The sequence below is a fragment of the Panulirus ornatus genome, chromosome 46, assembly GCF_036320965.1.
Source record: "Panulirus ornatus isolate Po-2019 chromosome 46, ASM3632096v1, whole genome shotgun sequence".
Lineage (NCBI taxonomy): Eukaryota > Metazoa > Arthropoda > Malacostraca > Decapoda > Palinuridae > Panulirus > Panulirus ornatus.
This window is the reverse complement of record NC_092269.1, coordinates 2,851,769-2,995,947: the sequence shown is the minus strand read 5'-3', so window position 1 is coordinate 2,995,947 and position 144,179 is coordinate 2,851,769. Positions and strand designations below refer to the sequence as shown.

The following is a 144,179-nucleotide window of genomic DNA, read 5'->3' as shown; positions in this document are numbered from 1 at the left end:
GACCTGTCCCTTACAGGTCAGTTGAGGCCATCTTCACGACATCCTTGATGCTAATGATCACTGACCTAACACATACAGCTCAGTATACCAGTCATACTTAGCTGACTTTGCCTCTGTAATTCAAGCATTTACTTTTGTCCCCTTTACTGGTATATAAAGGACACTGTATATGCATTCTGCCAATCCTCAGGGATCCCACCTTGGGCCATAAAAACGTGAAAAGTCTTGTAAACCAGTCATCAGTGCTGTCACCTCCTTTCTTAAAAAACACTGACAAAACCAGGATGGAGGAGTGTTAAATGGGATGAATATTCTCTTCCAGCCCATAACTTTTACATGCAAAAAAGATTTAACTAATACATTTATCTGACTTTGTTGCTAAGCCAAAAAACCACAGAAGATTAAGGCTAGTGGTTAAGGATAACATATGATTTAGAAATTGTAAATTTTTTATTATATATGCCAATTTGATAATTTGTAGTACTCCTTTGTCTCAACTTATGGAACACCAGTACTTACAAATGAAGTTGAAAGTTGATAGCCATGCTGTGCGGAGGATAAACTTATACAGAGCCTAGTAGTTTACTGTTTTCAGTTTCATTTAATTTTATTAGAAAATATCTAGGTAGAAAAAATTGATTGAATGATAATTCATTTATTGGGCGTAGTCATTCTTAGTCAGATATTATTGGATTATTACAACACTGCATGATTATAGTATATAGTTGATTGATATAGCCACTCGTAGTTATGGAGGTTATTGGGTTGAATTAAGTTTTAAAATACATATCTAAAGTAATCATACAGTAATATCAAAGGTAATAGTGATAAGACAGTATAAAGGAAGGAAGGTGTTGCTTGTATTACTGTCAGAGAAGATAATTGTGGCTTGGAAATGCAGAGAAAGACATTGTTAGCAAGAAAGTATGAGAGAAGGTACAGATGGAAGGTCAGTGTGAGGAGAGGTGCTAGTATTTTGGTAGTGCGAGGGAAGGTGCTGATGGTAAGGTAGTGTAAAGGAAGGTATTCGTTTTAGGGTAGTATGAGGGAAGAAGCTGGTGGTAGGAGTGTGAGGGAAGGTTCTGTGGTAGTGTAGTATGAGGGAAGGTGCTGGTAGAAGGGCAGATGGAGAGTAGAAGCTGGTGATTGGATAGTATGAAGGAAGCTTCTGATGGCAGGGTAGTGTAAAAGAAGGTGGTCTTGGTAGGTTAGTGTAAGAGAAAGTGCAAAAGACAGGTAGTATGAGTGGTACTCATGGCGGTAGGTAATGCGAGTGGAGCTACCAAAGGCAAGCAATATGAGTGGAGATACTGTTGGCAGGCAGTACGAGTGGGGGGTAATGGTGGCAGGCAGTATGAGTGGGGGGTAATGGTGGCAGGCAGTATCATTAGAGGTACTGCTGGCGAGCTATGTGAATGGGGGTACTGTTGGCCGGCATACTGGTGGCATGCAGTATGACCGGGGATACTGTTGGTAGGCAGTACCAGTAGGGGTAATGGTAGGTAGTATGAGTAGGGTTACTGGTGGCAGACGGTATGATCGGGGATACTGGTGGCAGGAAGTACTAGTAGGGGTAATGGTAGGTAGTATAAGTGGAGGTACTGGTGGCAGGCGGTATGAGTGGAGGAAGTGGTGGCAGGCAGTGTGAGCAAGGGTACTGTGTCATGCAGTATGAATGGGGGTATTGGAGCCAGGCAGTATGAGTGAGGGTGATTGTGGCAGGCACAATGAGTGCGGATACTGGTGGCAAGCAGTATGAGTAGGGAGCACTGGTGGCAGACATTATGAGTGTAGTGCTGTTGGCCGGCAGTTTGAGTGGGGGGACTGGTGGTAGGCAGCTTGAGTTGGGGGTCGTGGCAAGCAGTATGAGTAGGGAGCACTGGTGGCAGACATTATGAGTGTAGTGCTGTTGGCCGGCAGTTTGAGTGGGGGGCTGGTGGTAGGCAGCTTGAGTGGGGGGTCTAGTGGTAGGCAGTTTGAGTGGGGGGACTGGTGGCAGTCAGTATGGGTTGAGGGACTGGTGGCAGTCAGTATGGGTGGAGGGACGGGTGGCAGGCATTATGGGTTGAGAGGCTGGTGGCAGTCAGTATGGGTGGAGGGAGTGGTGGCAGGGCATGGGCTGGTGAGAGACACATTTCCTTGTCAGTGTTCCCCGCGGCACAGGCCGTCCTTGAGCGACCCGCTGCCATGGCAATACGTAAAACTCTGGGTTGGACGAGGCCACCTGGGGGTGTAGTGGGTTGATGATGCTACGGCTGTGTCTTAGAGCAGAGTGACTGCTGCTTCTGCTGCTACAGTGTCGAGGTGAGGGGGGGAAGGGGGTGGGCGGCGGTGGAGCGGATGCGTGGCACAGAGGGTGACTGTTGCCTCCCTCAATGACAGGTTGTATCCGGCAGCAGGAGTCTCTTGCTGCCTCGCTCTCCTCTATACCTCAGTCGTGGGCGCCTCTGCCCTCGCCGCCCCACTCGCCCTCTCTTCTTTCATCAAGAGCCGCCGCTACTGTTATCACAACCACCATCCATCATTTAGCTACTATAACCACTACAACCATCACGACTACCACAACCAGCAAACCACCGCTATCACGTCCACCATCACCTTCCATCACAACAATCACTTTACCATTACCACCAACCACAACTACCAACATCATTACCTTAACTTCTACCACTCCTACCCCGCACCACAACCATTACAACTACCACACTACCTGATTGAAGTGCAACTGCTTTGGCCAATACCAGAATCTTTATCAGGATCATCATAACTTTTATCAACACCATCACCACTGCCTTCGTCTTCTTCAAAGACATTCTTATCACTCCATCGTCTTCATCACCACCAACTTTATCATCACTAGCACCATATTACCGTAAAAATTAACACCACATTACCAACACACTATCACCATCATCATACCACCACATCATTACATCACCACCACGTTACCACCATACCACAGCTACCATCACCATACCACCACTTGAGGGAAGCACAACTAAATAGATTGATTCCATTCAGATAGACAATTGAACTCGGTAATTTAACTTAATCACTGGCACAGAGGCAGAACCCCAGTAACAAGCCAACCTGCTTATTCACCACCTTGATCACATATGATATATGGGTATAAAGCTAATACTATCTCACTTCTTGAGACTTTCTTTGTATTAACAATCATTGTGAAATAGGAGAAAAACATTGGAAAGTACATATCAGTAATTAACATGAGAGTTGATTGACCTTATTCAGTTGCAACAAGCAAGTTCTGTTCTAGAGTGCTTAAGAATATAGTTGCAGACAGATGGTGCAATCATTTGGCTGCATTATCGATAGCTTTTACATATACCATTGTGTATAGTTACAATATTGATCTCAACTGAAACATCGTAAAGATCAGTGACTTTATAACAAGAACATCAGTATCAGAGAAATAAACTCCACTGCTATTGATATCATCAGCCTTTCCATCACTTTTACTCCCATCAGTTACATGCATCACCACTGCCACCTTCCTTACTTCAGGTTGTCCCTGTCATTATTACTGGTCTTACTGTATTCTGCATCACATTTACCCCACCACCACAATTTGTTATGAGTAGAATAATAAAAGTGGTGACACCAGTGGCAGTGATGTTTTTGGAGATGATGATGGTGCGTGAGGCACAACTTGTGCTGCTGTTGGTTGTGGCAGTGGTTATGATGGACATTATGTTATAGTAGCAAACATGGGGTAGTTATGGCGTATGTGGTTTTGGAGGTGACACCTATTGCAGTCAGTCATACTCACCAACTGCTACCACCTACATCTTTGCTGTTACCAGCACCACAATCATTACAGTGGGTGGATCATCTTGTGGTTTCTTTTCATTATCATTCCTACTAATACAACCACCTCCAAGGGTGACTTGACGTAAACTAAAGAATTACCAGCAACACTTTTCTTACCCAATCAGTTGATGTTATAGTACCCCCTGTAGACTGATTGATAAGTATATGTATGGTTAAAGAGATTCTCATTTTGGTTGAAGGTGTTAGGGAAGAGAGACAGTATGGAAGTGGATGGAGTAGGTGATTGATGAAATGGAGGAAGGGGATAGTGCATATGACACTTGGTTAACAGCTGGTTGATAGGCACTGTAGGCATTTTGTTTCCTATGGTAGATGGATGAGTGGAAATGTCATTCAGAGTGTTTAGTTATGAATTTCAGGCTAGTATGAAAGCTTTAATCAGTTGTCATGCTAGGCATAAGGGTAAGTCGGAATGTTATTCAAAGTTTTATGACTGATCTGTCCCACTGTAAGGAATGCAGATACCAGTAACAGAATGAAATATATCTGATATGAATCCTCAGTTCCATGCAAAAATATGCAGCGTTATATTTTGTAATGTAATTTTTTTCATAAAAATAAGTAAAAGATGCATTTGGCTTGAACTATGGGAAAATTCTTATGAAAATTCCAATTTGATACAGTTAGAAAACTAGTAATGATCAGTGTTCAGGATGATTTATTGCAGTTTTTCAGTGACTATGTGAACCATATTTATATTCATTCTTATCCATTTTTTTTTTTCAGTACATTGGGTGTTTAGGAGTCAACACATCAATGAAAAGTTTAAACTTTGATACCAGATCATTGATTGCAAAGTAAGTACAAATATGTTGTATTTAATTGTTGGTTACAAAAACTTTTAGATTTAGGGGTAAATTAATGTCTTCAGTAGATACAGTGAGCTTGTTGAGTATGTGTATGAGGCAGAGTTAAATATGAAATGAGTTTTGAACAGGTGTACTTCCTCAATTTTGCTTGCTACTATTTGAAGAAAAACTTGTATTTAGAGAATACTCTCAGAATTATATATATATATATATATATATATATATATATATATATATATATATATATATATATATATATATATATATATATATGGGGCCTTTGTTGTCTTTTCCTAGTGCTACCTCGCACACATGAGGGGGGAGGGGGATGGTATTCCATGTGTGGCGAGGTGGCGATGGGAATGAATAAAGGCAGACAGTGTGAATTGTGTGCATGGGTATATATGTATGTGTCTGTGTGTGTATATATATGTGTACATTGAGATGAATAGGTATGTATATTTGCGTGTGTGGACGTGTATGTATATACATTGTGTATGTGGGTGGGTTGGGCCATTTTTTTCGTCTGTTTCCTTGCGCTACCTCGCAAACGCGGGAGACAGTGACAAAGCAAAATAATAATAATAATGATAATAATATATATATATATATATATTTTTTTTTTTTTTTTTTTTTTTTTTTATACTTTGTCGCTGTCTCCCGCGTTTGCGAGGTAGCGCAAGGAAACAGACGAAAGAAATGGCCCAACCCCCCCCCCCCATACACATGTACATACACACGTCCACACACGCAAATATACATACCTACACAGCTTTCCATGGTTTACCCCAGACGCTTCACATGCCTTGATTCAATCCACTGACAGCACGTCAACCCCTGTATACCACATCGCTCCAATTCACTCTATTCCTTGCCCTCCTTTCACCCTCCTGCATGTTCAGGCCCCAATCACACAAAATCTTTTTCACTCCATCTTTCCACCTCCAATTTGGTCTCCCTCTTCTCCTCGTTCCCTCCACCTCCGACACATATATCCTCTTGGTCAATCTTTCCTCACTCATTCTCTCCATGTGCCCAAACCAGTTCAAAACACCCTCTTCTGCTCTCTCAACCACGCTCTTTTTATTTCCACACATCTCTCTTACCCTTACGTTACTTACTCGATCAAACCACCTCACACCACACATTGTCCTCAAACATCTCATTTCCAGCACATCCATCCTCCTGCGCACAACTCTATCCATAGCCCACGCCTCGCAACCATACAACATTGTTGGAACCACTATTCCTTCAAACATACCCATTTTTGCTTTCCGAGATAATGTTCTCGACTTCCACACATTTTTCAAGGCTCCCAAAATTTTCGCCCCCTCCCCCACCCTATGATCCACTTCCGCTTCCATGGTTCCATCCGCTGACAGATCCACTCCCAGATATCTAAAACACTTCACTTCCTCCAGTTTTTCTCCATTCAAACTCACCTCCCAATTGACTTGACCCTCAACCCTACTGTACCTAATAACCTTGCTCTTATTCACATTTACTCTTAACTTTCTTCTTCCACACACTTTACCAAACTCAGTCACCAGCTTCTGCAGTTTCTCACATGAATCAGCCACCAGCGCTGTATCATCAGCGAACATATATATATATATATATATATATATATATATATATATGAGGACAACAATCTGATATTTAGGGAATAGTCTGTAGAATATTTTCAACAATAGAGCCTTTGGCCTGTATACTATCTCAGGAACCTGTGTACTGTCCCAGGTTATTTTCTATGTTGTATTCATTGCTGGTCACTGTTGAACAGTAGTCTTAGGACAGATGCTTCTCCATGTAATGTAAGGAACCTTTATCAAGCATACAATAAAACTTAATGTATAATAGCATTTCATTTCAAGAAACACTTCATTGATGTCTGATATATTTTTATGAGTTAAAAGTAACTGATTTCTTATTGATTGAATTCATGATGTCTGATATGTTTTTATGAGTTAATAGTAACTGATTTCATATAGGGCTCTTTGATGCAGTCTTTTTAAAAAAAAGTGTGTGCTTTTTCTTTACAAGCAATCCATTTCAAATTTTCTCTGTTGAACATAAGGGTTTCACTCCATATTAATTGTGTCATCCTCAACAGAGAATGTATCAGTAAAGTGTGTGAAGCAGCAGGCCTGAAGACTGCCGACCGTAAAAGAAAGGTAGTGAAGACAATTAGTCGAATCCTGGGTGAACGACCGATGATGGACCATGCTGGTAGCAATGTGAACTTGACGATAACCAGCACAGCATTGACGCTTACCATACTGGAGTCAGGTCAAGTGGTTGCGTGTCATGATATGCCAAATATTTCCTTCGCTTCAGGTGGAGACCCGGTGAGGAGAGAGTATTTACAAATTTGTTAGGAGGCAAGTGTGATAAACAGACCTTAGTTATCAGACATACTTTTTTATACTAATTCTTGAGGTATAGAGATGTGTAGCATATTACTTTTCTTTACCTAAAGTAATTAATGATGTTGATTAATTAGACATTGATTATTCATACACATATTCAGTTTTTATTGGAGTTGGCTTCAGCAGACATTATCATTTCTGTAGCTACCTTTCCACACATTATATGGAGGACCTAGCAACAGTTCTTTACACTTTTACAGAATTTCTGGGATAGCAGGACTTCCCATTGATATACTGACTTTCTGCTAACATATCATTATTTGTGATTTCTTCTGTCTGAAGTTCGCATTTGTATTACAAGTTTTATTTCTCTAAGGCCTCTATCATGCAAAGATACGTTGAGCACATTTTATTTTTAAGCTTCAAATGTTAGTGCATTTAGCACTCACCTTCCTCTTGAAACATGATATTCAATTATTACATGGTTACTTGTTTATATCTTCTTGTCATGAATGGAAAAAATTGGGAATATGGATAAGCTTATTCCTGTTATGTATGAGAATATAGTATTTTGAAATAGCACACTACTGACTACCAGCATGTTATTTACAGCTTCAAACTGCACCCCTTATGGGGTAGTTTAATATACTCCAGATAATGTTTTCCTATATTTTACTGCTCATTGTCATGATGCAGTTGGATAGAACATTTTTAAGTCTATCTTTGCATTATAGCTTATTCCTCATAAAACTCAAACTTTACAACATGATTTGGCATGGTGTCTGTGTTTTATGATGTGCCTTTTACTTCTTTCTTGACACTTAACTCTTTTATGTCAGGAAAAGAGGCCTCATTGAGTTCCAGTGTCTTATAGTTGGTGGTAGAAAAATTTCATCATTCTGATGAATGAGTACAAAACAGCAAAGATTTTTAGAGATTGATACTTTAGATGTAATTGGTCCAAAACTGCCAGTGACAAAAATTGTCAAAACTTTATTGACTGAAAATTAAAACAAAAGTGCATGGCACCCATTCTTGGTGTATTCCTGAGTGTGAATGCAGAATGGTAGGAATTGATCTCTTTAACTTCTTATAGAGTGCACATATTAACCCATGTTCTGGACCTTGGTACCCACCAACAGTCAGAATAGTTGCCTGATACAGTAGGGTTAGGGGTTGGGAACTTTAATATTCTCACTTTGCTCACAGTAGCATGAGAAATTCAATTTTGCAGACTCTTCTGTAGTCTTTTTGGTAAAGTATTCAACACTTAAGGAATTCATTAGCCTAAATTTTCTCTCTCATTTTGTGAGGATAACAATAAACAAGTTTTATGTAAAAGCTACTAATGTTTGTGCATGTGTGAACTTTACAGGACACCTTAGACTTCATCGCTTATGTAGCCAAAGACAGCCGTTACGGGCGTGCATGCTTTGTGCTGGAATGTGGGGGAGGCCTGGCCCAAGATGTGATAACTACCATTGGCCAGGCCTTTGAGCTCAGGTTTAAAGAGTACCTCAAGCGAACGCCGTCCGTCCAATACACCAGCGTCAAATCTGACAAGTAAGTTTAATGACTGCTCTAATTATTTCATGTATACAATAAGAATAGGAATTTGGAGAAAACAATAAGAACAACAGCCAATGACTTATTAGGATATGTTGAGTCACTACATAGCAACTTAGCCTTCAGGGTTGATACTTCAGCAGGAAGACAATGCTCAAAAGAGATTAGAATAATTGAGAACAGAAACATGATGAAACAGAATTGAATATTGTTGCAGTATTTTTCTGCTGCAGAAATGAGTTTAAGTCCGTCTTAAAGAGGATGGTTAGTTTGAATTATGCCATGTCTCCAGATTAATTGACTGTGCTTTGATGATTTGAATTTGGGAGATCATCAACCTTTTATGGTGTTCATATTTTGTTAAGGCAATTTTCTTACCAAATAATGCTTGTTCAGTTCTGTGTAGGATAGACCATTTATGGCAATAGTCTCTATGATTGTGAAGTGTTTCAGTAAGGAAATAAGTTTGCTATACCACACTTGCTTTTTCTGCCAACCTAGGCCTGGGATAAATGGTGAGGGAACAAGCTGGGGACGTGATGACCCTGAATACTACAATGACCTCCCTGGGAAGGTTCCACCAGACCTACCCCCACCTCCAGTGCCCCCACTTCCACAGTACTCAGCTTCAGAGAGTAAAAGACCACCTCCTGTTGCTACATCTTGCCCAGCTCCTGCTACCCCTTCCAGCAGTGGGTCAACTACTTCTGTCTCCCCTGTACCATCAGCAGGAGCCCCAACTGTGCTCCTTAACTCTCATCAGCCACTGACAGGCAAAGGTAGTGTTGATTGAAAACTATAGAATTTTTATTTTTTTATTTTTTTATTTTTTTTTTATTTTTTTTTTTATTTTTCCAAAAGAAGGAACAGAGAAGGGGGCCAGGTGAGGATATTCCCTCAAAGGCCCAGTTCTCTGTTCTTAACGCTACCTTGCTAACGCGGGAAATGGCGAATAGTTTGAAAGAAAATATGTATATATATATATATAGGTATGTAGATTTGCGTGTGTGGACGTATGTACATGTGTATGGGGGGGGGTTGGGCCATTTCTTTCGTCTGTTTCCTTGCGCTACCTCGCAAACGCGGGAGACAGCGACAAAGTATAAAAAAAAAAAAAAAAAAAAAATATATATATATATATATACATATATATTATCCCTTGGGATAGGGGAGAAAGAATACTTCCCATGTATTCCCTGCGTGTCGTAGAAGGCGACTAAAAGGGAAGGGAGCGGGGGGCTGGAAATCCTCCCCTCTTGTTTTTTTTTGTTTTTCTCAAAGAAGGAACAGAGAAAGGGGCCAGATGAGGATATTCCCTCAAAGGCCCAGTCCTCTGTTCTTAACGCTACCTCGCTAACACGGGAAATGGCGAATAGTATGAAAGAAAGAAAAAAAGAAAATGTATGAAAAGTTACTAAATGCAGTGAGAAGTATTACAAGTATTACTGGCAGAGTAAAGCAGATGTGCAAGTATGAAGAGAGGAAGGTGAGTAGTTCAAAGTGTAAGTGGGTCAGCCTTAAGGATGTGTGATGTCACTGATGTAGTCTTATCTGTTTATGAACAGGGTATTGTGGAAGGTGAATACAAGGGTCTTAGAGTAAGGGACATGCTGTGGCATGCTGGGTGTTGGGAGTATGAGAGTAGGATCATTTACTGTTTGATGATTACACAACTCTGGTGGCAGAATCCAGAGAGTAACTCCAGAAGCTGATGACAGAGATTGGCAGATTGTGGTAAAGGAAACAGTTGAGAGGAAATGAGAAGAAAGGTAAGGTAATGAGGTGAAGCAAGGGGTTTATATAGGATGGTTTGAGGGTATGTTTGAATAACAAGGACCTGGATAAAGTGGATTGCTTTAGGTACCTGGGAGCAGACGTGGCAGTAGGTATCTTACAGTTTTACCTATTGTCAGTGTCATTGATGTATATCAGAAGCAGAATTAGCCCCAAGATTGATCCCACTGATGCACAATCTGTTATGTCTAGCCATCCATAGGCTTACGTCTCAATCATTGTTCTGGATGTACTGCCAGTCAACCAATTTTTAACCACCAAAGTACAAGACCCTTACCATGTGACTGATCTTTTGCAAGTAATGTTTGACATGGGACTTTATCAAGTGCTTGTTAAAATCTTAAAGATTGTATCTGCTTTACTTTCATCATATATGTTAGTTATAACAGGAGAAATCGAGCAGATTTGTCAGACATAATCGATTTTATTAGCTAAATGGTGATCCTCTAAGTGATTCTTTCCAGAAGTTTGCCAGCTATGGATGTTAAGCTGATTGGACTATAATTTCTGGGCAGGGATTTATTACTTTTATGATGAGAGAGCTTGGGAAGTGAGTCAGTTGTTGTTCGCTGATGATACAGCGCTGGTGGCTGATTCATGTAAGAAACTGCAGAAGCTGGTGACTGAGTTTGGTAAAGTGTGTGAAAGAAGAAAGTTAAGAGTAAATGTGAATAAGTGCAAGGTTATTAGGTACAGTAGGGTTGAGGGTCAAGTCAATTGGGAGGTAAGTTTGAATGGAGAAAAACTGGAGGAAGTAAAGTGTTTTAGATATCTGGGAGTGGATCTGGCAGCGGATGGAACCATGGAAGCGGAAGTGGATCATAGGGTGGGGGAGGGGGCGAAAATTCTGGGAGCCTTGAAGAATGTGTGGAAGTCGAGAACATTATCTCGGAAAGCAAAAATGGGTATGTTTGAAGGAATAGTGGTTCCAACAATGTTGTATGGTTGCGAGGCATGGGCTATGGATAGAGTTGTGCGCAGGAGGATGGATGTGCTGGAAATGAGATGTTTGAGGACAATGTGTGGTGTGAGGTGGTTTGATCGAGTAAGTAACGTAAGGGTAAGAGAGATGTGTGGAAATAAAAAGAGCGTGGTTGAGAGAGCAGAAGAGGGTGTTTTGAAATGGTTTGGGAACATGGAGAGAATGAGTGAGGAAAGATTGACCAAGAGGATATATATGTCGGAGGTGGAGGGAACGAGGAGAAGTGGGAGACCAAATTGGAGGTGGAAAGATGGAGTGAAAAAGATTTTGAGTGATCGGGGCCTGAACATGCAGGAGGGTGAAAGGAGGGCAAGGAATAGAGTGAATTGGATCGATGTGGTATACCGGGGTTGACGTGCTGTCAGTGGATTGAATTAGGGCATGTGAAGCGTCTGGGGTAAACCATGGAAAGGTGTGTAGGTATGTATATTTGCGTGTGTGGACGTATGTATATACATGTGTATGGGGGTGGGTTGGGCCATTTCTTTCGTCTGTTTCCTTGCGCTACCTCGCAAATGCGGGAGACAGCGACAAAGCAAAAAAAAAAAAAAAAATGAATGTTACTCATACAATAAGTTTTGATTTTTCCTGTTTTACCTTCAGTACTCCCCTAAACCATAGTGACATACAGTTCATATGATATTATCTCCTCAAAGGTCATAATCTTTTTTCAATGTACCTTTTATTGTAGGAATCGAGTAACTTTTGCTTTGAGTATGCAGGTGTTGATTGAAAAATATTATTTGCAGTGTCTGACAACTTAATAGACTTTTCATCTGAGGGAGCACAACCTTCACCCATGAGATGTGAGCCAGAGTATGTGAATGATGCTGTCATCAAACAGAAGCAACTCCTTGACCAGAGAGATCCCTTTGACATGCGTAAGTTAATCCATGTTCTTTAATTCGCTTGATTGGCCATTTAATTCATTTGATTTAGTACTAGGATTTAAGAACTACATTTTCTGCTGTGCATATAATCTTATGCAAGCAAACTTTCTATTACTCAGTAGCCTACACTGTGATATAGTACCTCCATCAGTTACAGAATCAATACAAACAATTGTATATTCAGTTGAAAACTTGGGAGGTGCTTAAGACTGAATTCCTTGGGTATAGAAGAAAAGCATTTTCATCTTTATTGCATTGTTAAGATGAAGCTGCAAAAATTAGAACAATAAATATAACAGAGAAAGGTCAAGTTGTAAGGGCGCAAGAATAAGATATGGATTAGAAATGGAATCTTGATAACATTATACAGTAGTGAGTTTTAGAGTTTTCATGGCATGAAATAGACCACCAGTACAGTTGTAAGGCATTAAACATTCAGTGAAAGAAAATAATCATGTAGTGAATTAGCCTCCTGGAGGTAAAAATCTATACTTTTTTTAGGGTAATTATAACTTGTACAGTCTGTAAATTATGCAAAGGAGTAATTGAAAAGGGCACAAAACACTATTTTTTTACTGATTATGGCATGACAGGCAAACATTATATTTACTTATATCAGATTATAATGAGACATGTTTAAGGCAATTCTGTGATAACTTAGGCATTAATGATTGGGTGGTTTGAGATGAAAAGGATATGTTGTTTTATTGGTTACTGAAGAAACTGAGTGTTTTGTGAGAGTGACCAATGCACCACCTTGATCAGTCCAGTGTAGTTTGATAAGACACTAGATATTTCCAATATGTCATATGAAACCTCTAAAATATCAATTGAATGGAAAAGGTGAAATTTTAAGATTAAAGCATAATTACATATGGTTAGACATACAAACTCCTTTACCATCACTGCATGGTAAGAGGAGCATTTCGTGTGAGTGAAATGCATTAAAATAACTAACCAAACAGTTTTGCAAGAGACAAAGTAAAAGATTAGTTGTCTTCTCTGCTTATATTCCAAGACACATATTCTCAGTGTGTGTCACAAGAAATACTTTTCTTACAGAGCCCTTCAGCATGCAGTTGTCTCAGCTGAGTGGAGGGGTGAGTGGCAGTAGTAGTACTTCCAGTGCCATTGGTGGAACAGGAGCTGGGGCAACAAGTGCTGCTGGTGTAACTACTATTGGAGCTTTGGGAGGAACCACGAAGCCTCTTCCTCTTAATCAGCGGTTACAGTTACAGCGTGAACCCTGGTTCCATGGTGCTATCAGCAGAAAAGAAGCGGAAATGTTGCTCTTACAGGTCAGTTATTTTTGTCTTTTAATCTGAGCATGGTGTATTATAAAGAAGTACTTTGTATAGAGGAATGAATTATATATATACATAATTTTTGAAAGAAAAAGTTATTTCATTTTTTCTAATATGAAAAAATTATAAACACCTGACTGTGTTTCTCACCTTAAAGGATCAAGACTACTTTATTAACAAGAAGTTAAAACCAGTAGAAACAACTTAACAGTTACTCAAACAGTTTTTTACCTGAGGACTGCATACAGAGATGGTGTTTGCATATTTTGCATACATCTTAGAGTAGCGTGATCATGGCACCAATCCCTACTATAATTGGAGGCATCTGTAGTTGGAGGATAGCCTTCACTTGATTAATATGCAACTGTAAGGCTCACTGTTAGCAACTACCCAATTATTTTTGTATCCATTTTAATCTCTTCTCAACCTAACTCTTGTCAGTTTAGTTAACTGGAAACAACAGATACATGGGAGTATTGTTTTCGGAGGAATAACTCCCTTTGAGTTTCTGAGAAGGTTTTCCATTGTGCTTATATTATTTTTTCAGTCTAATGTTTGCCTTTTACATTTTAGGATGGAGATTTCCTAGTGCGTGAATCTCAAGGAACTGTTGGTCAGTATGTCTTGACTGGGATGCAGAATAACACGAAAAAACACCTGCTTTTGGTTGACCCAGAAGGAGTGGTGAGTATTTATGAGCTAATGAAAGAGAATGTTATTGATATCAGTTTTTGACCTTTGATATTTTAAGAGTATTCACAGTACTTTTAAAGATGTTCAGCAGAATATCGTCATTGTTCTTATGATTAATTTCTTTCATGCATGCTCTGTTTTCCACATAAGCATGGTAGCACCAGGAACAGTTGAAGAAATGGCCTTTTTGCTCACATCCATTCTGTAACCCCCCTGTCCACCATCAGGCACCAGAGACCCTTCCATGGTTTCTCTTAGCCGCTTCATGTCCCTTGGTCCCATCTACTGACAGCTTATTGCCTGTTATATTTACATAATCCTATAAATGTTGATAATTATTTTTGTTTTCAATAAAAATGCAGAATTGTCGAACAATGCATTTATGCATTTTCTGTTTTTCTGTCTATATGTATCTATCTTTGTCTCTCGTTATATCCTCTCCATTCTGTGGAGTAAATCAGGTATATATAACCTCTGAAATGAAACATGATCATCCACACTTTTTTTTACCCTTAAATGTCAGAAGCCATACACAGCTGACTTTACAGGGAGTGCTGGGAGTTGTAGAATTAGCACTAATCTTTGTGGCATCTTTTTAAACTGCAAGCTAACATCATGTCACTGTATGGTTACTAGGGTGTGGCTTTGGTTTCTGTCCTATGCAAGCAGCATGAGTGGCGACTTGGTGACTCCTCATTATGATCAGCCCTGTAATTATTATTATTGTTTTCTTAATACTTGATTGCATTTTCCCTTGTTAGTGAGGTATAGAAATGGCCTCATTTGCTCACATCCACTCTAATTGTCATGTATAATGAACTGAAATCAGAGACATCTATCCACAACCAGGTCCTACAGACCTAACTGCTTCATATGCATTGATTATTATTATTGTTATTGGCCATTTCCTGTATTAGTGAAGTAGTGTCAAGAACAGATGACTGGTCCTTAGAGAGAAAAATTCTCACATGGCTCATTTCTCTGTTCCTTCTTTTGGAAAAGTTAAACAGGAGGGGAGGACTTTCAGCCAATGCCACACACACACCCACACACACACACACACACACACACACACACACACACACACACACACACACACACACACACACACACACCACTCCTTTTAGTTGCTTTCTACAACACGCAAGGAATAAATGGGCAGTATTTTTTTTATCCCTATCCCACGGATTATTGTTATTATTGATTTTTTTTATTATTTTTTATTGTACTTGATACTATTATTATTACCTTGCTAACACAGGAAATGTCAGTCAGTATGAAAAAATATATTTTTATTATTATCATAAATATTATTCTGTAACCCTAAAGACCCCTTCTTCAGGAGTTCCTGCAGCTTCATGACAGCATTACAATCAGTACTCCAGTGATAAAACCGTGCTGAAGATGAATTTTCACAGGAAATTAAAAGTAACCTTCACTGAGTTTATATCACTGTTCCTGAATGAGAGTACATAATCATTAAGGAATTCACTCCAAAAGAGTCCATTATTTTCCTGTTCCTAATGGGAATGCAACCTTGAAGCTGCAGGAACCCTGTATAATTTGATGTATTCATATAGTTAGTTAAGTCTCATGTGAGACTTATATACATTTTTTTATTTAGTTAATTCACTACCAATAAGTTAAAAGCTTTTTAACATATTGCATCACTTAAATTTTCTTTCAGGTTCGGACAAAGTCGCGTACATTCGACAGTGTAAGTCACCTGATTACGTATCATCGTGATTATGAACTACCAATTGTTTCAGCTGAATCAGCTCTTTTACTTCGCAACCCAGTCTTAAGACGTGCACGCTAGTAGTGATCACTGAGCAGTTGTACACTTTTGTGGGTTGGCGGAAGACTGTAATACGCCTCACTAGCTGTAATGTTAGTGTCCAGTGTCCAAAATATGTGCAACTGAAACTCTAAAGGCCTGCATGGTTTACAATTATTTTGTATCTACTACTAAAATTTTGTTGGTTGACTATTTATGAGGCATAACTTTATTTCATGTATGTACAACTATCATAACATATTTGTTCAAATTAAAGCAGTGTTTATGTCTTCATCTTTATATAGTCCATATAAATGAGTTATTCATGACTGTTGTAAAAGTGAAGGATCATGGTATTTGTTTCAAACAACTGGGTATTTGAAGTATGTTTTGTTGGGTATATCTGGGGAAGGATTTTGGTATTACAGGATTCTAAGAGACAATTATAACAGATTATGTTGTAGAATGAAATGGTTTAGTGAAAATTGGTCATGACTGCTTAGAGGGCCTCCACAAATGAAATGCTCGGTTTTGGAATTACATGTTAGAATACAGTATAACACAGTTCCCATTGGCTGTTATGTCATGTTTAGTGGGTGGCCAACCTGGATAAGCAAAAGAGAATTAAGCCATAACATAGGTTTTTTATATATCATATTTATGTTTATATCTTCATTTTTCATTATGTAAAAAAATGTTTGCCTCAGTCCATTCTTAAGTTTTATTTTTGACTTGAAAATTTAATGTTTTGATTGGATGACTTTTTATTTCAGTTTGAAGTAAATTTAAGTGTGTTTTGGTTGAATCTCTGATTTTTTTATCTTTTTATACTTGTAATTTGGATTATTATTATCTTAGCAAGACCTTTGGTTCTTGCATTGTAGATATAAAATCTGTATGACATTATATTAGTTTCTGATTGGTATTCCACACAGAAAACTATCGAGTATATTTCAGTCTTGTCTTAGGTGCTTAAAGACGAATCCTAATGTTGGTTTCTAAAAGTTTTAAATCTTCATTGCCTCTTCCAGTTAAATGTAGGAGGAGAATCTTTGCATGTATTTTTTTTTTTTTCTATTTAGAACACTGGAATTATATTATTTGGCAAGTGAGATCTTGAAAGTTAAAGAGTTAGTTGGTCCATGGACCAGGAAGGCATACGGCAAAGCTTTGCTCACATACACATTACATAGCATCCAGGATTGATTTCAAGCATGGGAAATGTAAATGCAATATTTTGAAAGTGGAATTTATCCAAAATTTAATGGTAGTTGTATGCAGAGGACTTTGCATAACTAAAAGAATCTTCATGGAGAATGCTCCTCAGTGTGTAAAAGTTTAAACTGAGGAATTAGATATAATTGAATTCTCAAAACAAAGAATATATTTATGTGATAATTTATGAATCTAGATATTTCTAAATGGTGGAATTTTAGCAATTCATAGTAGTATTTAGGTTATTCCCAGTATTGAAATGAATCCATAATGAGCACCTAACACAAGCTACAGTGAGAAATGAGTATTTTGTCACTGAATTTTATTATACTTTATGTTGCAAGATTTTTTTCTTTGAATTTTGATAAATGGCTGGCTAGTCAAAATTTGCTCTCAGTGTAAAGTTTTTCAGATGCAATCTTCACACAATTGTATTTTTTTTACTTGGGACTAAATGATTTACATCTTTTCTTTGTAAGTAGGCTCTTTGCAATAATATGACAGCAATATATGTCCATAGCTACAGCTTTGTGATCAATCTCACATTGTCTGAAACCTTTGGCTCCTTTTTAGCTGAGAAATATGGTGTGATTCTTCGGCTTTCTCAACAGTTCACAAACAAAGTTAGTACTGAAATGCTGTAGTTTCTGATTTCTGTTTTCAGATTAATTAGAATGCAGGTAATAAATAGCTTGTCCCATCATTAGTTTTTAACTGGAAGTAGTGCTTGAAACATATCTATGGATTGTATCCATAGTATTCTAAAAAAAGATGTAATGAGCTTAAGGTAGGGTGTGCCTGTTAACTTCAGAAAATGTCTGTTGGACTGGAAAATATTAATTATTTATTAAACTCTGAATTAATACTTAATAGAATATTTTATATTTTTTTGGAGTGCTCATCATGGAACCTAAAGTATAGTATCTTATATATTACTTTTGGAATGCTCATCATGACACCTAAAACATGGTATCTTATATAATATTTTTGGAGTGCTCATCTTGAAATCTAGTATGCTGACATTGGTTCCTTTAAGTACAGTGTCATAAATAAATTGTATGTAGCAAGTCCTGGCTTAATGACCAATTTTAGGTTGATAACCGTTAAATCTAACGTATATAATCACACATTGGTTCCTGCAGAACATAAAATAGTCACACAGAGACCCTCCAAGTTTTTTCCCTCAAGCCTTGCATCCAAGTCTATTCCCTCAAGCCTTGCATCCTTGTGCCCTCCTGTTGTTTGTGCCTCAAACGGTTCCCAAGTGGCTCTGACAGACTCAATTTTGCATTATTGTTAAAACTAACACCCCATGAAATTTCGGTTTATTGACAAATGAAGTCCAGCCTGTGGTGAAGAGGGTAATTGTGTCCCACATAAATTTATTATTTGTCTTTGTTAAAAACAGATGGGTTGATTAGAATGACCTGAAAATTTTTTATAGCTTTATGTAAAAAAAATGTTATATAGTTGATTGTAAGCCAGCTGAACACTCATATTTTTTGTATAAGTGATGAAGTGTTATTCAGTGCTTAGTTAACTGAAAAAAACCTTTTCAGGCACTCCCTCATGTATCAGTACAAACCCCAACATAGACTTTGGCCTGAATACTTAGACACTGCTTGAAATGTTCTTGTTTTGCTGATATATATGAAGCTTTATAGTATTTGACTCTGGCTCATTCATCTTCAGAATCTCAGTATTGAAGAGACAACAAAATTCAGTCCGACAACAGGAAATAGGGATAGAATGGGGAGTGGAAATTGTGGAATGAAGTAGTACATTACCTATAAGATGTAGTGATCCTGCTTGTTATATGAATGATCCACTACATCAAGCATTTACACTTAGATTTTCAAAATAAAACTTACTTTTGGTGAGTTGTGGGATGGGTACATTTTGCTTGTAGATGTGATATAGATGGAAGTGATTGATCATATTATACAATATCTCGGAAGGATTATTGCAAAGTTCGGGAACCATTGCTGTAGGTTATATAGTAGTATTCAGGTAGTGACTGAGAATTCATGTCTTAGTTACCACTAGTTCACAAAACATTACCAATGCATATAGCTTTAAACTTGCCACATTCCTTGCAAGACACCCAGCATCGATCGTTATTTTCCCTACATAGCAGCTTAAGTGACCATAGCCCCGTACTTTTTATCTGCTGGAGAGTTTGTTTAGCATTTGGATTGATGAAAGGATTTGTAAAAGGGCTCCTCAGTGACATACCTGGTGTGAGGGGCTTTCCCCAGATTGGACTACAAAGTATGGAATTTCAGTGTACTTTTATGGAGGTTGTGTAAGGAACTGTCACTGAGATGAGAATTCAGATCTAAGATAAGTAGAGTTGGCAAAGGAAAGACTTAAGAATAGCTCTTAGTCACCCAAAATATGTTTTTGCAACAATTTATGAAGTACAAGTTGCATTGAAAGCCTTCTGTTCAAAAATGCACTCTGTAATGGAGCAATATACAGTTTAATTCCCTTTTAACTTAAGTACACCATTACTTAATGATATGACATATATCATTTTCAGTAGGGCAACATTTGATGATAAGTCTCCCCCCTTTCCTTGTGTATAGCAGACGTCCTGTGTTTGTGTCTTGATGGTCCATAAGAAGAGCAATAGGTTTCTTACTTGTAACCCAACTAGCTAACTGTAAACCAAAGAATTAATGTAGGGACTGGGAATATATGGGTAACTAATCCTCTTCACATTTTAATATCAGTGTGTAACAAGCTACTGAAGCTCTATTTTTCAACAAATATTTTTGCTACATGAAATGACTGTGTCATTGATGACAAACTTGCCTTGTAGTTTTTAGAAGTGACATGTCCTTATTTAGTTCTGTGTATTATATGTTGTAATATACTGTAATTCAGTCAATATTAAGATTACATTTAATTGTATATACAATCATGGTATTTTAATGTTGTGTGCCAAAATATGACTCATTAGTTGATTTACCTATTGGCTGTTGATAATCAAAATGATTCTTTATATTAGTTACTTGTGACTTGGCTGACTTTGAAAATAATATATAAATTGAGACACGTGTGAATGAATATAATCACTGTAACTTTGTATTAATAACTGAATAAAATATCACATATTAAAATGCTTGTAATACTTATTACCTCCTTGAAATTTTACAGGACTTTTTTGAAAGGGATTTCTAGATTTACAAATTTATTGTACTTTGTTAGAAGCAGTGAAAAGTTTTTATCGAGGATGTAAGGCATGTGTACGTGTAGGAAGAGAGGAAAGTGATTGGTTCTCAGTGAATGTAGGTTTGCGGCAGGGGTGTGTGATGTCTCCATGGTTGTTTAATTTGTTTATGGATGGGGTTGTTAGGGAGGTAAATGCAAGAGTCCTGGAAAGAGGGGCAAGTATGAAGTCTGTTGGGGATGAGAGAGCTTGGGAAGTGAGTCAGTTGTTGTTCGCTGATGATACAGCGCTGGTGGCTGATTCATGTGAGAAACTGCAGAAGCTGGTGACTGAGTTTGGTAAAGTGTGTGGAAGAAGAAAGTTAAGAGTAAATGTGAATAAGAGCAAGGTTATTAGGTACAGTAGGGGTGAGGGTCAAGTCAATTGGGAGGTGAGTTTGAATGGAGAAAAACTGGAGGAAGTGAAGTGTTTTAGATATCTGGGAGTGGATCTGTCAGCGGATGGAACCATGGAAGCGGAAGTGGATCATAGGGTGGGGGAGGGGGCGAAAATTTTGGGAGCCTTGAAAAATGTGTGGAAGTCGAGAACATTATCTCGGAAAGCAAAAATGGGTATGTTTGAAGGAATAGTGGTTCCAACAATGTTGTATGGTTGCGAGGCGTGGGCTATGGATAGAGATGTGCGCAGGAGGATGGATGTGCTGGAAATGAGATGTTTGAGGACAATGTGTGGTGTGAGGTGGTTTGAGCGAGTGAGTAACGTAAGGGTAAGAGAGATGTGTGGAAATAAAAAGAGCGTGGTTGAGAGAGCAGAAGAGGGTGTTTTGAAATGGTTTGGGCACATGGAGAGAATGAGTGAGGAAAGATTGACCAAGAGGATATATGTGTCGGAGGTGGAGGGAACGAGGAGAAGAGGGAGACCAAATTGGAGGTGGAAAGATGGAGTGAAAAAGATTTTGTGTGATCGGGGCCTGAACATGCAGGAGGGTGAAAGGAGGGCAAGGAATAGAGTGAATTGGAGCGATGTGGTATACAGGGGTTGACGTGCTGTCAGTGGATTGAATCAAGGCATGTGAAGCGTCTGGGGTAAACCATGGAACTATGTAAGATCTGAAGTGGGCAGTAAAGATTATGTTATTCCAGTATGAAACAGGAAGAAAAGTTTGTTGGTTTAGATATGCAACCTAAAAGTGTTGTCAATTACCTTTTAACCTGATTTTCATGAGGTGAAACAAACCGACAAAACCCTACTCATTCATACATAGAAACATGCCCACTTTGAAGAAGTAAACAAAGTCATCCACACCACTATGGTTCTTCATAGGTACATTTTCAGAAGGGAGCAAGTAACAGGAAAGGGATGCATCCTTAATGTAGACTGGAGTCACAAGTGACTTAATGCATGATGGACTGCAATTACATCTAAAAATCGTTTATGGATGATGGTAAAGTCAAGAGAAAAATAAAGGAGGAGGTTGATTGCATCAGCTCTGTGGTGACTTGGATGTATTCCAAAATTGGTCAAGTAATTGGATGATATTCAGTCCAAGTAAGAACTAGGTAATGGGGATTGGTGAAGCAAAAGAATGCCTTGTTGTAATTATTACATTGCAGGAAATAAATCGCATGAATCTTCACATGTCAGAGACCTACGAGTCATCATTTGCTCAGTTGTAAAACCAAAGCTACACAGTAGGAGAAAAGTGAAAAGAAAATTGTGTTCTAGCGTATAGAAGATCAGTATTCAAGAATACAGACAAGGATGTATTTGATAGATTATTCAATACATTTTATCAGACCAACATTCCTTGCTAGTCAGGTCACAGCACCAAATGAGGCACAAAGGTCTCTGACAGATTACCAAAAAAAGCAGTTGTATTGATAATGATTATAATAACATTAGAATAGTGTAGCTGAGAGAGCAGAAAACGGTATGCTGAAATGGTTTTGGACATAGGGAGAGAATGATTTAGTTCGACGGAGTATATGTTCTAGAATATATATATATATATATATATATATATATATATATATATATATATATATATATATATATATATATATTCCAAAAGAAGGAACAGAGAAGGGGGCAAAGTGAGGGTATTCCCTCAAAGGGCCAGTCCTCTGTTCTTAACGCTACCTCGCTATCGCGGGAAATGGCGAATAGTATGAAAAAAAAAATATATATATATATATATATATATATATATATATATATATATATATATATATATATATATATAGTCCATATCCAGCGCAGAGATAACGCCCTAGAAACGAAGAAAAATGACTTTCACACCGTCTGTTAATGTCGTATAATGCTCGGAAACCCTCACCCTCACCCAGAGCTAACCATCACAGAGCTTTACTTGGTTCCCCTCATCACTTCCTATCCCCTGGTGCGGCCCATTGCTAAAACATTTCTCCCTGTACGGCACATCGATCCAGTTGCTTTTATCCCTTGCATTTCTCTCATCCTCCTGCAAGATCAAGCTAACTCAGCGCATCTTTCACTCTATCCCTTTCTCCTTCTTCCTCCTCCTCCTTGCTCCACCCACTTCAGACATTCAAATCTGTGCAACACAGAAATTACTATAATTGCTTAGAGTCTTATGTCTTCCCTCGGGAAAGTACCGGAGGAACTCACGTTTGTATTCGCATATTTTTATTCGTTGGTCAAGTAATGTTTTTCTTCATACATTTCATTTGCGTCTCTGATAATCTTGTGAAAATTATTCTATTATGACACTTGGCAGTGCTAGAAGCCGGTGAAAGATACCCAGAACAATTTGTACCGATAAATAGCTTAGAAATACGAAGACAACGTACAAGTCGACAGTTTATACGTCGTATTCTCAAGCCTGTTGGCGTGATGTCTATTTACTTGGAATTGTATTTGAAAAAAATATATTTAGTACGTTCTTTCTCATCTTTCGTTTATTAAAGACTGCTGCAAACAACCATCTCAGGATCTTATATGACCAAACGACTGTTGTCAATATCAAAAATGGCACCGCAGCAAATGTGAGTTGCTAGTGATATATTTATACGTACTGTTTTTATATCTAATGCTTATTAAGTAATGAATTTAGAAGCTACAATATGTGTGAGATATATTATAGATATCAGTCATCTATGACAAGATCACTTTTCTCAAGCACTCATTGAAATATTTCGAAGTGCTTTAAGAGATAGGTTGTAACTCAGGGATATTTTTTTCCTTGTTACGTTTCATGAAGGAAGGATTACAAAGATACGTAAATGAGACATTTGAAAATTGTTAGTAATGTGGCGCTAGATCCAGGCATGCACATTACCCCCTCACGGTGTGTGACGAAACTAAAATAATCATAGAAAATTGTTATAACACAGAAAATGATCTCGATTTAGGGTTACTTTAAAATCTTACTTTCTGAAGGGTATCATGAATTATGATTATTTTCATAGATTTTTTAACTTTACAATTACTTTGCTTACATAGTATTTGTGGGTAACAGCCAAGTGATATTTGAGAACTCTAGTTACATCCACTGATGATTTCACTGATAAAGTAAATACCTTGTCCTAGAGGGCAAAATTTATATTAAGCCAGAAATGAGGCTGCAGGAGTAAGAGAAAGCAAACTTAATGTGAAAAAGAATTTAAGGAACAAATCCATAAATCATATGCTACCTGTTCTAGGACTAAGACTATAATACAAATACTAAATCTGTAAAATGCTTGCTATATACGACACGAAAGAATCGGCATTTTAAGCATTTCTTGGCTATTCAGGTATGAAATGTATAATACTAATAACCAGACCCAAGAACAGTGGTATGACAGATGAACAATTAATGGAAGACACTGTGAGACCCTGTATTCAGTAAGCATTTTGAACCATTGCCTTTCGTATCATGGAATATGTACAGGTCCACAGGTCTTATTTTTCACTCACTTCTCATATTTCTCCTGTACATCACAACATGTCAGCTTTGTTTCCTTTTTACCTGCATATGTTCCTCTGAGTTTCTTTAGAAACCTCTAATACAATATCCAGATAACCAAACAGGATAACTGACGACTCCACTACCAATATTACCGCCTCTCGTCGCTAGGTAGCACCACATGGTAGAGAACAATGATGTATTTTTTACCTGAGTTACCAGATATTATATTTGATGCCATTATCAATGTATGGCAGTTGTCTTCCTGGGTTGCAGCTTTCTTCCCTTACATGTTTATGTAGAAAGGCAGTTGCTCCGAGGAATCAGACTTGGGTAAACGTGTCATCGTTTTCTGAAGGAAGTTGGCCCTTCCACAGCCATCGTTTTATTATTTTATTAATATAGTGCTTGGAGCAACTTTGATTCATATTATTTTGTACAAAGATTTATGAATTCCATGTATACCATTAGGTAGACATTTTAGAGATTTATGAATTCGATGTATACCAGTAGGTAGTCATTTTAGTAACAGTTTATTCTTTGTACATGGTCAGTTGAATGTTCCAGGTGTGCATGTTATACCTGCAGATGTCTTCTGAATATACCAACGTCCGACTTCCATAAGTGTTAGGTGTTAATCTATAGTTTAGCTGAAACTTTTGTTAGTTAGCTGGTCATAGTTTTATAGCCAGTTTGCAGATGTTTGTGTCCTTAATGGCTTAGCACACCTTCCATGGTGTGTTAGATTACGTCGCCATTGTAGTCTGTACAGCTATGAATTTCTTTTAGTAACATGAAATGTCTGGCTATTGTTTTATATTGAATACCGTTTGAATTCTTCGCCATGTCGTTCGCATGACATATATATATTTGGTGTAGTTTCATTTTGGCTTTATTTAAGTTGAAATTAGCCAACCCCTTTTCTCCCTCCACTTCTCCCATGGTAATTGCAAGGTGTGCCTAATGGTGGTCGTGGTGTATCTACCACAGCATCTCTGGTTAATCCATTGTGGTATTCCTATCAAGCTTAGAAATTGCCTCTGGATGTTTCAGAGAGCTTTGTCCAGTGCTTGGCTTGCAAGCCTAAATTTTATAATCCAATCCATTGATTTAAGGTAACTGCGTTTTTCTGTGAATGGCTTGAATGCGAGATTTGTTCAACGCATGTAGTGTTTTTTAATAGTATGTCAGTTTGGTTAGTGTGGGTGTTAAAACAACAGAAGTATGGTTGGCCAACACCATTGGCTGTAAGGGAAGACTAGGGACCAAGAGAAGTCCTCCAGGAGACTCAAAAGTCTGGTAATGTAATTCAAAGCCATACAAACTGCTAGTTATTATTCCCTTTTAGTTAGTTTTGTATGATTTTGAATTCTTATGGGTGTCTTGAAGATGGAAATTATTTTCCTCTTAGGATGATTGTTGCAAAATGTTTCCTTTTCTAAAACTGAGAGGAAAGTTTTAGTAAGAAGTGTCGTAATATGAAGTATAGTCTTCAGAAGAATTACTGAAATTCATTGAGCTGTAACATGTGCTCAGAGTTATGTTTAGCAGTGTGTGAAACTTCATTTACTATTGACATTCTGCCCTTGGCCTACATTGGTCAATGTCGCATAAAAGGTCACCATGATATTTTTTGTCGTAAAAGGTTTGTTTTAATGTCACAGCATTGGGCATTCAAAGATGGTCTATTATAAAACTCGTCCTCTGTTTTGCATGCAGTACGTAAGTTAATGATTTGCTAAATTACATGCTATGATATTAGTAGATACTTGCAGAAATTTTATTACACATACCCTTTGTTGGTAAGTTAAATGAAAATCTTTTAATGGTTTCTGTGTTGTAATACAGTTAATCGGGTGTGGTAGTTTGTGATCGTGTGATTGCTAAAATGGAATTTAAATTCTATTGCCAAGGTGCAGTTGTTTCCAATTCTGTTGTTAAAAGAATGTAAGGTTTAAGGAAAATTGTTTGCATATTTCATGTAAGAGAACCTTAGCCCGAAATTGCTAAACACTGATAGATCTGCTTCTTTACAATGTGAATGGATTGATAATGAAATTTGATAACTTAAAATTTTCACAAGTGGAACAAATATGCATGGGATCCTACTGGCCTTTATAATATAGTCCATAGCATCACCCATCATTTGTAAGACAGTCTGTAGTATGGTTCTTTGATCACCTGAAATAACTGGGTGAATTGACTTGAGTAATATTTGCTTGAAAATTTTGGTATATCGCAAACCCAAAATCTGATTAACTTCGTTTGATTGCTTTCATAGGGCACATATATCGTTTTAATTGAATGGTATTACTTAAGACTTCAATTTTTTTTTTTGGTCCTGCTCTATCCTTAGTGTACAACAAGTGTCCAACTTTAATTGCTATACTTAACATTTAGTCTAGATTACTTTTTAGCTGTTTTTATTAAATTATAGAAATGTTTTGCATTACTTCTAAGATAGGTATACATTTACTTTAGGTGTTGCAGAGAACATTAACCAAAATATCTCACTGAAAAGGCAGAAATTGTCTAATCTGAACTAAGATTCAAAGTCTGGACATGTCTAAAAAAGTTACTATAAAATCTTGTATGCTTTGAAAGCTTGACCATTTGTGAAATGGTTAGTCGTACCATATTTGATCATTAAAGCTTTTGGGGTAACTACAAACTTCTTTTGTATGTTTAGCATTGTCTTAATTGTACAGAAACATGCTGATCTTGAAGATGAAAGAGGGGCCAGTGTTAGCTGGAATGCTACTACTGCTGCAACTGGTCATGGCTCGGGCAACTCTGATGGAGGGTCCAGAAACAAGGCTGCCTGTCATCCCTTCGCTAGCAGACCTGGTTGGTTTGAATTTGTGTATGATTACAGTGCTGTAGTTTTGATATGTAGCTAAGCTTTGAATTGACTTTGAGGTATATTTATAAATGTTAAGATTTATCCTTCATTTAGGTGCTTTGGTCTTTAAATGATATTCATGAGGAAAGTAAAGATTTTCTAAGATGGTAGATGAGTAGGTACACATGTTGAATGGCAGTGGTTTAAATGATTATCCACATTGGGGCATATTTACCAAACTGGGGCATATTTACATATAATGTATTGGCTCCCAAAAAAGTGGGACTCTGGTGTTTAAAATTTTGTATTAAAATTTATAGTAAAGGAAATATTGTAGGAATTGATTTGTTACTTTGCCTAGAACCACTTTTATGGAGTTCCTGCATCCCCTTGCACAAGGAGCAAAGAAAGGGACTACTATGAATTGTGGTCTTTCACTAGACTGTTCATTGAGGAATATATAACCTTACCAAAGATGACTTTAAACTCGTGGTATAACCAGTTTGTCAGTTCACCGACACAGAATTTGATATATTGCAAGTATTATCATTGTAAATTGGCATTTAAATGTAATCCCTATAATACTGTAGTTTTAAGATGTATGGTTTAAAAATTTGTACCCCCAGTGTTGTATGTGAAATGTTTAGTAAAAAAGAGAATCTATGTATTTTGCCTTGATCTATCTCAAACTTGGTTTGATCTTTAATTTCTGAAGATTTTTCTCTTGCATCATTATATCTGCACTTTCATCTTGACCCATCTTTTGTATCTTAAGATACCAGAATCTTATCATAATGGAATTTTTAAGCATATTTAATATACTCGCCAAAAACAAATTAATGGCTGTGAATTTGATAGTCTTGCCTGCTAAGATTTTTTAATGCACTTTATAGATGCAGATCCTTTTAGATAGGTTATATTTATACACTGGAAATATTTTGACTATTTAACCTAAAGTGGGTGGTTACCAGGAAAAGATGTTTTGATATTCAATTTGGTTTGTGAAATGCAATAAAACACATCCTTCAGAATGTTGTATAGAAGCATGGTTTTCTATGGGATGTAGAAAGGCGGTTATTAGTTTTGAAAGTTTTCTTTTCGAGTATATGAGGAATGAAAGGGATAAGAAATTTTATCATAGCATACAGAGTATAAATTTATCGTTTACAGATGAAGTATGAGGATGACCATCCACTTGAATCCCTTGGTGACCTAGACAATTACACACAGACTTTGCAAGACCATGCTCGCATGCTCATATCGAAGGCTTTTTCTGCAGAGGCTCGTAGATACAGAAGAGGTTTGTGATGGTGGTATTTGCTTGCATACTTTACTGGGAGTATTTTTAAATGTTGGTCTTATTTTGTGAAGATTTTAGTTTAAAGGATTTATCTTGCAACTATGGATATAGTTTAATGTATTTATCTTTCACTTCTGGATATGAAAAGTTTTGATATTGCAGCTCTGGATATAAAGTCTGTCACTGTGACTGGTACAGAACCATATGACTTGGGTGTACAGTCACCACGTGGAGAGGTGGCAACACTAGTTCTTTTAAGGACAGAAGACAGGACCTACTGTATCTTTGGCAGCTACAGGTCAGTATGTGATTTTTTCTTGTATGTAGATATTCATGAAATGTAAATGGAAGAATGGTGTTGAACAGCATCATGGTCTTCAAATGCATCATCCATAACCAGCTTTAAGTGTTTAAATGTATACTTACAATATAGGGATTGAATATCCTTGGGCTGAGGGCTTGCAATTTTACTTGTAGCACACAAGATATATTTGTCATATGCTAATCTTGGTTTTCCTGTATTCTTGTTTTTTCATAATGATTCCTGCAGAATTTTGCCTTTTAAGGATTGGGCAGTTTAAACCAATAATATTGGTTTAGACTGGTTAAATAACCTTTATTGTATTAAGGAATTAGAATAGCAGAGGAATGAAAAATTTATTTGGAAATTGTAGGTTTAATGGATGATTAGGCTGACGTGAAACTGGCCAGACCACCTTGTGTTCAGTGGATGGCATCTTTTGTTTACTGGAATATTTGAAGAGGTTAAGTATAAGGAATTACGTATTTATAGAAATGGAAAACTATTTTAGAATAGCAATGGTAATTCTTAATTTGCCATTTATTAAAAAGCTACCTTGGAAACCAATCATTATCCACCACAAGAAATTTTTATTTTCAGAAATGAATTGCAGACAGTAGTGGAATTATCATTGCCTGAACACCATGTACTGCAAACTGTTCAGTTTCGCCTGTCTTCTCCAAGCAATGATAAAATTGACAAGATAGCGGTGAGTTGATATTTACCAAATTGTCAAAATATTTGTGATCGTGAATTCAGAGCTTTGTCAGTTCTTGATTAGTCTTTATTTCTGTTTATTCTTAAATTAGAAACCTACAGATGTTTCTTTTGAATTTCAAATCTGGAAACCCTCTTTTATGATTGAAATTTTTGATTGGGAAACATTTATTCCACCTCTGTGAATTCTACAGTGTAAAGATATGTCATGTTGCTTGAATCCAATAATTGTTCTAAAATTCCAGTAATATATTTCTTGGAGTAATTACCTATTTGTAGTTTACGGGGAAGAATTCAACATTTGTGAACATCTCTCTTGATCCGTTTGTTACAACTATTTGTGTCTCGCATTAAAAAAGGTTTTACCCCAGCTTGATAGATTTTACTAAACTCAAAAGTAAAAGGTAGACATTTAACAAAGAACATCATACACCCCATGCCCTTGACATGTAGGCATATCAGTTTTGATACATCTCGACTATATGCAATCACATTTTGACCCAATGCATAATTTAGCTTTCTTCACTGCTGATAATTTAATCTTGTAATTTAACCTGAAATTGCCTTTCATTTGATAGTGGGATGCTATGACATGAATCAACAGAATCCTGCACATTTATAGCTGAACCAATAAAATTATTTACAATGCATAACAGGGCAGTAAGCTTGCCTGTGGAGCAAATTCATGTCCCCCAATCCTGGTTTCCTGTGGATAATGCTGAATATTTGTGGGTTGGTGGCAAACAGAATATATACAAGCCTCTGTTGAAAAAGGAAAACCATTAATTCCTTCAAATTAGGGTGGGAAAATTCACTACTCGTTAGTGTAAGGAGTTTGAAATCTGTTCTCTACTAAAATGGTTAAACTAATGTATATTGTCTACATTTGTCACTACTTATTCCATTTGTCCACAAAGATTGCAAGTAAAAGTAGTCTGTTTCTCTGGCAATTTTTTTATATAATTTATCAGTATAATATTTCTCTCTGCATGAATAAAGCAACTTTGCTGCAATTATTGCCATTTGGTTTAGAAACTTTGATTGATAATCCTCTATTTTTCCCAGTTGGGTAAATTTAAGTAGTTGCAGTGTAGCTTGCCTCTCATTTTAGATTTTTTGCTTTGTTTTGCATATCTTGATATTTTTAGTTATTTAAGGTGACTAAACCATATCTAAATGTAGGTTTTCAGAATTTTAAAATTTGATGAATATATTTGCTTTAATACGTAATTATTATTTACTGTTTGCTATTTTCTTAATGCTAAATATATTCCTTATTTTAACTTATTCATATCAAGGTCTTACAGAAAAAACAATCTCTGATCCTTCCCAGCACTTATGTTTTTGGGCCTTTTGCATAGCTTTGTGCTTGAAATGTGTAATCATTCATGAATTCGTGTCCAGATACTTAGGATGCTTCTATTCAGACTGGAAATTTAGATTTTCTAAAAAAAAAAAAAAAAAAAAGTTCTGTATAACATTCTTTGAAATATAAACTGGAAACTGAGGTTATATGTGGTGCATGCCTTTAACCTGTGCTGCTTTGCAGGTGTTATATCGAGAATCTTCTTTGGCATATGTAGAGGTATATATTATTTTTCCCCAAAAGTTGTCTAATTGGTTATTTCATATTTCATAAATTGCATAATGAAAAGGTACAGATTTGTATAAACTTCTTTGACATATCATAATGCCCACTGTATAAACATTTTTAGTGTAGTAACTGTGCATGCATGGGATGCTGTTATAAGAAGTAATGGCAGTTTCACCATGGCATATATGGGGAGAAGGTTTACTTTCCATATAAAGTATTAATGTATTAAGCAAAATTTAAAAGTAGTTCGATGAGCAGAATGTAAACCCATATGCATGCCTAACATGAAAGTGTAAACTACCATGATCAGTTTGATAGCTCGTAAATTGAATAAGCAGACTAGAGAAATGGCTCTCATCTTTATTATTTTGGTAAATTCTCACGTTCTTTAAATGTTTTATCTAAGTTATGACCCTTGAAATTATGGCCCTATTCCAGGCTTACTTGCACATGAATTTTGTATGGATGGCATTAGGATCATCGACTTCACAGCTGGTTACCATCGCTTGCATGAATCCAGAAAATGGCCAAGTAGCATTGCCTCAGAACATCCCTGTCCAGGTGTTGGGTGGCCTCCACATGTTCCAGGCCAATGGGGAGCTGTACTTGGTTGTTGGTGAAAACTACCGTGAACACGCCATTGAGAGTGGGGTGGATTCAGCGTAAGATATTCATGTGGTATGACAATTAAAAGTGAAACTTTTTAATGAAGTAACTGTAAAAAATACTGTTGACATTTGCAGCAGATTGGTTTTCTTGCAGGCTTTATGTATTGATGGGCAAGTACTTTGACCGTGTGGATGGTTTAAGACTGAGGACTAAGGGTGTGCAGTCCATCACAGGATTTGCTGATGGAGGAAACTACTACTTGGTCTTTGGAATGAGATGGGTAGTAAGTATTTATTGGGCTGTAATCTCTTGGGGAAAGTTGAATGTTGGAAGAAGATTTAAGGAAATAGAAATGCATTGTAAAAATTTGGTGTAAATAAAACTATAAATGGCAGGTAGACATGACATGGGTGAAGCTAAATGGGGAAAGCAGAAATTGGGGAATATTTTTTTTTAGAAGGAATAAGGTATAAAGCAAGGATATGGAATATTGTTTGATTTCAGGTGGGAAAGTGGGTACAAATTCAATTAGGTTGTTGTCAATTGCCAAGTTATAAGATTGAATGGGCGAGTAATGATTTGGTAAGTGAAGGCTTAAAGAAGGGTGGAGATGTGGCAGGATTGCAGGTGGAGAGTAGAATGTTTAGCAACTGGTGTGTTAGGGTTTGGCAACTAGTAAACTTAAGGTTGATTCCATTTTTGATTGTTTTGGAAATAGATTAAGGAAAGATAACAATTGTATTGAGGTAGAGGCCAAAATGTATGGAATGGTAATCATGGAATTTGAATGTACTGCTAAGGTAGGAAAGGTTAAGAAAGATCTACACAATTGAAACTTTATCAAAATGGTTTGGCGAGGTGGATGGGTATTTTACTATTTTCATCATTGCATAGGATTGTCTATTATTTTTGAGGTGTTCGAGTAGGTAAGTAGGGTTTTTAGAGCCATACCAAGTAGGATTGGGTTTTGTAGATATATCATTTCTAAACATTATTAGAATTTGAATTCCAGCATGTTTGTGGTATTGTCACCAGTGATTGTTTAGAATTTAAAAGCATTTGGACACTATCTCGTGACTGGTAGTCTACATGTTGCCTCGTTCTCTACTTCGAAATGTTTAGACACTATAGGAATATGAAATGTAACGCTCTTGGTTTGGTTGAATATTGTGGTCGAGGTAAGATATTGGTAGTTTTACAGAAAAGGAAATGTTTAAGTGATAACTGCCTTTTATGTAGAGGTATTTAGCCAACTGATGATCACTTCAATGGATGGGTTTGTCTCTGGGCAAATTGTCAAAAACTGCTGTTGAGTTGCATTGGAATGTCGTCTAACAATTTTTCTTTTGAATAATGTTGGAAGAGAAGGGTAATAGTGGCCTTGTAAATATTTTTTTGTGTGGTTCGAGCAAGTGTTATTTGGTTATTATGGGTACAAATAGTGTTTGTGTGCACAGCATGCACATTTTCATTTTGCATCTAGAGAAAATTGATAGAATGCCCTAGAAATTTTTAAGTTTGGTAAATATCGTGGATTTTTTGGCTTGTAAATGGATTCTGAAGTTTTTTTTTTTATATAGAATTGATAGTGATCATATGTCTTCCATGGCACCTGGTCATAGTTGTTCATTGAGGGGATTTTAGGGTTTTATTTTGTACATTTATTGATCTACATATTTTAACATCTCGGCACCTGTTCAGTTTGGTTACTCCCTTGAGGAGGTGGCCACAGAAAAAATATCTTGAATGGTTAAGCCCAGTAATCCTTCTTAGCCTTTAGTACCCCAACCATAACAAGCCACTGGCAGGAGCAACCTTAGTTTTTCAGAGGCTCGTATTCAAAGTTCTTGCCAGCTGCCTACCTAATGTGTATCCGTCATTTACTTTCAAAAGAACGCCGGATGAATGAATCCAGTGAAACACTGGATAGCTGGGACTGTGTATGAGGTACTAATTATCACTAGTGAGGATGGGAATACGGTAGTGTTTGTTGTGGCTATTCTTGGAATAATTGAGGATTATTTAGACATGAAAATTAAGGAATGGGTTTCTATATTTAGTACAGTGCAACCTAGACAAAAGTTACAAACGCAGTTTTATGTCCATCCTAAACGTCGAGATGCACATCTCCAGACACTTTATTTTTGTGGTATAGTTTTTGAAAGCGTTTTGATGGTTATGTAAAAAATTTTGTTCCAGTTAGGATCACAAGTGTATCAGTTTGACTCGATGATGCACTCCATGGAATTGATCCAACAGCTTCCAGATAGTGATGCTTTGCAAGTTCTTCACTATGTTGATAGACATGATCGCAAGCATTATGTGATAACGGTCAACAAGGGTTCATCACCAAAGATCTATTGGTGGACCAGTAAGTTCATCTCTCGTGCTCCATTTTTCATGAGTAGTCGTAGAAGCAGCAGCTCTTGCATACAAGAGTTAGAATCAAACTATTTGCAAGCATAATGCTTGCTTTATACGTACAGTAATCCCAGTTGCCAGATCTCTCGCTACTTTTCTCCTTGCATATAATTGGCTTACAACTTTACCATTTGTAGTGATAATACCTTACATAGCCTGAAGCATGCAAATTTTTCTAAACAGGTCAAATTTTTCTTTCATACAATATCCTGTTCATAAGAAGCTTGTATAATGGTGTTGAAATATTTATTATGGTGACAGTACATGCCCCTCTTTCCTCGCATAAAGACGAGTCACTATGAGGAATTTTGTGGTATGTGTAAACAAATCCTAGTTTCTCTTGAACGGTATACATTATTTCAATAACTATAATTGCAAGCAGTTTGTTCTAGATTCTTAGAGTGTAGATATTTGGCAACTGGTTTAACACAGTTGGCTTGTGAATTTCTTTCTCTTGAAGCTTCATTCACATTGCCTACTATTACTTTGCATTTACCAAGACTGGATTTTATAAACCATTCGTCAGACAGTTAAGGTCCCTTAAAATGCAGTCTTCATTTTCTTGCAAATATGGGAAGATATGCATAGATATTGAATGAGAATCCAACCATTCTGGTATGTTGCTTGCAATATGGAACCCCAATTGTGACTTTTCATAGTTTTAAAACATTTTGGCAATGATTGGCTCCTTGCACTACTTTGATAGGTTGATGTAAACTTGCAAAAACTTATTTGGTTGTAGAATTGTGAAGAGGTTGAATAGCATTCTGCTGTAGAATTGTCTTGCACATATCTGGGCCAAATATGTGCAGGGAACATAAGTGTTCATATATTACTAGGAAGGGAAATAATCTTTCTCTACCCACACAGGAGAGCAGCTACAGGAATGGCAAACGTTGGAATCGCACCCTGTTGATCATAGCAGTTCATTTGGTATTCATTTCCTTGACAACCTGGAAAATATTATCTTCATGTCTCATGGGGTCAGTACCTTGTTTTGAGTATAAAGTAGCTAATGCCACATGTAACATTTTAGAATGACTGAAGACTGAGTGAATTGAATGTTGTTACTCTTGACAGAGGTTAACGGATAAACTTGATTATACAGTACTATGGATGGCTTGTCCAGTTCATCCAAATTTGAAAAATATAATGTGGTTTATATTGTATGGATACATTGAATTTGCTGTAGATTGGAATGTGCCAAGGATTATGTAGGAATAGATATTCGAGGACAGTGTGGTGCGAGATGTTTGAAGTAATAAAAGGGAAAGACAGGTGTGGTAATACACACTGCAGTTGAAAGGGCTGAAAGGGTTTTGCTGGAATAGTTTGGATTTGAGAAAATGAGCATGAAAAGGTTAAATTTGATTGTCCAGAATGGAGGGGACAAGGCGAAGATCAAGCTTAAGATTGAAGGATGTAGTAATAAAGAGTGCTCAGGACCTTTGCATGCAGGGGGTGAAAGGTGTTTGAGATGGTGAATTGGTGGTATGACATACAGGGGATGATACTGTTTTTGGACTGAACCAAGACATGTGAAACTGCCAGGAGAAACCACAGAAATTATCTGGTTCATTGTGGAGTAGGAATTGTGGTTTTGTTCCATTACACGTGATTGCAAGAGGTAAGTGAATGGAGTCTATTGCCTGTGTCTAGTGCTAACTTGCTAATTTGGTAAAAGGAAACCATTATGAAAGATATAGTATACATTTGTTGCATTACGCATAATAGCTAGAGAGTGAGTATGAGCAAGTGTGGCCTTTGTTTCCTGACCCTACTTCCCAGGATGCAGGGTGTGGTCATCAGGTGTGAGGAAAAGACAATAGAACATTCTTTTGTTTCCTGTGGAATGGTGTTGGGAATGGATGAAGGCGAGAAAGTGTGAATGTGTACATGTATGAATGCATATTTATCACATGCACCATTGTGACCTCTTGCAATATGTGTGTGGGTGGATGTGTGCATCTGTCTGTCAGTTCACCATTTCTCGCTTTAGTGAGGTATTGTCAAGAACAGACAACTGAGCCTTAGAGGGAAAATAATCACTTTGCCCCCTTCGGTTCCTTTAGGAAAAGTAAAAACTGGAGGGAGGATTTCCAACCCCCCTGCTCCCACCCTCTAGTCGCCTTCTACGACACTAGAAGGAAATACATGGAAACTATTTTCTCCCCTATCCCCAGGAATTATATATATATATATATATTTTTTTTTGCCGCTGGCTCCCGCGTTTGCGAGGTAGCGCAAGGAAACGGACGAAAGAAATGGCCCAACCCACCCCCATACACATGTATATACATACGTCCACACACGCAAATATACATACCTACACAGCTTTCCATGGTTTACCCCAGACGCTTCAATGCCTTGATTCAATCCACTGACAGCACGTCAACCCCGGTATACCACATCGCTCCAATTCACTCTATTCCTTGCCCTCCTTTCACCCTCCTGCATGTTCAGGCCCCAATCACACAAAATCTTTTTCACTCCATCTTTCCACCTCCAATTTGGTCTCTCTCTTCTCCTCGTTCCATCCACCTCCGACACATATATCCTCTTGGTCAATCTTTCCTCACTCATTCTCTCCATGTGCCCAAACCATTTCAAAACACCCTCTTCTGCTCTCTCAACCATGCTCTTTTTATTTCCATACATCTCTCTTACCCTTACGTTACTTACTCGATCAAACCACCTCACACCACACATTGTCCTCAAACATCTCATTTCCTGCCCGCCTGTATTGCTTTCCTAAAGAAGGAACAGATGAGAGCTGAATGGATGCTACTGTGCTTGCATGAGATGTCTAAAAAGTATGAAAAAGTAGTTCATGAAGAGTATGAAGTGTATTTTGAGACTGAATTGTGCCCAAGAATGGTATGTTGTATTGAATACAGTGAACAAATGTATTAGTTTAAAATTTTTCAGCATTACTGGTGAGATAACACAATTCGTTAAAGCCTTCGATTGAATGGTGAACTTGGTCAATTTGGTTGCAAACTGCTTTGATGTATATATAACATTAGCATATTAGTAATATGTACCAGACCATAAGAATTAAAAGGCCAAAAGGAACCCTAACTCCATTGACTTGTTTGTTTCTAGAAATCTATTTGTATGCAATAAAATTGACAAATTTTAATTATCTGGCAATTTTAGGTACTTTATACTTAATACCAGTTTGAAGTAGAAACTTCTGGGAATGAATGGATTATCTTTAACATAATCTGCCTAACATGAAAGAAAACCTGTTTAGTATTATAACCCAAACTTTTTCAGAAGTGTTTGGTGGAACCTATGACTGTTGGCTGTGGTTTTGATATTTTGAGATGGGTATGTAAGACATGCTTGAGAATTTTTGCATTAAAATGATGCAAGTCTGTGTAGATTGAATTTAATGATATACTAGAATAAGGTTGTGTTGTATATGGTAAAGGCTTATGAATAGATGTTTGAAGGTCATGGAAAAACATTTAAATTGCGGAAGGCACTAAATGCTAAGATGTGGATTTCACTAGTTATGGCGAGACTACTACCTTGGCCATCCCCTTGAGCATGTTTCAGTTGGGAATAAGCATCTGGTATAGCTAGAGTAAATATGCTTCGCATAAATTTACTTGATGTATTTTATTCCAAAAGAAGAAATGGAATGAGTAAAGTGAGCTATTTTTCCTCCAAGGCTTGTAATCTGTTCTGGATGCTACCTCACTTGTACAGGAAGTGGCAAGCTTGTATGAAAATGGCATGAAAGTTCTTTCACAGTAGACATTAGTTAATGTACTGGTGAGCCAAAAGGTTGTAAACGCTTTGCCTACCCCTTAGAATTAGGAATGGTGACAATAAATTATGCAAATTTTTTTTTTTTTTTTTACTAACATCTATTTTCTTTTTCTAGCCCGAGATCACATTCTACACGGATGATATGTCTGCTCACTATTTCCCATCATTCACTGTCAAGACCACTTGTACCTCCATAATTAATCTTGATGGGATAAAAATCAAGGAAAATAATGTTATTGTGTATACCTGTATAAATGACCTTACTGGTGAGGTCACTGTTGAGGGCAAGTTGCTGATATTCAGAGTTATAGAACTGGGTAAGTATACAGAATCTGGAGTTTGAAATATTTGTTAACTTTATAAGAAATGAACATCAAAAAAAGTTGATAATTTTGTGTTTTTCTAGCTGAATCTCAGACAAGAGCAGACTCTCTTCTAAGGTGTCTTGATGAATTGGACAATGTTCTTCATGACAGAAAGAAAGATATAAGCTATCTATCAAATGTAATTTCATCTGGTTCTTTAATGGTAACGGATAATTCACAGGTGAGTCACAATTATAGTTGTTACCACTTTTCACTTGAACACAGTTTTCACAAATACATGTAATATGCATGTTACTCTTAAACTGGATTATCTTTCATTACATATGGTTTCCAGACATGGACAGGACCAGTCCTGTTTTCAAAAGGCTTGACTGTGACTGGCACTACTAGCTTTGCTGATATCCTGAACATCAAAGTTTCTGAAGACTCCACCGACACTCAGTCATTGTTGCAATTTGCCTTGCTGACAAATAATTTACAGGTATTTCTTAGTCTTTTATTAACATGAATTCTGAATTCTCAAAAAAAAGGTACTGTAGATTGGAGTGCAAGTTCTTGGTGAGAAAGAATGAGTGTTGTGTAGGAGAGGGTTGAGAAAGGACTCGTCAGAGCTGACTAGAGTTAAGCCCTTTATTTTGGATTTGGGACTATAATTATGAAAGTGCCTTCAGTGTATTCTTTATTTTAAACTGAGGTTATTACAAACATGTACTCTTAGAGGTTTGGAAGATGAAGATTAAATAAGCAGAGGTTTTAGTGTGAAGTTGCCATGTCAAGGTGTGTATTGATGAAATTAGGAAATATAGAAAAATGAAAAAAAATGCAGCTTCATTACTCTTCTGGTTTCTGTAAAGCTTGCTTACTTTGTCAAGAATTGCATCGACTCTTCCTCCTTATGAGAAGGTTGTCGATAAATAATTTCATTTTGAATGCGTGGCCACTGTGTTAATTAAACTTTGGTGTAAATTCACATTTAAGATACTTCCATTACTGTGTTAATACTAAAGAATGATCTTGAAAATATAGATGCATTAGACAAGTTTTGGAGATTCTGTATCAAAGGCTACATTTTAAGCTAGAGAGCACTTCGGAGAATAAAATTAGAGGTAGTCGGAGAAAGCAGAACAATTTTAATCGAGAAAACAATGCAGAAGCAGTGGTAAGACAATTGATTTTTGAAAGAATATGAGCCATGGATAGATTGAGATGAAGAATGAAGGTGAAACTGCTGTTGAATAAATTTGGATTTAAAGGAAGATCAGAAAAGTTATGGAGCAGATAACTGGATGAGGTCACCAATAGTTTAACTGTAAAAGATACCTTGGTATTTTAGTACTTATTGTAATCACTGGCCAGGGTCTGATCTTGTGTGTAACCTATATGGCTGTTATCCTTTTAGTTTGATCAGAATAACCAGATTTTGTTGGAGTAAAGCATTATAGGTACTGTAACACAAATAATATTGCTCTACCTAATGGGCATAATATTTATTGAAAAGGGTAATTAATAATGGAAAGCAATGTGTTAAGTGTGAGACCAAATTGGAGGTGGAAAAATGGAGTGAAAAAGATTTTGAGAGATCGGGGCCTGAACATGTAGGAGGGTTAAAGGCGTGCAAGGAATAGTGAATTGGAACGATGTGGTATACCGGGGTCGACGTGCTGTCAATGGATTGAACCAGGGCATGTGAAGCGTCTGGGGTAAACCATGGAAAGTTGTGTGGGGCCTGGATGTGGAAAGGGAGCTGTGGTTTCAGTGTATTATTACATAGCAGGTAGAGACTGAGTGTGAATGAATGGGGCCTTTGTTGTCTTTTCCTAGCGCTACCTCGCACACATGAGGGGGGAGGGGGTTATTTAATGTGTGGCGAGGTGGTGATGGGAATGAATAAAGGCAGACAGTGTGAATTGTGTGCATGGGTATATATGTATGTGTCTGTGTGTGTATATATGTGTACATAGAGATGTATAGGTATGTATATTTTCGTGTGTGGACGTGTATGTATATACATTGTGTATGGGGGTGGGTTGGGCCATTTCTTTCGTCTGTTTCCTAGCGCTACCTCGCAAACGCGGGAGACAGCGACAAAGCAAAAAAAAAAAAAAAGTATGTTTGTCTTTGTGTGTATATATATGTATATGTCGAGATGTATAGGTATTTATATTTGCGTGTGTGGATGTGTCTGTATATACATGTGTATGTGAGTGGGTTGGGCCATTCTTTCGTCTGTTTCCTTGCGCTACCTCGCTAACGCAGGAGACAGCGACAAAGCAAAATAAATAAATAAGGAATGCATTGTAGGCAGACTAAGTTAGATTAAACAAGAATTGGGTATGTAGACCAGATTCTTGCAATTTGGCTGAAAGTTATGAAAGTTTATGGTGCATTTTTGGATTTATTAAAGGTATATATTTACAGGAAAGCTGCTTGAATTTTTTTACTTTTGTTACATTAAAAAACGGTGACGTCTCGGCCCGCTTTCCCAACCCAATCGAGACAATGCACATTAGAATAAGGATTGACTGGTTTGAAATATTTTTTTAGTATGATGGTTGTATTTTGATATATGGGGCACTCTGAAAGAAAATGTTCTATAATGGTACATTGCTGAAACGCATTGTAATAGAACTGAAGCTGCTACAGGTTATATATGCATGCATGCAGTAATATTTTGTCTAGTCACAGTAGTGCAAGTTTTGTGTGAAGGAATGGTATGGAGGGAGACCTTGGTATCATAATTATTAAAGTGCAAAATGAAAAAGAATGATTTAATTAAAGATATAATTTCTTCAGTGAATAGAACTTGAGAATGTGAAAGTAAATCCTACATGCAACAGATTACTCGTATAATTTAGGAAGTTTTTTTTATTTGTACTCTATTACCATTTTTTACGATATATTTAAACTGCATTGGAGAACATAGATGTTTAAGTAGCATATTTTCTTCATCCAATAGTATTCGGTGAACTCCTTGGTGAATGATTCCATGGGGGTGCTCTACTACTCTGATAATCAGACAATATCTGGCCCCATTGCTGCTTCCAGCTTAACTGCTGATAGAGCTGATTTCAATTTTCTCAAGATAAATAATGTAAGTATGGGTATTCTTGTTTATAAAGATTTTATATTTTGAGGGTACTTTAGTACAGATTCCAGAAGTAGGACAGGTTAAGTATCCCATATCCAAAATGCTTGGTACCACAAGCATTTTAGATTTTGGAATATTTGCACATACGAGATATGTTGAAAACATTTATTATGATGGATAAACACTTACGAGATCTTTAGGTTGGGACCAAAGTTGAAAACCCAAAATCCATTCATTTTATATACATTTCGTACACATAGCCTGAAGGTAATGTATACAATATTTTTTTATTTGTGTATGAATGTTTGTAACATTGAACCATCAAAAAGCTAAGATTTCATCAGCTGCCCATGTGGACAGTCTGTGATTGTTTGGCATCACCTTCATTTCTGATTATAGATTTATATTCTACTGAAAGTCATTTCCCTGTCATTATTCACTGAGAAATAAAAGTAGTGAGTATTGCATGTAGGTCTAGTGGTGACTATGGTTTGTAACAAACTGGCACCAACAGTGTGTTTAAGCCCAGCATATGCAAGTGAGGTCAGGATTGTAATTCTCCACTTGTAACATCTTGTCGCCAATCAAAAAGTTTCCAGATTTGAAGCACTTTGGATTAGGGATGCTTAACCTATATTTGATTGCAAAGTTGTATGGTAAACTGCAAAATCAGTTGCATATAGGTGTAGTACATATGTTGTAACTTTATAAATGATTAATTTCCTTTGGACTCCATATCTGATATTTACCACCCCTTTAAATTTTAGTATTGTCGGCATTTATTCTACTAAGGTAGTTCTTTGTCGCAACACAGAATTTTTTTTCATAAATTGACATTTTTTTACAAACATATCCCTCCCTCCCCACTCTCAAATGGGGCTGGTCTTTATCATTAATCTTTGGTTTTCCATATGGGTGGAAAATGCAGGGACTGGTACCCAATCTGAATTATCCTTTTTGGAATTTTTACTAAAGATGTTGGCTGTGACAGCACAAGTTTATTCTGCAGCATTAGACTTTTGGTTATAAGCTTTTTTCATTAATTTATGCAGATATTTAAGATCAATAATGGTGTTTCTGTAGTTTAAAGTTTGATCATTGCTTCAGATTTTACTTTTTTTATTGTGAAGTCATATTTCTTCCTGATTAGTTGCATAGTTTGATGAATTTTGAAGCTTTTGCTGATTAGTTGCATAGTTTGATGAATTTTGAAACTTTTGTTTGTGTTAATTGTATCAGATTGAGTGGGAGAACTAGACATTCACTTTTTTGTCTTGAGGGGTTTGAGGGATAGGTGAAACTGGTAGCAAGAACAGATTGCTTCATGTTATGGGTAACAAATTTTTTTTTTTCCCCTTTTCTACACTGCTTTATCTAATAAGTAATGAAATTTTGTATGTATACTTTTTTCTGATATTCTGATCCACATGGATATGTATGACACCAGTGCCAACACTTTCCAAGTGCTTACACAATTTCTTGCCAGTATAGAATGTACACTGCAATACCCTCTTACAAAGGGATAGAATAGAATTAATGCTGATCCTTTCCCCCTACGTTTGCATCGGCCTCTACTCCTAGGAGACAATTTGAATACACACACACCCACGGACTAAACCCAGCTGACTTGTGGACATAAAACCTTGATTGATTTTTGGCCATGTCAAACATGGAAAAAGTGATTAAAACCTTTGCAGATGCAGCACTTGCATGGCACTATGCTATTTGTTACCTTTGTTGTGCACTTTGCGGATCGGTTCCCCAACCTGATTTAACGTTTATCAAATGTAATGAAAAAATTTGGTAACCGATTGCAGGAATACCTTTGAACAAAATCCTGTTTGTTGGTTTAATACGTAGTTTATGGACTGCAATGATTTTCCATAAGTAAGGGATAAGTAAGCAACGATTGCTGTTTATGCTTATGATGGAGGCAATTAAGAGGGTTGAGAATAGGGACACGGAATCTTTTTTTTTTTTAAATGTGTAACAGCAGCAGCCTTGCAAGGATATATCCTCAAAGACTCTTATCTGTATTGGTTTCACTGAAGTGGGGAATACTGGTGCAAGAAAAAAAAGTATATAGTAATCATGTATGTCTTGGGTTATATTTTATATATTGCCTTGCCACTTATTGTTAAATATATATCCAGCATGTGATTTGTTTATGAAGCAGAGTAATATGAAAATTACTTTTTTTTTTTTTTCAGGTGAATGGTATTCCCCTTTTAGATGTAGAGCACAAGTTTCTGATAACTGGGGTCAATCAGGTCATAAACACCAGCATGGTAGTAGACTACATGACCGTAGATACGTTCACAACACGCAGCACGTCGTCCATAGGAACCATCAATGGACTCTTAACTTCTGGTTTGCCTGTCTTTGATATTTTGCATGTACAGGAATGTTGGCGGTAAAATTTCCAAATTTGTTCATTTTTGATGTGGGTTTCAATGTAGACTGCTCCCTGGAAATAATCCTGATTTACAATAAAACTTTGTATGAATAATTTGAATTGTCTTTACTGTTATGCTACATAATTGGTAATGCCAATTGTAATTATTTACTTTTGCAGAATTCATGCGTAAAAGTGTGCGTGAACAGATTATTACAGGAGAGCACACATATCGTAGTGTACTGTGTGGTGGTATCACGAATACATTTGATGGATCCAAATATATTAATATCAACGGAATAGACTCTTCAACCATCGTCACCAAGGGTACTTCTGTAACATTTGTTGATGGAAAGTTTTTCAACAAGTTAACAGTTCTTGGGGATATAGACACAGGATTAGTCAATGGGGTGAGTGTGTTACAGGTTGATTTTTGTTTAATCAAATACTGTGCATTTCTTCAGTAACACCATAGGTAATCAAATATTTGAAAGTGCATTTAAGTAGCACCTTGTGAAACTAATCAACTGCTTTTGTCAGGTGGATGTAAGCAGCCTTAGCAACAGATTGATATACACAGATGCAACACAGCAGCAAACTCTGACTGGCTCCTATATGATTGCTTTTATTTTGGTGGATGGGGATGTTGATGTTGCTTCCATCAATGGTGTCAACTTGCAGGACCTAAATTCTGCTGTTGTTAAAACTACGGGAGATTTTAATTTGCAGGGTTGGTGTTAATTCACTTATCACTGGTAAATTATGCAGTAATTTGGTTCATAATCAGAGTAATGTTTAAAGGATTCATTGGTGATAAATATGCATATACCTCTAGGTGGTGTAACGTACACGAAAAGCCTGACTGTAACTGGGATCCTTCTCACCACTTCTGTTAATGGTGTGGAGTGGGATGATCTTGTGGACCTTGGTTCTCAAGATCTTATCAGCAGCAACTTTTATTTTGTTAATGCAATTGTCACTGATGCCATCAGGAGTGATAATATCAATGGACTTGACATAAGTCAGGATGTTGTGCTTGTAGACACACAACAAACCGTAAATGGTGAGTGTTTGAATGGGAAATTTGTAGTAATACTAGAAATTTTATACTGTACACTAATATACAAAATGTTTAGTTACAACTTGCATTGGTAGGAAAGCATTAGTCTGTCAGCCATGTTAAATGTAGACATGAAAATCCTTCAGTAATCAGTACTATGAATTGAAGCAGATATCCCTGTGCCACAGTAAAAATATGATCTTAACCAGAAATTGTTGTATGAAACAAATTTTGTATACCTTTGTTATTGAAATGCAAAAGCTCAAGGTAAATGCTTTAGACAAGCTTAAGTAGCCATAATGGAGTATTTATTATAAATCGCAGAAAATGTAAACAAAAAAGCTCGTACTAGTGTAGCACATAATCATTTACTGAACATGCTATAAAGTCATCAGATGAGGCTTAAGATTTATCCTCGTTTTTCCATTTTCTGCCATTTTACATATACTTAGCTGGCATTTTTGTTCGAAATATGATCTATAGAATTTCTGAAGAGATCAACCCTTCTTTCTTTTTCAGTGAGATATCTGAAATTAAAATTTAGTGTATGAAGCTTGTTTGGTATTTGCATCCCAACTTTGATTATGGATGTGAGCTTGATTTCCTTGTTCGACCAAGGAGAATGATAGTCAATGTTTATCCATAAGGATATAAAGGATTTTCATATAATTGACTTTCTAAATAGCATTAATGGTTTAAGTTTGCAATATTTCTTAATTTTTATACTCCATCTCTCAAACTTTTTGTAGAAATTAATAATTGGATTTTCCAGGTCGCATTATCTTCAAGAGAGATGTTCTGGTAAATGGTGAATCTGGTGTTTTAATGGAAGAAGGAGCCACAATTAACAATATTGACCTGTCCACCCTTCTTGCAAATGAAGCTGGCCTTGATGTGTTGGTTGTGAAAGATGTCGCTTCCTTCACAGTTCCTCTAACGGTAAGAAATTGTGTGCTGGTGCTTGAAAAAAAATTGACTGCTGCTAGTGATAATAGCCAGTTAGTACCAGCAGCCTGTTTGTGCACATAGGAGGGAATTTTTGTATGAATCCCACCTGTTAACCTTAAACACTCATTCTATTTTTGTACATTCACTTCATTTTCTTTGATTGTTCCAAAAGTTTTATTGTAATGCTTTTAAATGTTCTTCTTGAACTTGAGATTGCTTACTTTGGCATTTGCCTCTAGTATCCTCTTTGCTTTCATGCTCATCTTGAAATGGATACTCAAAAGTTGTCTGTCATTCAAATGCAGGGAACAGAAGTGTATCTTCCTCTCCTTAAATTAAATTTTTATTACTTTTACTAATGTCCTTATTGTTCGATTAAATATTTTCTAGCTTTTCTTTCTGCAGATGAGGATAACGACCTGCTGGTGTCACATACACCCTGAGGAAATCTAATGTGTTCTTTATATGCACATTTTGACTGGTCCCTCAAGGATTTTAATTTTTCGTTTTAAGATGGAACATTGACATACTGTCCTTTGACTGAACCAGGGCATGTGAAGCTTCTAGAAAAGTCTATGGGACCTGGATGTGGATAGGGAGCTTTGGTTTTTGTGCATTATACATGACTGCTAAAGACTATGAATGAATCTGGCCTTTTTGTCTGTTTTCCTGGACGTACCTTGCTGAAGCAGGGGATAGCAATGCTGTTTCCTGTGGGGTGGGATAGTACCAGGAATGGATGAAGGCAAGTATGAATGTTAGAGTATGGATTAAACCATGATGCTACTGAAGAAATGCACCATCACAATTAACAATGTGTGGGAGAGAATGTTATCTCGGAGAGTAAGAAATGGGTATGTTTGAAGGAATAGTAGTTCCAACAGTGTTATATGGTTTTGAGGCACGGGCTATTGATAGGGTTGTATGGAGGAGGGTGGATGTGTTGGAAGAGAGATGTTTTGGGGATAGTGTGAGGTGGTTTAAGTAGTGAAAGGGTGAGGGAGATTAGTGGTAATGAAGTGTGGTTAAAGAGAGCAGAGGGGAATTGTTTGGAATGGTTTGGGCATAAGGGGAGAGTGAGTCAGGAAAGATTGATGGGATGTTGGAGATAGGGGGAGCAAGGAGAAGTGGGGCACGAGATTGGAGGTGGAAGGATGGTATACTGTAGTTTATGGTTTTCTTAGATTTTTGAATTTTATATGAGTAATAGCATTGATTGGTAGGTTACACTAGCAGCTTATGTATGATAGTGTTTAAGGTTTGATTCAGTTTATTTATTAAATTTTGATAAACTTTATATTGCAGTGTTCTGGTGATGTAGTAGCAAGAAAAATCAATGGGTTGATTTTGAGTGGCATAGAAGACCGTTACTGGAGACGCTCTGTAGACCAAGATATAAATGTTAGGCTTCATATCGACCATGTCGTGTTTCTGTAAGTGTGATTATGAATATGAGATTGGAAGTGTATATTTATCAGTGAATGCTATTTTTCACTTAAGATAAAATTCTGTTTGATATTTCAGTAATGACGTCACAGGATCGAGTATCAATGGCCACCAGATGTCCGATTTTCTTAGTTTTGGTGGATCACAGCTGATAACGGGTTCTTATGTTTTTAAGGTTTGTGGGAAGAAAAGTTTTACTTGAGGGAATAATAGATGTACATTATTTTCACATGTTTCTTGGGCAGTTGTCATATGTTAATGGTAAAAGTAGGGATCATGAAAAGCTATTTTCGAGTGCACTGAAACATTTCCTCATTCAAACAGAACTCTGTGACAATACATGGGAACCTGGCATTGAATGTTGACAGCACTGTGAATGGCATAGATGTCATAGCACTGAACAGAAGTGTGGTGACGGTGTATGGTGATCAAACCATCAAAGGTCATGTGGTGAGTGCCCTGAATGGGTTTTTGAGGTACTAGTTTCCCAGAAATAGTATGGTAATTTACTTGAAAGTAGGGACCTGATTTTTTTATATTGCTCTGACAGCCATTCCTTGCATGATCAATCTTGTTTTGCACTACATTTTGCATATCTTTTTGCAATATGATGGACACTTCCCTTCCAAACCACTTCATAGCTAACTAACAGCAACCAAGTAGAAATAAGATTATCCCCTGCCTCTCGCTTCGATTCTATTCGCATATACCCCGCTCCAACAATCGCATCTGACAAAATACACAAATGCTGAAACAATCTAAGTACTAAATGTCCTCCCAGCCATTTTCAGTTACTACAGTGCAGCAATCATATTCAGCATGACTAGCCCCTTTGTACCTACAATGCAAATTTTACAATGAAGACTCTTGACAATTTTGAGCTTTTATTTCATAATTGGCACAACTTTGTCAGCAATTTTGCCTACTACCACCAAATAGTTTATTTATGTTGGTGAGGTAGCACATTCACTGTAATGTATAGTGTACCATATGTATAACTTTAGCCCAAATGAATTATTTTGGCATGATTTTTAAAAGCATAAAAATGTTATGGATTTGTTTACTGGAAAATATACATTTGGAGAATTGTGCAAAATGGTTTTACCAAATGTTGAAAACTAATTTTAAATCTATCTTAGGAATGTACAGGTAAAATGACAATTGGTGAGCTTGACCTTGCTGGCAGACTGAATGGCATAGATGTAACCTCGGACCTGATGAGACTTGACCAGAGCTTGAGACACACTGGTAACTATTAAGTATATATAGCCTCAGAATATTTGTACATGTAAAAATTAGTGAAATTTCCTCAAGATTAAAACTAAATTTTTAGGTTTTATTAGATTGAAAGGATGTCTCCACCAGAATGAGGAAACAGGGTCAAGTACCCTTGCTTTATTTATGTTCTTTAGGTAAATGCCAGAAAATGGTTAGTTTTGTATTTTCTTGTACAACTACATAATGTTTTGGTCATATTATAACTGTACAGTTTTAAACTGGTTTCCTTTCCTTCACTTTTGTTTCCAGTAGTAGATTTTAGAATTTTATAAATTACCACCCCAAACTCTTATCTCGTAACTCTCCAAAAGTTGGAGTTCATTTAAAATTTTAGCACAAAACTGCTTAAATGCTGTCTGCCCCATAACTGGCCTCCTCGCTCCATTCAGTGCGACCACCCATCCTTTACTACCTCTGAAACCATATTTTGTTTTTCCTATAATTGTTTATTTTCAGCATCACATATACTTTAAGAAAGTTTGTTGAGGATATACCCACTTGAGGAAAAGTTGAAAAAACATTGCTAGGGACTATGAAAAGTGCCAGAGACCATTGAAGGAAGTGGGCATACTGAAAAACTGTTATAAAGCATAATAAACACCTGGAGGATGCTTTTCACATTGGTAGAAATAAATGAGGTACTTGGAAAAGGCAGATAATGCTGGAAAGCAGTATTACAGAAGTGAGGAAAAATAACAAGGAAGCTAAGGAAGGGCATGATCAAGATTCTTGGGCAGAGGATGAAGTCTGAGGCATTGGAGAGGAGCAGAAGTCTGTGAATTAGATAGGCATAAAGAAATTGTAGAGGAGGCTGCATTTGTCATGGGAGTCTAGGAAGCCTGTGGAAGTTTGATTGCCACATGAATGGGGAAAACATTTAAGGTTAGTTTAGGAGCAACATAAAATCTGTTATTGGAGGAGGCTAGTATGACTAATGAAATGAAAAGGATATGCCACCTTTTTGCTGAGGAAAGCATGCAAGGGCAAGCAGTTGGGCACAAGTCTGTGATTGTACTGGGTTGGAAGAGGCCCATGGTCTGAAAAGAGGAAAGGGCAAAAGAAGAAATATGAAAAGGATGCTGTGATTGAACTTTCTAAATGGATGTTTATTAAGTTTGTAGATAAAGGTTAGACAAAAATAATGGCCTTGAAGGATTTCCGTGGATTAGTATGTATCTATTTGGATTCCCAGATGCGCCATTACACATTATGCCCATAGATGTCATAAGCAGCCTAACATAGCTGGAAAAATTTTTGGATGTATCCAAAAAAATCTAAATTGTAACTTGCATTGTGGTAGGTAGTTGACTTTGTGCAGCAACTTTTGTGGCATTTTAAAGAGATCTTTGTTTATTTTTTAATGTTGGCAAGGTACTCTGGTAGACTTTACTTCTTCAGGTTGTTTGTTGAGAGTCGTACTAATGTCTGAGAAGCAGCACTGGAGTTCTTTATTTATGGAATCTCTTACTGTGGCCACCCCTTTGAGGGAGTTTCAGTGGGAACAAGTGTCCAAGACAGTTAGCAGGGTAGTGCCAGGAACAGACAGAGAAAGGCCACATTCACACTCCAACCTTCTTCATCATGTGTAATGAACTAAAACCACAGCTTAACCATATAGCAATGTGTTTCTGACTGTGACTTGTTTATAGGCTTCCCAGGATCGAGCGCTCTGCTTCAAATCCTGGTTGCAGCAGTTGGTCCACTGTCAACACAGCTGTTCCTCCATCCCTGGGGATTAGTCATTAAAATGGGTACCTGGCTTGGGCAGCTATCAAGTGTAATGATAATAATGATAATTGTATATGAGAGGTGTGCATTGAATAGTAAATTACAATGTGGTATACCAGGGTCAACGTAATGTCAGTGGAATGAACCAGGGCATGTGAATCGTATGGGGTTAACCATGGGGCGTAGATTTGGATAGGAAGCTGTGGTTTTGGTGCATTACACAAGATGGCTAGAGATGGTGTTAAGAAATGTCCCCCCCCCCCCCTCCGTTTTCCTGGTGCTACCTTGCTGAAGCAGGGGAAACCAATACAGTTTTCCTGTGGGGCAGGGTAGTGCCAGGAATGGATTAAAGCAAGCAGGTATAGATATGTAAATGTGTATATATGTTTAGGTATATTTTTGTTTATATGTATGTACATATGCATGTATGGGCATAGTGTAATATATGAAATGTGATAGGGATGGATAAGTGCTGGTTTGTGAATGTCAAGGTATGTTTGAAATTAGATTTTGAAGCCTTTTGATATAGTTATAAAAGTTATAAAAGCTGTGTAGGTATGTATATTTGCGTGTGTGGACGTATGTATATACATGTATATGGGGGTGGGTTGGGCCATTTCTTTCGTGTTTCCTTGCGCTACCTCGCAGACGCGGGAGACAGCGACAAAGCAAAAAAAAGAAAAAAAAATAGTTTTGTATTGTACATAATTTTACCGTTTTGTTTAACAGTATTTAATTTTAAATATTTCTCATTGCAGGACATTTGACTTTTGCATCCAGAACTGCAGTGGCAAGCATGGCTTTGAATGGTGACTTTATTGTGGATTCCCTCAATGGGTTTGATGTTTTAGCATCAGCAGTGGATATGGTCCTCGTTGATGAAGATGCCATAATCAAGGGATCATTTGGGCTCCAATTTTCTGGATCAGTTAGCGGTATTATGTTCGCACGAGTACAGTTTTGGATGCTAAGGATTGATTAATTGATACATGAGTCAACTGATGTATATTACTGTTTTGTTCAACTGACTTTTAAAATTGATTATTGAATACTTGATACACATTAAATTTTTCAATATTTCTGCAGTTGCTTCTCTCAATGTGAGTGGTACTGTGGATAACATAAACCTTGATAGCCTTGTGAAGCATGCCCTTGTGAAGTCGTCGTCTTCATACCAGCTGGTGACTGGCCATATTACAGTGACTGATGCTGTTCATTTCAGCCAGGCACCTACTCTGGGTCAAGTTAACTCCAAAAACTGGGACAAGCACCTGAATGATGTAATTCTTTTACATGTTAATCTTAGGCATTCATTTTTAGGCATTCATTTTCTCTTTTCATGTGTGTTCGCCATTTCCCCATGTTAGCAAGGTCGTCACAGAAACGAAGATCACATATACTCGCACCATTCTGTAGCTGTCGTGTGTAATGCACCATGCCCAAAGCTCTTGTCCACAACTGGGCCCCACAGACGTTTCCATGGTTAAACCTGGAAGCTTCACATTCCCTGGTACAGTCCCACTGAAAGCACATCAACCCCAGAATACCACACTGTTGCAGTATGTGCTAACCCATGCACAACTTTCGCCCTCCTGCATGATCAGGCCCTGATTCATAACTATTTCACTTAGTTTCCATCTCCAATTTTGTCCCCTGTCCTCCTTGCTCCCTCTACTTCTGACACACTTGTCCTATTTTTCAAAATTTCCACGCTAATTCTCGATGTCCAAACCATCCCCTCTGGTACATGCATGCCATTTCCCAAGTGGACAAGGTTAAGAACAGATGACCGACCTTGGAGGAAAAATTCCTCGCTAAGATCCTTGCTCTATTCCTTCTTGTGAAAAGCGATACAGAAACAGAGTATTTCCAGCTCCTTGTTTCATGTGTGATGAGGTGGCAATGGGAATTGAAGACAGCTTGTGTGAATGTGTATATATGTGTCTGGGTATGTATACTTTGAAAGGTATGCACATGTATGGGGGTTTATGTATATACATGTGCAAGTGGGTTGGGTCATTTCTCGTCTGTTTTCTTGCGCTACCTTGCTGACGCGGGAGACTGCAATTAAGTATAAACATAATGTATACACATGACTGTTAGAGACTGAGTGAACAAATGTGGCCTTTTTGTCTGTTTTCCTGGCACTACTTTGCTGAAGTGGGGGGTAATGATACCGATTCTTGTGGGGTAGGGTAGCGACAGGAATGGGTGAAGGTAAGTTTATGTACGTGTGTGTATAGAAGTTTGTGTGTGCGAGTGAATGGGCCATTTCTTTGTCCATTTCATTGCACTACCTCACTGATGCGGGAAATGGCAATGAAGTATAATGATATATAAAGTTGGTAGAAACGGTTTGAAGAAACATGAGAAATCTCTGAAAACACTGCACTAGTTGTCATCTGCCTGCAGTGTTAAGGATGAGGCATAAAGGCTAAGAAGCAGCTCTAAAGTTCATCAATTAAGGATGCTTTTGCCACCCACTTGGTGTTCCTAGAGGGAATGGGCATTGGATAGATAAATTTATATGTATTGCTTCTGAACTCTGCCTGCTTAAGGTTAGTCAAATTTCACCATTTTAAGAATTGCTCCAAAGGAGTTATTTTACTGCTATTGGAAGTCCTGGGGTGGATAGTGATTTGGAGTGATATACAGATGGTAGTGTGCTGACAGTGAATTGAACCAGGGCATGTGAAGCAGCCAGGGAAAACTGGAAAAGTCTATGGCCTGGTTGTGGGTGTAGTGCTATTGTTTGTGTATTGCACACCTTGATAATGGGTGAGCAAATGAGGCATCCATTTCTGGAATGCAACTTGGATTGAATACTTTCTCGGCAATTTCAGGATAATGAAATTAGACATGGTAGGTATCGGTTAGTAGGGAGCCAATGACCAGGGTATCAGGAGTGTTGGTGACAGCTGCATGGTGAGCCAGCACTTCAGTGGTTAAATTACACTCCTCTGACCCAGGTAGCCATATTTTCTTTCTGCCTCACCCTTGTATGGACTATTGGCATTGTCTGCAAATGCACATTTTTTTTTTTTTTTTTTTTTTTTTTTTTTACAAACACAATTTGATAACTTGCACAGCTCATTGTGTAACAATAGATTTTCCTGCAGTGAGCACTAAGCACTAGCCCTGCCTTTTAGCAGAATGGTAGGATCATTTAGACAGGAGCAGTAGGTAGAAACGGTTAGGAGATAAAACAGTTAGGATAATAACATTGGGCAAGAGCACAAGGTAGTAGTTAATAGAAACGTTAGATGGAGGCAACCCTGGGCTAGAGTTGCCCTCTGCCAGTGGCTTGTTATAGGTGAGGCATTAAACCAAGTGGCATTGTAGGTGCAGATTGTATTTTTTTAAATCCAGCAACTTCTGGCTATTGCTGAACAAGAGTAAACAGAAGTTGACCTGAGGAACCCCCCTATGTAAACATATGCCTGACCCCTAGTCTTGCCAGCTTATTCCACATACATATTGCTGTTATCAAAGGTAGAACAAAACTTAAAACTGAAAATATTAAATATTTTCGAGGAAGGTTTTTGTTTTAAAGTACATTAGAAGTACATCAGGATCTTCATGGTCACTTCTGCAGTTTTCACCGCACATTGTGCTGGAATTCCATGTCTCCACTTGTTTATCCATCCTTGTGAATATTCATTCTAGCTTTAGTTCTGTATGAAAAACTTTGCCCTGCTCAATAACTATCTCCACAAATGCATACACCTTCATTACATTGGAGCTTAAACCACTCTGTAAGTACAATGTCTAATTCTGTATTCCTGGCACCTTTCAAAGTTTTTCGAAATTCTATTTCTGGCTACAATTTTTGGCAAAAACTTGAAAATCTGCTAATTTCTTTTTCATACACTGTTGATGAACTGATCTCGTGTACTTGCACAGTCATTACACAAGTTCCTTCATCCGATTTTTTTAATAACTCCACCTTTTCTAGCATAGGTATATAATCATTAGTACTAGCACCATCTGCACTTATTGGATGACATCTTGAAGGGCTAAAATACAGCTGAATATAAGAAGTTAACGACTTAATTACCTCGGCTGCAATGTAAACTGGTTTGACACCTGCCATCCTGGTGGCAAATGAACAAACTATTGCCGTACCATAGAGTGCCACAATAGAGATACCTGTAAATGGTTAGATTTTGATTATCATGGCTTTGAACTCCTTTGAAGGAGTTCCAGGATGTGGAATTATTTTCCCAAAATTGTTTCTCACTAATATTTTTAACACATTCCATATCTGTATTTTATGTAATTGTTTGGTTGATTACTAGGTTCATTGATTCTTTAGTTTGATGTATTTGATATAGTTGTCTACAGGATAGACATGTAGTTACTCTTTCTGATTTTCAGGTTGTTTCCAGAGATTACAGTGGGCATATCAGTGGTACAAAAACATTTCTTCAGCCTCTGAGTATTTACAGAAACTTCAACCCTCTTTCAATTAATGGCATAAAAGTGGCAGACTTGGCATCCAAGTGCCTCACAAAGTCTGGGGAACAGGTTATTCAAGGCCACTATACCTTCAGTTCCAGCATTAGTACTAGTAAGTCTTTAAGTGGTGTAGATTTGAATTTAAAGATGGATAGATTTTATGTAAATGGTTTGGTTTGTTTGGTAAGTGCATAATGTTGCCCAAAAAAGTATTTGGTTTGTTACAATAGATGTTTTTGATTGAAAGCTGCAAGACTTCCTTTACCCATTTTGCTCGAGCAACCCTTTTCTTGGTTCCCATCACAACTTTGTTAAATTTTTATCCTTTCCAATTTGTTTGTACTTTGCCTTTTGTTTTTCTGCAGTTTATCCACCTAGTTTGAATAACTATTGATAATGTCCCCACATTATTATAGATGTTATACTCTGGTTTTGCTACATTATTACATGACTGCTAGTTGTTCAGTGTGTACAAATGAGGCAGTTTTTAGTTTGTGGTTATATAACTAAGATAGGAGTAGCAAGGATATATATACCTGGGTTGATGTGATGTCACTGGAATGAATCAGCGCATGTGAAACTTGGGGTAAACCATGGAAAGGTCTGTGGGGTCTGGATGTGAGAGTTGTGGTTTCGGTGCATTACACAAGACTGGCACTACCTCACTGATGCAGGGGGTGGCCATACAGTTTCCTATGGAGTGGAGGTAGTGCTGGGAATGTATGAAGGCAAGCAAGTATGAATATGTATGTGTACCTGTGTATAGAAATGTATGACAGCGGATGGAACCTTGGAAGTGGAAGCGAGTTACAGGGTGGGGGAGGGGGTGAAGGTTCTGGGAGCATTGAAGAATGTGTGGAAGGTAAGAACGTTATCTTGGAGAGCAAAAATGGGTATGTTTGGAGGAATAGTGGTTTGAACAATGTTGTATGGGTGCAAGGCATGGGCTATAGATAGGATTGTGCAGAAGAGGGTGGATGTGTTGGAAATGAGATGTTTAAAATGTGGAGGTGGTTTGATTAAGCAATGAAAGGGTAAGAAAGATGTGTGGTTGAGAGCAGAAGAGGGTGTATTGAAATGGTTTGGTTACATAGAATGAATGAGGAAAGATTGACAGGATGTGTCAGAGGTGGAGGGAACAAGAAGTGGAAGACCAAATTGAAGGTGGAGGGATTGAGTGAAAAAAGTTTTGAGCGATCGGGGCTTGAACATACAGGAGGGTGAAAGACGTGCAATGAATAGTGAATTGGAACGATGTGGTATACTGGGGTCGATGTGCTATCAGTGGATTGGACCAGGACATGTGAAGCATCTGGGATAAACCGTGGAAAATTTTGTAGGGCCTGGATGTGGAAAGGGAGCTGTAGTTTTGGTGCATTACCCATGCCAGCTACAGACAGAATTTGAACGAATGTGACCTTTGTCTTTTCCTAGCACTACCTTGCGCAGGGGAAGGGGGTTGTCATTTCATGTGTGGTGACAGGAATGGATGAAGGCAGTAAGTATGGATATGTATATGTGTCTGTGTGTATATGTATGTATACGGTGAAATGTATGGGTATATGTGCGTGTGTGGGCGTTTATGTATATACATGTGTATTTGGGTGGGCTGGGCCGTTCTTTTGTCTGTTTCCTTTTGCTACCTTGCTAATGTGGGAGATGGCAACAAAGTATACAAGAAAAAATGTAATACGTTACAGCTAGACTGAATGTGAACGAATGGAGCCTTTTATATGTATTCCTGGTACTATCTCGCTGAAGCAGGGGATAGCGAAGCTGTTTTCCTGTGGGGTGGCAACAGGAATGTAAGAGGCAAGTATGAATATATACATATGTTTGTCATGTATATGTGCGTATGTAGGCATTTTTTTTACGAGTGGATGGACCATTCTTCGTCTGTTTCCTGGTGCTACCTCACTGATGCAGGAAACTGCGATTATGTATGATAAAAAAATTTGTATATATTGCTAAACATTTTTTTCTTTTCAGCCCACTTCTCTTCACTGATGATAGATGGTGTTAATGTAAACGAGTTATTACTTACTGACCAAGTGGGATATTTAGGCGGAAGTGTTACCTTCATGAAGAACTTGACATTTCTAGGAGACATTACAGTTTCAACAGACTTATTGGGTGGTTGTGATGTAAAAGAGGTGGGTATTGGTAATAGGTTTAGAAAGTTTTGAAGTTTGTGGCATGTACTTGCAGGAGGATGAAAGGCATGCATGGGATTGGGATGTGGTATACAGGGGTCAACATGCTGTCAAGTGACTGAATTGAGGCATTTAAGCATCTTGAGTGTGGAGCTTGGTTGTGGATAGAGGAATGTGGTTTTGGTACATTACAAATGTTGCATTCTTGCAAGTGGAGTTCACCCTGCTGCTGTGTAGTCTAAATAGATTAGGTTTTGCAATTGATAATGACATTCATTTATGTTTGAATTTCTAAATATATCTGGGTTAGATAAGGATGTAGAATAGTGCTGGAAGTGGTGTAAGGGCTGGGTTTATATTGACAGTACATGGATGTGAATTTTCAAGCGTAAGGCAATGGTTTATGTGTGACACAAGGTTTAAATGATTCTTTTTGTATTGTCTCTCTGACTGTAGATATGTAAAAGCATTTGATGGTAATTTTTTCGTTTAAATGGTAATTGGTCATTAAACATTATTTGGCAGTTTTGACCTTCGCATTATGGTATTCGATTCTTTATTTCAACAGCTTGATGCCAGAGCAGTTCAGAAGGACCAGGAGGGTAATGTAAACATCTACTCACCTTTTAGAGTGGAATACTTGACTGTAATGGGGAATGTGATCTCTGAAGCTCCTGTGCTTGTAGGAACAGCACAGAAGGTGGATCTCGAACACTTTTTCAATACTCTTGTTTTAAGATCATCAAGGCAAGATATTTATGGTATGTTTTTTACATGCACATGTGAACTTGACATATTTGCATAATGCAGATGGTTAGTTTTGATTTCCTGGTTCAGCAAGGGTTTCAGTTAATGAAATAAGAAATCTTTGTCCAAACTTTGCTGCATAAATGTCTTGTGTAAAAGTTGAAAAATTGGCATATGTTTTAGTTGCTGTACTGTATATAAATTTCCTGTTCTTTAGGGGCAGTCGAGTTTGTTGATGTTAGCATAACTGCTCTGTACGTAGAGACAATTAATGGTATAAACATTGGAGAGTTGTACAGAGTCAGTGTCATGGACAATGAGGACACGGTAAGTTATCCTAATGTTCAGTTCCAAATTCTATTATTTGGATCAATTGCTGAATACTTTACCATAGACCAATTTACATAGTTGGTATTTTCAATTTTGGCAGGTTATAGTGTGCAACTTGGAATTCGGTAATCCATTAATGGTAAACAGCTTGGTGGTAACATCTCTTTCAAGTCTTTCTAAGAATGGGGTCCTTGTAAATGGTGTGAATATTACCAATTTAGAAATGCAAGCAGTCCTTGCCAGAGGTCACACCTTTGTCATAACTGGCGAAAAAACCTTTTCCATTGGGTTTTCTACTGACAATCTCTCTGTAAACAGTAAGTATCATAATGTTTAAGATTATGTAATTCTGTATCTAGATAACATGAAGCTTAAAATGTTTCAAGGTGAAATGTACAATATTTCAAAGTAATATACTAGATCATCATATTGACAGAATTATACGTGAAGTGTTGTAAAAGGTTAATAGCAATAGACTAATATTTTTTGAGGAACTTCTTGCTTCCTTCCCTTAAACATAACATATAAATTTGTTTTCGTATAAGGGATTTGGTCTACATTAATGCTTTTAATGTTTTCTACTAAAAGGAAGTCCTTTTTGCGTAGGAATTGGTGTGTAGAATGGTGACTAATGGGTCTGAACCCTTGGGGCATCCCAGTCGTGGGATAATTTGTAACCAGATGATAAAGTGCAAGGTACATTTTAAGGAAGCTTTACCTTGTGAACATGTATACACATGGTCATGTATCAAACCTCTTGGACTGAGTTAGCAAGCAAGGTTGATTTGAAACAAAATTGTGAATTGTGTGCATCCAGAATACTTGAAAGTATTTCATACCACCGCATTGGTTAGTAAAGATTGATATTGGGGAGAATCTATGAATGGATAGAATATAACTTTAATGGAAGAGAACAAAGAATGCACATCAGATGAACCTTGTTTGTATGGAGTAAGGTTACCAGTGTTGTGCCACATGGCTCAGTCCTGGGACCATTGTTGCTATTGATGTATTTGCACATCTTTTTGGGACGACATTCTAATGAATGTTTACAGGTGCAGAGAAAAGCAGCGAGGATTGCATCCTTATAAAGGAGATAACCCTAAAGTTCATCTGATAAATTTGATGAAAATCTATCTCAAACATGCAAAATATTGAAGATTGTAAAAGAAAGCTTCAATATTAATATTATCTGGCAGTAAATGAAGTGCAGAAATCTAATTAGAACATGGGAGTCTGTTTGTAACATAACCTGTCATGAGAGCCCCAGTATGTGAGAATTATGAAAGGGAAATTTAGAATATTTGCAGACAATTTCAGTACATGGGTAAGGAAATAATGGTAACCAGCTTTCATCCTATGTTAAACTGATACTTAGATTTGGTTATTGAACTTAAAGAATGGAAGAACTAACATAAGTCCACAGGAGGACACCAAGATCGTACTATATATGGGGGCAGAGTATCCAAGGCTTGCCGTATGTTTGTCCACCATGGAAGGGAGAGTAAGGTCTACTGGGTCTCAAAATTTTTTTAAACTAATTTGTCAAGTAAAAGATCTCAAAAAGGTGCATAGATCAGAAAGTTGCTGTAATATGAAACCAAGATTATACAAAAGGTGTAAAGTACGTGTATTGTGTGAGTAGTGAATAAATAGATTAAACCGATTAAAGTTAATGTGGACAATATACACAAGTTTAAAGAAGTTATATGGCATTATATTAAGACCTGAGCCTTTGGAGTCTACAGCTCCCTTACCCGACAATGTTTTTTTTATACTAGTTGATCAGTACTAAAATATATTTTCCTTTATTTACTAAAGGTTGGATGAATATATGTGGGCATGCAGTTTTTGCCGAAGTTCGGTAAATAGCTTGGGTTCCCAGTTTCTGCAGGATGTCCAAAAACAGGCTTGTCCAATTACCTTTGGGCAGCCATGCTGCCATTGAGTTATGACTAAAATTCTTATGTTTGAAGGACTAACATTCAATTTGCAGTAGATATGGCACATTTCATGGCACCTAGTTGTAAGGGTACTGCAGTAAATGGTTTGGTCTTTAAATTGTACAGTTTGAGAAGGCTTTATCCCCCTTCGTGCTTATTTTTTTTCAAACTTGTTAGTTATGGTTACTTTGTGTAGTCCTTCATGAAACTGAAGTGTTTGGAGGAGAGGAGGAACTTTGAGCTATGAAGTGGGGAGAGTATAGATACCAAGGTATACACCTTGGTTTCTTGTACTGTGACCAAGATATTGCCATTCAATGTAAGTTAACATTTTCAGCGAGTTTATGTAAGACAGTCGCAAGATGCAGAGATGTCTGTAATTTTGCTAGTTGCTTGATACATTCATTACTTGTACATTAATTGCTAAGCTAAGAGATCCTCTTTACATGTCTGATCATGGCATTTGCATAGCTTTTTGATGAGCACAAGTAATTTCAATAATGCAATGAATTTTGAATGTTTCAGAATCTCTGGCTGGTGTACCAGTAGATGATCTGTTAGTGGTCAGTGATGTAAGATCTGTTGTCAAGGATGTTGCATTCGTTGCGCCCATCTCTGTTCATGGAGATCTACTGGTAAGAATGGTTTTGTGAATTATTAGAATAAACTTTTTACATTAGGTAAATGTTGCTTGTCTAGCAGCAAAATGACTATCACAATAGCAAATGCATGCATTTTTTTTCCAGAATTAGAGATAAAGATAATTTATATGCCAAAGATACTTTATTTTTCTTTAGGTATCTGGCTTGCTTGATGGGGTTGATATGGCTCATGTACTTTCCACAAGGGTTAGACTTGACAAGATGGAGACTGTGTTTGGCAATTGTAAATTTGGTGCAATCAGAGTTAAAGGTAAGATTTCTATGTGCTTGTATTGATAGCTATGAATTGTGCATATCTGTAAATGTGGACACAAGCTTTGTGGTATCATTGATGCTCTTCTGATACTGTATTTGTAATATTTGAATGTTTGTGGACTGGTGCTGTTGCTACCTAGTAATTCAGGATTTATAGATTGAATTTTTGAATGCTTTGTGGGTGTTAATGCTGAATTGTGTTTGAGGTTAGGGGACACTGTCCCCCTCCTTTGGTAACCTGTACAGCAGGTTGTAAACGGCAGCTACCCATGGAAGTGTTGGTCTACATGATTCCTTTAATCGCCTACTGTCGTTATTGCTGTTATTTGTGCAAAACTATTAAATTACTGTGGTAGACTTTAATATATTTGACTAGATACAGCATGCATATCTACATTTATCATAACTTTTACATTAGCTTCTAATTTTTCCCCACTTCATTTCCTCTAAAACAATTTTTTTCTAGAGCCTGATTTCAAGATAGCAATCAGACATTGCATGTACTTAGTTTGTACATGTTGATCATTTATTTACATGCTCATTTAAATTTTTTTGGGAAAGGTGCAGATTACATTGCATAAAAATTCTGCAATCTTGTGTATATTTTTCCTTCATACCACTTTGAATAACTGTATTGGATCTTCTGATTCCTCTTGATTTTTAAATACTCTTCCATCTGATTCATCTTTATTTCTTTATGCCCCTTCATAACCATTTGCAATGTCTAAAAGCTCTCATGTTTAAGGAAGCTATATTTATGGACAAGTTGGCATCCCTCCATGTGCTTTGAAGAGTAAGCCTCTCTAGTGATGGGATAATCACATTGTACATTCTTGGATGAAAACATTGAATATAGGGCCACTTTCTCAAATTTTGGTGCTGGTAATCTACTCGTTTGTGTGTGGAGTTGGTGCTTGTTGATGATGGTGCATATTTGCATTTGTGGGTAAGCTGATAGGTTTGTAGGCCTTGCTTTATATATTAAGACTTAAGAGTTTGTGTATAACAGTGATGGCTTAGCTTTTTCCAAGAATATATATTTTTTGGCAGATGAAGCTATACTTTGTCAGTAATAACTTAAGATTTTTCTCAAGTTGATCAACCTTATTTTTTAACTTTGCTATTTTATACATCGTCATTCAAGGATGTCAAAAACTTTGCATGATTATCAGGTGACTTGGAAGTTGACCAGATTAATGACATATTGGTGTCAGACCTGGTTTTGAAATATGGTAGGACATCACAGGAGATATTTGGCCAGAAAATCTTTGAAGGTGGTCTTCTCATTAATGGAAACATCAACACCACTCTGTTGAATGGCCTGGACATCTTACAGCTTAGTAGAACTGTAGTGAAGAGAAACCAAAATGCTACCATAGTGCAACAAGTTGTAAGTAGTATGTTTAAACTTTTTATGAAAATTTGATATAAACAAGACTGCACACTGATGTATGAATTTTAAGTAGAATTTTGTAAAGCTTGTAAATTCAGATTTTGGACATTTAAACATTTCAGACTTTTGAGGGTCCTGTCAGGACATCAGCAGCAGTAGATGCACAAGGCACTGTTGGCGATATCAACATACACAACCTTAGCCAAGCCATATCAGCGCTTAGAGGTTCTATGGGAAACCAGTATGAATACATTTTGTATTTGGAGGAAAAAATTGTAAAACAGACAACTGAGAACTATGGTGATGCTAAAAGTAAGTTTTATTAATATAGTTATACGTAGATTAGCTATGTATAAAGATATGATTTGAAGATGTACAAACTTTGATGCTGAATATGCTTTTGTGAAGCATTTTGAGATTGATGACCAGTACAGTAGGAACATTAGAAGTAAGGAGAGGACTAGTTAGGTATCATTAAAGATGAACAAAAAAGGTGGGAAAAGCAGTAATGACTTTGAAAAGAAAAGCTAGGGGTATAGATTGTGGTAAGATGCTCATGAGTAATTTGAATGTTAATTAGGTAGGGGAAGTTTGTAGGGAGCATGAAAATTTAATGACAGATGCGCTGAAAGCATTATTTCCTCTACAGGATGGTAGTTACATTAAGAATGTTTTCATAGCAGGTTTTTTGTATAGTAGGACTGTAATTTTTAGTGAAGGACTGGCAAACCTTCTTGTAGGTGTAGAACAGTTGAGGGGGAAAGAGGATGTGTAGACCAGATTTCTGGATATGAGTAGGTAATGGATTGTGTTGCAAGAAAATGTGCAGCCATGGGCTTTATAGGTGCATTGGGGATCATTGAGGGATTCTCTCCCTGGAGAACAAGAGCATAGCCAAATTCTTCAAATTACGAGTCTCCTAAATATTGAAATTATAAATTCCCACGATGGGGAGTTTCCAACTTCCCATTACTCTTGTCAATATCTGTATCGCCTTGAAGGCTTTTCTCATCGATTTAACTTTAGATTTGTCATGCCTCCATTGAAAACTGTCTGCAGATGCCTGTGTATGTAGCAGTTGCACATAAATATTTTGAAAAGGCTTAGGATTCAGGAAATCATCTGTTGGATCTGATATTCAGGTTTGTGGTAAACTTTTAAACTTTAGAAATGGATTACAAATCTAAAATGTTTTGAAAGCTTATGTTGAGTGGGTCTTGAACATGCAAGAGAGTGTGCATGGAATAGATAAAATTAGTGATAGCACTAGTGGATTCATTTTGTGCATGTTCTTCAAACATACACCTTGTGATGGAACTTCATTTTGCTGGGATAGGGTGCTTTACATTAGCACTGCAAGCTTCCAGTAAATAAGGTTTAGTTACCTGGAGTTGGACTATAATTTTTTTTTTTTCTAGGTATGTTTACACTGATGGCATATTTGGAGAAGATAACCTTCTATGAACTACCTTACTTTGGTGGCTTGACATTTCTTGAAAATTTTAACCTTCAACATGGCAGCGATTTCATAGGTATAAGGAGCTGTCGCAAGCATTGTGTATGTGATGCAGAAACCATATTTCTCGAGGTGAGCATTTCAAAAGAAATTTGTATGATCTTGTCTGTGGTTTTTGGAGTGTGAATATTGCAAACATTTTACATATAGATCAGTTTTTGAGTTCCTATGGAAACATAACCATAAAACTTTTAATCTGTAATCCATATATAATCTTGTAATATCTGACATTCCCATTCACAATATCATACTCCTCGCACACCAGGCCTTTTAAAGATTGGCTCAAGTGAAAAAAGTGAAGATCATTTCAAGCCTTGGAAGTACAGAATGTCTTAATGGGTGTATTTCTACTGTATAGCTTTTTTATGGAAAACAGTGTGGAAGTTGATACATGCATACATGGGCTGTACTGCAAGCAGCACCTTTGTATTGTGGAACACGTTTCTCCCCTCCCATTTTCACTTTTTCCAAAATGAGGAATTGAGAAGGGGACCCAAGTGATAATATATTATCCCTAGATATGGGAGATAATACTGCCTGTGTATCCACTGCATATCATGGAAGGCAACTAAGGAGGTCAGGAATGGGTGGCTGAGATCCTGTAACTTTCCACAAGATTGAACAGAGAAAGGAGCCAAGGGAGGTTTTCCCCCTACAAGACTCGTATGTTCTTTTGACTACCTCACTCTTGCGGGAAGTGGCGAGCATGTATGAAAAAAAGGTTTGATCTTTATATATATATATATCTTTACAGGTTGATACCCATGGTAATATTTCTAAAGACTCCCAGTTGGTATCTCAAGGATCTATGTTTGTTTTAAGCTGGCCTTCTATCAACCTTCAAATAACATTGAATACAATGTAAGTTTGGAGATTTTGTTACTGATATTCAATGGCTAAATGGCATGTAATGCTGATAATCTGTTGAGTGACATTTCGATAATCCCTACAGATGTAATGTTGGTGTAACGACAAGTCTTAAGTTTGTGGAAATAAGAAATGGCCGGTTGCATACATTATTGGAGACAAAGATGTCTCTAGGTCTGATAACTGATGCTGGACTGTTTGTTGATAAAGGAACTATTTACATCGTAACTGTATCGATGTTTGAGGATGGTGAGTTAATTGTTGCAGTATCATTATTGAATGAGAAGAGATCAATCTGTTAGTGTGCATTTGGGCTGTTAAGTGAAATTAGAGTAACATGCCCATTTAATTCTATTAAAAGAATTTTAGATACTTTAGATAAATTTTATATTAATCAGGTTTGTGCATAATAACTTTTGGCTTTTATTGTTGAAGCATTTCGTTATATTTAAGATGTGAGTGATTGGGGATAGTAGTGGATTTTAAAGGTTTCATTTGGTATTCTTTTAAAGTGTTACTTTAACAGGTATTTGATTATAGAATGGTCAATATATGCTCTAACAATTTTCCATTCTCAGAATTTGGAACAAACTCGACAGCAAACGCAGTCATCAGCGTGCTTAAGTATGATGATTATGAATACAGTTTGACCAATGTGTGGTATGAAACAAGCCAGAGAAGTGCAAGCAGATTAGACTTGACATTTGTGAGTATAGTGAAGCTCTTTAATTCTGATAGATGAAAATCATATTCACGCCCTGCCAGGTTGTAATGGTGAAAAATCCTGAAGACGGGTATTGCTCTTGCATTGTAATAGTTTTATCGGCCTGAATCTATTGTAAGCATTATATAAGTACACAAATTTGGTATACTTTACCAGACAGTCATGCCCAAGTGCATCTCTTATTGGGTCACAGTACTAAGAGTAAATGGTGTAAAGTATTCAACATATTTTGAAATGCAGCAAAATAGGTTACTGCCATGAATTTTACTTTAAGTGTTAACTATTGTAAGAGAGGCTCCACTTGCATGTTAGTTGCAGAATCTTAGAATAAAGAAATTCAGAAAATAATCTTGATTGAATATATTGTAAACAAAAAATTGGGTAAATTTTGTAGCTGTACAGGTATTTAAGGTTGCATGTATGAAGCCTAGACATTTTTGACATCTCCCTCTTGATCTCCCCCCTATCACTGCCAGTGGATAATTTGCATGCAGAGAATTGACACTTTAACACCTAGTGAATTGTCATTTGTTACTCCTCCAAAGACCAACACCAGTTTGCTTGGAGCGTACCGACTGTACTGTACAGAATTGTACCTTGCCTGATTATTATATATTGGTAATTTATGTTTTGGAATTCTTGTCTAGTCCTTCATTATTTGATGCATATCTATATACCAAAAAAGTATGTTTAAAGGAGGGCAGGAAGAGGTAGACCTTGCAAGTGCGGACAGTGTCCAGACACGTTGAGCCATGCAAATCCCTTTGTGTTGTACTGGTAATACTGTGATTTCGACTATTTGCTTGATATGAGGCATCTCATCATGCCAGTTAAGCATGTCTTTGAATTTAAAAGGGTGAGAAGACACAATATGTAGAAGTATATCTGAAATTCCAAAATTGTAATTGGTACATTTGTTTATTTAAGGGTTGTTAAAAAACGTACATCTATCCAACTTGCTGCAGGATCCAGAGTAGTCAGGTAATTTTTTTTTAATAATAGGAATGTTTTCTTTGGGTAAGTCCAAATTATGAGGTATTAAAAGCCAAGAAGCAGCACTGGAGTTCACCAGTTATGGAGACACTTGCCATGGCCACCCCCTAAGGGAATTGTTGTTCTGAACGGGCATAAGAGATGGATAGAAAAGCTCTTTACTATTCTTAAAGCTTTGAAAAGTAACTCCTGAATGATTAGGCGACATAATTCATATAAACTGCGTCTTGATTTTATCACCCGACAGATAAATGGTAAATGGTTCCTGTTGGTAGCTAATCAGCTGGGGACTGAAAATGTGGACATGTACACAGCAGTCTCCAAATTATATGCATGGGATAGTTACGGAGAGAAGGCAAGTAAATTTTTTCGGTTGTTTAATGAACTCTAATGAAAATTTGTCATTATGCACCGGAATAATTTTTATTCAAAACTTTTTTTTTCCATATTTCAGTTCATTTCAAAAGGAGACTATGTTGCTGATCATGTGACATCTGGAATGTTCATGAAGTCATTAGTACCAGTAGAGGAAAACTTTTTTACACTGACGCAGCTTAAAGCAGCTAAATATCCCACTTTTGAAGAAAACCTTGAATATACTAAGGAAGTATTGGTAAGTAAAATTTGTAAATGAGGGAACTGGTAATTGTGTTTATACAGTGCAGCAAGGTAGTTTTACAGTAGTGGTGGAATTTTTCTTTTAACCTTTGTATAATCTGCATTCATGGTTTCATAACTTTAGTTCATACATTCCTAATTCTTAGTAATGTAAAAGTACTTATTGAAATTCTAACAAGCTTGTTTCTTGTGACTTCCACTTGATATTAATTTGCATATTTAAGTTTTATATCAACATTGTTACTTTAGAAAACTGGTATTTTACATTTCTTAATCCTTAAAATGGGCAATTTTTAGGCCCCTGAGGTTTGATCTACTTCTGATGGCACCTTGCTGAGACGGGAAAAGTTGAGCATGTATGAATTTATATTCCTTGCCTTCCTACCTCGAGTTATGTGTTCTCCCATGCATGAATAGTTTAGAGTTCTTATGAAATATTTTATCTACTCAACAGGTGTTCCGGTACTGCAATGAAACTGACAGTTTTAAGGAATTTGAATCTTTAGAAACTTATGGTGTGGTTGATCAAGCCACCTTGACAATTGGCAATAGCCTTTACTTGCTCCTCTTGTCTGAGGTGAAGGACAAGCTGGATGTCTATGAATATTATCCCCTGGAAGTAAGTAAACTACATAAATTTGAAATATTGATTTAAAAATGGGACATGGAGAAATTCATTACACACAAGTAGAGTGAAAATAACATTTTTACTTGTTCAGCCACATTATCTCCCCCCACCACTCTCTCTCTCTCTCTCTCTCTCTCTCTCTCTCTCCCCCCCCCCCCCAGTGGGTAGACTTTAATGAGGGTTGATGTAGCAATTAAATGTTGGTATTGTAATTTTAATGAATTAAAATAAAGGACATTTACATGGAAAACCCCCCATTTTAGAAAGTTAATACAAGGAGGGGAGGATTTCTGGCCCCCCGCTCCCGTCCCCTCTAGTCGCTTTCTACGACACGCGAGGAATACGTGGGAAGTATTCTTTCGCCCCTATCCCCAGGGATAATATACATATATATATACATATACACATGCACACACATACACATACATACGCACATATACACACACTGGAAATGAGATTGTTTGAGGACAATGTGTGGTGTGAGGTGGTTTGATCGAGTGAGTAACGTAATCGAAAGGGTAAGAGAGATGTGTGGAAATAAAAAGAGCGTGGTTGAGAGAGCAGAAGAGGGTGTTTTGAAGTGGTTTGGGCACATGGAGAGGATGAGTGAGGAAAGATTGACCAAGAGGATATATGTGTCGGAGGTGGAGGGAACAAGGAGAAGAGGGAGACCAAATTGGAGGTGGAAAGATGGAGTGAAAAAGATTTTGTGTGATCGGGGCCTGAACATGCAGGAGGGTGAAAGGAGGGCAAGGAATAGAGTGAATTGGATCGATGTGGTATACCGGGGTTGACGTGCTGTCAGTGGATTGAAGCAGGGCATGTGAAGCGTCTGGGGTAAACCATGGAAAGCTGTGTAGGTATGTATATTTGCATGTGTGGACATATGTATATACATGTGTATGGGGGGGGGGTTGGGCCATTTCTTTCGTCTGTTTCCTTGCGCTACCTCGCAAACGCGGGAGACAGCGACAAAGTATAATAAATAAAATAAACATGGAAAACCTGCAATTCAGATAAGGGAATGTTTGAGAGTCTATGAAATTTTGTTTGGTGTTATGTGGAAGGCTAATCTTGATACAAGCAAGACATAGGAACCTTGTTAGTAGAGTATGATAAAGGCCCATGACGCCCAAGAATTTTTTGTTTGATTTATATTCATGAACATGACTGAGCAGTACTGCTTGTTTTATATTTATATTTGTCTAATTTGCAGATTTTTGGAAGCATTTCATTTGATTTTTTTTCTCCTAGGGTTTCAAGTTGTATCAAAAAGTGCCTCTTGAAAATCCTTACGCACTTGTCATAGTGAAAGTAGGAGATGAAAGTTTTGTCATGGTATCGACAAGATCGCCTCCAGGACTACTGAAGCTGAAAGTTAATGTAAAGGGTGTAGATCCAAGCATATTACACATATGAATATTGGTTTGTCTTGTTAAGTTTATTGCTCCTTTAAAAAGTGTGTTATTGTTTTAGAGATTTTATTGAAAATAAATTATACAGTTTGTGATTATTTCATTAACCACTGTTGTTTATGGAACTACCTTTATTTTTTAACATGTATGCTCACCATTTCCTTCGTGAGGGAGGTAGCATCAAGAAGAGATGACAGAGTATAGGATGAAAAATTCCTAGTTTGACTCCTTGCTATGTTTATTTTACGTAACACAGGAAGGGGATAAGAGTGAGTGCTCAAATTAGAGGTATAAGTTTGTTGAGTATTCCTGGTAAATTATATGGGAGAGTATTGATTGAGAGGGTGAAGGCATGTACAGAGCATCAGATTGGGGAAGAGCAGTGTGGTTTCAGAAGTGGTAGAGGATGTGTGGATCAGGTGTTTGCTTTGAAGAATGTATGTGAGAAATACTTAGAAAAGCAAATGGATTTGTATGTAGCATTTATGGATCTGGAGAAGGCATACGATAGAGTTGATAGAGATGCTCTGTGGAAGGTATTAAGAATATATGGTGTGGGAGGAAAGTTGTTAGAAGCAGTGAAAAGTTTTTATCGAGGATGTAAGGCATGTGTACGTGTAGGAAGAGAGGAAAGTGATTGGTTCTCAGTGAATGTAGGTTTGCGGCAGGGGTGTGTGATGTCTCCATGGTTGTTTAATTTGTTTATGGATGGGGTTGTTAGGGAGGTGAATGCAAGAGTTTTGGAAAGAGGGGCAAGTATGAAGTCTGTTGGGGATGAGAGAGCTTGGGAAGTGAGTCAGTTGTTGTTCGCTGATGATACAGCGCTGGTGGCTGATTCATGTGAGAAACTGCAGAAGCTGGTGACTGAGTTTGGTAAAGTGTGTGAAAGAAGAAAGTTAAGAGTAAATGTGAATAAGAGCAAGGTTATTAGGTACAGTAGGGTTGAGGGTCAAGTCAATTGGGAGGTGAGTTTGAATGGAGAAAAACTGGAGGAAGTGAAGTGTTTTATATATCTGGGAGTGGATCTGGCAGCGGATGGAACCATGGAAGCGGAAGTGGATCATGGGGTGGGGGAGGGGGCGAAAATCCTGGGAGCCTTGAAGAATGTGTGGAAGTCGAGAACATTATCTCGGAAAGCAAAAATGGGTATGTTTGAAGGAATAGTGGTTCCAACAATGTTGTATGGTTGCGAGGCGTGGGCTATGGATAGAGTGGTGCGCAGGAGGATGGATGTGCTGGAAATGAGATGTTTGAGGAGAATGTGTGGTGTGAGGTGGTTTGATCGAGTGAGTAACGTAAGGGTAAGAGAGATGTGGAAATAAAAAGAGCGTGGTTGAGAGAGCAGAAGAGGGTGTTTTGAAGTGGTTTGGGCACATGGAGAGGATGAGTGAGGAAAGATTGACCAAGAGGATATATGTGTCGGAGGTGGAGGGAACAAGGAGAAGAGGGAGACCAAATTGGAGGTGGAAAGATGGAGTGAAAAAGATTTTGTGTGATCGGGGCCTGAACATGCAGGAGGGTGAAAGGAGGGCAAGGAATAGAGTGAATTGGAGCGATGTGGTATACCGGGGTTGACGTGCTGTCAGTGGATTGAAGCAGGGCATGTGAAGCGTCTGGGGTAAACCATGGAAAGCTGTGTAGGTATGTATATTTGCGTGTGTGGACGTATGTATATACATGTGTATGGGGGGGGTTGGGCCATTTCTTTCGTCTGTTTCCTTGCGCTACCTCGCAAACGCGGGGAGACAGCGACAAAGTATAAAAAAAAGAAAAAAAAAACACAGGAAGGGAGGATTTCCGACCACCTTCTCCCATCGCTCTTGGTTGCCTTTTTAGAACCTGCCCAAAAATGTGGGCAGTATTTTCCCCCAATCCCCAGGGATTAATTACTTTTGTGTATATTTGTGTATATAATTTACTATAATTGGTCTAGTGAGGTAGCGCAAGGAAACGAACGAAAGAATGGCCCAACCCACCCACATATGTATATACATAAATGCCCACACACAGTGCATACCTATACATTACAATGTATACATAGACAAACATATATACATCCATACATTCTGCCTTCATCCATCGCCACTCCACAAGGAATATTGAATTGGAATGATGTGGTATATGGTGGTCAATGTGCTGTCAGTGAATTGAACCAGGGCCTGTGATGCATCTGGGGTAAACCATGGAAAGTGTGGATGTGGAAAGGAAGCTGTAGTTTTGGTGCATGACAGCTAGAGACAGTGTGTGAATGAATGTGGCCTTTGTCTTTTCCTAGCACTACCTCGAAAGGGGGAGGGGATGCTGTTTTTCATGTGTGGCTGTGGGAATGGATGAAGGCATTGTGTGCATATGTTTGTATATGTTGAAATGTTTCTTTTCTTTCATACTATTCGCCATTTCCCACCTCGGCTAGGTTGCGTTAAGAACAGAGGACTGGGCCTCTGAGGAAACATCCTCACCTGGCCCCCTTCTCTGTTCCTTCCTTTGGAAAATTAAAAAAAAAAAAAAAAAAAAGAGGAAGATTTCCAGCCCCCCCCCCGCTCCCTTCCCTTTTAGTCGCCTTCTACGACACGCAGGGAATACATGGGAAGTACGTATAGGTATGTATATGTGCATGTATGTACATACATGTGTATGTGGGTAGGTAGGGCCATTCTTTTGTGTGTATTCTTGCACTACCTTGCTACTGCGGGAGACGGTGACTTAAGTATATAGATAATAATAAATGACTGGGATAATGGACATGTTTTTGCTCTGGCCAACCCTTGATGGGAGTTTGCCAGATGGAATGGATGTATGATAAAAGCAGGATGATAGTTATGTAAATCTGATAAACGTAGGAATATTTTAAAGTTGTTCCAATATTATAGTTGCCCTGGTTACTAAAATGCTATTCTATTTTACATTTATTTCCCTAATTATAAGGACATTAAGGTAGAAAACCCTCGTGTTGAGGGTAAGGAAGTGTGGATATTGGGTTTTGTATAATTTTGCATTGTCTTTACAAATGTATACAATCCCATAACTGCTTTGATATGGATTAAGATGCTACGAAATGCGGTGGTGTGCTCGCAAAGGCCATTATAAATCCTTGCTCCATGATGTATTCTTTGTTTGAAGACTATCTTGTATTCTATTAGTATTGCTGTTTTGAGAACTTATTCTGCATCATTGATAACCAAGTTTTGATTAAAAGTTAAGCAAAAACAAATTACCAGAGGTAGTGTGGGTTTGGAAGTGTCGAGCACATTAGCAACAGCTTTCATTTCCATTGTACTGGAAACTAATATTTTCAGAGTTAAAGCAAAAGCCTAATATTGTCACTGTACATGACAATATTCATCAGTTGTTCCACAAGGCAGCACTTGGGTAAATTATAATTTCAAATTGATGGGTTTGTATATCCTCGTATTTTCAAGAATTTAGGTATGTATTAGAGAAACTCGTTATGTTTATACTTTAGTTTGGGTGTAATAAATGAAAATCCACTGAAGTGATGTAAATTTATTTTGACTTGTCAGTCTAGCACATCACTGATACCAATCAGTAGTTTGGTATCATGCTGCATGAACATTGTCCTGAACTCCACTATTTGGATCAAGTGCTTACATCCTTGATTTTGTACAGTACTTTGATGTAATATGAACATTAGGATTCAGTTTTTCACTTCTGAAATCTTAATATATGAATCGGATATCAACTAAATATACATTGAAATTCCACTTTATCTTGCTTATAAAAGGGGCAACTGGAAATATAATTACAAAGCATCTAGATACCATTATAAGAAACACCTTTTCTGAGCATGCAAAACAGATTAATCAATTAGTTGCCAGTACATTAGATTTTGGTTTATCTTGCTTATAAAAGGGGCAACTGGAAATATAATTACAAAGCATCTAGATACCATTACAAGAAGCACCTTTTCTGAGCATGCAAAACAGATTAATCAATTAGTTGCCAGTACATTAGATTTTGGTGTTTATGCATATTTTAGATTTGCCATCCATTAAATGAATATTGATAAAATATTTGGATGAACCAAAACAGATTAAGGTAGTCTATAAAGGCCTTGACAGTTTTACATGGCAACATTTGTAGACATGACCAGCTCTGCCTCAGACTGGGGGTTAGTTAGATTTCTTATGGGAAGCAGCGGTTGGCAAATTGAAAGTCCATTATGACAGTCAGATGTTCCAGATGTACACTTATAAGCCATATATGTGAACTATGGATGTTACATTTGACAAGACAAAATATATACAATTAGCATGATAAAGCATTCTACATAGTTGAATTAGTTCTTTATTTCTACATGAGAAGTGTTGCAAAAAATTTTGCTAATATTTTTTGACAGCCTTTGAATTGCAAAAAAAAAAAAATAATGCAGTGGCCCAACACATGTTGCCATTATTAGGCAATTTGGGAACCATAACCACTACAGGTTAACTTTGCTACTGAATTCTATGCATGTTATGAAGGTAGTTGATGGAAAATTAATTAGCTTGTGATGCTAACACCAATTATACCTCTTCATATAAATTGAGGAGCGGTGCTTGTTTTATGTTCTTCACTGCCCTTTAATCCGATCCACTTTTTGGTAACTGCCAAGATGATTTTTCTACTCTGCAATGCATTTTATAATGGCATGGCTCAGTCAGTTATTGTAATAGGTTGATCTACCAGCAGTAATGCAGACAAGCCACCAAAATTACCTATTTTTGGATTTAAAAAGTAGTTTAACCCAAAAGTGAATACCCTAACTCCGTCTAACCTTTACCGTCACATTAACTAGTAGAGAAGCATCAGATAATCAGAATTACAGGGTCCAATCACTTTCCTAATGCTAAGAATTGAATGATTTTTTCCAGTAGACTATAACATGGTAGGAAATGTCCTAGAAATGGAGCAATACTGCACAGTGATAACTTGCTAAACCAGGTACAATATATTTTTGAATGTAGTGGATGGAACAATTTAGGGGGTTTAAGTACATTGTCATTCATTCCTGCTAAGAATGATGCACTGAGACCTTTACATCCTTGCATTGGTTTAGATGTTTTGAACTGATGTATGTTTTTTTTTTCCTTTACCAACTAGGTATATTATATTTTCATAATTTTTCATAGTTTATTTGCCTGCCTTTTAAGTACATTACCTCATTTTGAAAATGTTTATTCCTGTTGACTATATATATATATCAGGTCTTCTGAAGTGCACTATCTCTGCCACCATACTTTTGTAGGTAGAAGTTGGTGGGCAGGCAACTAACAAGGAGGTAGATTTTTGAGTAGTACCCTCCTTACCAGGTATACGAGGGTTAATGACAGCTGCTTAGTCAGCACTCCAGTGGTTGTCAAGGTGCACTCCTCTGACCTAGGTAGCTGTCATTTCTTTCTGCCTCACTTACACATGGACTACTGGCATTCTGTTCAAGCATATCTCCTTGTCATGTGCAACACTGTACACTGCTCATCTCTCGCAGCTCGTTCTTCACAAATCTCAATTTTCTTGCTGTGAGCATTGTTCTAGCCCTGCCTTTTAGCCAAATGGTAGGAGCAGTAGATAGTGTACTATGTAAAAACAATTGGGTAGTAGCATCATAGTAGTCTGTAGGAGCCTCTGCATACAAAGCATTAATTACCCTCTGCCAGTGGTCTGTTAAGGGTGAAGCACTTAAGGTTTAAGAAGTGGCACTAAGAGTACTAGTTATGGTAGTATTGACTTAACTGTTCCTTGAGGGACTTCCAGTTGTAATGGGCATCAGAGATGTAGGTAGATGCATACTTTTTTGTGCAGTATTATGGTTTTTATTTTCATCCAACTTTAACCATTGCTTAAGGTAGGTCAAGTGCGTAAAGCCTCATTTCATAGTTTTTCTCTGCACAGTATTTTTCATTTTGTGTGTATCTAGTGAATCCAAGTTCTTTCACCAAAATGTCAATTGTTTCAGTAAGATTTTTATGCAGGTAGATGGCCATGTGCATGCAGTTATGTCTAGATTTGCATACAATGTGTATATAAACATTTGTGTTCAATTGTGTATCCCTCATGTTTGTGTCCATCTTACTCTTTTTCCCCTTGAAAGCTCCAGTTACGAGCAAAGGTCCACATCGAAGCTGGGTCATAATTGAAATATAGAGATGGCTAGGGAGGGAGGGAAGAGAAGGAAACTTGAATTTTAGAGGAAGTGGAAAAATTTGAAATGTGCCAGGTCATAGTTATTTGGAGACATTAGAAAGAGTTCCAAAGCTTAAAAGTCTGTATAACAATTCATTTTGTCTACATTCACTCCCTTTTACCGTGTCAATATCCGACTTTACAATTACAGGTTAAAAAGACGGCTAAATTCTTACAATATATATTTAGTAATTGTTCTTTTGATAGATTTTACAATCAACGGCCTTGCACGTTCTTGAAAACTAGAGGAGCAATTTGTATGGCTTTACACCCTTAATGTTTACTTTCAGAATCTCCACTCCTGGAGGGGACTGGACAGACACCACCACAAAAGTACCCCCAGATACTTCCACAACTACAAGGGCATATGCATTTTGAACTTTCATGGTCTGATAGATCCTGAAACCCTGATGGGAAAAATATTAGTCATTACAAAGGTATCCAGATAATTCTACTACCTTTAATATTTGCTTACTTTGTAGTTATGTCGGTATATTACCTTTTCTAAATGTTCATTTTTATCAAATGGACAATTTCTGCATTGATTGAGACTTACTTCTGGTGGATAGTACTGATAAACATGCAGACTTTCCTTGGAGAGTAACAGCAAGTACAGCGTGCAGTCTACTGTTAATGTAGTTTGGTCCAACACACCAAAGGCTGGCAAGCATTCAAACTCCTCAAAGATTTTTTCTTCTTCATTATACCGGAATATCTGTTGGTTGGTCATTTTGAGTAGCAGTCCTTTAAAAAACTTTCCTTTAATGTGATCAATGTATCAGCTACACAACCTTTCTAGGACTATAAAATGAAGTGCTACAAAAAAAAAAAAAAAAAGAGACCCACTTACTAGTACTTCAGTGGTGTATTTGAGATTGTTTTCAAATACTGGAGAATGAGCAGCCTTTAGCTGTGCCAGGGCAAAAAAGGTTTCCTCAGTAGGTAGCAGAGAGTTGAAGAATAATCCTGATGTTACGTGTTCAGCGAGGTATTGTCCCTTCAACTGGAACTGTAATTTAACATTTTAGTTGGTATATAGGGATAATTAACATTGGTGTCATGAAAGTATAGCAGTAGAATGATCACAAAAATGTAGTTTTGAGCCTGCAGTCTTACTGGCTCTGGTGTAGGGTAGGGTACTTGCCTGAACTTTAAATGTTACACCAGAATGATTGCCATCCTATTAAATTAGGATGACCCCATTTGTAACAATGACACCTAACATTACACACCTTTCTACCAGTGCTATCCCACAGATACAGCTGTGATGTTGCTCTGTAAGTATTCACCTCATCAGCCTTCATATGGTTGGCCACCAAAAGGTACAATATTCCCTTGATCTGAAAAGGAATGAATTTGAACAATTTGGGACAAGTTCCAGAATTTCTTACACGTGGTTGTGAACACAAATAGAGCAAAAACGCTGATTTAAGAAATTTCATAGCCATTAAAGGAAACTTAAGGGAAACAATAGCTAGGTGTATTTTCTAGTTTGTGTAATACATCTTTCACAAATTATCCTGCTCTACAAGGTGGAATTGCATCGGTGACTTTCTTTCTTTTAGGTTGATTTTTTTTTACATATCTTTCATAGAATGGATGTTTCACAGCAAATATCCATCGTCTTCCTCTAGACCTGATCCAGATCAAATTTTCCCCAAAGTGGAGTGATACTATTACAGCCTCAAGGAACCACATACACTTTTAGGAGTGTGGACAAATTGCTGCAAATCATCACCGTTCCTCTTGCAATGTATCTCCCTCGCCGTTTTGAGTACTCCCCAGTATGACTACTGCTATTCCTATCACTTTTATTTCTATAGAATCACCGATGTAATACATTGTAATTTTGATAGGCTGTCAGGGGAACAGCAGCATTTCCAGAGTTGCTAAATTAGTGGATTCATACTCAAAATAGAGAACGAACAAGGATTTCAGATATTTATCAAGATTACTTTCTCATTGGCCTATCCTAGCACCGCATGTATTTGTTACTGTCAATTATCTAACCTTGTTCAGTGTATTCATTTTTTTTTCTTCTGTAGCCATTTGCTTCCTTCCAAAAATTATTTTGACTTTACATTTAACGAGTCATTTCTATACCGACATTTTTGTACCTTAAGTGCATCACCAGTGATCAGACCAGTTCATACAAGTGTCCCATATATCTTTAACCAATGTTGGTTTTGTTTAGCACCCCACACCTACTTGACATTGCTGTATAAAACTCATTCTTGATAAACATTAATTTTCTACTGGTTCTTGTATATTGTATGCAATAACTTTAGGGAGTATTTGGTCTGGTATTTACATTTGGTTTGCTTTTCTACAGAATAGCAAATAGTACAAAGTTTATCTACGAACTTAATTTTTTTCATTTTCCAGGTTTTTTTTTAACTAATAACCAAAAACAAAAATTTTTTTTCATTTTCCAGTTTTTTTTAACTAGTAACCAAAAACTAAAGTTTATTATCGTTCATCTTCTAAAACTTAATTTCATCCATAGCCTATTGCTTTACTTCCAGTTGAAGTAACTTCTTTCCAATCTTTGTCCTCATACCCCAAAACTGTCTCCCTCACTTATTCCTCTTGAATCCCCTAAATATTTCCATTTACTTGCATTTAACATTCACCCCTTTCACATTCCATGCAACCCTATGAATCCTGACTTTTCCTAAGCAGGTGCAGGAAACCTACTTTTTTGAAATGCCTTATGTCCCTTGTAGGGCAAGGCATTTGCCTTTGCACTTGTTCCATCTTAATAGTTTGCCAAGAATATGGATGCTCATGGTCTTCAAGTAGACTGTCTACTCTATTAGAGTACATTCAATATAAATGGCCACATTACAGGTAAAAATCTAGGAGCTAGTACTTCTGGCATTCCTGAAATATCTTTTGAAAATGCTTGGAGTAGTTTCTCGGCATATTCAATGATACCATGTAGTACTGTGCCCAGTTATCATAAATATAACACCAGTAGCCTTTGAGCAAATCCTAGCTTAAGAGGTGTAAATTCTTTTCATGAAGACCGATTTCATTAGCAGCATACTACGTCAAGCATAAAACTAGGAAAAGTTAGTTTCATCAAAGTAATACTTGCAATTTGTTCATTTTTGAAAGCAAACTATATTTTTAGGCTAATCCTTCTGTGTTTACTAGTTCTTGACCAACTACCTTTTTCACCCTTATGTAAAATTATTTACCACATTAAAGTTATCCTCAATTACAAATGTTAAGTGTAAATGCTTTAGCAAATCAAAATCTGGTGTGGCAAGTACATTTGTAAATGCCAAAACAGTTACCTGTAAATGAACAGATCCTTTTTTTTCAATGGATTGTATACTTACCAGAGTGAGGTCCAGTGTAGAGGCACTATAACTAGTTTCGTTGTACCATACAGCAACCACAGTGTTCAAGGATAGGTCTACTTTCAGTGTGTTTATAACGGTTCCAGTTTGGTTGAAATCTGTACGGATAAATGGTTATAACATCCAGGTTAGAAGTGTTCCTTATACCTATATATATAAATATACCTATATATATAAAAATAATATATATACAATATGAAATAGTCATGTTGGTCTACTGTGAGGGGGCAGGAGTAGAAGGCTGTATATCTTTCCCTCCTTTGTTGTCACCTTAAAGTCAGTGAAACAAGCAAAGCGAGGATTTTTCTGCAAGTAGCATTAAAAATGCCTATAAAAATCATCAGTATGGTAACTAAAACATTTGCTGCAATACTTAATTCAATTTGTAGTCCTCACAAAAAGCCATTCAATTTACACGTTTCAGTTTTGATAGAGTCTGGAAATATTACCAATGACTTTCCTGGTGACTATTTATTCCCCTTGTCTGACTAATCTTATTTTGGATAGAAACTCTTTAGATCATACAAGAAAAATTATACCATCACTCCAAACAAATGGCACCAGCAAATCTCATGATGTTCACAAGGTTCCTTAAGCACAAGCTTACTGGAGAATTCTCTCTGAAAGGACATCGTCCTAAGTCTCTCCAACTCTGAACACAACTGTCAAGTCACATGGTCTGGATCTCTGGGATACACCATGTGGTACCCAAAAGCCTCCCAAATTCTCCCCTGTTAATACCTTACTTCATCCTTTTACAAGTAAAGCTTAGTCCCTCTTTCGTACCAACTTTCATATGACTATGTTCATTCTCCCTTCAGTTAAGGTGCCCTCTTTTACCCCTTTAAGTATCAGTGCTACTCTTCAGTAACCTATTAAACTTCTACCATTGTAAACATTACTCGAAAAAAAGTTTTGTTGATAGTGACTGCTTTGACAAGTCAACATAAACTTTCAGTGCGATAAATACAAATGATTTACAAGCAAAATTCTTGGAATGATGCATTCCGAGGACTAGAGCACAATCAGTTGACTTAGGCACAAAATTAAGGGACATAGGAAAGTGTAGAAATCTACAACAGTTGCAAAGTGGGTTAAACTAAATCTCAGCCACCTCATCCTTAACAAGTTTCACACAATTCTCTACTAGATTAAGACTAGGTCACTTTCTCCCCATTATGAAATTTGTAAAAATATACAAGTTCAGACGAGGCTAAAGTGTTTGGAGAATGAACAACAGCTGGGTAAAACACTCGGTCAACCCAGGTACTCAAAAACAGGTTGCTCAACAGATCTTCACAAGACTGATGTTAATTATGAATGTTAGTTGATCTGATCGTTAATTTTGTACTGGTTCTTGTGTATTGTTTCCAGTGACTTTAGGGAGTATCTGGTCTAATATTTACATATTGGTTTGCTTTTCTACAGAACAGCAAATGGTACATTCCTATTTTCTTATCCATTCATATTTAAATGGAATGGATAAGGTACATACAGCCTCATTTTGCTCAAACAACCCTGCTTACATACAGTCTAATGTAGTGAACATTTGCTACCACATATAACAAGACTGACATCTTTCACACTACCTTAACACACACAACTATTAAACTGCATACCAAATTCATTCGGTATCCAAAATTCCAGAAGTGCCTTTTTCAATCATGTAAATGCTTCATTGTAAGCTCCTATATCAGACTCTGGCAGTCCCAATTTATTTGCTTCCGCTCTACAATTGTATATCATGCATAATTTCAAGGAAATTGATGATAAAGGACAGTGAAAATGACAAGCACTTGCATGCCCTAGCCTTGGCAATTAAAGTTATGAGCCTGAAAATACATTCAATAAATGATAAATCATTTTTTACAGGTGCTCAAATAAAAAAATGTAGTCAACCCATATTGAATAACTTTTCACTGTTTAAAAACAAAATACAGACTTTTGAAACTTACCATGATGGAGAATGGATAGTGTTACAATGTATACTAGCCCATTATCCACAAACATCCTTGCATCAATCACAACATCAAGATAGGACATAACAGTCATCAAGTTCTTTGGTGGTTCTGAGGTAATGTCATCAACTGCAATGTTAGTTGGGACACCCTCTGTGCACCTGTAATGAACAATACCATTTTACTCACGATTCCAATTCCCAACTAAACTCCTTAACATGATTCTTTTGAAGGCACTTGGCTTTGCCTAGCTTTGTTGTTACTAAATGCATACTTGCCACCTGGCTGCTGACAAAATCTGTTTTGCTCTTAGTCCTGATTTCGCTGCAATCTCCTGTGTTTTTAATAACGTGGCTGTGGAGGCAAATAGTTATGTTTAAATTGGTTTGATAATTTCAGGTTGGACTGATTACAGATGCATTAAATTGATCGGTGGAAAGATTGTGAAAAATGACAAGTAACTAGGTTCACAATATTAGCTACTTCCTATCTTGTTGGAACAGTAATTTCTGCCATTGCCTTCAGATGACCAAAGCAAACATCATCATTAACAAGTGGGCTTGCCACCCCTCTAATAATGACATTCACAACTATATGCCCTACTTGAGAGTAAAAATATTACAGTCTAGCATTTTCATTACAGAGATTACAGCATAGCAAGCCCATATCTTAGTTTTGACATGTAGAATCAATTTAAAGTATATATCTAAAGTTTTTTTTTTTTTTTGTTTGCTTTGTCGCTGTCTCCCGCGTTTGCGAGGTAGCGCAAGGAAACAGACGAAAGAAATGGCCCAACCCACCCCCATACACATGTATATACATACGTCCACACACGCAAATATACATACCTACACAACTTTCCATGGTATGTACTGTAAATTGTGTAATTCCACAAAGGGAACAAAGGCCTTAACTGCTTAAAACATTATACTGACAACTAGAGTACATGTAGAATTTTCTGATTTACTCGTTTCACTCAGAAAACTAAGCAACATTCTACCAGTTACAAGAGAGACGATTCAAAATATGATAACCTTCTCGGTAATAATGTGCAAATATTTTATCAGCTCTTGCTGTTTTTATACTTTTCCTGGTGGTGTACTTAATGGCAAATTCAGCACCATATTCTAAGCATATTCTATACCTTATTTTACACTAGATTCACTTACTGTGTGGATATGGAGTATTAAAAGGTGTGCTACATGTCTCAAGTAAGTCAGTGTAATAAACCCAACTAAATAGCCTGTAGTACATGCATTGAACATAAATCCATTCTGATACGTTTGACATGAATAACATGTCACCATTCATACTTCATTACTTGCAAGAAAATTTTCTAGAGACAGTATTACACTAATTCTGCTCAGTCTACTAAGAGTATCAGTATTACTAATGGATATCCTGGCACACCGCAATTTACTGTACACTAATATGGGGTTTGGCAGAGTTAATGCCTGAGCATCTGAATCAGTGTTTTAGCATTCAACCTATGATTTAGATTAATATCCAAGAACACACGTATACAGTACAATGTTTGGATAAAATTTCGTTTCTCATCAATCATACAATTTTAATCTTTCATTATTACTAGCTTCATTATCAAAGTATTATACTTGACCAGAGAATGTGGCTTGAAGGTAGGTATGTCATTACTTTTAAGGTTTTTGATAAGAGGGTTCAATGTCAGAATCCTGTTAAAAAGTGTGCAATACTGCTTTTTCATAAGTCGTGAGAATGCATTTCAGTAATACAAATGGAATTACCAACATTTTAGTTTTTAAAATGTACAGCTACAGTTTTTTGTCGCAATATTAAGACCACTTATCTGACAGCTGGTTGAAAGTGTCCTACAGCAACGTCAGGAGGAGATGGAATAGCCAAGTAACAGTAGAGGATAATTTAGCATCCCCTGAAGTTGTGTGTGCAACACCTTTAATGGCAGAAATTAATCAGGTAACTACAGCACACCTTCCTATGGGAATTCTCTTTAATACTTACAACCAACCCTCACCATTAATTTTCTTCCTTTCAATACTGTTTGATAAACCTTTATAGTCTGCCTCAAAAGCCATCTTTGTATAGTTGCCGTTTGATACTAATCTTGGGAGTATCATTGGCTTTCTCCAAATCAAAAATATTGCTATTGTATGACGATTACAATTAGAAAATCCCTTCCAATTTTCATTTTATATTCATATCAAGTGGTATGTGGTTGATCAAAACTTTCAAAATCCACATTTGAATGTTGATACATTTGTGCATTTCAAGGTAAACTAATCCACAATTTTATTTCCATTAGATCTTCAAAGTTTACCCACTCTATCTGCAATAACATTTTCACTAATAATGAATTCAATGCAATAGTGCTTTGGATTATAGTGAAAAATGTATATAGTAGATAGCTATGGTCTTGGGTCATTAATCACAGCAGGTTTTCTACATTTCACATCTTAGAAGCTTAAGCTCTTATGTGGCATGCTGCAGCAAACTTACCTCGTGTCTCTCCAATGTATACCTTTTTTCCATTCCTTGTAAAAATCCTTTGGCAATTTATTTTTACTATGCAGCCTGAATAGCTGTAATGAACTGCCTGCCATGCCAATACAGTTTTCACCTTTGTTGTTGGGAACCAGTTTATGTATCATTAAGCTAGGCTTTCTTTAGTACTTCATTATTGGCATTTTGATTGGCAGAAAGCATCAAGTGTGACAAGGTTTTGGATGTCAGTCTTTATTACCTTATCAGTGGCAAACTGCTAAGTGCCTTCATCACTACCCTGTTGTGGTCTTCTCACCACTTAGGTGCCTGGTTGTTGGCTTTTATTACAACTGGCTACTTTTATCTACAGTCATAAAGTCACGTACCTTCTGTTTAGTGTTATTTGAAGGTTCACTGTTGGGTTGGTCAAGATAAACACTGCCCCAGACAAGTCCAGAGTTGCCTTGCTGGATACAGTACCATCAGAGTTCACCTTTGTATAGAGGTAAACATAGCTCCATTAATAGTATAAAATATGCCATTTTAACTAAATTCTTATGTCCACATCTACGTACTGTTTTGTCAGAGGCTAAACTTTAAAAATTTAACATTTTATATCCAATACAAGGAATAACTGTGCATTCTCAAAATATTTTGTACATTAGTATTTAGCTAGTCAACATCTTCCTGTTCATTAAAAATAAACATACCTGGAAGAAGGAAGTGTTTGGGTTACAGCAAATACAGTCACTACCATGGCTTCTGACAGCAAGGTAACTGTGCAGTTCAAGGTTATGATTCTTTCCAAACCAGAGATTACCAAAGCTTGCCATGCCAACAAATCCCATTTTCTCCAGATATGCTAGCTCAAATCGCCTTACTGGATTTAAAAGAAATATACTTTGTAATCTAAATCATCTGAAGGGTATGCATGTTTAAAGCAAGATAATGACATGCTACACATATAAAGGCATATACGAAATTTAAGTGTCAACTTACTCCTTGTAAAGTTGGCTACTGCAAAGGAATCCAGAAGTGACTGTAGTCTGTTTATGCGCAGATACTGCTCATCAATGATTCTTTTTAGTGGCGATAGATTGTAGTTCAATTCCGATAGGTCAAAACCATTAACAGTGCCTCTCACTACCACACTCTTGGTTGCTCTAACTACATTTTCAAAGGTCTGAAATGTTATCATTTGCAGTTATACGAATTTATAACATTCAAAGCCATTTCATCATATTGTCTATATCCATCCACAGTGCATTCATATCCGATCAATTGACTAATTTGTCCAATTCAAATCGATACCAAATTACTTACCACCACTCCCTTTATAATAGCATCTTGGTCCTTTCTAACAACAGTTCTGTTGAGGTCCAGGATGTCCAGGCCATTTAATAGAGTGGTCTGTATGCCTCCAATCACATGGAGGCCACCAGCTATTGTTTTATTGCCTGTAATCTCTTGTGATTTTCTTCCAAATTTAACCACCAAGTCTGATATCTGTACATCATTAATTTCATCTGCCTCGAGGTCACCTGTAAAGAATTAAGGTTTATGAAAATTATTAGGTCCATTCAGCCTTTAAAAGATTCCCAACAAGTCAGTTACATTAAGAAAAGCAGTGTACCTTCAACTCTGATGGCTTCAAAAGTCCAAGAGCCAAGTAATGTCTGGTCCTGGTCAAGTGTCACCCTTGAATTGAATAGATGTGCCAAGTCCACACCATCCACAAGGCCTGACACCTGCAGCAGGAATGAATTGTGGAGAAATACATTTTAGAGTGATATTACCCATCATGAATTCGATGTACTGCAGTTATATGTAAAGATTTACATAGTTCCAGTAAACAACCTAGCTGGTATTTGCATTATTACCATGTTCATCGAGAGAAAGTGAACAAATGGCAATAATTTCAAAGATTTCTAAATAGTGGATGGATGAGAATTCTTTATATCTAACCCAGCTGCTCACCACACAACATTTTTTCAAGAAGCTAATGTTATCAGCAAATAATCAAAATACAATTCGGTCAATTCTCTCTCTCTCTCTCTCTCTCTCTCTCTCTCTCTCTCTCTCTCTCTCTCACACACAGTTGAGAGATTGTCAGTCATTTTCTAAATCATCCAGTATGAATTGAAAAACAAGTAAACTATAGTAAAGCACAAATGCAGAAATTTCTACATGCTTAAACAAGAGTTTAGCATTAATAAAACAACTATGCATTACCTGCAGGTTACCTCTGATAGTGATAGCATTTGTGAAGGAAATACCCTCAATGATGTTTGAGCTTGTCAGCACCACAAGATCCTCCATCTGCACTCCACCTAGAGATCCTACAAGCACAAAGTTCCACATCATTGTGTCACAGTTGCCTATGCAATCATGATTTACTATTGTTCAACCAACAATAATGAATGTTTCACAGTTCTCATTTAAATATACTTTCGATTTTGTGTGCATTAGACTTACAATTGCAATTATGTTGTCTTCATTGGACCAAGGACTTACCAAATTCATTAATGACCCGTTCCTTCTGTAGCATTAAGAATTATTTATGATTATAACTATTCTTACCAGTAACAGCAAGGTGGTAGGTATGGAAGCCATTAGTGAAGGTTTTGCGGCCCTTGATGATGTAGGTGCCACCTGTAGCCAAGACTACTCGAGTTGCCACATCTGAGACATCTATCCCATTCACCAATACTCCTTCAATGCCAATACCTGACAGTGCTCTTGTCACAGTCATAGAGCCCACCGTTAGTGGCTTGGTGAAGTCCAAGTTGCATTTTATAATCTGGAAAATATTTTTAGGCTTACATTTCCTGCCAGATTTACCAAGTCAGAGTTCATATTACATTCTAATATTAAGAAATATATTCTGTGTATCAGTAGATCATGTGCATCAGAGATCTTTATATTCTATATGCTTTATCATGCATCATATTAACACATACATACCATGTCTACATTGTCCAGTACCGTTTCATTGTACAGTTTATCAATGTTCACACCATCGATTGTGTCAACATGTAGATTGTTGATATCTACATCGCGGAGGAACTCTACTCTCCCTGTTAGATTTATAAGCTTTATGGATTAACCGTCACACCAGATTCTACTGCCCATTTAAGTACATTAACAGTGAAAATTTCACATTTTTAAGAGCACATTTTTTTATTCCAACTGATGTAGAGATATTTAAGTTAAAGCTAACCACTGATTTCCTGATCAGAAGATCTGAGGACAAGCATGTTAAGGAAGTGCATCACATCCACCACACTTGAAGTCCCTGCCAGTATGTCTCCATTAACGGTCACACTGCCTATCACAGTAAGCAAGTCCACCACGACAGGCAAGTGCAGGTTAGTAGTCCCATTCTTACTTTTCCAAATTGCATTTGTATTTGCCTGTTAAATTCAAGTTGATATGATAACTTACATTTATTGCACAGAGGACTACTTTTAATTCCTTTACATATAGTTTTTAGCAGATTTCAAGTATTTGATCAATGACAATTTCTTTATAGTCAAAAGTTTACCTTTAAAATGTCACATCCGTCCAACTCTCCAGTGGTACTATTTAGACCCCCATGAAATGTTACATTTTTGGTGAAGGTGACAGTTCCTCCCACCGACCCAACTTCATCAATCAACAGGAGGTCATTTACACTAATGCCATCTATTATGTCCACTGAAACATCACCTAGAATGCAAATTTTCTTAAAGTTACCGTTGCAATTTTCACGTAGCAGTATTTTACTGGTAAAGTCACATCAAGATTCAACATTTTTTCAGTCTCGTACAAATAACCCTTTTGTCCTATTTTTTAACTAACGCATATATAATAAGGTAAATATTTTGACCAAATGATTCTATTGTTTATGGCAGCACTTTAAAAAATGCATAATATGTTGCTCAACTATATTTTCTTACTAACCAGTGAAACTTCTTAAGACTAACACTACATACAACTTGGATAGCCAATATACCACTAGTGGTATGCACACCAACTGGGAACCACCGAACTACATGTTTGATGAACTGGATTTGGAACTCACTGGCACTAATGCTATTATTGAAGGTGTAATGGCCGAGGATGATCTGGTCAGTTGACTTTGTAAGGATGCGAGCAGCCAAGTCTGCAACATTTATGCTGTTGATGCTTATAGGATCAAAGTTTCTCCTGATATGTGTTGGATAGAGAAATGTTTTGACACCACCAATAGTGCCTTGGTAATCTTGCAACACCACCTGAGGAAACAAGGTTCATTAGAATATTTTTTGCAAAGTTAATCACACATTCCATCTTATGTCCTTCAGGCAGAACCAGTTACTTGAAGTAATGTGATAAATACTTCATCTTGTGATTCTGTATATTTAGTTATTTATCCAGGTCTGAAAAAAAATTTCTGCCCCATACTTTTTTAAAGGCAATACACAGCTAACGTTTATGGTGGGTACAAGCATATGATGCTGCCAGGGTGAAATGACAGAGTATCTGGTCACCAAGATTTGTGTTTAACAGTGACAACAACCAGCCCACCTCAATATGCTGCATATTATCTTTAGGGAAGGGTGTTCAGTCTTTACTCTTCCAGGATGCCACTTCATTTTGGGAATTTCACTAATGGGTGCATTATTTTATCCACTTGTGCTTCAGGATAAGTGGATCTTGCTCTTTTTAGGGAAGGAAAGCCCGAATTCTTCTCCAAGTAATTAAAAGAGGGTACATGCAAGATTTCCAGGCACCAGGTGCTCAGAATGCACGATCAGGCAGTTTTTCATACCACACTTTGCGAGTGCCTTGCCTCATTCGGATCAATACCTCATGGACCCAAAACATGGACCTAGAGTGCTATATGTACCTTGCAAATTTCATTTCCAATTGTCTGCAGATGGTAATGAACAAATGAGAGATGGCAAAGTACTCAAATGGAAGTGACATCAGTTTTCCAGACATTATGTTTCTGATGCTTGATCCATCCTTCCATCAGTTTTGCGGACATAGAATTTTTGTGGACACTATTTCTGATGCTTGATTCATCTCAATAGGAACTTCATCAGAAGGGTGGCCATGGCTTAAGAGTTAACATAACTGGTCAACCCCAATATTCTTAAGTCTCCAATCATTAATCTCTCCCTTTACATCACATCCCTCTCAACATTTTTACATCTTTATACAATCCTCATACATGCACTTCAAATCTTTAATCTTTTACCACTTCATCCACAAAGAAAAACTTAGATAATTTCTGCATCTACCATGTGTTAAAATTACTCCTTAGTTACTTCAAATTTTGGTTCCTTTCCGACACCAATCAATTTCACCAACTTTTTTATGTAGATATTTGCGTACGTTAAACAAAATCTTTCACAGCATCATCCATGCCATTCCAACACCCATTTAAAGCAACCCTCTTCCATTTTAAAGGCTTTATCCATATTACCATTCATGGCCTCCCTTTACATAATGCCAGTACAATATCAATCTATCACTGCTGTCTCAAGTGCAGTATCATCACTTCTCTAACTGTGCTCTAACAATGTAACAAATCTAGAATATTAGTTTTCATGGTTGATGCTGCTGGCACCATTAATTTTATATTCACCACATATATGTATATCCCTGGGGATAGGGGATTAAGAATACTTCCCACGTATTCCCTGCGTGTCGTAGAAGGCGACTAAAAGGGGAGGGAGCGGGAGGCTGGAAATCCTCCCCTTTTTTTTTTCCCCCAAAAAAAGAAGGAACAGAGGGGGGCCAGGTGAGGATATTCCACAAAGGCCCAGTCCTCTGTTCTTAATGCTACCTCACTAACGCGGGAAATAGCGAATAGTTTAAAAGAAAAAATATGTATATCCAGTGTACTTGCCACAGTAGCCTACATGTTACTAGTCTCCTCTCCACACTTGCAGTTTTGCATCGCCTAAGCAAGTAAAAATATTTTTAATGGGTTGTTGCACCAGTTCCATCTATTTGAATTTCTCAGATGTTCCTTGCACCAAGTATGCTTGGTTGATAAACCGTGAAAATCTTTTTTACCTTTCTGTCTAATACGATTTCAGTAATTAAAATTAAATTCAATTGCTTGCACAAAATATGCTAAGAATATTTAAATTTATGCATATCTGAATATATGCTCCAAGATGATCTGACAGTAGGAACAAATATGCACCGGTAAGGAGTCTTCATTACATTTCCTAATGCCGATAGAACATATTTCCTTCCATTTTCTTTTCTAACCTTTACATTTATGATACTAACACGACATTATCCCAGCAGAACTGTTCAAAACAGTCATTCAAGAGTGCTTGACATCTTGAACCAACCATTAACCCATGATTTTGAAAAACATTTACCCTTTTAAAGAAGTTACGCATATTACCATTTCATCCTTAAAATGCAAATTGGTTACATTATGGTGAATCAAAAACCACAGTTTGGTCAAAACTTCAAGAAATTACATTTGTCAGGTGTGTAGTCCAGTCTTTACTGTTCACCACTCCAAGGAAAGGTCCCTGGTTAAAATGAACATTGTCTTTCACCACAATGCGGCCAGTCACAACTTGGGTTGTAGATGGGGACTTCCTCAGGGAACGTTCAGCTAGATCATTTATGTTCACTTCGTCCACACTACCACTTACAAGCAGAGAATGAACTGTTGGAATGTATACACGAATTAAATGCATATTCAGACACGAAACAAAAATATATCAAAGAATAATCCAAAAATTTCTTAAGTGCCAATGATTATTTTTAGTTCCAATTTATCAACAGAAGTAACCTGATTAGTACCATCAACAGTGCCAGTGAACTGGAGATCACCCGCAACAGTAGCATTATCTGTAAGTACTACTACTTCTGATGTTGCTTTTATAACATCCAACCCATTAAGGCTTTCCACTACCAAATTATTAGATAGTGTGATGGTTGTTGCTACAGTATCTTCTCTGAAGACTATATGACCTGTATAAAGTATTTATATTAGATTTTGATTAATGGTTATTATAGTCAGTGCACATGCAAGATCATGTATTTTTTCATAATTGCTTTGGAAAGTTACATTGCAAGACTTACCAGTATGTGGGAAAGATCTATCTAGCATCATTAGGTCTGATGTCACATTCAGCCCATTCAGGTGACCATTTAGTACCAAGTTGCCAACAACAATGACCGAGCCACTGAAATTCTGAAACAAAATTATCCAAAAGTAGTTCCACTTGTCAGAATGATTGGTTGTCTAATTTCTAACATTTATTCTAATAAACAAAGCCCTGAGAATTAGATGAAGCAGTTTTTTTCTCATTTACTGTCATAGTTGTGTGCCTCATAGCAAAGTCAGCTTATAGATATTTCATACATTTTCATTTTACATACATACAAATACACGTTCATGGTGCTATTTTGCGAACTCGTTAAATTGCTATCGAGTATATATGGCAAACAAAATGTTACATACACATTTTAAGGTATGTATGCAGCAAATCTGCAATATTTGTAGAGTTCATTAATGAATGAGATTGAAGAAAATTTTATTGTATAGATGAATACAAATAATGACAAAAGCTCTACACAAGTTTCAGAATTTTACTGGCATTTGCCAAAATGTCATATCAGTACCATTCTAACATTTCTGTGCAGTTTGTTTATTTTGCCGATAAAAGGAGTTGATTACATAAAGGTAATACTGTTCGTAAATGCTTAACACAATAAGTGTAATAATTTGTGACCACGACTTCACATGAACATCAATACGTAGGCAACATATGTATACAGGTTTTAATATAGTCCAGTGCTGCAGTAGCGTAAAACTTTTCCGGCAACACTATACACATATAAATGCACGAATAATTGAATGGTCACATGTAAAGCGGAGTGCCTTCTAATCTTCACAGTGAGTGCTTTTAAAGACTACAGTAATTCTGATGTGAAGTACTTACAATAAATCCTTCAACTGTCTCTTCACCATAAAGCTTCAAAGCATTTTTCTCCAGTTCTGACACATCCACCCCATCCACGGTTTTATCAACTTCCATTTCAAGGTCACCCTCTACAATGACAGGACCCTGTAATATGAAACTCTGTCTTAACATTTTGTTTGTGCTAGAGTATTTTGTACATCAAGAAAATACATATTTTGGCATTCCAACTTTACCCAAGGTCTCAAAGGTGAATTTCATGTACAAACTTTGAAGATGTAAGTTCCAGAACCATACTGCAGCCTGGAGGTGTGAAGGTAGTCCAGTATATGGTTTCCGTTGATGTTAAGACCAGTAACTGGAGCACTGGGAAGACCAGGTCAATATTTTATTTTGTGGCACGAGAAGTGCTTTTCAGTTAAATTATCAATATTAGCAATGTATAAAACAAGGTTAAAAACAGTTGTACATACTGGAATTCGGCTTGATCAACATTAAGAATAACTTCGATCTCTTGGTCAAGTGTGTGCCTCCAATAGTGATTTTCTATATCATCCAATGCTAGACCATTGATTGTTGTAACCACCATATCACCAGAACACTGCAACATTTACATAATAAAACTGTTGTTTTTAATTGCAGTATATTCTGTGCTGCATTATTTAAAACAAGAATCAGGGTTTCAACCTATAACAAGACACATGGGCACAGTTGGTACTCACTTTTAATGGAGCATTAAAATAAACCTCCTCATCTATAACGATGTTTAGTAAGCCATCCACATTCACGTGCAGTTGTGAGGGGTCAATGCCATTCACTGTACCCCCATCCTCCATCACCACCCCAGCTGCACCTGTCACTTCCACATCATCCATGAATGTCACATGACCTGTACATTTGGACAGTTTCCATTGACTTTCTCTAGAAACATGTTAATTTTCCATGGGAAAATTAGTTACGTTATCAGGATTATTAAAGGGTTATCTGCAAGGAAGCGCTTCATACAGTTTGTGACTACATTTATGAGCAGATTAAGAACAAGGCATCAGAACCTCATACAAATATTAAGTTACAGTGTAGAATCTTTTATTTTTCAGTTAAAGTGATTACTACTGGTTGTTAAGACCCTTTTGTTATACACATGAGCAGCCATAACAGGGCTCTCTTTGTACAATACATGAATTTTCAGTGCCAATTCAGCTCCAAGAAGAATTTTAGCAAAGATGGTTGTCAGAAAAATTATGCTAAACAATGTAGGGATTTGGAAAATGAATCATGCAACAAGGAAGATGAAGAGGCAGTACCAATTCTGTATTTTGTGCCAAATTAAAAAGCTGCCCAGTACCATAAGACTATCCCAGAATTCAAGCTTCTAAATCAGTGACACTTTTGAGGGGGAACAGTTCATTTTGGTATTAAAAAAAAAAAAAAAAAAAATGGGTCTTGAACTGATAGTCTCTTAGGACTACCTTTACCCTCACCTATAATGTTCTATTTAAAAAAAATCACCACCCCTTTCATTACCATCCTAAGATCTAACCAATAATCTAGTTAGACTGTACATAAACCAAATGTTTTCGTAACATTAATGCCTCCTTATAAACTGCATACACCTACCAGTGATGGTCTGTGGCGTGTCAACTAACACAACATCCCGAGTGAAGTCCAGTCCATTGATATTGTTGCTTCTGATTGCATGTACCACTCGTGCATCATCAAAGTAGTAGTTTGCAGTGACCAAGGCAGGAGAGTCCAAATCCATAAGGTTATCCCACTCCACACCATTTATTGTTGTGGCAGTTAAACTTCCAGTCACAGTCAAGCTCTCTTTGTATGTCACAGGACCTGATGACAAGCAGCATACCCATGTAAATACATGATTTACAATTCACATGACAGCTAGAGGTGTAGATGGGAGCAGAAGAGGTCATTGTTCATTTGTTCCTGATGCTATCTTGCTAAGGCAGAGAAGCAATAAAGTGGAAGACTTGCAAAACTCCTTAAAAAGGTTGTACTATTATGGCCTTTTGATTCTATGTAGTTCAAAAGAGTATGAGCATTGTATTTCCCACTTGATATACCAATGTTTACACAATAGTAAAGAAACTTTGTAAAGAATTTGTACCAGTGTGTGAATATGTTCAGTTAATACCATTATCCAAGTATTTAAACTTTGAAGAACATTATTTAAGCATATAGGAACACCTACCTAACAAAGAAAAGTCTCCTGATGTTTTAACCACAGCAGAATCCAAGTCATGCAGGTTGATACCATTGATGGTGTTGGCATCAACATTACCATCCACCTGTACAGAAGCCAAGGTGTATTTGCCCGACAGTGTTTGTTGCTCCGTCACATCTGTGTATACCACTCTTTGAACCAGGCCGCTTGCATTCACCTTCATACAATAAATTCTGTTGAGAGGATTTTAGGACCACATGTGAAAGTATTTTACTACAGTCTCAGTGCATCAACAATGTATTTTGAGGACAAACTCACATTATTTATAAGACCAACATTCAGGCTGTCATAAATTATCAAGCCATCAAAGATCTTGAAGTCGTGAAATGTTACAGTAGATCCCCTTGTGACGATTGTAGTAGTGTCTATTCCATTGATAGTGATAAAGTTGCCCTCCTCTTTATTCTCTATGTTACCAGATATTATAAAAGAATATACATGATCCCCATCCACCATCTGGTCACCGACCTTCGTCTGCATAAATTCTGAAAAATAATACAACAAAGTATCAGATTTAGGACTACAGTATTGACTTTAAAACCTATCGTGCCTATAGATGTACAGTCACCTGTTCCCCTCCAGGAGTAATGAAGATTTATATCAAGTCAGTTTAAGTGAAGGATTGCAAACTATCATACTGTTAAGTATCTTCCTAAAGGCATTTGACAACTCTAGACCATGTTCCACCTTCCAAGGTAGAGCAAGTCTCGGCTTGAAATCTCCATTGTGAAATCATCATGTATATAGTAGATTAGCTGAACATGCTTCACGACCAAGCATTTCTAGACTTTATAACTGTTCCAAATGTATTAAAGGCGAGTGTCAACAGTTTGCGACTTCTCCCATCAACAAAAATGAAGGGAATAGATTAAAAAGTTACCAAAAATGAAATAAATCTTTCATGTTAAAGAAAAATTACCAGAGTTAATCGAGTATATTTTTTATAGTAACAGTATTTACTAGTACTTTACTTTACATAGTTTATTCCACTATATCATTGCAAAAGAATAATTTACCTTTTTTTGCAAACTTAATTTCTGATGTCAAGTTACCCTGAACTTGGTCCAAAATCATACTTCACATTTAGTATTCTTATCTTCACATTCATAACATATACTTTTTTATTTCTATTGTTTAATTTTGTCAACTTTGGTAAGGGTCTATACTTTAACCTGCATTTGCCTAAGCTTTAGGCCCATCTCAAAAAGGAGTTGTGGAAATGGAAACCCCAATTGTTCAGGTATGATTTGTTACCTGCCAAATCAGTTGTGTCAGTTTTAAATGATAACCCAAAACAGACTTTCAAGACACCCTTTACTCAAATTCCATATGCCATCTGTAAAATAGTTCCTTGCCATTTAATGCCAGTTTATCTGCATTTCTTTATACTAATTTAAGTCCTGTTTTCCCCATGGTCAGTCTTTCCAATTCATCAGTGTTGTGAGCACTTTATCCCTCGATGTTTAGCCTTTGAGAATTTTTTTGGTAGTTTAACTCTTGTATTGTTTCAAACATCCTACTAAGTTTTCAAGTTTTCCAATAGGTTATGTTTATTTTTCTAATGGGCTGTTCTTGAAGTGACCAAGTTGCATTCCATACCAAGTTGTTTCTAAGATTTGCTTCACCTGATGTTGCTCTTTTCAATTTTTTTTCAGACTCTTGTGGTCTTCTAATCCAAATATATTTGTGCAAGTGTTGGAGCTGCAGCAGGGAGACTAATTCACATTGTTCACAAGTTAATGACAACTTCCCTGATAAAGGTTAGAGGCAGGTACATTTCTCTGGTTTCAAACTCATTTTACCAATAGGTTCTTAAACAACATGAACTGCAACATAGAAGCTTCTTGAAATATTATATTCCCTGTGTATATTTGTCAGGGCTAAATTTATTCAGTAAAGTGGCAATCTTTCCCAAAATGCTTCTTGTCACTCCCAAGGTATTTAAGTTGTAATTGGTTAATGGTATAGAATGAACATTCTTTAAATGTGCATTTCATACTGTGTCATTCTAATGGATGATTTTCAGAAGATCCATTTGTGTTTGGAGATAAATGATAACCATAGTGATGATATAAAGCTCATGAGCAACGTTTCCATTAGCATTGTTATGCCAAAAAGGACCTCAAAAAAGTAATTAGTGTTTATAGCACTGGAGAGGAAGGAAGGGCTTACTGGGGGAATTGCCCCACCACTATGTTAAAAGGTGCCATATGTCATCTTGATTCCAATATGGGATTTATGTTTTGTGCCTCGTATTTTGATTATTACAAGAGCAAATAGATCAAGAACTTGCAACCTTCATACATATTCTGAAAACTTCTTCCCATTTTACTTGGAGAGTCAAGAGGCTTCACCCAACTTTCCAGTTATTGTTACATCCTTTTTATCAACAATGTTTTATGTGGATGTCAAAGCGAGATGTGAATTTCAGCAAGAAATCAGCATTACAAAAACTGTTGGTAACTTTAGCAAACATGTAAAAGCTGTAAAGAATCGAGTATTACATTATTGATAACACCAAGTGAATACTACTCTATACCTACCATGCGTGAGAACACCATTAATGTTCCCAGGGAGTGAATGACTGCGTGTGGTGAAGGAGTCTGCCATCATGTAGGTTACAGCAAAACTTTTGTTTATGGTCTGGTCTAGATTGTTGATCATGAAAAAATTCTTCAAATCTAATAGTGGAATGCCATTCATCTGTATGATAAGAAGAAATTGGGATATGACTTTTAGAGTAAATTCAGTTTCATGCTATTGCAATTAGATGTGTGTACAACATCCACAGAAAAAAATCCAAATTTGTTATTTTTATTTTGCAATAAAAATGCATGTTAGCTATGTACAAATTTATAGTCTACAACGTAAAGCCTGAAGGACTATTTGAAGAGTCATTACTTTGGAGTTATAACATTCTCTGGAATCAGGACCTTTAAACTGTTTTTTGTGTGTCAGAGTTTGCTTGAATGACTAAAGCCACATGTTTGATTTTGGCGAGCATTAGTAGTTTCATCCCCAACCATCCTTTCCTTTTTGTTTTCCCCATGTCTAACCTATCTTTGCATTCCATCAACATTGGCCAAGAAGTACGATATTCTAACCCTCAATAATGAATTTCTTGACTCTTTACCTTATACTAATAAGAAATCCAAAAGACCTTTCCCTCAAATTCTAGTCATCTTTAATTGAACCACATCCAACCACATCTACCCAATTTGATTAAAACCCTTAACCTACACCATTACCACCATTTGCCTTCATCTGTATGAACTTGTAACTACTAGCTGCTCTGAATTATTTAAAAGTGATTTTCAACTCCACTGCAACCACAAATGATTTGTGAGCACAATTTTTCAATCTGGCTCTGTATTCAAAGCATTTCAAAATTTAAAAAATAAGACTTGCTGCAGCCCACGTATCCAGTCTTGCCACCCATCTTAATGTGCCATAAATGGTAAAAAATTGTTGTGCTCCAGTAACAATTTATTTCCAGCATGAGTTTATAACAGTATTCACCTTTTTTACTACCCTTTCTTTCTTAATGCTAATTACCGATTTACAAATTTCAAGCCAGTCTTTCTAAAGATTTAATCTATACTGTTGTGCGTCACTAAATCAAGTCTAATCCTTTTGTTTCAATCATTTCAATTTTATACACTAGTCTTTCGTATCTGGATCATTCTGCATAGTGAAGGGAAAACTAACCGTAACCTTACATCCTTGTTTATTCTGTTCAGTGGTCTACTTCAAAGACTGCTTGCTGTTCTCAGTTGTCTATTCAACCTTTATTTGCTTAGTTTTCCCCTTTTTATCTGTAATCTCCAAATCTTCTGCAACTTAGTGCTGCAGCTACACACCTCTTTTAGCTATACTTTAAACCAAACTCTCATTAACCCACAATAAACCCCATGTATATCAAATCTTTTCCTTTCTTGCTTCTTACAGTAGAACTTTAGCATTGTATATGACCAACCGTGTCTACAACAGTATTAAGTAAATTTTTATGGGATATCAAATAGGGTATCATAATAGATACAGTGTGCCTTTCTCACCTGCTTTATCTGTAAACTGTTGATATCTACTTTGTCAACAGTAAGGGTTGATGCAGTGATGGGTCCAGTAATCGTCTGAGTACCAGAGTGGTACAACACTTTATCCAAGTCCTTGGCCAGTTCTTCTACTGATGACTGTTGAATTATAAACCAGAATGAGGTGTTGCAGTTGTAACTTATCCTATAAGTAAATACAGGTATTCATAGAGGTAAGCAAAATCTGGAGCCATAGTTTCTCACCTTCAACCTATTGATGTTTGAAAGTAGTTCCGATAATGATCCTGGAGTTGGAACAATGTTTCCTGTGGGTTTAACGCTGACTCTGTTGAAGGTGGTGGTGCCTGTCACTGTTAGACCTTTGCTAAAGGTCACCAATCCACTCCAAATCTGGTCAAGTAATAGTAGTGTAAGTACATTGTAGGAAAATTTAGTTTCAGAAATCTGATAATCTAATATTTTTGAACCAAGCAGTTTCACTTACTTGTGGCCCATCCATTGTCATTATAGAACCAGAAGTAGTGATATTAATTAGATATTCTATGTTTGGTTTTCTGCCATCTAGTAGTGCATGTGTTTCATCAAGACACTGTAGAAGGTCATCAGCCATGGTTTCCGATTTAACTGTGGATAAAGAAAAATATCAATGAATACGAAATAATTCCTCAAATGATAATGCCCAAAAATTTAATTTGGTTTCTTACCGAGTTTCAAGCCATGGAAGATGAGACTTTGGGCTTGTAGGTTGATACCATCGTCATGATCATCCTTACAGACATATGTAATGATGTAGTCTTCTCCCAATTTCATTCCATCCATATCCTTTATAACACTGCAACCAGTTCTTACAGTGAAGGTGGGGAAGTAGTGGCCACTCATATCATCTGTGTAGAAGATTATCTTATCCTGCAAAGATATATGGAATAATCATGAATCAAAGAATTTCCAGAATTAGTGCCTGCAAGCTTAATTGCTGATTCAGCTCTGATTTATCAGCTGCTTAATTTTTTATATTTAATATTTCACTATGACAAATATGCAAAATTTACAAAAACTTTGAAAACCATTTGATCTTCTACACGTGGTGTGAAAATGGCAAGTATCAAATTTGGGAGAAATTTATGTATCATCCTGCATTCATTGTTGGAAGAGAATATGCATATATTCTAACTACACCCATCTGTAAGCATTTATTACAGATAATATATACATGTAACAATTCCAGAATTTATTCATTTCAGTGTACTATAAACATCTAAACCCTGTATTGTCCCCTCCATACTTTAGCTTTATAAACCTATTACTTCTCATACATTATCTTTCTTAGCTACAAAAAAAGAAAAAAGAAAAAAAAAAAAAAGAGCTTCACAAGACTACACTGCTCATTTGGTTTTAAGATTGCCAGTCATTAGTAACAATAGCTATCTTTTATAGTGTTTTTTTTTTTGGAGGTAACTAGCCAGTTTTGAAAAAATGCCTAAAGACCATTCTTGCAAAATTTAGTTCAAACTGACCCTATACTTTCAGAAAAGTTCGGAATGTTTAAAGTTAATGGATAGATGACAATTGCTGACAAGTGCCATGTGATAGAGAATGCTATATTCCATTTGGGAAAAAAAATGATACAACCTTCTGGTGTACTAATGCACACACATTCCAAGCATAACGCAATTTCACTTTGAATCTGTTTAACTGATCCTATCTGGGAAAATTGAAAAAATGAAAAAAGAGCTGTAGTCAAATCTAATCTCGACTTGGGGAAGGAGGGCCAGTGACTGGGAAGGAGAGAAGAGACAAAGGAGACTTTTCTCTCATGGTATGATAAAAGCCAACCTTTGAGAAAATACAATTGGAAAGATATCTTGGCAGTAGGAAGAAACAGGACTGTTTTCACAACACGAATCCCTGGAGATCAAATGACTGGGAAGGAATGTGCAAGAAGCAACAAGTCAAACCCTAGGAGTTAAATGATAATACTTTGGAATTTAAAAAGATCCAGGAAAACCTTGATATGAATGGGGAAAAATTCTTGGAGGCACACATTTCTTTAGTACATGCAAGAAAATCCTGACATGTTAGCTGTTATCCTGTTTGAGAGATCATGCATGATACTTCATTCAGGAGAGTTGTCGTATAGTGATTGATTCTGAATCAGAGTATGTGGCAGATGCTTAGCTTGGGAGATATGCCTCCCTCTCCGCTTCAAGAGCATTCCTCAAGGAGTTTCCACTGAAGAATAAAAATGCAAAACTTGGAGGGGAAAAAAAAAATAGATTTTTAGGTTCATCTTAACACCCAGTAGTACTGGGTGGTCTCCATGGTTCAAAAATTACCCTTGTGTTCAGAGAATTTACTTTTGTCCTCATGCAATAATTGGAAGCTCTATAAAAGCTCAATTTGTAGCCATCCTCTATGCTGTTATGTCTCCTTTCAGGTAAAGTTGCTTATTGCAAGCTACAATACCCTTTTCTTGTTAAAACTGGCAACTTTTACATAAACAAGCAAGTTTTTCAACCCATTGCCAGTACTTTATGGTCTATTTAAATCATGATGACATTTTTCTCAAGATTTACAAATGGAATTTGACTCCAGCTGACAGCTAGAGAAACGCTTTGGAAAGTTCTGAGAAAATTTTATACATACCCCTTGTGCAATGAATATTATGTTCTCAAGGTTGTCAAGTGTCAAGAGCCCCATAGAGCAACAAGAATCAAAAGCTGGCAGTGTCTGCCACAACCTCAGCTGCTGGTCTGCAAGGTGAAAGAAGCAAAATGTAAGAGTATATTCTCTGTCGTCTGTGAATCTGGAAGTAGCACTTTTTCCTTAAGGTAGTTTTTAAATTCACCCAACACTGAAGAATAATCCTTTTACATTTATACAAGTACAATATTGAGGATCCATAATTCATGGAACCAAGTAATGTTCAGATATGGAAATCTCTGAAGAAACAATCCACAAAATGTATATGCGGAACACAAGGTATTTGATGTATCACTGCACTGTGCATCAAATATTGTAAAGTATCATATATGCTTAATTATGCTCTTGGTTATTACTGCTTGGATTTGTATAGCACATTGAAATGTAACAGTAGTTGAGGATGTTGTCATGGGCCTTGCCCATGACAAAATGGTGGGATACATGGAGTAACAAAACAAGGACCAAGGATCCTTTCTAATAGCAAGATGCAAAATCAAATTGGTAAAGAAAGTCGAATTATCTGGTTCGAACTTGCCTGCAAAGAAATTTGCTTTAAACTCTGCATTGTGCTGTGGCTTGGAACTTTCATTTAACTCATTTTTATGAATATCAGAGACAGACAAATCCAATGCCTACAAATTGAATATCAATATATTCTTTTTAAATCTTTAAGAGAATTCTTTCAGTAACACAAAGAATAAAAAAAATCAGTTAATTACAGTGTAGGGGAAATATCAATATATATCAATACAGTGGCACAAGAACCATCAATTCATGATATGCTTTTAACGGGAAATGAAAATACTGTATTACTTATACAAAGTGATTTTATGCAGCAGAATACTGGTTTTTTCAGGGTAGAGAAATTTATATTCCTCTTCAAAGTAGCTATTAAAAACAAAACTAAAATTACACAGTGTGGAGAGAGTTTCACGTCCTTCCTTTGTGTGTACATGCTCAGTTGAGAATAATGCAGGAAAATAATGATCATGGGATTGGTTTTAAAAGTTTAAGGATTTCAGAAATGTGCATCTAAGTATGGTACCTGCATCACTATTGAAAAATGCCACTTACTTGACCACCGATAAATTTTAGGAAATGCATCGTCACCAATTGTAAGCAAATAATTTTTTTCCTCTTGTTGGTCTACGAAGTGTAATACTTGCAAAGCACTCTCAGGGAGCACTTGTACCAGGTTCATGGTGTCTACAAGCATATCAAACTGATATACTTGTAATCCCTGCTGCTGGTCCAAAGGAAATGTTATTAAAGTAAGCCAGTAGCTGTGATAATTTAATGATTTATTTCAAATATTTTCAGTATATCTGGTAGCAGAAAAAAATTTCATAAAAATATGCCACAAATTTTTTAAAGTAATCAATCCTCTAAAATGTTCAACTATACTGTTACTAATACACACAGGGGACTCTAAGCCAAGCACTAAGTAGTAGAAGCTCTCACTGTCTGCAAAGCCTTTAATGTCCTGTACACCCTTCACCTTAAAATGTACATCATCACGACGATCAAAATAGTTGTCCATAAGCACAAACAACCTGGGGGTTTGTTCAAAATACAGTTGTAGCATTAACAAATATTTCAAGGATGTGCTTATATACATGTTCTTTCGTCCATTTCCTTGCGCTACCTCGCTAATGTGGGAGACAGCAACAAAGTATAATAAAATGAAAGGATCGAGTGAAAAATATTTTGAGCAATCAGGGTCTGAACATTCAGGAGTGTGAAAGGCATGCAGGGAATAGAGTGAATTGGAATGATGTATACCAGGGTCGACGTGCCATAAATGGATTGAACTAGGGCATGTGAAGTGTTTGGGGTAAACCACGGAAAGTTTTGTGGGGCCTGGATGTGGAAAGGGTTGTGGTTTCAGTGCATTACACATGACAGCAACAAAGTATAATGAATATAAATACATTAAAATATATAAAATTATAGGCACCATGACAAAGCAGCACTGTCAAATGTAAATACCCTGAATAAGAATATATCCCTCAAACTTCAAATACGGCACTTGTTTCTGCATAAGGTGCTTTTGTTACTTTAGATTTCATCCACAAAGATGGCTTCTTTTACCCCTATTAGCTCATCTCTTTAGTTTTCCCCAAATGTAACATGACTAAGGTTTCACGAGGTTCTTTAGAGACAAAGCTTGCAGTAAAGTGGTATTACTCGTGTCCTCAACAAGTTAGTCAAGAACCTGCTAAACTTTATGTACTTTTATGAAGTAGAATTCCTTTCATATAATTTTAAACTACATTTTACTTACTCAGCATCAGCGTCTAGCAAGAGGTTGGACCTTTCCCCCACCACTAGATAGAGTTTGTTGTTGGCCTCAAACATGTGAAGAGCACCCACCATCCCATGGATAGTAATCTCTTGCGGTATAATCCACTGACCAGTCCTGGTGTTGATGCATATTATGGACACAAGACTGCTCTGTGTGGATCCCAGTGCCAGCCACAGATACCCTAAGTTGATGCCAGCCTGGAGGATCATTAATAAGTTTGCTTAACATAGATAACAAGATCAGAATGATTCACATATTGAATTTAAGATATATGTCATTCTTTTATACCACTACTCACTGCAATCTTGTCTATCTTGTCAATGCTGTAACTCTGTAACTGGAACCTGGCCAGAAGCTTTATTCTGTAGTCTGGTCTTGAGATCGATACTACTGACTGCAATTCACTCCTAAACAAAAAGTATATTAGACATGTCCAGGAATATTTGGCTCAAACTTTTATATATTAATTTACTAATAATGTTTTGCAAATAAAAGGGCAGTTCATGGAAGAAATGAAAAATGATCCCTTACAGAAGCAATGATAACCTGCCAGCAATCTACACAGATGCCAACAAATGTAAACGATACATTTGAAACATTCAAGTAGGACTATGGATTAGCTTATATACTCATGAAATCTAAAAATCAATAAAGGCTGGGCAACAACAGTTAGAATTCTAGAACAGAGGTGATCTTGAAAAATTTAATTAGAATCCTATTTGTAAAGTTAAAGGTTTAGCCTCCAGCATTGTATGTAAATCCAAACAGCACACACCTGGGGTAACCTAAGATCCAGTAGTCTTTCTCTGGTGTCCTTAGAACATGACGTCCACTCACTCTCTCCAAGGAAGTGGCATTAAATTCACTGGGGTTGGTAAACTTTAATGTATGGGGCCGTGTACCAGTAACATTAATGGATGTTACATCAAAGTCTGAAATACACCCACATTAGTTCAGGTACAAGTATTTGCTTTTTCAAACTATCACCATTTCTCATGTTAATGAGGAAATGCCAGGAACAGACTAAGAAAGGCCACATCTGGTTGCATCCATTCTGTAACTATGTGTAATGCACCAAAACTAGAGATTCGTATCCACAACCAGACCTGACAGACTTTTCCATGGTTTACCCCAGACTTCACATAATCTGGTAGAGTCCATTGAGCACGTTGATCCCAGTATACTATATCCTTCCAGTATACTCTATCCCATGTACATTTTTCATCCTGTATATTATATGTATGCAGACAAGAAAAAGGCCACATTCATTCACACAGCCTCTAGCCGTCATGTGTAATGCACCAAAACTACAGCTCCCTATCCACATCCAGGCCCCACAGATCTTTCTGTGGTTTACCTCAGATGCTTCACATGCCCTATTTCAGCCATTGACAGCACGTTGACCTTGGTATACCACATCATTCCAGTTCACTATTCCTTGCGTGCCTCTCGCCCTCCTGTATGTTCAGTCCCCGATTGCTCAAAATCTTTTTCACTCCATCCTCCCACAACCAATTTGGTCTGCCACTTCTTGTTCCCTGTACGTTTCGACATCCTCTTTTTCAATCTTCCCTCACATTCTCTCCATTTGTCCAAACCATTTCAATACACCCTCTTCTGCTCTCAACCACTTTTTATTACCACACATCTCTTACCATTTCATTGATTAAACCACCTCACACCCCATATTGTCCTCAAACATTTCATTTCCAACAAACTACCGTTCCTTCAAACATACCCATTTTTGCTCTCTGGGATGAGGTTCTCTCCCTCCAAACATAGCTCCCAGAATCCTGAATAGATGCACCGAAAGGGATCTCAGAAGAATTAGGGAAAAGCTAAAATGAACTTTAAATTCATGGTAATCTGTAGAATGCAATGAATAAAGCATAAAAGACAAAAATGTCTGACGAGGAAGTTTGAAATATTAGAGATGGGTAGAGCCAGTATGAGGATGTACTGCAGAGGGGAAAAAAAAAAGATCATGGGAGATAATCCTCAGTCTTGAAGCTGATGGTAATGAAGAAAGTTAGTCCAAGAGTACGAATAAATAATGCAAGAAATGGAAATCGAATCCACTGGAAATATCAGACATGGAAACAAAAACAATAAGTAGTCTACTTAAGGAAACTGACAAGGGGAACATAGCAAACTGGGAAAAATTGTTAAATTCAAATTAGAGAGTAGAGGAAGGACTTAAGACTTCATTCAGGATGGAATCTAATGCACAGGTGGGCAGTATCAGTACTACTTTTTGCCTATGAAAAAAATATAAAATGATAAAGAGAGAGCAAGAAAGGGAGGAATATTTTTGATGCAATGATCCTACCTTGTGCCTCTTGACCACCTTGGTCCCAGTGACCACCATTGATATTTTCAGTGGAAGCTACTTATGAAAGTATTAGAAGTAGATATGTTAACTACATTGATAATCAAATGTGAAAAGAACAGTACATGGAATAATATCTCTCTTGTATCTGCGAGTCTCAGCAGTGAAGGTCTTCTCAAGGAAGGAGTCGGCCAGGTGCGAGAGGTCCCTGATGTATGCATCTACATCAGCCAGAGTGTTGAGGGGTCTTTCTGGGATAACATCCATCTGCAGAGGAGGAAGAAACACAGTAGTCATGGTAAACAAGCTCTAACAGTAACATCTGGCTAAAGCTGGAAGTGATATTGTGTTTTGCCAATAGTTCAACTAACTTCAAAATTCGCATCCTTTTTAACATTTATGATAATTCCGAGTTATATATACCCCAGTTATCGATTTTGATTTCTGTTAAAGTATAGGTCAGTATTTGAGGGCAGGTCTGTACAGAAATCCAGATATAATTTCAAAGAGTACACAAGATGTTTTAGTGTACAATGGTGTTCTATTAAAGTTTCCCCTTATAATGATATCCCTGCGTTACATTCATGATTGTATTTTCCTATTATGTATAAATTTTTATTTTTCGTGTATCCAAGAGGTACATACCAGTTCTTCAATGGAAGGGATACTAGGCAACTGGGGCATGACCACTTCGGAAGTATCTTCACAGAAGACTGTTGAGGTCAATGTGGCCCACACTGCCATTAGTAGGGGCACTGCCCATCTCCGGCCTTTTCCATTCTGGCACATGCTGACCTGTTTTGCTGCTACCTTAAGGGAATATATGAACATTTTTAGTAAATGAAATCAACATGGCCACTCGGACATACAAACTGAAGAGAAGTTTTATCACGGTATATACGACCTTACAAAAGAATCTAACAGTACTGGTTCATGTGGAATAAATAAGTTTCAAAGTCTTTGTGAAAATCACGAGCATGTTGAGATGGATAATACGGTTTCGTGCCCAATGACTGTAAAGTAAAACTATTGCGCAAGCGGCAAAACAGAGTTCTATTACTATAGGAACACTTCGCACACAGCAAGTTGTGACCCGACACAACCAGTTTGTGGGGACAACCAAGAAAGTATTTTCCTTACTTGTTACTAGAAACACGTCCGTACAATACCCCAGGTGGATTATTAGCATTTCATTAATTTAGTAGGCAGTAGTCTTGAAGAATTTCATTTCGTATTGCTCTTTTCTTTCCCCGCTATATAGCTTCCTATCCTCTCGCCTCCTAAATTTCAACCCCCTACAGGGTACCTAATCTTATCTCTTACGTTCTCATTAAGATTCCTATATCCTCTCCATCTGGAATTGAGATTATTTACTTCCATTTGGGTTCCTCGAGGGAAATAAATGTCATAATTAGGGACTAAAGTAACCTAGACCATTAACCCAGTAGTTTGATTTAGTTCTGGTAAATAAAGGCATGCCAAAAACACACATTAAGGTAGACAAAGCTTAAAATTAACGAAAATCAGTGTCCTTATACACCTGAACTGTTACTTCAGACTTACTACTCTGGTAATTCCCCCCCCCCCCCCATTCCCCAATATTAACAGGGGCGCGCGATGTATCCGATGAATTCGAATGCTCTCGCATCTCATTTCAACTAGGGTTCCTCAAAGAGTTCACAAACGGCTATCTTCCTTAATCGCATCTGTAATCACAACTCGCCAGAGCACATGATCAGAGCACACACTGCGTTTCACTATACAATTACTCGGCTAATGTATGTTTTATAACACTTAGAAAGTTACATTTTCTCAAGCACCATTGATGACCTTCTCGCATCGGAGATTACCACTACAGATGCTGATAACCAAGCACTAAACAGCTAACTATGGTTCGATTCTTGAAACTTTTATTCACAAAATTAAAAATGCCAGAGCGAAGCCAACTTACTGCTGTTCGACACTTGCCTCGAATACATCTACCGTTATTATGGCTATCACAGCGAAGGTCATTTGATCGAGTTCTGTCCGTATGGTAATTATATAATAATGTAGAAATTATCCTAATTCACCCTGTGCTAAGCGTCTACTTAATATGACGCTCACCGACTATGTTGGAGGTAGTGTGGCTTAGAAGAACACGTAAATCCGTTGGAACAACACTTAAAGAGAGCAACAGACCTTGACCTAGGTTTTCACCCAGTATTTATAGCCTCAGCAAGGTCAAAAAAAGAAAACAACCCTTAACCTATAAGATAGGATTTTTTTTTGTTATACTAACTGGCAGCTTCTCTCGTAATTATCTTTCCTCTCAATAGAGGTCGCTAGTGTTCCAAGTTCTATGACGTTTGTATGTCAGAAATGAAACGGTCTGTTAGTGTGATGTATAGATGTGATACTACAGTATTTCAGCTCTTGCCCATGCCATAGCCACGTTTGAGAATAAATTCTTCTTCAATATATGTCCAACTTGAACATAGTATACTTGAACATAGTATGGTGCAACTGACCTATTTGTAGGTTGCGTAAGTTTAAATCGAGCGGAAAATGCCGCGTAGTTTATTTTTCATGTGCAGATTTATTTAGGATCTATATCGAAATGAAAGAGAAGGCTTCTTCACTGCTATTTATTATATTGTGATTCTAAAATCCTGCATCCTCACAGCATCTTTCCCTCACCCGAAGATCATAGAATACTGATTCGTGAACCCCATATCAGCAGTAATATGATTAATTTGTAAAAGAAGTTATTGGAATTATACTGAGGGAAATTATCACAGTCTTAGGGCATTACTACAGAACTTGTAAAAGAAGTTATTGGAAATATACTGAGAGAAATGAACGCAATCTTAGAGCATTATTACACAGCTGATTAGAACCCAACACGTTCAGGATGGGCCCCGGGGGAGGGGGAATCCCCGGGGATTTTCGCTTTACTTTGGGGAAGACTTTTATAGAGTAGACCTTGTTTTCCTGGTAACATGTTATGCTTCTACCACTTTGTATATATATTGGTAACAATTAAGTATGATGGAACTTTGAGGAATGTAGTTACTTGTTTATGGCCCTTTGTTTTTCATGGGTCCCTATTTACCTTAGTTTCCCATTTCCATTTTCTTCTTCCAGAATCATTTGCGTCGCGTTATCGGTAAAATAAACATCCTAATTTTATGGTCATTTATAATTGTAAATTCGCCAGATGGTTTATGATATAACCTAATTTAGGTTAACCTAGCATAGAGTTAGGAAATTCCTTATGTTTTGTTAGATATTACGAACTAACGTTGCTTTATGCGATAGTGTCTGATTACCATAATTAAAGGACAATTAGGTTCATAGGCTACTGACTACGGAGTATCTCATAGCCACAAGCCATACAGAGAGTTGTGAAGAAATAACTAATCTAATATGTTGCCTGTTTGTGTGCGTATGCAGTAGAGAGGTAGAAAAGAAATATGAATAACACCAACAATACATCAGAGCTTCACAACACAACAGAGACTCACGCCAGCAAATAACGTAGCATTTTTAAAGCCAGACAGAGCGTGTGACGTATAAAAACGGCGAACAAAATCATAGAATCTTAGGATTCACAGGAAAGGCATTCGAATTAAGGTCTGAGAAAGCGATCCTTGCTCTGTACGCCTTAGTCACCTTGAATGTTGTGTTCGGTGTTGGTCGCCTGCCTTGATGATAGACGTAGAGAAGAGTGAACTAGTTCTATTCAGAGCCGTCTAGCTGACTATACATGGCAGAAGAGAAGACAATAGCATTCTGTACCACACACCAGCTGCTCCAGACATTCCTCAGCGTCGTCTCAGGTCGTCCACACAGACGCCCTTCCTGTCGTTGCGATACTGTCTCCGAGGTCGTTTACCCTACACGAAGAAACCTTTAGGCCCTCTGAGCACGAATGATGACCTGGCTTCTGACCTGACCTTGATATGGTTTGGTCAAAGACCACGGCATCACATCCAAGGGTTGTACCGTCGTGGTTTAAGGGTCAGACCTACGTGCTCAAGGGTCGTGGTAGGGAAGCTGTTTGGGCGTTGACAGCGACAGTGAGGGAGGGAGGGAGGTACAGCCTCCCTACAGCCCACCCCCGACCAGCAGTGGTGACACATCTGGGGTGTTCCACTGCGATAGCCACTGTGGCCAAGGTGTACAGCACAGTACTGGGCGCTTTCGGTCCGGCCTTCGCCTGCAAGTACTTACATTGCGAGGGAGAAGTTATCTTGGGCGATACTGTGTCATATTCGTCGCACAGAGGGAAATTCATTTTGCTGCTCCCGTTACGCACAAAGGAGTTCGTCACACCCTCCCTACAACTTCCGTCACACTCTGTGGCTTCCATCCCATCCAACCCTAAGGCCTCCGTCACACCCTAAGGCTTTCGTAACACTCCATGGTTTCCGTCACACCCTAAGCTACTTTGGGAAAAGTATGTTAGGATCTTAACAAATCCTTATCCGTGGAAGAAATACTCTAAATTTATTGTCAGTAGTGCTAATAACCAGAGTTACTAGAAGGAAAAAAGTATATGAAAAAGTAGAAGTAACATGGACGTGGGAAGGAGCAGGATCGTGAATCAGTAAACAAAAAATGATGGAAAAATATCAGGTGTGGTTGAGTCCAGCAAGGCTTCCCATCCGGTTTGCTAGCGTTTGTTTGTTTGATGTTGCTAGGCTGTCGAAGTTTCCCTTCTGAGTAGACTTGTCTCGGACGTTGTGTAAATTACCAATTTGTAATCACCTATTTGCACGGTACGGGAAGGGAGTTATGCATTCGTTGGGGAGGGGGGGGGATCACATGAAACTTTTAATACTTTTGGTATACAGTCAACCTTCACAGTTCAGTATACTCCATCCATATACAACTTTGATATAAAAAGAATTTCTTTGCATCAAGTTTCTTACTTAATTTTTTTTGTTCTGCCCTCAGGTTGCTCGTATAAAACTGTTCAGACTCTAAAGTCTTTGGAACTTCGTCTCCGTTGACATCAAACTGGTTTAGTCATTTCACTGCTGTGATCATGTCACCCTTAACTCTTCTCTCTTCCACAGCGGGTACATTTATGGCCTTTGACCCCACAGTGTATCTGAGCTGTCTCTCAGTTCTAGTGCCATATTTTATAACCATTGTTGCGGGTCTGACTGCGTGCATGTGTTAGTGTGAGGAAGACCTTAACAGTCGTATTTTTATATATGATTTGAGTTAAAGGTTATTGCGCAGCTCGGGAAACGAAATGACGCAGGTCACGAACGCACTGAATACGAAGAATTCATGTATGTGGAAGAAATATGATCAAGACGTAATCATAAATCTTACATACGTGGAAAAAAGAAAAATGATCCACTCCACAAAACGTAATAACAGCACCGTGTGCATGGCATTGGTCGAGGGTCAGGTTGTATTTCCCGAATATGATGCAATTGCTACATATGTTCATTTTGAAATTTGTAAAGTTTCTTAATCTAATCTCCCTTGGCTTCTATGGTGACATGAGAATTTCATTATTGCGTGTTTTTTTTTAATCCCCATGAAAATATTCATGCTTCCTGTCATCAAAATAAGGGAAAATGTGTTTATATATATTTCAAAATTCCTATATAGAATATTTCTTAAATTTCCTATGATCAGTATTCAACGATGAAAATATTCATGTTCTCCAACATTCCCATAGAAAATATTTTTTCACATTTTCAGTGATGAGTATTTACCGGATATTCATGAAGGCCACTGCGGTGTGCCAGTTTAAGGTGTTGGTGCTGCCACAAAGCAAAGGAGCTTCCGGGTGGCGGGAACCTGCTGCAGCCATTGAGACTGTAAGAAGTTGTATGAGTTGTGAACGTCCGTGACCAAGAATACGACCTACCGACCATGACTGTACATGATCGTGACCACAGCAAGGACACGTACACCTCATCCATCTCCAGGTTGTATTTTTATGTATTTTTTTTTTTTTTTTGACATCCCAGATGGCCAGTGGGGTCTAACCGTCTGCCCGTGGGGAGCCACAAAAAGTAGCACATAAACGCGTTCTTGCAAATGCAAGTTTAAGGGCTCAGCGGGATTTGAAGGTAAGGAAAAATGACTCTTCTTTGACTAGTTAACCGTGGGCTTAGTTAATAACTGGTGCTTATTAGGGGACCCATATATATATAGTAAAAATAAACCTTAATGGTAGTTTTTGAGAATCCTATTGCGAACCAACATGAAATCAAGTACTCGTATCTGAACTTTTACGAAATTTGTCCCGTAATGAATCATTTTTACCGTAAGATCGGTACCTGAAACACATTTTCTCAGACACTGTAGCTGAAAACGTCTGGCCTTAGTACTCTCGTCGGTGTCAGTGATTTAAATGTTTATGTCCCATGTCCTGGAAAGTGCTGGCTAGTCATGACCTTCCGTGTGAGACTTTCCTCGGGAACCGCTCAGCTCAAGGTCAACATTTATTTATCAAGCGTTTAGTTTGATAGTTCTTGTCCTTACACACACACACACACACACACACACACACACACACACACAATGCTTCGAAGCATATTTTACGTTGGGGTTGGGAGAATCGGGTGAATATGCTAGGATTAGAAACTAAAAAACATCGACACCGCTTTATTAACTGTTGATGTGTTGCTTCGAATCATTCGGCAGATGTCACATGGCGACGCGGTATTTGTTACCAATTATCCATTTGATATAGCCATGATATTCCGAAACATCAGAAACATCACAAATCATACCCTAATCTAATAGCTAGTTAGAGAAACATTCCTTTTTAGGGAATGATTCCTAATGGTACCGTTTTGTTGGTTTTCGGGATATTGAAACTTAGGAATTGTGATACTTTGGATCTATGGTGCTTCGAATGAAGTGGTGCTTGTGTTATAACACTGTGCCAAGAGCCAAGTGGAATCACTGAGGAATTAACAAGCCTAGTCAACATGTTGGGCGGAAAATTGAATTGGTGGAGCCACGGTGTCAGGAAGAAAAGTCATACATTTCACAATATATGACACAAATACAGCCACATACGCGATTCCTGTATGAGAATTCTGTCAGGATCCTTTTGATATGTATTTCCGCTCATTAATATTTATCCCATGCGCTATGCCTCCTGCATGTCATCACGCATTACATGCGCAGTAATTAACCCCTGCCTTTTATTAGTGTTTATGTTTGTATGTTTCCTGTGCTGCCCCAAGGAATAGCAAACAAGCACTACATACAAACACGCGGGAGACAGCGACAAAGCAAAATAGAAAATAAACAATATATATATATATATATATATATATATATATATATATATATATATATATATATATATATATATATATATATATATATATATAACGCGAGCAAGAAGTCCCTGTGGACTTGGGGTACTTGATCGCCAAGAGACTGAAAAAAACATACACGACTCAGGTGGGGACTTTCTCACCCCACCTGTGGCCACATTACTCTTTACTGCGTTGGAAGGCTGCTCGTTAAAAGTGTCGTAGGGTTACATATTAATACGTATCACACATACAAAAAAAAAGAGTCCATGATGTTTATCCGTACTCAAAATAATGGGGATTTCCCAATTGTGTAGTGACGTATATATATATTTGGTTGACAGTATCAATTTAAATTCAGGTATATAGTGACGACACCACATAATTGGCCACATATAAAACCATCGCACGTATTTATAAATGAACAGAATAAAAGCATGTACCAGCTGTGCCACTATGCATATGCTTACGTACATAGAACATAATGGAAACATATCTTTCAGTCTGTATCTGGTGAATACTGGCACGTTAATACGGGCGTTCAGCTCCGGTCGGCCTCCCAGTCCCATCACCTGGCCAGTTATCCCCAAAGCTTACTGCTAGAAGGTGGTGTTAATACAAGGCTGCTGGAAAATCCAACGCTTCTATTTTAAAACTTTATATAAAGGTAAGTAAGCTTTAATGTTATCGTTGATGACAATACTGAGTATATAGTTTTTAGACGAGGCTGTGTCAAATTGATTGTCAACCACAATCCGAGACTAGTGTGCCATAGGAAGACTGTTTGAGGGATCTTATGATATTAAGAAATATACAGGGAAGAACATCTGAATAATATTCTTGAAGAAGCTTCTGTGACGAGCACGATTTGCTAATGTAACGAAGGTAAGCGTAGGGGCGTGTCGTGCGGCAGGGCATAGCTAACGGTTACCTCTTGCACCCCTTCTGTAAGAGATGTACCAAGGCGGATGTTTGAGTCCTTCGATATTTCCAGACATTATTCTTGATATTAACGTGCTAGGCTGAGTACAGAAGGACATGGTCGTAGTAGTAAATGTCGAATTATGAATTTACTGCAACTAAGAGAGAGAAGAAACATTTTAAAGGGCTTTGGATGGGAGTGGGACAGACATAGTGTACCATAGTTACTCCTCCTCTGACATGACTGTCAAACGAGCGAAGACTTCGTTGTACCAGAACCATAAGATACGGACAACTGTCATGGCAATGACACCTTCACAGTATCAGTACAACGAAGCAACCAGTAGATAAGGATGGGTGGAGAGTAGTGGTAGGGGGCCCATTTGGTCTATAGGTACCGGAAGTACACTTGTGATTTGGTATATTTGACTTTGTACCGAGTTTTACAGGTGATATCAGGGTAGTTGGGACAAGAGCAAATGCATTTCAAGCGAAAAGGATGGATTGAATGCGATATTTGGAGGTAAAGTGCGTTTATATGACGCACCTTAGTGCTCTGACAATGAAGCTTGGAATAAGGTTTCACTTTTCAAGGATAGGAAAGTTGAATGAATTGTATGAAGCGTAAAAAGAAACAAAGGACTTGATGAATGGGGGAATTACAGAGAAATCTTTGAGGATTCATGTTACGGTAGTGAAGTGGGAAGTAGATATTTCTCATAGATGATCATGCAGAATTCCTGGGACATGGCTGGCTGGAAACAGGCATAAAAGACAAACGACAAGAGATTGTCCTATACAGAACTCTGGTGTGAAAAGTTTTATTGTCGATGAAGGGTTGGAGACTTTGAATCAGTAATATAGGGAGGAAAATAGTTTAGGTTTTTGGAAAAGCAGATTTTTGAAGAGCCGAATGAGAAACTGGTATAATTTGAGTGTTGTGGGTAGGCTTTTGTAGGGAGTGATAAACCTCACAGTAGCCAGAGTTCTTGAGAAAAACCAGTTGAACCGCTGGTGGAGCTGGAGGCCTCGTTACCCCCATCTTGAATCAGGTTTCTTTCCTCTTGAGCAAAAAGTTAGAGGTTACGTTATGTTGCATTATTTTTTTTTTTTACGTTATTACAAACTGGTAACGTTATTAGAGTACAAGACTAGGTTAAGTAAGGTTAAGAGTGCTGTTTTTTTTTGATGGATTTTGTGGATAAGGTAATGGAGTGAGAAGTGTGATCAGGGAACCTCAACAAATTATGGATTAAACTAACCGAAGGATATTTTTTATTTTAAAGGATTTAGAGACGGACAGTGAAAAAATGGTTACGGTTGTGGTGGGATAATTGTATTTTCCAAATTTTTCACGCATATTTTGATTAACCGGTGTGGATACATTTGGAGGTGAATATAATGAATATAAGCCCCTATAGAAGTAAAAGTTCACGTTAGGTAAATTCACTAATGCCCATTTATTCATTAGTTTCACTCGCGCTGAAAAAAGGGCTTTCTTATGAAGGGAAACTATTCCCTTTCATGCTCTAGATGTGTAAGGCCGCTTATGAAGCATTGATAATTCATAATATGGTCTGTCGGGGCAATATATGAAACATATGGAGGCATAACTTTCTGCTTGTACTAAGGCGAAATGCGCCTCTGAAAGTTTCATAAGGCCAGCAGAACTGGTTGGTGTCGGCCTAGTTTCCATCCAGTTGTCATGGAAAACTTTTAGAATAAAAGAAAGTTGTAGTTTATAATGTGGAATGATGTATACACATATTAGGCAAACAACTTTTTTTTTTTTTCCAGTCAACCTTAACTGATTAGGGCACCTATTTGCCCGAGCAATGGCGGCTACCATTAGCAAAAGGCATGTCAAGTTTAACAAACCTGGAGCATAAAAGCAGCATGAGCATTTGAGTTTAGACATCTTAACTGCTGTAGCGTGAGACTGAGTATATCGATACCATACTCAACCCTCAGGGTAAATATTTGTTGTGTTACTACACAGAGAAATGGTGGCAAACATTCAAACGTTCTAGTGCCCGTTCATTTTAGGAAAAGTTTTGGTCAACGGTATTTTCCTGTCTCACCCACTGGCCATGTTTTTTGTGATGTGACATCCTACTCTGTGTACCAAGGCTTAACCACCATCCATCTAAACTAAGGTGAAACAGTCTTGATTATCTCATGTATAAATAAATAAACAGCTGAGATGTAACTGTTTTACAATAGTAAAATACCACATGTCACCTAAGAGGAAGGGCAACTGGTGGAATTTTACAGAATGAAAGTTTCTTACCTCTAACGTGCATTTTCAGGAACCCTGGCTTTGATTTCATGTATTAAATCCTATTTTACTTGACCACACATACCCATATTTGGCATATCTGAAAATGAGTAAAAAGTCATATATATAGGGTGTCCCCCAAAAAATGTACTTTGAAATCCTATAACTTTTTTTTTCTTTCAGATCCAGTTGACCCTAAAAAAAATTCGGTGAGTTATAGGGTGTCAAGAAGTGAGTACATTAAATGTACTCACTTTTTTGGGTCAATTGGATCTGAAAATAAAAATCAATGAGTTATAGGGTGTCAAAAAGAGTACATTTTTTTGGACACCCTGTAGTTATTTTTTTCATGCTTATGCCTTCACAATGAGATACATGTTAGCAATTTGCAAATGGAAATGGTTGACCTCATATAAACAATGATATCTACAAGATTTAACTAAGTTAGGCTCAGTAGAGTCACGGGCACCCAGCTAAAAGCAGGTCATTAGGATGTATGAAATATTCCTTCATGACTCTTGTTATATAACAGCCAATCTCTTCAAAGTGATTATCCTTACTATAAGGTATACCCATCAATAGGCGTGGATATCATGGTATTCAAAGGATTTACAGGATTGTTGCTGTCAATTAGAAGCAGGAATGATGTCAGTAAGGCCAGGAAGACTTAACATCATTCTTGAGCAGGGATGATACATAGTTGGTATCATGTAGAACTCTTCTAATTATTAGTAGGAAATGTTTATTACATTATATAGCCGTGCCATTCATCAGCAAGTTATATTTGAAGAGCAGTACTTAGGCACGGTGGCTCACCTATGTGAGTAAGAGGCTAGAGAGCAGTGACTGGTATGGATGATAAAGCATTCATTAAGAGACATCTACCATACAGATAATAATTATTCTTTATCACATGCACGTCTGAACTAGCAATTCTCCACCCATTCTGGTAAAAATTATCAATTGTATCAGTTTTCCCCTTGTAAGTCTACACCTTGGCTTGATGTTGATGAAAGGAATGCTTTTCTTGTAACCATCAGATATTAAGAGGAAAAACTTAGATAAGATAACATTTTCAGAGATATTTAAGAATTTAAAGACATTAGTAAAGTGTTCTCTGACTTCCCATGTCTTTACTCTTATTATACCTGGCTTTTAAATCTTCCATGTTATTTTGTTACTTCTTATGTTACATAGTTTTTACAGCTATAGAAATAATTTGTATCCAGACATCATAGTATTTATTTTTTATCACAAATATATGTAGGTAATGGTCAACCTATTTTTTCAGGGATGATGGAACAAAAGTGTGGTGTGGGCTTGGTGCTTCTCTTGCTGGTTTATCTCATGCATTCAGCAATTGGACAGAGTAAGAACAATCATACTTCATTGTCTGCAATAATAATTTTACCTAATGCCAATTTTCCATGATGTGTGAATGAAACTACAAGAAGCTGTGCTGATGGAGTGAAACTTGTAGAGCCATGTTGTTTTTATCATTGCTCGTGAATTATTGTGGTAAGTTACTGACATGTACAGTTTTAATTGTGCTAAAACCTAATTTAATGTGTTAAGTACGTAACTTCTTATCTTGGGCTGTGTGATTTAGATGTTGAAGTGCTATTCTGTGGAACTTCATGCCGGACACTCTAAGAGTGAGACATACATCACTGATTAACAGAGCTAAGTGCACCAAGCTTTACTGAAGATGATTGAAAGGTGAGTACATTTTCAGCTCGGCAGGGAAATCAATCATTGGCTTGCAGACTCAACACTTAAGAATTAAAGCAGTTTCCATCAAGCTGTAACATTGCTACAATGATACCACAAGATCTGTTTTAGCTGTGAACAGTTGCTTAGAAAAAGAATAAAACACTGAGACACTTGTTTGGCTAACATAATGGCTGATTAGCTGATGTCCGCACCATTGCTTTTGATTGTCAAACTTCTTTTACTGCCGGAGTTCACCTTTCACATCCTTGAGCATTCATAGAGAATTGAGGATTACCTTGTGCCTAAGGAGATGATGTAGTACTTATGCATGCCATCTCAGGAGGCAAGTAAAGATGTCAACAATTTGGAACTTGCATCCTGCCGCAGTTGTATTACCTATAATATTTGCTACAATGTGATTAGGGTCTGTATCTTGAATCATCACCACATGAATGTGTACTGTGTTTTCAAATCATAACCATACCATAAATAAATGTTGCAAGTACTACCATCTTATTGGCTACATCTTTGTTTACCAAATCCATAAAGTGCTGGCATAGGGCAAAGGAAAGTGAGGCAGTGGCCATAGACCTCACATTTTTGATGGCCCTAACTTTGCATTGATGTTATCTGTGCTGAAACAGCTTGCAAGAAAGATTGCAATCTCAGACATTCTCACTTCGAAAACAATTTCCTTCATTTGAATCAAGATGCTTTCAGTCAAGAGTTTACTCGTGATATGGAAAATTCATTTAGTTTGAGTTCTCTTGCTGTTTTTTTGTCATTTTTTTCAATGAATGTATGTATGTTTTGCTTTCATCAGAAGTGTAGTACATTCTGTTTTGTGTAAGAGCATGGCATTTTGTTCACAATTTCTTATTCATTTTTTATTTTTTACTTTCGTATGAGTAGGTGAACATATAAAATCTAAGAATAGTGTGTTTACATTCTGTAGATGATTTAACTGATCTTTTTCATCATTGAATTTGCATGTAATCGATCGTATTTTAGAGAATTTCCAACTTGAATTTGCATGTATTTAAGGGGCCCTTTACTAGGTGTTTATAACTAAGGTCTTTCCCTGAAGCCACAACTTGGTTTTCAATGCTCATAGTTAAACTGCAGGAATAGTATAAAAATTATTGTGTTGAAAGGAAAGGTTATGAATGAATTTGATGCACAGATTAATTTCTTTTTTCTTTTATACATATTCGCCGTTTCCTGCTCTAGCAAGGTAGCATTAAGAACAGAGGACTGAGTCTAAGAGGGAAAAGTCTCACTTGGCCCCCTTCTCTGTTCCTTCTTTTGGAAAAGTAAAAACTGGAGGGGAGGATTTCCAGCTCCCTACTTTTAGTCGCCTTTTATGACATACAGGGAATGTGTGAGAAGTATTCTTTCTCTCCTATCAGCAGGGATTTTTTTTTCATACTATTTGCCATTTCCCATTGTGGCGAGGTAGCGTTAAGAACAGAGGACTGGGCCTTTGAGGGAATATCCTCACCTGGCCCCCTTCTCTGTTCCTTCTTTTGGAAAATTAGAAAAAATCAAGAGGGGAGGATTTCTAGCCACCCACTCCCTCCCCTTTTAGTCGCCTTTTACGACACGCAGGGAATACGTGGGAAGTATTCTTTCTCCCCTATATATATTCAATTGTATGATATTGATTTTTAAGCTATTTCAAGAACCTTATTTGGCATCTACCTCAGGGTAACTGAACTTGAGCACTTTGTGTCCAATGGACTGTAGGTCCTGCAACATGTTATTTAGCCCAGAACTTGAAATATAGATAATTGAAGCATGATTTTATCTTGATTGTACCACTCAGCTATAGTAACAGACAGCATCATCTTATCATCTGACACAAAGCATGTATCATATTCATTGCATTATTTTCAGGCAGTGTTGCCAGGCTCTCCACCAATGCAGACAACATTCTCCTCCAGAACCTTGATTTAAGTACACGCATCAGCATTAGAATTTCAAACCGTAATTCTGCCTCTGGAAATTGTACCACGCCAGAGGGCCAACCAGGTAAACTTTTTTAATTGTTTTTGATATGCATGGGAACTGACAGAATTGCATTTTAGGTGGTTATTGTTTCTATGCTATGAATGAATTTTATGGGCTTTAGAACAGTAAAGTAAAGATTTTTCTTTGCTAATCATTGTCGTGTTGTCTGAGAGTCATATAGGGTGGTCTTCTAATCCACTTGGTTTTGGCCTTTAATGGTCATAGGGAAAAATGTTTTCCATGAAACTGTTCGATATTTTGTGAACTTTTCATGCATTGTATGGCATTGATATAATATTGCAGTGCTGTGTATTAGTACAGTTGTTAAATGTTTTTATCATTGAAATGTGGCATTTTTTATGATAATTTTTTCCTAACCATTTCATAATGTGTTATCTACCATAAACATGCCAAAGCATACAGTAAGAAGTCACCCAAGAAAAATGTGTGCATCATCCTAAAAGAAAGGTTGGAAATTCTAAACATGTTAGGTATCAAAGTGGCAGTGAAAAGCATCATCATCCAATATGATATTGGCAAGTCAGCTGAGTATGTCTTTCAGAAGTGCCACTTCTACCAGTGGGGAAGGGGTAGAGTATACCCTAAAGAATATTGAAGTTATGCTAATGGAATTGAAAAGGCTCATGAAGGGTTGGACCTTTGTTAAGCATATGAACCACATGGTATCTCTCCATTTCTACACAATGAGTGTAAAGAGGTCCTTGACAGGCCACTAGTGGTACTACTAAGGATATTCCCTCAGCATGGGGAAAGTAGTGACAGAGAAGTATTCTTAACTACAGAGCAGTATTACCAGTGAACATGACATGCAAAAAATGTGAAATATTAGTCAGGTAGGCTGACTAGCAGAATACAGCATTAATTCAGATATGAATTATGTGATGACCCTGTTATTTACTCTGTGAAATAAATCCATTTTAGAAGACTAAAAGGATTGGTGGATGGATGGCATATTCTGGAGCTGCTATAGGGTCTATGATACAGAAGAGGTTTACAAAAATAAATTTACATTCTTTGACTGGAAGAGTGCTATTTACATGTATGGGCTTTCTTTTCAATCTGGGTATCAGCGTCAAGAAGGGTCTTTTAGGGCTACAGTGTCTGCAAAAAACCTTGTCCGCCCCCCCATGTATTTTCAAAGGCAATAAATGTACAGCAAAGATTTATTATGGGTCAAGCATATGATGCTCCCATATTGAAATCATCATTTATGTGGTTGCTGAGACTAGTTTAACTAATGTTATGGGCAGCAGCTGCCTCCCTCAATGTTCCTCAGGATATCTGGAGTGACAAATGTTCTTTTTTAACTCTTTCTATATGACACTTCATCTTGGGAATTTCACTTCTGGGCTCTGTTTTTATTTCCCCTGGTTTTAAGATGGCTAACTCTTGCCTGTGTTTAGTTTGAAGCAACATGAAATGCATAGATAGTTAGAAACAGAGGAATATACATGACATAAAATTAACCCAGGTTACATTATGCTTTAACAGTTTGGTAGCCTCACCTGAGAATTCTATTAGAACTCTTGGAATGATCTGGAGGAATGTACCATGAATGGTACCAGGATTGGGTGGCATGATCTGTAAGGAGAGTAGGGAAGTTATTGTCTGGTCCATACTAAAAAAGAAGAATAAGGGGAGATATGATAACCAGATTACAATAGTTTATATTCCTTGGAGGCCACAGTGGTGTTAAGAGAGAACAGTTCTCCAAAGTTTGTTGCTGCTCTGTAGCAGGAAGACACAGCAGGAAGCTGGAAAAAATATCAGAAGGGATATGAGGAGGCATCTCTTTAGTGTCAGAGTTGAGGACAAATGAAACAGTATAGCAGAAATGAAGTAAATTCAAGCTTAACTTGAAATTTCAAAAATGTGTATGATAAGAATGCAAAGGTAAGAGATAGAACTGACTGAATGTCTAGCACCCTTGCTTTAGGTGGAAATAGGTAACCCACATGCTTGCTCAAAACTTGCACAGCAAAATCTTACACACAGTTGGTGACTACAAATAAAGAATTAAATGATCAAACATAAACACACAAGGTTGGATTTTATTATTATTTTTTCATACATATTTGCCATTTCCCATATTATTGAGGTAGTGTCAAGAACAGAGGACTGCGCCTTAGAGGGATTATCCTCACTTGACCCTCTTCTCTGTTCTCTCTTTTGGAAAATTAAAAACGGGAAGGGAGGATTTGCTGCCCCCCCACTCCCTCCCCTTTTAGTCGCCTTCTACGATACGCAGGGAATATGTGAGAAGTATACTCTTTCTCCCTTATTATTATTGATATTATTATTAATTGGTCGAGGTGGTGTGCAAAGTGAGAGGGTTAGGGAAAATGATTTGGTAAACAGAGAAGAGGTAGTAAAAGCTTTGCGGAAGATGAAAGCCAGCAAGGCAGCAGGTTTGGATGGTATTGCAGTGGAATTTATTAAAAAAGGGGGTGACTGTATTATTGACTGGTTGGTAAGGTTATTTAATGTATGTATGACTCATGGTGAGGTGCCTGAAGATTGGCGGAATGCGTGCATAGTGCCATTGTACAAAGGCAAAGGGGATAAGAGTGAGTGCTCAAATTACAGAGGTATAAGATTGTTGAGTATTCCTGGTAAATTATATGGGAGGGTATTGATTGAGAGGGTGAAGGCATGTACAGAGCATCAGATTGGGGAAGAGCAGTGTGGTTTCAGAAGTGGTAGAGGATGTGTGGATCAGGTGTTTGCTTTGAAGAATGTATGTGAGAAATACTTAGAAAAGCAAATGGATTTGTATGTAGCATTTATGGATCTGGAGAAGGCATATGATAGAGTTGATAGAGATGCTCTGTGGAAGGTATTAAGAATATATGGTGTGGGAGGCAAGTTGTTAGAAGCAGTGAAAAGTTTTTATCGAGGATGTAAGGCATGTGTACGTGTAGGAAGAGAGGAAAGTGATTGGTTCTCAGTGAATATAGGTTTGCGGCAGAGGTGTGTGATGTCGCCATGGTTGTTTAATTTGTTTATGGATGGGGTTGTTAGGGAGGTGAATGCAAGAGTTTTGGAAAGAGGGGCAAGTATGAAGTCTGTTGGGGATAAGAGAGCTTGGGAAGTGAGTCAGTTGTTGTTCGCTGATGATACAGCACTGGTGGCTGATTCATGTGAGAAACTGCAGAAGCTGGTGACTGAGTTTGGTAAAGTGTGTGAAAGAAGAAAGTTAAGAGTAAATGTGAATAAGAGCAAGGTAATTAGGTACAGTAGGGTTGAGGGTCAAGTCAATTGGGAGGTAAGTTTGAATGGAGAAAAGCTGGAGGAAGTAAAGTGTTTTAGATATCTGGGAGTGGATCTGGCAGCGGTTGGAACCATGGAAGCGGAAATGGATCATAGGGTGGGGGAGGGGTCGAAAATCCTGGGGGCCTTGAAGAATGTGTGGAAGTCGAGAACATTATCTCGGAAAGCAAAAATGGGTATGTTTGAAGGAATAGTGGTTCCAACAATGTTGTATGGTTGCGAGGCGTGGGCTATGGATAGAGTTGTGCGCAGGAGGATGGATGTGCTGGAAATGAGATGTTTGAGGACAGTGTGTGGTGTGAGGTGGTTTGATCGAGTAAGTAACGTAAGGGTAAGAGAGATTTTTTTTTTTTTTTTTTTTTTATACTTTGTCGCTGTCTCCCGCGTTTGCGAGGTAGCGCAAGGAAACAGACGAAAGAAATGGCCCAACCCCCCCCCCCCATACACATGTACATACACACGTCCACACACGCAAATATACATACCTACACAGCTTTCCATGGTTTACCCCAGACGCTTCACATGCCTTGCTTCAATCCACTGACAGCACGTCAACCCCTGTATACCACATGACTCCAATTCACTCTATTTCTTGCCCTCCTTTCACCCTCCTGCATGTTCAGGCCCCGATCACACAAAATCTTTTTCACTCCATCTTTCCACCTCCAATTTGGTCTCCCACTTCTCCTCGTTCCCTCCACCTCTGACACATATATCCTCTTGGTCAATCTTTCCTCACTCATTCTCTCCATGTGCCCAAACCATTTCAAAACACCCTCTTCTGCTCTCTCAACCACGCTCTTTTTATTTCCACACATCTCTCTTACCCTTACGTAAGAGAGATGTGTGGAAATAAAAAGAGCATGGTTAAGAGAGCAGAAGAGGGTGTTTTGAAATGGTTTGGGCACATGGAGAGAATGAGTGAGGAAAGATTGACCAAGAGGATATATGTGTCAGAGGTGGAGGGAACGAGGAGAAGTGGGAGACCAAATTGGAGGTGGAAAGATGGAGTGAAAAAGATTTTGTGTGATCGGGGCCTGAACATGCAGGAGGGTGAAAGGAGGGCAAGGAATAGAGTGAATTGGATCGATGTGGTATACTGGGGTTGACGTGCTGTCAGTGGATTGAATCAAGGCATGTGAAGCGTCTGGGGTAAACCATGGAAAGCTGTGTAGGTATTGTATATTTGCGTGTGTGGACGTATGTATATACATGTGTATGGGGGGGGGGGGTTGGGCCATTTCTTTCGTCTGTTTCCTTGCGCTACCTCGCAAACGCGGGAGACAGCGACAAAGCAAAAAAAAAAGAAAATTACTATTATTATTATTATTATTGTTGTTATTATTATTATCATTATTATTATCATTATTATTATTATTATTTGCAATTTTCCGCATTAACAAGGTAGCGTTAAGAACAGATGAAAGAGTTAAAGAGAAAAATCCTCACTTAGCTCCTTGCTCTGTTCTTTCTTTTGGAAAGTAATACAGGAAGGGAGGATTTCTAGCCACCTGCTTCTGTCCCTCTTAGTGATCTTGTATAACTCGTGGGGAGTACGTGGGTAGTATTCTCTCTCCTATCCCCAGAGATATTATTAATAATAATGATATAATTATTACTGATTGGAAAGGTCTGTAGAGTTTGGATGTGGATAGGGAGCTGTGATTTCGATGCTTTACGAATGACATCTGGAGACTGAGTGCGAACAAGTGTGGCCTTTTTTATGTTTTCGTGGCGATGCTGTTTCCTGTGGGGCAGGGTAGCAACAGGAATGGATGAAGGCAAGCAAGTATGAATATGTACATTTGTATATACGTAAATGCCTTTGTGTGTGTATGTATATGTTGATACGTATATGTATGTATATGGGCATTTATGTATATATGTGTGTACATGAGTGGATGGGCCATTCTTCGTCTGTTTCCTGGTGCTCTCTTTTCTGACACGAGAAACAACGATTATGTATAATAAAAAAGAATAATGATGATTATTACTATGTGGAGGAGGGTGGATGTGTTGAAAATGAAATGATTAAGATCATTATGTGGTATGAGGTGGTTTTGATCAAGTACGTAATGAAAGGGTAAGAGAGAAGTGTGGTAATAAAAAGGATGTGGTCAAGAGAGCTGAAGAGTATGTGCTAGATTGGTTTGGACATATGAAAAATATGAGTGAGTAAAGGGTCGACAAATAGGATATATGTGTCAGAAGTGGAGAGAGCAAAGAGAACTGGGAGACCAAATTGGAGATGTAAGGATGGAGGAAAAATTGTTTTGAGCATATGGGGTCTGAACATACAGGAGGGTGAAAGGCATGTGTGGGATAGAGTGAATTGAAACATTTTGGTGTACAGGAGTCAACATGCTATCAGTGGACTGAACCAGGGCATACGAATCATCCAGGGTAAACCATAGAAAGGTCTGTGGGGCCCAGTTGTGGATAGAGAGCTGTGGTATCAGGGTATTGCACATGACAGCAGGTGAATCAATGTGAGTGAACACGACCTTTCTTCATTTGTTGCTGGTGCTACCTTGCTAATGCAGAAAATAGCAATCATCAAAAAATATTAATTCTTTTATCATCATTATTGTTTTACATTTAATTGCCATTTCCCACGTCACCGAGGTATTGCCAGGAAAGAGACAAAGAAAGAACCATCCACTCTTATACACACACACACACACACACACACATATATACATACACGCCCATACGTGTACATACACATACATACACATATCAACATATGTACATACATATACACACACATACACATCCATATACATACATACCCATGTACATATTCATACTCGCTTGCCTCCATCCATTCCCGGTGCCACCCACCCCACAGGAAGCGACATTGCCACCCCCTGCATCGGTGAGGTAGTGCCAGGAAAACAGACGAAAAGGCCATATTTGTTCACACTCAGTCTGTAGCTATCATGTGTAATGCACCAAAATCACAACTTGTTTTATTATTATTATTGATATACATCCCAGGACACCCCCAGGGGTTCCTGCAGGGTAAGGGTGGACTCCTTTGGAGTGAGAAGTTCTTCAGTGAGATTTTGCTTCAGTGACACAACCTTTCTGAAGGTGTTTTTTTCACTTATGACTTAATCACAAGCAGACAGAGTCCAGTAACCCCCAAGACTAGATTAGTAGATGTATTTGAAGGCAGAAACTATACGAGTATAGTTCATTTCTCCTGGTAACAAATGGCTACAGTAATTATATGCTTGTGATTATAGAGAAAAAGAGAAAGGTGACTGCTGATTATGATTTCTGCCTACAGGGTCATGTGGGCTGGTGAGTGAGTGTCCTGTCTACCTACCCTTAGTAAAGGATATTCGTGATTCTGGAGTGGGGCAGTTCTTCATTGATCGTGTCTGCAGGTATTGTGATTGTCAGGATATATATAATTCTAATTAACTATTATTATAATGCACCTGGTGTTAGCAGACTCCACCTGCTTGTGGATGCACTGTGAGTAAAAAGTTGCAGTTGGAAAGGCAACATCATTGTCAGTTGACAAAATGGAGTATTGTCCCCTTGAGTAACTCTTCACACCAAAAAGAATGTCTATCATACCCCTGCTTCTAACTATAGTGCAGTCTTGAAGCTGCAGGAGCCCCATAAAGGATGTGTTAGGGTTATATATGATGATATTTGTGTCTCCATCGGTCTATCTTTTCAGCTAATTGTATAACAGGTATTATTATTACCCTGAGAAACTCCTACAGAAAATCTCTCACCCAATAACCCTCACTTCGCTCCATTTCATTTCATTATTGCCTTAAATCATATTTGCCTTATTTTCTGGCAAGTTATGGTGAACCCTTTAACTGTGTAATTTGTTGAAAATTACATAGACGCCTACACACACACATATACATACCTATACACTTCAATGTATACATTTATACACATACACAGACTTGCACATACATACTTATGTACTTATCCATACTTGTTGCCTTCATCCATTCCCTTCACCACCCCGCCACACATGAAATGGCATCCCCCTCCCCCCATGTGCATGCGAGGTAGCGCTATGAAAAGACAACAAAGGCCACATTCGTTCACGCTCAGTCTCTAGCTGTCATGTGTAATGCACCCAAACCACAGCTTTCTTTCCACATCCAGGCCCCACAAAACTTTCCATGGTTTACCCCAGACACTTCACATGCCCTGTTTCAATCCATTGACAGCACATCGTCCCTGTTATACCATATCGTTTCAATGCACTGTATTCCTTGCACACCTTTCACCCTCCTGTATGTTCAGGCCCCGATTTGCTCAAAATCTTTTTCACTCCATCCTTCCACCTCCAGTTTGGTCTCCCTCCCACTTCTCCTCGTTCCCTCTACCTCTGACACATATATCCTCTTTGTAAGCCTTTCCTCTCTCCATGTGACCAAACGATTTCAACGCACTCTCTTATGCTCTCTCAACCACACTCTTTTTATTACCACACACATCTCTCTTACCCTTTCATTACGTACTTGATCAAACCACCTTACACCACATATTGTCCTCAAACATCTCATTTCCAACACATCCATCCTCCTTTGCACAACCCTATCTATAGCCCATGCCTTGCAACCATATAATTTTGTTGGGACCACTATTTCTTCAAACATACCCATTTTTGCTCTCTGAGATTACGTTCTCTCCTTCCACACATTCTTCAATGCTCCCAGAACCTTTTCCCCCTCCACTATCCTGTGACTTATTTCCCCTTCCATGGTTTGATCCACTGCTAAATTCACTCCCAGATGTCTAAAACACTTCACTTCCTCCAGTTTTTCTCCATTCAAACTTATCTGAACCTAATAACCTTGCTCTTATTCACATTTACTCTTGGCTTTCTTCTTTCACACATTTTACCAAACTCAGTCACCAACTTCTGCAGTTTCTCACCCAAATCAGCCACCAGTGCTATATCATCAGCGAACAACATCTGACTCACTATCCAGTCCTCTCATCCACAACAGACTGTATACTTACCCCTCTCTCCAAAACTCTTGTATTCACCTCCCTAACCACCCCATCCATAAATAAATTAAACAACCATGGAGACATAACGTACCTATTTACATATTTATGTAGGCAGAATATTATATGCATGAAGGAATGATCATAATTTCATAAGAAATGTAAACCGATACAGTGAAAAAATGCTTTCTCAATTTTTTTGATAGAGAGCATAAATGTGGAATCATGCCAAGATGAAGTATATGCAATCTCTTTTATAATCTGTGGATGATTGAGATGGATGTTATTTTTCATCAGCTGTGGTGGTATGTTGCTCGTGACATCTGTGGGTAATTGGTGGAAGCAAACCAGCTAGGATTTTAAAGGATAGTGGAAGCCAATAAGATGTCATAAGTTTTGAGCAGGAGTAACATGACTTGTTTTGTGGTGCATGGAAAAGTGAAAGTGTTAGATACTGCCTAAATTAATTGATGGGATTCTGTGGTGAGTAGTTCTTGGGCTAAGTTGTTGCATTTGTACTCCATACATACCACTGAGATACAAGAAACTGCTGTTCAGAACTGTAGCCCATCTGATATAATGGGTTTTAAGTGCTTGTGATGTGAGATTTCATATAGTTACAGGTTTTCCAGAAATGTAACTTGTTTTGTGGGGATAGCTATACTACCCTTGGTGACTGCTCGCTGTAACCCATTACTTCTTGTATATGCAGCAGTACTATAGAACAAACATCCGTAACAGTAAGAAATGAATTAATTTGGTGAGGGTGAAAGAAAATGTGTAACTTGTGGACATGGTGGTTCATACTACTCCAATATAGCATAAGTTTTAAGTTTCAGATACATGATCACAATTATAAAAACACATCAGACAGACAGTATACTCTCTGAGTTGTTTGAAATGTATGATATTTGAAAACAAATTTGAGCAAGAAATTGGTGTATTGAATTACTTTCAATGAATTGACATGTTTTCCTTTCCATATAGCATATTTACTGTCAATCAATGTTTGCATAATTCACATAAACACTGAAGATTTGGCTTTCTGTAAGACTGTTTAATCCCTAATTTAGTGCATTGTATTTTTCCTGTCTTCAGGGTGGCATCACAAAGCATTGAAGTCTGCTGTCCATTAAACACTAATCGTCCATCAAGCACTTCAACTACTACTGTGACACCTACTATGACCTCTCCATCTGTCCCACTTCAGTTTGATGAAACCATTCCATTGCAACCAGGGCAGGGTAGGCCTCCCCAGCAGCCACCAAGAAAGCCCACATTGTCCAGTCAGAGGCCTAATGATCGTAGGCCAGTTAATACTGACATACCCTCCAAAAATTCTTCAGCGTCAATACAACCCACTCCAGATCTACCAGGTCCAACTGCTTCCATTCCTCCAATCCAACCTACCCATACTGATTCATTTCAGTCCTCTCCTACTGTACCAGTACAAGCCTCACCAACGGTTAGCTTTCCAGATCCTTCACCCTTTATCCCCGACAGGATTGGGTCAACGGTGCATGACAGGGATCCTCAAGATCCCAAGACACCTGATACAGCAGAACTTCCTGCTTCATTACCATTCTCTGTTATCCCTTCTGAGGGAGAGTGTGGCCTTTTGATCCACAATGATAGAAGTGTAAATGTAAGTAGGAGGGTAAGTAAAATATTAAAGAAACAGTAGATGAGGCAGAATTCAATATGCTCAAACATGAATATACATGTTGAAATATAATGAAGGAACAATGATGGCCTCCATATGTTTTATTTTTCTATACATGTTATGGTTAACCTGAATGTATTTTTCCAGTTTTTATTTGTTAAGCTTGTACCCCTCTGTCTGCTCCCTGACTTTTTTCAACCATTTCTAATCTGTACTTGTCTTCCACACTGTTGATGATCCATTTCTTCTACTCATGACAGGCAGTCTTAACACCTTCATTAGAGTATCAGCATCTTTCATAATTCTCCTCGAGATTGATTTATGTTCTTTGTAACACATCCTTGTTACTCTCAAGTCTCTCCACATTTTCTCTCATGCTTGTTTTTCAGTGTAGTATCTTAAGATTTTGTCCAACAATAGTGCACCAATTCAGACTTCTCCATATTTGGAGCTATGCTTTTATTGATTTTGAACATCTAAGTAGTTTGTCAACAATTTCTGTACACTCCTTGAGTATGCTGTTTATGGAGATCCATATTTCGTGTTTAACAGTTTCAGACTTAGATTCAGCCTGACCCTCTCTCACCCTGAATAGTCAGCTACTACCACTCAACGAAACTCGAACCATCCTGGGTATCACACATGACACACACATACCATTTACTCCCCACACCACAACTTCAACACAAAGGCCATATGAAAAATGAATGGTGTCAGAGCACTGACTGGCTTCAGTTTTGAACAAAAAAAAGAATTCCATAGTATCCACTACAAACAGTTCATCCACTCCAACCAAAACTACAACTCGCTTGGTCATCCACCCTGTCAAATACAAACATAACAGCTGCAAATCATACAAAACAGGCTCTAAGAAAGATCATTGGCTGCCTAGCAACCACAAACGTAGGAAATTTTTCGACAATAACAGAGTAATGGAGAAAGTTAATGCATAATGACTGCTGAAATCATGAACCACTTCAAGAAACTGTGATGGGAAAGAGTGTATGAGAGATGAGGGCCACACAAATATAAAACTCCTTTCTTCAGATCACTAGCTTCTTTGAAAAACATATTTTGGGATATTTACATATTTCAGAGCTATTCTTGTTTCATGATTTCACTTGTTAATGCTTTGAAATTAATGAAAAGTTTTATTACTTGCACAGCAAAGCTCCTGGCCATGGCTGGTTAGTTTGGGCCAGTTGGAAGAATCAGAGTTTGTGGTTTCTTGTGCTGGTGCTCTCATCACTCACAGGCACATCTTAGCTGCTGCTCATTGTCTGACTGACCCCCGCCTTCCCAAACCGTGAGAACCCATCTCTTGCAGTTGTCTTTTTTTCTGTTACAGTCGTGCTTCCTTAGTCTAGTTTCTTTTCTGCCTTTTAATATTAAATTGTACCCTTTGATTATTGCTGTTGCTCTTCTCATGATTTTATCATCCATTTTTGCTCACTTTTTGTGTAAGCTTACTGTTTTATTTGCTAAGGACTGATCCTTTTTTGTGCCCTGTAACAGGCTGTTTCTGTTGCTGCATTTTCCATTCCATAACATAAAATAAGCTATCCTTTCTATTTCCTTTTTTGTTTATCATAAAATCAGTCTATCATTATTGCCTGTTTTGGATATTGTAGAACAGTCTTTTGTTTTTGATTAATGCTTGATCTTTTATTTTTGCCACTTTTCATTTTGTAAGATGATAGTCCATTAATGTAGGCCATTTATTCAATTTGTAGACGAGTAAAAGAAATGACGCATGAGAGGATGAAGGTTATGAGATGTTTTAAAGTCTCTTGCATGAAAATGAGAGAGTGATGATATATTCGATTCGTGGCATTGGAGATGGTGGAGGTGAAAGAGTGGCTGAATGGATGTTAAGAATTTGTATGACAAAATGGAAAAGTGGTCTTGTATGAGGTTACTGAAAAATGGTAGTTGTTTCTTAGTATTGAAATAGAGTATGAAGGGATCTGAAAATTATAGAGAAATTTCTGTAGCACACATGGTGAGGTACCTGGTCGGACTATGCATGGATTATGTTAAAAGGGGTACTGATTCCCTCGTGACTGATGAGCAGGGAAAATTTAAGAAGGAAAGTTGTGTAGACTAGATTTTTACACCCCCAACAGGTAGTGGAGAAAATCTGAAAGAAAAAGAAGAAAGTATATGCTGGTTTTGTAGATTTAGAAATAGTTTATGATACACAGTGAAGTTTTGATTCTCTTGTATGTAGAAGATTGCTGAATGCTTTAAATGACTTTTATAGTGGAAACTTTGCTTTCGGTAAAACAAATGTTGATATGAAAGAGCGATTTGAAATGAATGTGGGAACGCATCAGACCTTATAGTGTCACAAGGCTGTATAACTGTTTTTTAGGGATGGGGCTTTCTTTAAGATGGAGATCAATGCAGGATGAACTATGATGAAACAAACTTACAACTATTTTTGTTTGTGGAGGATGCTAGTATTTACCTTTATCATATATTTGGGTACCAGTGACCAAGTTTGATGATATGTGTAGGAGGAGGATAATTTTTTTAATCGGGCAAGTGCAAGTTGCCATTTTTGAAAAGATTAGCAGTCTCAGCAGGACTGAACTTAGTTACCAGTAGGCCCCATGCCAATCAGAATTCTGGGGTCTCTTAATGTTATCATGTATTGAAATGGGTCTCTGTGAAAGACCTCAAAGATATTATGTGGATGAAAAGTGTGAAACTTTGGTGGATACACTGTACATGTGGAAAAAAAATGGTATTGATCCTTTCCGTGAGCAAGTTTTCTGTCTGTAATGCCTTTAGGCCCTGGCCTCCAGTGGAGATTTTTTTTTATCATACTTTAACTTTTTGATGTCATCTTTCAATGAATATTACTTATGTTGATTTTGAGATTAACTCTGCAGCACAAATATATTCTCATACTCTTTCAACAGAACACATGTGCAGCTTGGGGATCCTAAATTGGGACAGAACAGTGATACAGAGGCTTCAGAAAATTTGTCTATTTTAGATTTTACTGATGCAGGCTACAACTCTACCAGCTTTGAGAATGACCTGGCCATTGTCACTCTGTCCAAGGATATAACTTTCACTGGTAAGAGTGAGTCCACTTTAGTATTCCTTGCTATGACAAGAAGTTTGTTAATGGTTTAGTCTTTTTAATGGACTAACATACTTCCCTCTGAGGAGAATTCATGAAGCTATCCAAGAACAACTTGAGAGGCATTTAATGGATCCAAGAAACACACTAAATGATAACATTTATAGCATAAAAAAGTCACAGGTGCATACATCAGGAATGAAAGGCTAAGTGATAGGGTTTCACAAGTGTAAGCTCCATTCTTATATAAACAAATATGCAATTAGTAGTGTCATTTTTTTCTCAATTTATGAAAACATGAATATTCATAACAGCATTCGTTTTGTGAATGTTTTTCTCATATTTCTTTTTCAAACTCTTATAAACCTAGCAGATTTGTCGAACAAGTTTTCCTTGCTGTTCATGTTGGTTATATCCCTTGGAAACCTCGTGAATGGCAAAATAATGAATTCCATCAGCTTCGTTCAATGAGAATTAGGGATTAAGGACAGGTGGTTACAAAACAAACCCCTGCATTTTTGCTTAGATATCACTTGATATAAAGAACTTATGAGCTGAGGCTACTTGGCTCTGTTTTGCAGAGACTTGATTGAGCTCCTTATAATAAATTAGCACAGCCTGAAGCTGTTCTCTGAACCTGAAGCTTTTCCATAGTTTAGCATAGCATTTCTACCATTGGGTTGCCTTCTGCCAGTGACCTGTTCAGAGTGAGGCACTAAAGGCTAAGAAGTGGCACTGGAGTTCAACAGTTATGGAGACTTTTGCTGTGGCTACCTCGTGAGGGAGTTCCCAATGGGAACAGGCATCAAAGATACAGATAGATAGATAGAATACCCTAACCACATTACCTGTATGTTTAAAATTTTTCTTCAAACAAACAAATTTGGCATAGGTGATCAGTAAAGTTTCTACCTTTCATGATGAATGAGATTCTGCGGTCAAAATGTTTAGGAACCATAAAGTCCTGAAGTTATACTTTGATATAACTTATAGTTCATAATAAATTTCTACATATTATTCATTATGTCAGCACTTGCAATTGGAAGCATTATACTGTGCAAGATGTGGGCCATAGATAAAAAGGTATGGAAGAGGATAGATGCATTGGAAATGAAATGATATATCAAGTAAGAGGAAAGCATGGTATTAAGAAGACTGTGTTTGAGAGAGATGAAGTACCATACTTTTTAGGGCTTATATAATTTTTTAGCCCAAAACAATTATTTGATGAAATGCAAGCACAAGTACCCACAGCTCTCTACTTTTATGTTCAGAAAAGATCAGAACCCATTTACTTCTAAAATATCTAAGCAGAATGTATTACAAATGCAAATCATATGAAATTTTCAGATGCAGATTTAATGTATTTTGTACGATATTATTATAAACCTTTTGATTTGTAGACAGTGCTGAGGTGTGTTCCATTGATTATGTATATCAATAAAGTGTATTGACATTCTTGATGATTGGTACAGAAAATAGAAATGAACACAGTTTTGGTCTTGGCCCTTCCCACTAAGTATTGTATCCATTATTCTCCCTTTCTTTTCCCAACAGATTTCATCCAGCCAGTCTGTCTCCCATTCAGGTTCAAGTATGATGGCTTCCGCTACCAGGACTTGAATGTAGCGGGTTGGGAGACCATCATCAGTGGAAGTAATTGTTTTCAATATTATCTTTGTTTTTTTCTTTCATTTGTATTAGCAAAGTTGCTTTGCTTCCTGTTATAGTTATATATACAGTTTGATACATTGCTTTGATTACTGAAAACAATCTTTAAAATGAATCTGAAATTAATAAATGGATTAGTTGTTTCTCTTGTTCATGGTTCTGTTCTTTGGTCATATTCACACTGCAGTCTACATGTTGAACATGCACAGAACCTTACATTTCAGATTATTTTTTCAAAGCTTAGTATTACAAAATGCAAGGAAATGGATTTAGCAGAATAAATTGATGGATTTGATAATTTCTTATGAAAGCTGTTCCAAGATATCAAGTTATCTCAATAGGTGTTGTGTTTGTTGTTCCCAATGCAAGCCAGTACTTTTTTATCCTTTGTTGTGGTAGTACCATTTTCCTATATTAGCCATACTTTTTGTATTGCTTGACAGCTTACTTGAAATCATCAGTAACAGTATAACTAAAGAAAGCAATATGGAAAAAGAATCCTATTTGCTGTTCACAGAATAGGGTCACATTAACACTTACTATTCAGCTGGAAATATGAGAGGTTAGTGAATGACTTAAAACTTTTACATCATTATAACCCTATCTATCTATCTATCTATATCTCTGACACCTTTTCCATCCGGAAACTCCCATCAAGGGGTGGCCACAGCAAAAGAATCTCCATGTGTCCTTACATGCCTCCCTCACATACACTATTCCATGCATTCTTCCACAATTTCTCTCCCTCCAGTATTCCTCCACCCTATTTGCCCATATCAATGATGGTCTTCCACTCACACCAACTACTTTGATTGTACTATTATACACTCTTCTTGTAAGGTCCCAGTATTGCATTCTTTCCACATACCCAAACCACCTCAAAGTATTATGTTTTACCCATTCCCTGCAATACCACATCTCTCACCCACCCTTTCATTCTTTCTTCATTCCATCTTCTCGAATAGCTCACTTCCACAGCCTGGATTCTCGACCTTTTTGACTCATTCCATGTCCATGTCTTGGCTGCATAGGTCAGGGTTAAGAGGACTATGCTGTCTCTTAATCCTTTCTCCCTTTCCATACTTACACCTTTACCCTTTATTATTCTATTAAGAGACCCAATGACTCTTCTACCCACTGCTCTCTCCCTTATCTCTCCTTTCATATCACCACACTTACCCAAGACGGCTCCTAGATGCATAAATTCTCTCACTTCTTCCAGTCTTTTTCCTCCATATCCACTGCACAATTTAGTACACTTTTTTCTTTCAGTCCATATGGTTTTACAAAATCTATACTTTCACTATGTTACCTTGCAGACACATTGCTTTACTTTTACTTGCATTTACTTGTAATTGCCTGTGCATACACATATCATAAAGCACCCTCACAACCTTCTGCACTCCTCTTCACTCTCAGCAAACGACACAGTATCATCCAGAAACAGGCTTGCCACATTCCAGTAACATATTATGTATTCTTCTCTCCTCTTTTGTTGAACTTCCAGTGATACATTCTTATTTAGCAACCCACCATATGCCTTTTTCTTTTCTTCCTCAGCATTTCTCATCTCTTCTATCCACGTGTATTGCCTTTTTTATTCCTGTATCTCACTACCTTATATCCAACCACTAATTCTACAACCTTTATTAGTATTTGTCTTAAACATTTTAAACACCTCATTCACACATGACTGCATTCCTACACTCACTGCACTTCCATCTAAACTTTGAGTTACCTTCCTTTCATACTCCTCCCTTCATTTTTTCTGATTCATCTTCTCACCAACATTTTTACCTCACCATTCTCCCTTACACCATACCTCCACTCCTCCCTGATCTTCATCTCCACAGTCAGCCATAGAATATGCTTTCTTCAGATCCATAAATGTAATATAAAATTCACTCTGCAAATATATTCTTTATTATATTTAGGGAAAGAAATTAATCCCATATGTGCACAGAAAGTGAGTTTCAGTGAAAATAAAATACTACTTCTTTCATATAGCTTATGTCATTTATCTCTGAGCAGGCAATCAGGCCCAGCAGACATTACTGCAGAACATACAGGTCTCAGTGATTGGGCTCGGAGATTGTCGTGGGACCTACCAAAGGGCTCTGTCTTCCCTGGTAATTGACCGAAGGCATCTGTGTGGTGTTGGAGGGTCCAAAGACTGTGTGGTTAGTACACTATTATTTTATAGTATGTATTGCGTTATCCTTTAGCATCTCATATTACTTTATGCATGGTTGTGTGTTGTGTTATCCTTTAGCATCTCATAGTATATTACTTAATGTATGGTTGTGTATTTTCTTATATTCTAATCCGTAATCCATAATATGTTTGCTAACTTTCATAGAATACTTCATTATATTCTCTCCAGGTAAAATGTCTTAATTAGTTGATCAGTTAACCCAGAGCCATGTAAAATTCTGGTCTAGAACAAGCCAAATATTTCTTTACTCTTGATGAAGCCTGACTCTTTAAAAACACTTCTAGATGTGTGACTTTACTTGACATTCTTCTTTTGACTTTGCTGTGAATAGGAGGTTACCAAGGTATGCCAGTACTACCATATTTTATAATGGTAGTCCTATCAGGCCAGTTGAAATTAACCAGGTAAAATCTCTGGCATTATGCCTAGGTCTACAGGAATTGCCAAATTTCTTTATCTTTTTGGAAAGCCAATAACTTCCTCCTGGGATGAATTGGAATATGCTTTCCACTTCTGGTTTCTTGCTCCACACATTTCTCTAGAGTATCCTGTGGACACTTTTCACTATGTTTCTTTTGAATCTTCTTTGTTTTATGTGCATATGTAGGAACTAAAATGTTTATGAAATTATTCTTTTTCTTGAAGTTTTCTTTCGTACTGGAAAGGGAGTGTTAATATAAACCAGTCAAGTGTTTGTCTCCATCACATTTCTTAGCATTTCTACAATACTGTAAGGTCCTTCACCAGCTAATATGTAGATTGTTATCCTAACTTCTGGGAGGGGGATTGAACAGCATTTGCACATCCTATTCAGACCCCCTTTAGTCCTTAAAGGTCCAGTTTATGAACTCCAGAAATTTTTAGAATTCTTGAAGCCAACCCCTGATTCTTACAGACCTGCTTTAAAGTAACTTGTTTTCATCCAGTAGCTTTGGACTGGTTAGCCAGAGTGAAGTGCTTTGAATTTGCATGTTGTTTTAAGTGTGCCTCTTTTTGTGGGAACACCACAGACTTCTGACCTATTTCAGAAATATCAGTCAGCCCAATTTAGTGCACTTTTGGGTGAATCGGAAGTGGCCAGTCATTACATAGAGAAAGATTAAACACTAAAAACTTGAGAGGTTTTTACACAGTGAGTGTAAGATGGTTTTAGGCACAACATGAACACTTATGAGCCAGGATGGTAATGCATTACAGGAACCTCTCCATATCCATGTATTTGATTGAAGCCATTTTTGAAATATTGCACAGTCCTCTTGCACCATTTTTCAATTTATGTGGGATTATGTTTGGAATAATGCAATAATCATTGAACAGGCAGTGCAATAATGTGGCTTTGCCAGTGCTTTGCAAGAAGTGTACTTACATATGGCATGTATACAGTCTACACAGTGCTGCAGTATTTTGTGCTACAGTATACTGTGTATTGCATGTGTTTTGGCTCTTGCATTATGCCACCCAAGCATCTTTTGAGTACAATGGTGCTAAGAAGCATAAGGCCAGCACGAATGAGAGAAGTGAACAAATAGTTGATGTTGAGTGTGCTTTTGGATTTTGCGAATCTTCTGTACAGACTATTAATGATAGTGCAAAGGGGGTAAAGGAGCTTGCCAAGATTGGAACAGCAGTTACTCATCAAAGAATTTGTATTCCTAGAGTTTGATTATGGAGAGAATGAATAGAGCAAATGAATTGAACACCAATCTTGTGAAAATGTTCCCGTCAGCATGCTTGTGATACAAACAAAGGCCTGGAGTACATACGATGACTTGGCAGCCTAAGAAAAGAAGGAGTAGTGAAGACATTTCAAGCAAGTCATGGTTGGTTTGCAAATTTTAAGAAATGCTGTTGTTACCACAACATCAAGATGACTGATGAGGCTGCTTCTGCTAATGTCATTGATACTCTTTATTGTCCAGGAACCCTCAAAGCCATTATCAAAGAAAGTGGATATTCTCTTCAGCAGATTTTTAATTTTGACGAGACTGAAAGATGTCTTTATAAGTGTACATTTACTATGAACAGAAGATTGCGTAGGGATTCTAAATTTATTTTTTGTTTGTATTATAGAATTCATTGTACAGTAATTATAGTATTTTATATTTATTGGTATGTGTATACTGAAGTTTTTCACTGGTATGATATTTGGTAGTGTCTTATTGATAATGAAATACTGTAGTCTCCATTACTTAGATTGTTTGATTTATATTTATTTATTAATTATTTTATTTTGCTTTGTTGCTGTCTCCCGCGTTTAAAAAATGTAACTAATTCATAAATCACGAGGTCCCCATACTTCCATAGGTGGTTTCTTTCTACTTTCTCCTTCCTTCATGAGTAAGATCATTATTAAAGCTGGTGTCAAAGGAAACAACTTTATTGTGGTTTGCTTGAATAACCATGTAGAGTACAATTACTTTTGTTAGAGAGTGAGATACAATCTTGGTAAAACTGTGTAGAATAAAAAGTAGAACTTCAGTGATCTGAATGGATATTTGAATAACAGTTTAAGGTTTGGGGACGTAAAAAAGAAAGTGAGAAGGTTAGATAGTCGTGTGAATTTAGATAGTGATCAGTAAGTCAAAGATGCAGTGTTCATAGGATTTTATACTACGGAGATATTAATCAAATATATAGAACAGGAGGTATAAAGTATACTGAATGAGATACTCTTTCTAAAAGAATGGATGATGAGTACGGAGAAGCTAGAAATTATGGCTGAAAAATCGGGAGAGAAAAAGTTTGTCTACAGATATTGAAAGAATGACCCTTGCGGAGTTATATATATTATGGGACTACTTTGGTGTGATATGCATGGAGAGATATGATACAAGTCCAAAAGAAATTGCAGTGTCTGATGAAACCCATATCTGTGTGAAGACTAATAGAAACCTTTCATATGCAGATTTTAGTGTTTTGTATAAATCAAATGTTAATGGATGAAAACAATCTTTCCTTCTCAACAGACAGACAATGGTGCCCCTATGTTCTTCCTGGATGAGGACACTACCAACAGATACTTCTTAGTGGGTATTGTGTCCTATGGTTTTGGGTGCAAGCAACCCAACTCACCAGGTGTGTACACACGAATTGGTGCTTTTCTTGATTGGATTAGGCAGAATTTGAAATAAAAGTATATAAGAGTATCTTTTATATGTAAGAAATGTGATAGTCATTCTTGAAAATTTGTATACATCTTGGTGCTTTACTAACTACAGTATTAGGTAAGGTGCATGACATTTCAGTGCTTTTATCTTTTATTATACTTCCTTGGAGCATTACTTTGTTGGTGATGCCTAAAATGGGCATTATACAAAATGTACTTCATAGGTGATGCCAAAGATGGGCATTAGACAAATTAGATTATTTGTGTGTCTCATTGCAACTTTTAACAAGATTAATGATGAAACAGTCAGATTTTCATCTGCTTTTTCAAGTTAGTGATATGTTGATTAAGCCAAGGATTTGGTCTTGATCTGATTTTGCATAGCTGACCAGCAATCACACGCTCAACTACCTACATTTCCAGTCTGTCACTTGTATGTTATTCACTCAATCTTTCACTTTTCAGATGGTTAGTTACGATAGAAAGTTTCTGTTGGTCAAGATAAAGGTTTAATTTTTGTAAAAGTTGTTAGCTAATGGTGACATGATTTGGTTGCTGTTTTTAGATTATAACTATGTTGTTGGCATCATTTATTGGATTAGATTTTATGATGAGAGCAGTGTACTCTCTGTTTATCAAATAAAGTTAGTAAGAATTCTTTAACTACATTTTCTTTCTTAATAGATCTGAAGATAGAATTAGGTACACTGGTCTAAATGAGAAGTGTAAGATGATCACTCTACATGGTTGTTTTCTCAAATGAATTTAGGTAATAATTCAGTACTGCTGAATGTAGAAAAAGCAATTTGTGACAGAATGAGGCTCATATTCTGGATACATGAGAGAGCAGTGTGTAGTTTCTTGTTCAGCTGTCTCTTGAGAAAGATACTTGTACCTTGAGCTTTATTCTGGTTATTTCATATATGAGTGAATATAGTGGTTTCTACTGAGTGACTCTGTTAAACTCAAGTAAAGAATGTATATTTGGTATTCATCCATCAGTGTTGATTTATTCATGCTAACTAGCTGACTGTTTGGTTGCTGGTGGTTTTCTGTTTCATTGACTGTAACAATGCATTCATTCACCCTACTGTATTCATATCATGAGCAAAGTCAAGTTGAAAGGAAAAATCAACCTGAAAGTTTATTGATGCTTTGCTACCTTCGTTTTATTATCAAAATCTTGTTCATTTTATCTTCATACACTATCGAAAAAAGGCAAGAAGGCTGTACTTTTAGCAATTTACCTGCTTAATATGAATATTTTTTAAGCATCACATTGAGAATGTTTTGTCGAATGTAACTATGTTCTTCATAATTACTTTTATTTTGTTACCTGGCGACTGAGACCCTAATCAAGGCCATCTCATTAATGCACATCTCGTAAACTAAAGCTGAATCTGGGACCAGTGATCTTGGGCTGGTCCATTTGTGAGCCCATTCCCAAGGAACATCTGTAACTCTTCTCAAAGTGATGTCTCACTTCATGTTTCTAACCATTTCTTTGAGATGTGGTGAGATTGGTGTATACTGTGTTTTAACAGCTGGGAGATGTGCATAGTGAGAGTGAAGCATTTGTAGTCCTGAGCGATTGCATTCATTTTGCTTGTGGTATTCACTGACCCTTGTTTCATTTTGAACTTAGAAAGCATTTGGATTACTAATATTTATTGTGTTCATACAAAGTCATCAAGACTAGTTCACTTGAGGAATTTCAGAAATACTGGAACCAGTGTACTCATTGGTAACTTAGTTTTCCTCACTCACTGAACCTCTTCTTCAACGTTATTACTAACCTGGTTTAAGTTATGTTGACTGTCAGACTGTTCACGATGCAAGTGATAATCTGCCTTATGACGAATATCATTTATTTCCTCCCATAGGGCTGAGATGTTCCTCAAAATATACTTTTAACTCCTCACCATCTGCAAAAACACCAACATTTGTAATTGTCTCTTTAAAGGCATCACCACCTTTCGCAGATAGTAAAAGCTTTACAACTATATAAATAGATTCTACACTCAAACTTGCTATACTGTCTTGTTTGTTTACAGACTAGTAATACTATTTTGAATGAAGTATATACCTGTTGTAAATATTCCTTTCCATATAAAGGATTCTAAAACCACCATATTTTATACTAGTGGTGGTTTATGAGCAGTGATGCTCTGAGGTACAACTAAGTAGTAGTAGATGTGGGCTGGCAGTGGTGGACTATGAGTAGGTAGCGTTGATCCAGGGGTAGTTTTAGTGGAGGCAGTAGTTGTTGGGGGTAAAGGTAAGAAGTAGTGTTCTTGAGGCAGACAGGGGTGGTCTTAGGATAAGCAGTGGTGATCTTAAATCGGATAGTGGTGATGTGGTCCTTGATAGTGATTTAAGGTCAGTTAGTAGTGGGTTGAGGGCAGGTAGTACTGGGTTAGGGCTGACAGTAAAGACATAGGGTCTGATAATAGTGGCACCTACTTGGTTGATGATCAACTGGCATGGCAGCACCACACCAACCAACACCAGGAATCCTATACACATAATCCTGCAAAAAGATTAAGAAGTGGGTTAATGATAATAATAACGATAAATATTACTACTTTTTTCCCTTTTTTTTTTTTTTTATAAAGGAGACATGTTTGGAGTACATGTTTCTAAACAACATGTGGCATAATGATGAGTTAAGAAATATGGCACTGTCATTTGAAGTGAGGTAATCACTTTATAGCTTTTTACAGTGTCATCGTTGTTAATTTAACCTGTTGAGTACTGCAATAAGACCCACGAGCACTAGAGTAAGACCCTTAAGCCCAATGATACTACCTTCTGAGCTCAACTTATGACTCCTAAGCTTGATGGCACAACCTTAAGCTTAAGCTCAATGATACGACGCTTTAGCCTGATGGTACGAACCTTGAGCACAACATAAGCCTCAATTACGATGGTGTGACCCTTAAGTCCGAGCAAGAAAGTAGGGGCCAATAAGTACGATGGTATGGACCTTTAGCAATACAGTGAGACCCTTGGCCTATCATTTGACCTGATCCTTCAGCATTATACACTACCATTAACGGTCACATCAAAGGTTATGCCATCATATTTAAGAGAGTGCCATTTACGATTTTTTTTTTAGAATCTGCCGTTCAAGTTCACATCGAAGTCCTTGTGTTTTTTGCTGATCACTGCCTGCTTATTGGCGTAGATTGATCTAACAACAGTGAACCTGGTTGACCTAACTCCCACTTTTTAAAAAATAAAAACCTCCCTACTTCAAGGCTAGAATCATTATAAGAGTTTTCAGTCTGCAGGTTAGGTCAGTAGAATGTCCAGCATGGATTGGAAACCAAATAACAGTCCTTGGAATCAGATGTCCGTACGGACGGCTGATCACGCCCTTTTGGTAACCTACACGCTCAACTCTTGCCTTATATAACCATCAACATCACCTCCACCACTGTGAACCTTGGCAGGAGAGTTGCACTAGATGCTTTTCGGACGGAGGATATGCGGGGATGGGGTGGTGTGCCTATCTATCCACTTACGCACCTACCAGTACTACATACCTACTTACCGACAAGATTTTGCTATTAGGTAGGGCAAGCAATCGCGTAGCCTCACCGCTCACCTCGAGGAAAGTCTAGTGTCGAATTCTGTGTGCGAGTTACGTGTCAAGTGATATGTGTTAGATGGAATGTGGGTGTTGCATGACGGTTAGAAACCCTTCCAGTACCCAGGAGGGTAGCATCTCCCTGGTCAGCGGTTGCTTGTCACGTTGGATGCATCTGGGAGAGGGGATGTGGGAGGGAAAGGCTGTAGGGAAAGTGTAGGCAAGACCTGACTTTCGCCTTTCACACGCTTACCACATGTACCTCTCACACATATATCACCTTTCACACATCGATCACTGCTCACACCTATACCACATGCTTCTCACATCACAAGCATACCACACTCGACTCTTACCTCACACATACCACATTACTCACACACACACACACACACACACACATCGCATGGTTTTGAGTCATTGAGTACACCACACACACTCCCTGGCTCACACAAAACGTGACCTGATGAGAAAAGAATAGTAACACTACATGATGATAACGAGAAGAAAAACAGTGATAAGCACTGTGATTAGGTTTATTAATGATTATGAAGAGAGATAGTGCCACTAAGTGCATTCTGAATTGTTATCATTGTGTTAGGTTGGGCCTTGGTACTTTGGTAACCGCCCAAGACATCACAATAAACTAAACAAGATAACAGTCACCAGGCGAGATCACGATAGCAGGAAGGGGCCATTGGTATTACCTATTTGTACACTACAGTTCTACACTCTTGTATTATTACTTACTTGTAGTTACTAATTTGTACCGTATAAGCTAGGAGATGTGAACTCGGTGGATTGAATAAAAAAATATTGAATCTGTTTGTACTGTAAACGGAAGTAAATCAGTGAATTGACTTTCTCTTTTAGCCCTTTTTTTTGGAGAAAGCAGAATCAGTGAAAGTTGCAAGGATACTGAACTGTTGTCTGATGCCACTTCTTTCACTTTCAGACGGACTATAAATAGAAAGCTGTTGACGTGAGTGAAACAGGGACTTAACCTGCCCATTCTTACATAGGCTTCGTTAGAGAACATTCTCGAATACTGAACCATAGTGATTGCTTAAGTACAATTTGTCACCATTTACACAACTATTGTCACTTTTTATCATAACTCGTTTTTTGATATCCTTAATGACAATATTAGAAAAAATTGTAGTATAAAAACAATTTATGAACATAGACTACTTTTCATGAAGATGAAATAAGAACCTTAGTCTAGGGTCGGACATCGTGACGTCACGTAACTCCCCTGAAAAGCTGTATAACAACAATGTCTGTTTCAGTCATTCGATTGACCTTAGTGCTCTTATTTGGTGCATTTAGCGTTGATATCACTGTGAAATATCTTTCTACATACGTTGTTGTGTGTGCCAATCGACAAACTATGTTTGCTGAGTGACCCTTAGAGAGGACTATGGTTGGCAATCATCATTCCTTACAAAACTTTTCTATACCTGGCCCCGACAATGGCGTCAGGGGATGCGGAATCCATTCCATCACTGGTAAGTACCTGCTTTTGGTAGTACGTTACAGAAAGTATATGTGAACCCGCATGTCAGTGTTATGGGATAATGATAACCGATCTTTACGTCTGTTAATGTTAGAGAATGCGCTTATATCTGCTATATTCCTTGTTTTGGCAAAGGAATGTTGATTAACCTTCAGAGACAGAAGGCAGAAAGACGATTTAAAATCGCAGGGTTATTTGCAAGTCATTACAGGTTTTAAGATGGTGGATTTCTTTTCGTAATTTGTAATCACTAGTTACGATATATACGTATCGTACCACACACTCGCCACCATTACTGACGGTTCTATAGTATATTGGAACACAAGAGACCTGTTGAAAAGATGTATTTAACCGACAATTTTCATAATACATCCACAACTCATCGCTGCGTATTGTCACCCATGA

The 144,179-nt window shown here is 37.5% G+C and overlaps 4 protein-coding genes and 1 long non-coding RNA gene across 10 annotated transcripts in view; 4 read left to right on the top strand and 1 right to left on the bottom strand.

Annotated features, from left to right (window-relative positions):
• Shc (SHC-adaptor protein) overlaps positions 1-20,376 on the top strand; it is an 81,800-nt gene extending 61,424 nt beyond the window's left edge. Inside the window, exons 3-10 of the mRNA XM_071688638.1 lie at positions 4,579-4,649; positions 6,775-7,009; positions 8,406-8,593; positions 9,098-9,375; positions 12,122-12,253; positions 13,325-13,560; positions 14,140-14,250; positions 15,947-20,376. Of these exons, the coding sequence (XP_071544739.1) occupies positions 4,579-4,649; positions 6,775-7,009; positions 8,406-8,593; positions 9,098-9,375; positions 12,122-12,253; positions 13,325-13,560; positions 14,140-14,250; positions 15,947-16,078 (1,383 nt within the window). The 3' untranslated portion in view covers positions 16,079-20,376. The remainder of the gene's footprint in view (positions 1-4,578; positions 4,650-6,774; positions 7,010-8,405; positions 8,594-9,097; positions 9,376-12,121; positions 12,254-13,324; positions 13,561-14,139; positions 14,251-15,946) is intronic.
• A 4,273-nt stretch (positions 20,377-24,649) lies between these two features.
• LOC139763055 (uncharacterized) lies at positions 24,650-68,978 on the top strand. Its single transcript, XM_071688637.1, has 41 exons — positions 24,650-24,684; positions 27,060-27,198; positions 28,364-28,493; positions 28,656-28,791; positions 29,395-29,503; positions 31,544-31,767; positions 31,868-31,997; positions 33,914-34,085; positions 35,006-35,118; positions 38,031-38,232; positions 38,322-38,461; positions 38,576-38,722; positions 41,198-41,332; positions 43,540-43,699; positions 43,905-44,134; positions 44,265-44,454; positions 44,560-44,787; positions 45,557-45,723; positions 47,038-47,165; positions 47,257-47,353; positions 47,503-47,628; positions 48,318-48,426; positions 50,943-51,119; positions 51,271-51,464; positions 54,562-54,754; positions 56,632-56,795; positions 57,364-57,556; positions 57,760-57,869; positions 57,973-58,189; positions 60,341-60,450; positions 60,613-60,727; positions 61,905-62,122; positions 62,248-62,437; positions 63,544-63,713; positions 64,396-64,502; positions 64,594-64,757; positions 65,087-65,214; positions 66,473-66,580; positions 66,680-66,838; positions 67,298-67,462; positions 68,726-68,978. Exons 2-41 carry the CDS (start codon positions 27,064-27,066, stop codon positions 68,888-68,890), a joined length of 6,255 nt encoding a protein of 2,084 aa, XP_071544738.1. The 5' UTR covers positions 24,650-24,684; positions 27,060-27,063; the 3' UTR covers positions 68,891-68,978.
• A 6,257-nt stretch (positions 68,979-75,235) lies between these two features.
• LOC139763052 (uncharacterized) lies at positions 75,236-106,626 on the bottom strand. Of its 3 annotated transcripts, none has more exons than XM_071688635.1 (41): positions 106,530-106,626; positions 105,069-105,233; positions 104,549-104,690; positions 102,870-103,026; positions 102,393-102,501; positions 102,074-102,291; positions 101,210-101,342; positions 100,864-101,035; positions 99,733-99,839; positions 97,794-97,995; positions 97,574-97,713; positions 97,333-97,479; positions 97,093-97,227; positions 95,581-95,740; positions 93,296-93,522; positions 93,005-93,194; positions 92,413-92,640; positions 91,518-91,684; positions 91,269-91,396; positions 91,065-91,161; positions 90,817-90,942; positions 89,954-90,065; positions 89,672-89,842; positions 89,341-89,534; positions 86,934-87,126; positions 86,415-86,578; positions 86,091-86,283; positions 85,835-85,947; positions 85,451-85,670; positions 85,103-85,209; positions 84,504-84,618; positions 84,194-84,411; positions 83,870-84,053; positions 83,581-83,750; positions 83,257-83,363; positions 80,390-80,553; positions 78,414-78,532; positions 76,299-76,406; positions 75,917-76,075; positions 75,623-75,781; positions 75,236-75,473 (listed from the first exon to the last, which is right to left on the bottom strand). In XM_071688635.1, exons 2-41 carry the CDS (start codon positions 105,210-105,212, stop codon positions 75,309-75,311), a joined length of 6,264 nt encoding a protein of 2,087 aa, XP_071544736.1. In that variant the 5' UTR covers positions 105,213-105,233; positions 106,530-106,626; the 3' UTR covers positions 75,236-75,308. The 3 variants fall into 3 exon arrangements, with proteins under 3 accessions (XP_071544736.1, XP_071544737.1, XP_071544735.1); XM_071688636.1 differs by having other exon boundaries at positions 105,069-105,229; positions 106,530-106,548; XM_071688634.1 differs by lacking the exon at positions 106,530-106,626 and having other exon boundaries at positions 100,864-101,032; positions 105,069-105,229.
• On the top strand, positions 89,647-97,360 carry LOC139763054 (uncharacterized). The gene is made up of 3 exons (XR_011716021.1): positions 89,647-89,721; positions 94,693-94,797; positions 97,134-97,360. It is a non-coding gene; the product is annotated as an uncharacterized lncRNA (long non-coding RNA).
• A 3,592-nt stretch (positions 106,627-110,218) lies between the features above and the next one.
• Positions 110,219-143,115, top strand: LOC139763050 (testisin-like). Of its 4 annotated transcripts, none has more exons than XM_071688627.1 (11): positions 110,219-110,359; positions 112,210-112,373; positions 116,197-116,274; positions 118,515-118,649; positions 125,215-125,314; positions 128,016-128,574; positions 129,747-129,886; positions 131,508-131,668; positions 133,232-133,330; positions 135,377-135,525; positions 138,527-139,323. In XM_071688627.1, exons 3-11 carry the CDS (start codon positions 116,199-116,201, stop codon positions 138,689-138,691), a joined length of 1,584 nt encoding a protein of 527 aa, XP_071544728.1. In that variant the 5' UTR covers positions 110,219-110,359; positions 112,210-112,373; positions 116,197-116,198; the 3' UTR covers positions 138,692-139,323. The 4 variants fall into 4 exon arrangements, with proteins under 4 accessions (XP_071544728.1, XP_071544731.1, XP_071544729.1 ...); XM_071688630.1 differs by having other exon boundaries at positions 110,221-110,359; positions 128,016-128,562; positions 138,527-143,115; XM_071688628.1 differs by lacking the exons at positions 110,219-110,359; positions 112,210-112,373 and adding an exon at positions 114,493-114,599.
• The last annotated feature ends 1,064 nt before the right edge of the window (positions 143,116-144,179 follow it).

Excerpts from the sequence above, each read along its gene's own strand:
- LOC139763055 (XM_071688637.1), top strand. The coding sequence starts at position 27,064 with ATGCTGATCTTGAAGATGAAAGAGGGGCCAGTGTTAGCTGGAATGCTA. Across the intron at positions 27,199-28,363 it reads TCCCTTCGCTAGCAGACCTG|ATGAAGTATGAGGATGACCA; the intron begins GTTGGTTTGAAT and ends TATCGTTTACAG. Across the intron at positions 56,796-57,363 it reads GTGGTTGTGATGTAAAAGAG|CTTGATGCCAGAGCAGTTCA; the intron begins GTGGGTATTGGT and ends TTATTTCAACAG.
- LOC139763050 (XM_071688627.1), top strand. The coding sequence starts at position 116,199 with ATGATGGAACAAAAGTGTGGTGTGGGCTTGGTGCTTCTCTTGCTGGTT. Across the intron at positions 128,575-129,746 it reads GTGTAAATGTAAGTAGGAGG|CAAAGCTCCTGGCCATGGCT; the intron begins GTAAGTAAAATA and ends TTACTTGCACAG. Across the intron at positions 129,887-131,507 it reads GACCCCCGCCTTCCCAAACC|AACACATGTGCAGCTTGGGG; the intron begins GTGAGAACCCAT and ends CTCTTTCAACAG.
- LOC139763052 (XM_071688635.1), bottom strand. The coding sequence starts at position 105,212 with ATGTGCCAGAATGGAAAAGGCCGGAGATGGGCAGTGCCCCTACTAATG. Across the intron at positions 97,228-97,332 it reads CAAACATCAATAGGTTGAAG|TCATCAGTAGAAGAACTGGC; the intron begins GTGAGAAACTAT and ends ATAATTCAACAG. Across the intron at positions 89,843-89,953 it reads TAGATCTTTCCCACATACTG|GTCATATAGTCTTCAGAGAA; the intron begins GTAAGTCTTGCA and ends TACTTTATACAG.